The sequence below is a fragment of the Lutra lutra genome, chromosome 2, assembly GCF_902655055.1.
Source record: "Lutra lutra chromosome 2, mLutLut1.2, whole genome shotgun sequence".
Classification (NCBI taxonomy): Eukaryota; Metazoa; Chordata; class Mammalia; order Carnivora; family Mustelidae; genus Lutra; species Lutra lutra.
This window is the reverse complement of record NC_062279.1, coordinates 175,092,742-175,207,402: the sequence shown is the minus strand read 5'-3', so window position 1 is coordinate 175,207,402 and position 114,661 is coordinate 175,092,742. Positions and strand designations below refer to the sequence as shown.

General features: G+C 37.0%; 1 protein-coding gene across 13 annotated transcripts; it reads right to left on the bottom strand.

The window, feature by feature from the left end:
- Window positions 1–30,784: 30,784 nt before the first annotated feature.
- Window positions 30,785–114,104, bottom strand: N4BP2 (NEDD4 binding protein 2). Of its 13 annotated transcripts, none has more exons than XM_047719144.1 (20): window positions 113,848–114,104; window positions 100,327–100,423; window positions 98,080–98,180; window positions 87,176–87,258; window positions 85,140–85,479; window positions 80,621–81,767; window positions 79,920–80,044; window positions 73,835–73,923; window positions 69,073–69,149; window positions 64,429–64,584; window positions 60,760–63,146; window positions 60,083–60,168; window positions 59,103–59,148; window positions 57,651–57,847; window positions 54,559–54,677; window positions 48,987–49,125; window positions 41,527–41,715; window positions 40,413–40,581; window positions 33,387–33,510; window positions 30,785–32,158 (listed from the first exon to the last, which is right to left on the bottom strand). In XM_047719144.1, exons 5-20 carry the CDS (start codon window positions 85,363–85,365, stop codon window positions 32,113–32,115), a joined length of 5,322 nt encoding a protein of 1,773 aa, XP_047575100.1. In that variant the 5' UTR covers window positions 85,366–85,479; window positions 87,176–87,258; window positions 98,080–98,180; window positions 100,327–100,423; window positions 113,848–114,104; the 3' UTR covers window positions 30,785–32,112. The 13 variants fall into 13 exon arrangements, with proteins under 13 accessions (XP_047575100.1, XP_047575107.1, XP_047575103.1 ...); XM_047719151.1 differs by having other exon boundaries at window positions 85,430–85,479; XM_047719147.1 differs by lacking the exon at window positions 113,848–114,104 and adding an exon at window positions 113,197–113,803.
- Between the last annotated feature and the right edge of the window lie 557 nt (window positions 114,105–114,661).

Below are 114,661 nucleotides of genomic sequence, written 5' to 3'. Positions count from 1 at the left end.
GGCTCAGGTCATGTCCCCAGGGTCCTAGGATCAAGCCCCATGTAGGGCTCCTTACTCAGCAGGGAGTCTACTTCTTCCTCTGCCTCTGAACCTACCCCAGCTTGTGCTCTCTCTCAAATGAATAAAGAACCTTAAAAAAAAAGAAAGAAAAAGAAAAGAAAAAAGGTTGAAGTCTGCCTGGGTGGCTCAGATGGTTAAGAATCTGCCTTCAGCTCAGGTCATGATCTCCAGATCCTAGGATCGAGCCCCACCTAGGGCTCCTGGCTCAGCGGGGAGTCTGCTTCTCCCTCTCCCCCTTCTCTCTCTCCCTCTCTGTCTCAAATGAATTTAAAAAAAAAAAAAATCTTAAAAAAAAATGGTTGTAAAAACCAGCTGGGGAACTCTAACCTTACCAGAAAGTAATATATTCCTTAAGCTGGTATTTACCTCAATAAAAAATTTTATATTTGATCTGTGAGCAAATCTGGAATAATTTGGCCAGCGCTTTGGGAAGCCAGATTCAGATTAACATATTCCTTCTTCCTTACCAATTAACTTCTTGTCTTAGAAATAGCCACTGTTCAAATGATAAATGTTGACTCACCTAAGCGAAAATATGAATTCCATTCCCTTTACTACTGATGGAACATTCATGGAGGGAACGAGCTTGAAATATCTGTGTGAAAGTTTGTACTTATTTATAATAAGTGCAATTAGTTCCATAGATTTAAAAAAAAAAAAAAGCATGTCATCCAGCCAAGACTTGATGCCAGTTGGCATGGCTTATCAGGAAAAGTAGTCATGGGCACAATGACAGAGAGACAGACGGATGTGGGCAGCAGAGGCAATGACTTTCTTCTGGAAGGGACCGATTTCATTTCTTTGCTACTAGTGGCTCAGTCTGAAGAAGCAGGCAATTTCAGGTCATTATAAATCAAAAAATATTTAATGACATGGGAAGGTGCTCACAGTACTCGGTTCAACGCAAGAAGCACAATACAAACCTTGAATTTGAACTCAACTTATTATACGCACATATGCAAGTGTTAATTAGAGGTAACCTCTGAGGGACAAGAACCAGGAATTTTTCTGTTTTCCTTTTCGGTATAGCCCAAATTCTCTATAATAAGCATTAACGATTTATGTAAACCGGAAGGAAAAATCATTGTTGGTTTTATCTGCTTTGAGCAAGTCTACCTAAGTTTTCTCCATAAACCCTTGGCACTGCTTCAGCCGTGTTTTGCAAGATAACCAGTGATTTTAGAGCAGGTAATTCTCAAGCCAACTACTGAACCGCAGCCGAACTTTGCAAAGTCATCTTCCTCAGCACTCGGTCTCTACAGGGTCTCTTTCCAACCAGATGCAAATTCCTCTCCCCTGCCGCCTCCAAAAACAAGGTATCCCAGAGACTTTTGCACTAACCCCCTTCGAAGTCCCGTCTTAAACTTCCTTTAAAATGCAAATCATGGCTGGGAAAGACATCCTAAGCCATCTAAGAGCTTGATCTTCTCCTGGGAAAGATAAAGGACTACTCAGAAATAAAAGAGGGAGGTTTCCGGAAACTTTGGCAGTGTCTGAGCTCAAAAAGAAAGAGGTAGTGGGAAATGCTTGATGCTTTATTAGAGGAAAACATGTTTGTGACAAGTGCAGTCAACGATTGCAACATTTGGTTTCAAACTAAACCCTCCGCTTTCTTCTTATTAGTAGTAGTATTACCTAAATTATCATAGTTTTGCTGTTTTTTAAGCATTTAGGAGAAAAGGAAGTATTTTTGTAAATTCTCCTTAATGAACCCTCTCTGTTTAAATGACACCGAAAAGGACACATAAAATTTCAAGATTAATCATAAATATCTATTCTTTTTACTTTTTTAGCCACACAAACTTTTTAAAAAGCGAAACTTCTATTAAAACACTTCCCAAGTAAAAATGTTGAGTTTTCATGTTTATCAAAACATATGTTTATCATATGTTATCAAAAACAAAAAAAATTTTTTAAGATTTATTGATTTATCTGAGAGAGAGCGAGTGCGCGTGTTCACCCATGTGCCTGGGAGGGGGCCTGAGAGTGGGGACGGGCAGGGTGAGAACAAGAGAAGCAGACTCCCCACCAAACTGGGTGCCCAACTCCAGGCTCAGTATCAGGACCCTGAGATCACTACCTGGGCCAAAATCAGAAGTCAGTCACCCAATGGACTGAGCCAGCCGGGTGCCCCCAAAGCAAGATGGTTTCCAGTAAAATGTTAACTTAATTTCTTCTAATGATTGGATTATAAGGGATTTTCTTCTCCTTTTTTAGTTACCTCTCTACATATTTTTAAAATTTTATCATAAGTATGTTTATTGATTTTATTATAAGAAGAATCAAATAAATATTATTATAAAAGTGAAAAAACAGGGCACCTAGGTGGCTCAGTCACTTGTGCACCTGACTCCGTTCAGCTCAAGTCGTCATCTCAGGGTCCTGGGATGGAGCCCCTCATGGGACTCTGCTCTCAGTCGGGAGGCAGCTTCTCCCTCTCCTTCTGCCTCTTCTCCTGGTCGTGCACGTGCACTCACTCTCTCTTTCATATAAATACGTAAAATATTTTTAAAAAGAAAGATTAAAAATGGTTTTTGTAATTGTGAGCAAACTTATCTCTATGGTATTTTTATTTTTTCCTATGGTGTTATTATTTGAAGTATAAAATAAGATTTTTTCATTCTCTGTAATTCCTTTCTTTTAAATTAATCTTCTAAATATAAAATAATGAGGTTTTTTAATGTTTTGGAAGAAAAACATTAAGTTACTAAGGTCTCTTTTAACTTTGGATTTTTGTTCTCCAGATTAATTTACAATTTACAAAATACTTTTATGTATATTGTATTTGATCATCAAAAGATCACTGTAAAATAGCAAAAACCAGTATTATTATTATTCTCAGCAACCTCTATAAATAAGAAAACTAAAGTTCAGAAAGGTTAAGAAACTTATGGAAGGCCTCACAGCTAGTGAGTGAGAGAACTCTCTAGATCAAGTAAATTCTACAGCATTTCCCCAACAGTTGGGGAAACAAATTACATTTCCCAACTGATTCATAAACACAGCAAAAGGTACACATTAGGGATGCCTGGGTGGCTCAGTTGGTTAAGCGGCTGCCTTTGGCTCAGGTCACGATTCCAGTGTTCTGGGATCGAGTCCCACATCAGGCTCCTTACTCAGCAAGAAGCCTGCTTCTCCCTCTGCCTCTGTCTGCCACTCTGTCTGCCTGTGCTCACTCTCTCTGTCTCTGACAAGTAAATAAATAAAATCTTAAAAAAAAAAAAAGTACACATTGGAGAGAGACAGGCAAAAAATTGAGAAAAACTGTTATTTTAAAAGAATCATAGATTTTTTAATATAGAAAATACAAAACTAAAGTATCTGTACAATAAAATCCTAATTTTATATAAAAATGTATTTGTAGGGGCGCCTGGGTGGCTCAGTGGGTTAAAGCCTCTGCTTTCAGCTCAGGTCATGATCCCAGCATCCTGGGATGGAGCCCCACATCAGGCTCTCTGCTCAGCAGGGAGCCTGCTTCTCCCCGCCCCCTCGCTCTCTGCCTGCCTCTCTACTTGTGATCTCTCTCTGTCAAATAAATAAATAAAATCTTTTTAAAAATGTATTTGTATGTCTAAAAGGATCAAAAATAATCAGATCAAATAATAACAATGATTGTCTCTGGTGAAACTAAAGATAATCTTTTCACTTATTTTTCTTTAATCTTTTGTACTCTAAATTTTAACAGGATTAATTCTATAATCAGGAAAGTAAACATTGCAAGCTGTTGCTAATAAAGTACTATAAAGGGACACCTGGGTGGCTCTGTCGGTTAAGCATCTGCCTTTGACTCAGGACCAAGTCCCATATCGGGCTCTCTGCTCAGCAGGGCTCCTGTTCCCGCCTGCCACTCCCCCTGCTTGTGCTTATACACTCTCTCTGCCAAATAAATAGTAAAAATTAAAAATGTTTAAAAAAAAAGTACTAAAAATATAGTTTACTTTCTTTAGTGACACTATAATGTAATTGGTTTCACTTCAGTTTCTTGGTTTTGTTGCAAATTTTCAATTAAAAAAAAAAGGCAGATGTGGTTTCAGTGTAAAAAAAAAAAGTAATGAGAAATCACAGCACTGTATTTTGAGGACTTGGCTCTCTATTGTAACTTGTTTAAGGATTCAAGGCTAGTTTTGAAAATATGACCAAAACACTGTTTCTATGGTTTTCTTTGTCTCTACTTTCTTTGTCTCTAGTAAGTCCCAATGTTAACTGTTAATTTGGATGACTACCTGCCCTGTAGCCATTTCTTCTTCCTTGCTAAAAGAACCCATATTTCAGGGGTGCCTGGGTAGCTCAGTGGGTTAAAGCCTCTGCTTTCGGCTCAGGTCATGATCCCAGGGTCCTGGGATTGAGCCTCTCTGCTCAGCGGGGAGCCTGCTTCCCCTTCTCTCTCTGCCTGCCTCTCTGCCTACTTGTGATCTCTGTCTGTCAAATAAACAAATAAAACTTAGGAAAAAAAAAAAAGAACCCATATTTCAGGATGGACAGAGAGTCCCAAATCAGGGGATGAACCATGATGTCCAGTCCAGGACAGTGAAAGAGAATCTTCTGGTTCCTGGCTTCCCAGCTTCCTTGCAGCTCCGGGTAGCCATGTACCCAGTTCTACTCAATAAAATATTTGGAAAAGTCTTCTTGAGCATTCCTGGGGTTAGATGTTCCTCACCAGTTAGATCAGGGAGACATGGTCAGAAAGCACCTGCCCTCCTTCCTGTATTGGGTGTTGTCATAGGAGAATGCTTTGTTCTGAGAGCTACAGCAGCCATCTTGGGACAAGTGGGAAAGCCAAGAAAACGACAGAGACACAGAACCAGAACACTGTTGACTCACTCACTACCTCTTAATTTTTATTATGTGAGAAGATGATCTGCCTGCATTACCTAAGCCATAGTTTGTTATTCTAATACTTGGAACCAAAAGTTCTCTAATGATGTAATAACACATAACAAAAATTTGAAGTTGAAGATATCAACACCTCACAAAATGTAAACAAATTTAGCCAGTAACCAGTATTAATGGCCAACAGTATGGAGTGTCATATTTAAATGGTTAGGTATACACAATATTATATGTCAACTATATCTCAAAGCTGAAAAATAAAAAGAAATGGTTGCTTTACTGGGATAGCATACAGTCGTTTTAAAATAATATTTAGGAGGACAGTGTGGCCGCATGAGGAGATGCTCATAGTCTAAGATTATGTGAAAATAAAAGGAAAAAGAAAACCTGAGATTATAAATACCCTATGATTACAACATTTTCAAAGACTGTGATGAGACATACCCAAGTCATTAACAGGAATTGCCTTGGGGGAGATTGGATTGACAATAAATTGTTTTTATCCATTCCTCTATTTCCTAAATATCGGATTTCACAGGTTACGATTTTTACATTAGAAAATATTAAATAAAGGAACTCGTATAGACAGGTGATATAAATCCCTGGAAGAATTAATATCAGATATAAGACTATGGTTAGCACCCTATTGGCCGACTCCAACTTCCCAATCTGATTGTCCGAGCGGTTCCTAACACGGTTCCTGGGTTCCTGCCTACCCTCTAGTCCTGTCTCCCAGCGCATGTCCGTTCCAGCCACAGCGAACACTCCTGCATCCTGAGGATGTGTTCTCGCCTCTGCCGGAAGAGCCTTTCCTTGTGTGCAAGCTAAGCATTGCTAGTCATGCCAAGACTGATGGTTATTCTCCAAAATCTCTTTCCTCAGTAATAGAAAATAATATTCAGCTGAGCACGCTGCAGCCCCGGATAAAGGCTACATTACAGTCCAGTCTTCCTTTCGGCTGGATGTAGTCGTATGGCTTTGCTCTGGCTACTGCAGTGTGGGCAAACCTTCAGGCAACCTCCAAGAATGTCCTTAGTAGGAAGAGGCGCTTTCTTTTCTTTGCCCTTTCCTTCTTAGATGCTTAAGCTTGAACAGCCCACGTGGACCGTGAGATGACAGCCATGAGCTGAGCTTGGAGGAACATGCTAGAAGGAGACTGGGTCCTTGATGCTCGCGTTGCTGCCACACTACTGGCCCTGGAGAGTCTGTCTGTGGGTTTCGTCTCCACAGAACAGAGAGATGGATAACTATCTTGCCCACCCCACTGTTGTTTTGGGGTTTTCTGTCATACACAATTAAACCAAATGCTAGTTGATGAATTAATTTATGAGCTAAGCTAGTAGTAAAAATGGCTTTTAGAAGATGAATGACCGCAGTATTACTGAATTGTTGTCCAGAAGAAATGAAGAGAAGTTGGCGGTGTGGGGCTGGCATGCAAAGGAAAACAGAACGGCGGAAGAAGAGAAAGGGCTAGAAATGTGGTGAGAAGTCAGGGCCCCCAATGACTATTTGGCGAGAAGATGGGGGCTAAGATTTGACCAAAGAAGTTTTAAGAATAAAGATGACTAGTATGAAATATTACATCACTTATTGTACTCGGCTACAGTGTAATTCCCTGAGGTTAGCAAATTCTTGGTTAAAAAATCTAATAATATACACAATAGCCTGGCATGAGCAGGTTTTTTGGAAAATCAAGAAGAAAGGGTCAAGACAGAGTAAAACAACAGGTTAAGTGAAACACCAAAAGCTGTACATTCAGGGGAAGCCGAAAAGAGAGCTTTTAATAAGCAAAAGCTTCCCCAAATCCCCAGAAAGTGGGTGGATATGCTGTATTTCCAAAATGCATCAATTTTTGGAACCAATATTGTACATATATTAGCATGTTTTAATGCTATTTATGTATGTTTTGCATATCATTTTTCTTTATACCAGAAATAGAGTCATGTCAGACATATTCTTTTGCAACTTACTTTTGTTTTGTTTTAACCAATCAATATGCCCAGGACATCTTTCCAAATAGATTAACCTCATTCGGTAAGAACAGCATAGTATTCCATCATATGGAAACAGCATAATTAATTTAACTATCCATACTGATGTAAATTCACTTTTTTTCGCTCTTGCAAACAGTACTAGACTTGTGCAAAACAGTGTAACACCTGAATGCAATTGTGCATTAACAAATATTCCTAGAATAAATGACAGGAAGGGACTTTCCAAGGTTTCAGAGTAGATATATTTTTATCATAGCAGCTGTTACCAAACTACATTCCAAAGAAGTCTACCAGTGATGTACAGGAGTGCCTGTTTGCCTGCACTCTTACTGCACTAGATATTATAAATCTTACTTTTTGTCAGCTGTAAAGCAGTCTAAAGCTGATCAATTAGAGCGATTTAACATCTCTTCATATATTTACTGGTCACTTATATTTTTTTCTGAAATACATATTTATATCTTGTGTCTGATTTTTTCTATTAAATTGTTTCTTTTGGGGGGATGCTCATTTGGCTCGGGTCATGATCCCGGGGTCCTGGGATCGAGTCCCACGTTGGGCTCCCTGCTCAGCGAGGAGCCTGCTTCTCCCTCTGCCTGCCCCCCGCCCCAGCGTGTGCTTTCCCTCAATCTCTCTCTCTGATAAATAAATAAATAAATAAATTCTTTTTCACACTGATTTAGGAAAAAAATGTTTATATCTAAAAGATATCAATAGTTGTTCTATATATACTTAACAAAGATATCTCTTAGTATGTCATTTGTCTTTTAATTTTGTCTATGGTGTCTTTCGCCGTGCCCAAGACCTTAATTTTAGAAATGACTTAGAAAGATTTTGCCACTCCAAAATGTAAATAAAATTTTCTTTTATTTTATGATTTATGATTCTATCAAAATGACATGGCACTAATGTAATAATTAAGAGTACAGTCTCTAGCCCCAAGCTGCCCAAGTTCAAATCTTAGTGATTCTGTGTAACCTTGGGAAAATTATTTAACTTCTAAGCACCTTGGTTTCCTCATAAGGCGCTTGTGAGGATTAAATGAGTCAGTACCTACTAGGTGTTCAGAACACTCTTTGCAACACAGAAAGTTTCAGGAAACATTAGTTACTACTACTTTGCTGTGTCTTAATGACAGTAGTTTTCCAAAGTGTTTTTAATATCTGAAATAGCCCACAAATAAACACTCCAGAAATGCCTCCAATCCTTTTAATGGTCTTAACCTTTCTACCACCTGCCTCTATCAGAAAAATGAAACTTGGCACACAGTTGGAAAACTGAAGACAGCAAGTAAGAAGGGCTAAGTGCCACACAGCAAATGAAACAGAAGTACCAGCGAGAAAACTCGACCAGCCCCAGGGAAACAGAAGGACGTAAGGTCGGAATTGCGTTTCAACCATGAGTCTTGCCCCGATGGGTCTCTCACACAGCGGCTGCGTGAACTTTTCTCATCCTATCTGGAGCCAATGCACCCTTCACAGTCAGGGGAAGCTCATTTCCCACACATTGAACCTATATCTTTTTTTAGCACGTCTCAGGGACTACGTTGTGTTCAGTCCTTTCCAAAGCTTCGTTTAGTCCTGGGCAACTTTATGTTGTTATTTAGAGAGCCTGATCGTCGTCGTGGTTAGCATTGTGGCTGGAAGACTAAGATGGTTCATTGTTTTCACGATGACAAAGTGTGCCCATGTTTTGTTAATAATTACTGGAATCTCCAGAAAGGCACAGGCTTGCCCATATACTGCTAGTGCGTCTTCTAATTCTTGAATCTCTTTCATCTCCTCTCCTCCTTTTTTGTGCCTGAAGCTGAATGGTTTTTTCCTTTTCTCTTACAGAGAAGCAAGAATCTTCTCTGTAACACTTATATATCATGAGGAACAGATTTGGTTTTACTTACCAACTCTAGTTATATTTTTATTTTCTAATTTATTTATTTCTGATTTTATCTGCTTCATTTGCTCATACACAGGCAACAGAAAGGTAAGGACAGCTTTTAAGAGAGAGAGAGGGAGAGAGCATGTTCATGTGTGGGTCGAGGGTGGTGGGATGGGGCAGAGGGAGAGGGAGAGAGAGAATCTCAAGCAGACTCCATATCCAGCCCAGAGTCCCCTACAGGGCTCCATCTCACAACCCTGAGATCATGACCTGAGCCCAAATCAAGAGTCGGTCACTTAACCGACTGAGCCACCCAGGTGTCCCAAGACGGCTTTTGAATTGTGCTCATTTCTGAGCAAGCAAGTCATCCCCCCTGTTATTTTCTTTGATTAATTCTGTTGTTTCTTTTCTGGTTGCTCATGTGAAATGTTGGGTCTTTTTCTTTTCAGTCACTCTCGTTTCCTAATGAAAGCATTTGGTCGTGGCAATTTTATTTAAATTTCGAAGGGCAGAGTGACCCCAGCAGACATCTAGACTACAAATGATTTATAAAAATAGAGTCCTTCTCTCAAAAAAGGCCTGTGTGCCAGGTGAGTGTGGAGAAAATGCTAGAATGTTAGAACTGGGAGCAGCCTCTGGAAGAGCCAAAGTCCTATGCCCTACAAATGGGGGCTGTGATCACAGGAGATGAGATCATTTGTGTGATATTTTAGAAGTTGCATATTCTCACATCGAGTCTGTGCTCTCCTTGAGCAAAAAGTCTTAAAAATCAAAGCAAAGCAACCTCTTTCCCTCCCTTTCTTCTTTGTACATGACACTAGACTACCTTTTATTCCAGAAAGAACCTAGTTAACTCTTTCCTTTCATAATCAACCCATGTCCAAAATACTGCACAAATGCTGTTTTCAAAACTGAGCTTCAGCCAAGCACTGCCCCAAGCCTTCTCTTTCCCTCCAAACTGGAAACTGGAGGAGGATTCCGGAAGGCAGGAGAATAAGGCTGACTGTTGGTGACCTGCTTTGACCATGTGTTTTAGATGAAAGCACTTAGAGCTTAAATTTAAAGTTAACTCAGTGTAAAAAAGATATGTCACAATTATTTGGGCGTTTATTGTGGTTCCTGCCCTTCTCATGTTTTCTTCCAGTCACTGGGATTTCATTGCCTTAATCCTGCAGTTCTTAACCAAAGTTGGGGGAAACAGGGGTGTGTCTATCAGAATTGTCTTGGGAGTTTTTTTGTTAAAATTATACACTTTCCACTCCTAGAATCATAAACAATGATCTAATCAAAGAAGAAGGGAGATAACAAAAGATGAAAAGGAATCTAGGAATCCAGTTTGGAAATAATTAGAAATGAGGACAGCTATTCATTATTAGTGATGAAAAGTCATCAGCTTGAATGTCCAAGAATAGGAAAATAAATTACATTACAGTAATTCACATTATGGAGTATATTTGTAACTATTACAACTAATACTTTTAATAACATGAGAAAAGGTGCATGATTTAACTTTCATTGCAAAATGCAGGATACAAAATTATATATACAACATGATCTCAACTATTTAAATGTTATATATATATATAGTGTGTGTGTGTGTATATATGTGTATGTGTATATATGTGTATATGTGTATATTCACACACACACATATATATATATGTACATGCAGCAAAAAGATTAGACAGGAAAGTCACCAAAATGCTAGCAGATTTTTATTTTGAATGGGATTAATGGAGAGTTTTAAAATTTTTTTTCTCCTTACACTTTTTTGTGTTTTCAGTGTTTTTCTCACCATTATTGCTTTTTTTTTTAAAGAGTTATTTATTTATTTGAGAGAGAGACAGTGAGAGAGAGCATGAGCGAGGAGAAGGTCAGAGGGAGAAGCAGACTCCCCATGGAGCTGGGAACCCGATGTGGGACTCGATCCCGGAACCCCGGGATCATGACCTGAGCCGAAGACAGTCGTCCAACCAACTGAGCCACCCAGGCGTCTCTCACCATTATTGCTTTTTATATTCAGAAATAAATCAAGAAATGTTCATAGGTAACAACTTAAATCTGTAGATTCTATTTCTTATAATCCATTCTTGGAGAAAGAAAATAAATAAGAAAAGGAATATGGGGACAGGAGGAGAAAGTTATAACTCAGAGAAAAGGAGGTATTGGTTTACCAAAACTACTGATATGCAACATATTTAATGAGTCTGGCTCAGGCTCCACACCATAACACAGGATGGCTAACTGGTCAACCTACACCATCATCGTCTCACTGAATGTCAGCCAGTATTCAGGCTCACTTTATAAGGGAAGGTGTTGGGAATATCCTGACCACCACTTTGAGCCTTTAAATACATTGTCTTCTTGCATAGAACATGTTTCCCTCCAACTCCCTCTGTCAAAACCCAGTATAGGTCTTTCCTCTTCCATGAAGCCTTTCCTGGCTGTTCCAGTCAAAATAAAGCTTCCTTGTCTGTCTCCTGATAGCCTTCTCCCCAGACCTCTAATGTGGTATTTATCATAAATGTGTATTAGAGCAATCATGTGTCCTATTGTCTTTCCTGCTGGTCCATAAATGCTCGAGGGCAGGGGCTATCTCCCCACCGTACCTAACACAGTAAGTCACATCTGAGCTCTCATGGAATGATATAAAAACCAAGGCTCCTTGTCATCATGGTGGGGTACCTTCCAGAAAAGTCCATGGGATTAGGGCAGCCAATTCCCTTTTGCAACTTTGCTTGCAGATTTGCTCATATTCAGCCATTTACTGAACCTGGGAAATGAGTGATTTACTGAGGTGGGAAAACAGGTTTCCAAAACCAGCCCTTGTAAGATGAGGGAGTTGGCCTGATTGTAAGAGAAGCCTCTACTGATGGTGCAAGTAGAACTAGATATAGGTCAAGTCCACCCTTTGTTCTTCGGTAGGGGGAGATTAGGGGAGCAAATAGGCAGTATCAGAGTTGTGTCATCAGGACACACTCTGAGAGATATGTAGAGGGAATACTGGGTGGTATTTTTGCAAAAGAAAAAATGTTCTTAGCTTTGGAACATCTTGGACTAATATAATTATTCACTCGTTTAGTCAACAAACATTAATACTATTGTGGTTGGGCCACGTGCTGGATATTGGGAGGTTATAATAGATGACAGACACATGCCGTTGGGAAGGGTACATGAAATGACAGTCATAGACTTAAATACACACAGCTGAGTTGCACTGATTCAAATCCACTGTATTGGTTTGCTAGGGCTGTCATAACAAAGTACCACAGACTGGGTGGTTTAAACAATGGAAATTTATTGTCTCAGTCTCAAGACTGAAAGCCTTGAGATCAAGGTGTCTAGGGATTGGTTCCTTCCGCAGGCTGTGAGGGAGGGATCTGTTCCAGGCCGCTCTCTTCTTGGCTTGTAGATGTCCATCTTCATCTCATGTCTTCCCTCTATGCATATATCACTGTGTCCCAATTTCCTTTTTTTGATAAGGACACCAGTGTACTGGGTCAGAGCCCACCCCAATGATCCCATTTTAACCGTATAATTACCTCCTTAAAGACCGTATCTCCAAATAAGATCGTATACTGAGGTACCGGGAATTAGGTCTGCAACATACAAACTTTGAGGGGATGCAACTCAACCCATAATACCCACCCACATCTAGCAGATAATCCAAAGCTAAACCTGAATGTCATCAGACAGCCTTGACTGCCTCTCTGGCCATTGTTGCATGGGGACTACCACCCACCATTACCCCCCGGGAGCAAAGGTAGCAGAGACACCAATCACAGTAGCAATAGGTAAGGTACAAGATGGCACTCTCATCCTTCCAAGGGGGTTGGCAGCCTTCTCCTGGAGCCTGGCTCCTGTTTTCCTGTCTCATTCCTGGCAGCAGGGATAGGCCCACAGCAAACAATATTCATGATAACATGTCCTGGCACTTCACTTTGGAGGGCTTTGCCCCGGGCAGAAGACAGGCTGAGAAAAGTTGAAGCCCAGTGTTTAAATACACAACCCAGAAAGACAGGCTAAACATATCTAAATGCCTCTCCCCAACCCCAACCCAACTAATGATAAAGTTATTAAGCTAAATACCACTAAATAAATTATGCCAATCTGCTTTACTGAAATATTAAGCCTGAATTCTCAAATTCCAAAAAAAATTTAAAGCTGTCACTTGTAAACATGTAAAAAAATACATATTACTTACTCCCTCTTTTCAATCACTTTCCAATACACCAAAGAGGAACTAAAGTAGAAAAGACATCATTGAACAAAATGAGGATACTTTAAATACAGTTGCACTGTCTTCAATAGCTCATTACACATTAAATCAATCACTCAAGTTAATGCATTACTTGATACAGCTATTGAACAAGAAATTTATCTCATTTGGTAGCATCTGGCCAAAAAGATACAGCTAAAAAAATACATAGAATCAACAATTTCCAGTAGAGCACAAAAACAGATGAGCTCATGCATGTATCCTTACTAGAAGTCTACCGAGTTCATGTTCTGTTTTGTAACCTTTAAATACATTAGCACAATAAACACTTATATTGGGTGTGGTGGGTGCGTTCAGTGCGTAAGTAGGCAGAAAAAAAAAAATTAAGGTTAATGACTGAGGCTGTATTAAAGACTCCAAGTAATCCAGTTATTAAAATTTGACATAAAAAAAGATGCAGGAGTTTCCTTTAAGCCTCAAAGGTATCTGGTTAGCATTCTGAACCTCATCAGAAGAACACAATGAAAACTACATAAAGCAGTAACTACCAGCACTCTTGATAAAGTTGGGAAGGATTCATGGGCTAATTTCTGACCTCTAGTGGTAAAGTAGTACTAAGGTCCTCAAATATATTCTCCATCCTGAATTACTGCTACCATTTGAGAGGATTAAAAGGAAAACAGTCCACCACGCTTTCAGAGGGCACTGATCTCTCTGCCCCTAGGTGGTTCGAGGGTATTAGGGAATTCCTTGGCCAACTTCCATTTAAATGTTTGTTTCAAGCAGGCCTATCCAAGAACCTCAGATAAAGCAATAGTTCTTCAGCTTGCGTTCAGATTATTTTCTCTTCCTCTCCCCAATCTCTTCAGAGTACTAGGGAAAACCCCAAAAAATCAACCACGGAGAGAAAAGAAAGGTGTGTGGTAACTGAGGGCTAATAAGTGAAGATACATGACTTAATCATATATAATCATATATATATATATATAAAATCATATATAAAATTTTTTGTTTTCAGAAACAAAAAGTAATTCTGATAAACCAAGAGGAATATTAAGTTTAGACGTTAGAAAACAATTCTTTCACTACCATTTAAAACTAGTAAGACTTAAAATTTTGAAGTGAGTGTAACCATTCAGACATTGACCAGACATTACACCACTAAAGAGAAAGATGGCCAACATGATATTCTTTTAAAAATAATAGCAGAAAAATATCAAACTTGGAAGGAAAACATCTTTTTCAAGAAAAGCAAAACTACTTTCCCTGATGATAATAGGGTCATCATTTTGAACAAGTCTATTTCTGCTAATCCAGGTGTTGAAACTGGAAATTCCCCAATATTACTTACAAAAGCACCACGAAGATGCCATTGCTTTCGACACCAGCTGTAAATCACAGCCCTTCCCATTGTTCCAGATTTTGTCCTTCAGAATCTACATACACATGCAACATTGCCACATACACACTCTCCATTTTTTTTTAGCCCCACTATACCACTTTCTTGTATTTGTATGTAAAGGTAGGTAGGTATGCGTGTACTTTTACCTTCTTGTTTATCTCTGCCCTCCATCTAGGCCCTCAACCGAAGTTGACTACCCATTGGTTCATCTCTCCATGGCCTTCTCTCTATTCATATAATCATAATATACACATATATCAGAGTTGTCATTCAGTTACAAAAACAGAATTTTACTTATACATTGATTTTATTGTCTGTTTAATAATAATATATCATGGAATGCCCTCAAAGTTAACTGGTAGACATCAGTGGTAAATTTATTTTCCAAAAATAGCCACAATGATATATCCCTATCCCATATGCTGTTCCAGTAATAGGTCACTCTCCTATAAAAAAATGTGGAGTCAAAAAAATAAAAATAAAAATAAAATAAAGATATGGAGTCTATTTCCCACCTCTTGAACCTTGGTGGGCCTGTGACTGTCTTGACACATAGAATGTGGCAGAGGGAAGTTGTGTGACTTCTAAGACTAAGTGAGAAAAGATGATAAAACTTCAAACTGTTTCTATCTCTTCCTACTTCTGCCACTCCCCCTCCCCTTTCTTCTTCCTCTTTCTCTTTGCCTCCTCCTTCTCCTTCTTGCCCACTCCCTCCTCTTTTGCCTCCTCCCCCACCCCCACTCTCTCAGCTACCATGTTGTGCAGAAGTGCAGGTTAATCTGGGAACCCAAGTGTAGAACTTCTAGGAGACAGCTCTAATTAGTTTCACCCAGTAAGCCAGACAGCCAGATGGAAGTGGATGACCCTTTGCATAGTTCCCGAAACCTTCCATGAAGTTCCCCTCTGCTTTCCACATAACACCTCAGATACCATGGAGAGTAGACAAACTATCTCCCTTGTGCTTGGAGTCTGTACTGTGCCTCTTCCAAATTCCTGACCCACAGAAGCCATGAACATAATAAAATTATTGTTTTAAGTCAGTTAAGTTTGGGGGAAACTTTGTTACAACAGATAACTGGAAAAGAACTGACTTGTCCATTCTTGTAGCTGTATGGTGTTTTACAGCTGGCTATAATATGGCTGGCTTGATAATTACATTTGCAAGGGTGTTCACTTCGTTTCCAGTTTTTGCCACTACAAACATTACTGCAATGAATATCCTTGATTATGTATCTTGAGACTTATGTTTTTATTTCCACGAGAATTGTAGAGTAGAATTGCTGTGTATTTTGATTTTTACTAGTTATTTTCTTACCCTCTGGTTCATAAGGGCTTATAGGGGGGTGATTTTATCTTTCTTTTCTAATGTCCTTTATGGTTCTTTTTCTAATTTATTAAGATGAACACTGAATTCTTGTATTTTTAATCTTTGTCTGCATACAACTATTTTTTTTTTAAGTAGACTCCACACGCACAACCCTGAGATCATGACCTGACCTGAGTTCAAGAGTTGGACGCTTAACCAACTGAGCCATCCAGGCATCCCTGCATGCAACTTTCTTTGGGTCTTGTAGGTTTGGTTATGGTGGGTTTTCCTTTTTTACTTTAAAAAGTTTACAATTTCAATCTTAGTTTCTAATTTGATCCAAGAAATTATTTAGGAGGGTAGTCTTAAGTTTCAAATAATTGGTTAAACTATCTTTTAAAAATTTATTTCTAATTTCATAAATTTTCTTCTAATTTCATCAGATAATGTGAACTATAGAAGTCTCTGCTTTAAAATTTCTTATATTTTTTTTGTGGAAAAGTTTATGATAAGTTTTGTAGATAGTCAATGGCCACTTGGAAATATATATGTAATCTTTATTTAAAGAATGTAAGATTCTGAAAAAACAATGTAAGATTCCATATATATTTATTAAAGTATATGTGTTGATTAGATGCCTTGGTATCATGTTACTTTTTTTTTCGGTCTACTAGGTCCATCTAGTTCTGAAAACAGTATAGTACAAATCCACTCTAATTTCATGTTTATGAAATTATCTTTACATTACTAATAATATTTTGGTTTACATTTGTTTAGCTATTATGTTGTTTGATGCATATATTCATTATGTTATGCCCTTCATGGCAAATGTTCTTCTTCCTCATGCTCATCAGCCACCTGACTGATGTTAATACTACCTCTTCTAGTTTTGTTTGCTTGCATTTGTGTGGTATTGGTTTCCCAATCTCTATATTTTAGAATATTTCTTTACTATGTTAAGTGTTTTCTATGGACAACATATAGCTGGGCTTGCTTTTAATCTAATGTGACATCTCTGTCTTTGGATGGGAAAACCAAGTTCATTTACATTTAATATAATCTCTGATACTCTTGATTTTATTCCTTCCCTCTTGTTTTTGCTTACTATTGAACATACTTTATTCCCCTATTTCCTTTAATTTATATTTACTAGTATGAACAAGTTATAATTTATTCCACTTCCCCCTTATTAATTTCTAAATTATATACTCTCCCATTCCATTAATTATTATCTTCTTTTTTATTTCCTGAAAATATGTGTTTCCCCTACATATTAGTCTATTTCCTGATACTTTCCCTCCACCTCAGTAACATAATACTTCTAGAATGCTTTTACTTCCACTCCCCTTCTCCTAACCCCGCCTTTTGGGTTTTGCTGAGAAATTTTGCAACTTTTACTTCCAGGCTCCCATCAGTAGAGTCACATTTATCTTAAGAGTCTTTATTTAACACATGTAGTACATATTCTCAGTCATTCCATTATTATCCACATATATTACAAGGCTCACTATTCACTCATCACTTTTCCCCTTTTCCTTCACCTTCTCCTTTCTTGAGATCTCTATTCTTATTAATTCATTGTTTAGTTACTGCCCTCTTTTCACAGTTTTCTTGGATGGGGTATGAGTGATATATTCTTGGAATCCTTACATTTCTGCAGTCCTTTTCTCCTGGCAGGTGAATGATGTTAGGTTGGAAAGAGACCTACCTTTTGGGTTACATTCCTTTTCTCCAAATAGGGATAGACATTATTCCACTGTCTCATGCCAGTCTGATTCTTTTCTCTTTGTAAATTATTTATTCTTTCTGTCTAGAAACTTAAAAGGTTTTTCTCTTCAACCTTGGTATTCAGGAATGCTGTCAGAATATGTTTAAAGTGTGTTCCTTTTCTCATCAACTCTGCCTAAGACTTAGGGCACTTTCAATTGCAAATACAAGTTTTCATTTAGCTCAGGAAAATTTGCATCTATTACATTTGGTCTTCCCTTGTAATTCACTCTGGAACTCCTATTACCTACACATTAGATCTCTGGATTTGTCCTCTTTCTTCTAGCAATGAAAGTATCCATTTAAGAATTTGAAGAGATATATTAATGTTTTTCCTGATAATACTGGAACATCATCAACATCAGCTAAATTATCTGGTTATAACATTTTGCTACTACACTGTAGCCTAAAGTGAAATATAATAATATGCATATCATTTGCATACCAGATAACTCACTCCATCAAGGTTGGCTTTTGGGGCGCCTGGGTGGCTCAGTGGGTTAAGCCTCTGCCTTCAGCTCAGGTCATGATCTCAGGGTCCTGGGATGGAGTCCCACATCAGATCGGGCCCTCTGCTCAGCAGGAAGCTCTCTGCTCCCCCCCCCACCTGTGTGTGATATCTCTCTCTCTCTCTCTCTCTCTCTCTCATCAAATAAATAAAAATCTTTAAGTTTGGCTTTTTTCACTGTATTTTAAAATGTACGTCTGTTAATTTAATTATATCTATTTTTTAAAATATATATTTAAAGCAATATACACACAGTCTTTTAAAAAATTTGTTCCGATAATGAAAGTAAAATATTTCTCTCCTACCTCTGACTCCCCAGGCCCACTCCTAAGGTAACCTGCTCTTTATAGTTTCTTACAAAACCTTTCAGAAATTCTTCATGTATAACAAAAATTATTACTATAGAAGTATCCATAGCTTCTTTCCATCCTCCTACCTACTAACAAAGCTTTTTGCCATTTGCACCCTGATCCCTTCCCACCTCCTACATTCCTGTCTCCCACTGCCTTATTATGTGGATGGGACAAACAGGAGTGGAGGACTTAAAAATAAAGAAGCAAAGAAGTCCAGGGAGGAGATTTATATCCAAAAAGCCCAGGCCTACTCACTACAGGGAAGAGAAAAAAAGAAAAAAAAAAAAAAAAAAAAAAAAAAAAACAGGAAAGAAATAGAAAGAAAGGTAGTGGGGTGACAGATGAGGACTAGTACTGGCAGAGGTATCAGGGAAGGTTTTGGCAAAAGACAGGCTTTGGGGTGTGTATTGGATATGAGAGAGTGAAAGACAGACTATATGGATATGCAGAGTTAAAGAAGTGTTCATGCAAGTTATGTTTTATATAACTTGTGTTGTATAAAACACAAGTGTTTCATATACAGTTTTTGAGGAATACGAAGATTAGAATTACTTTCACTATCTTATAAGCACAAGACCCTCTGAGGTTGTCATTTGAGGCCCAAGATCTATTCCATTCTTTTTATGTGTGGGTTTGCATTCATGTATGTGTGTGTATATGTAGGTATGTGTGTTTAGAAAGAGACGTATAGTACATAAATAGATTTATCTACACATATCCTTTTTAAAATTTTTTATTATTATTTCTTAAGTAAGCTCGACATCCAACATGGGCCTTGAACTCACAACTCTGAGATCAAGAGTCACACGCTCCATTGAGCCAGCCAGGTGCCCCCACAGATATCCTTTCTTAAAAAAAAAACACAAATGTGTAAATACACTTTTGCACCTTGTTTCTTTTCCCCTTAAACATATAGATTGATTGATTTCTATCCTGCCTACTTCCTAAAAAAATCTGAGTTCGTTTACAATAAAATCAGAGGCAAATTTTTAACATGACTCCAAGGACAAAGACCCAAAAGTAAAAGGGCCAAGGGAGAAACTATATTCAGAAATTCTAGCCAATAGTTTCATTTCATGAATGTAATAAAAAAGTAATAAGGTACTTTAAAAATAGATTCCTAAGTAACCAAATGCCAAACATTGTTTTTGAAGGGAAGAAATTAATTTTACCTAAGAAAAGACCGAATAATGAAAAGAAAACCTTGCCCAGAGTTTAAGAAGACAGTGAGAGTTCCATCCACATCAGAATCTTAGCAAAGAAATTCAGGACAGTGCCATCAGTTCTCAATTGTTTATACAAGCAGAGAAACCAAGATAAACCAAACTAGTGGGTCATTTTTTAAGTATATTTTATTGGCTTTTATATATCCAGATGGATAAATGATCAGTAAATAAGTGTGCAAACAGAACAACGAGGTCCTGCTGCAAAGAACGGTTCCAGAAAGATCTGGGAAACTGTTCGTTTCCCACAATCCTCTTGGTGACTGCATCCATCTCATCCCTCCAGTACGTGCAAAACATTAGATTAAAGCAGAATAATCCTTATAAATCTTTCCTCAAAATGGAGCTGTGTTGAGTCAGATCCTATCAGTGTGAAGGATGGGGACCACACAAATAAAGAGAACATGTTTTAATCCATCCATACTTTGGGCAGATGGCTTTCAATCTTCCCCTTCCACTTCATTGCCTGTCACCTTCCTGTGGAATACATACCTAAAATGGATAATCTAGAAATCTGATATCACTTCTGTGACCTTCTCCACTCGGATAACCATCATCTCCATGCTCAGCCACAGATGAAACTATGTTGGGAACAAATATCCACAGTCCCAATATCTTGAACTCTGATACTCTCTCCCTTCCTACAACTTCCTTCTACCTTCTCTCTCTCTCCCCCACACTTTCTGAATCAGTCCTTTACCTCCACAACATCTTCACCTCCATTCCCCGATTCAACCAGCCCCCTCTAGATTCTGACAATCACTAACCTTACTTAACCCAACTGATGTCTGTTTCTCCTCCCTTCTGAAAACTGGAGAAAAATCACTTAATTGATAAAATAAGCAAGTACCAGGTGTTGAGGATAGACAGCTCTCAATCCAAAACCTGGTTCTGCCATTTATTAGCTGGTAAAGTTTGGACAAGCAACATAATCTCCCTGAACATCTCTTTCCTTATCTGCAAAATGGGGTATTATCCATTAAGACACTTGCAGCTATAACAGAAAATCCAAGCGAAAGTAGCTTATTGTCTCCCATAATAAAGTGGTTAGGAATCAGTACCAGGGTTAATTCAGTGGCTCTGTGATGTCATCAAGAACAAAGATTCTTTCCTCTTTATGCTCCACCATCATCAGCACATTGCTTGGCGGACTTAGGCAATCTCTTCCTGTTACTACATTGGTGACTGAGCTACCAGGCGTCTCATACAGACCCCAAGTCCTGCTGAAGAAGAGTGCACTTCCTCCCATGTGCCTCTCTGTATTAGTGAAGGAAACCTTTCCTAGAATTCTCCTTAGGTCCCTTTGGCTTGGTCAAATATCCACCCTTGAGCCAAGCACTGGCAAAAGTAAATGGGATTGCCATGATGGCCTTTTCAACCAATCATAACTCACTTTCTGGGGCTAGAGAGCGGCCAAGCTTTCCTCAGCACTTTGCCACCAGATACCTAAACAAAAGAAGGCTGTGATAATAAGAATATCTGTTGTGTATGCCAACAACCTCTGCCCTTTGGGCAATAACACTTGCTCCACACGATGGCTGTAAAGATGATACTGGATACATTTGCAAAGTATCTGGGGATGCCCGGCACATGGCAGACATCATGGTTTTTAAAGATGTCCACAATTCTTGAACATTCTTTCAAAAAGTGGAGCTAATTCCCCTACCCTTGAATGCAGGCTGTACTTATTGACTGGGTTCTAATAGAATTTGGCAAAAATAATGGTGTGAAATTTCCAACACTAGGTTACAAAAGGTACTGCAGCTTCTGTTTTTCCTCTCCTGAGTGGCCCACTCTGGAGAAAGCTGCCATGTTGCAAGGACACTCAAGCAGCCTATGGAGAAGCCCACACAGGGAGAAATTAGATTACCACCAACAACCAGCACCAATCTACAAGCCACGCAAATGAGCCACTGCCAATCTACAAGCCATGCAAAAAGGCTGGAAGTGAATTTCTCAGCCCCAGTCAAGCCTTCAATGGACAGATGCACCAAGCCACTTCTTGGATGCAACCTCATGAAAGACTCCTACCCGGAATGATCCCAGCTAAGCCACTCCAAGAATTCTGGGAAACGGAGAATAATAATTTTCATTGTTTTAAGTCACTAAGTTTCGAAATGATTTTTTTACACAGCAATAGATAACTAATATGGATTTGGGTACCAAATGAGGGTTCTGCTATAACAAAAACTTTAAAATGCAAGAGTAGCTTTATAACATGGCAGTAGACAGAAGCTGGGAGAACTTTGACGAGAAATTTAGTGAAGACTTAAAGCCTTGAAGAGACTGCCAGTGAGGGAGGGAAGGTTCATGGGTTTTACTATGACAGACCAGGTAAAAATGTATCTTGCTTTTCTCCTCCATAAATTTTAAGTCTGACCATTGCTGAGAGGTAATATGCATCACAGATAAATGCACAGGCTTTGGAGTCTGTCTTGATTTGAATCCTGGCTCCATCACCTCTTATCTATGTAATATTAGGCAAGTTGCTTAACCTCTTTATGGCTCAGTTTCCCTCAGGGGATTTTTATGAGGATTAAATAAGTTGCCGCATATCAACTATAAATAAATAAACAAACAAACAAACCAGGGTTTCTTTCTGTATCCCATGGCAGAGTTGATTATGGTTGAGAACCAGCAAACCAGAATTGGGGTAGAAGCCAAGGAACATTACCTTGAGTAGCCAAAAAAAGAACAAAGTCTTTGTGATGGGCTATCCCAACTAGGGTAGCATTTCTTAAGGTGTTGCCCCACCTGCATTAGAACCATTGAGGTATTTATTTAAAAGTTGGGGCCCGGGCGCCTGGGTGGCTCAGTGGGTTAAGCCGCTGCCTTCAGCTCGGGTCATGATCCCAGGGCCCTGGGATCGAGTCCCGCATCGGGCTCTCTGCTCAGCAGGGAGCCTGCTTCCCTCTCTCTCTCTCTCTCTCCCTCTGCCTGCCTCTCTGTCTACTTGTGATCTGTCAAATAAATAAATAAAATCTTTAAAAAAAAAAAAAAAGTTGGGGCCCTACCACCTGAGATTGATTCAGGAAGTCTAAAGGAGGGCAAAAAGCTGGATTTTAACTGAAACTTTTGTGGATGATTCTTGTGTCCACTAAAGTTTGAAAACCATTGTTCTGGGGAAAGGAGACCAGGTAAATAGCCCAAAGATTAATCTCTTTGAACTCTACTGTTTTACCTTAAAAATGAATGCAAAATTACCCATTCTTCTCCACAATTTATCCATTTTTGTTTTACTATACAAATAAGGTACATTAAATAATAATGCACATAATTTGCCATTAGGTGGAATTAATATTCCTGAAAGATCTGCTACCTTTATCCAGGACTCGTGGTAGCCCCCGGCATACATCTACATACCCCAGTTGACATACAAGCTTTTGTGATAACTGTATCAATCCATTTTTAGTGTCTGATTTGACAAGTACCATCAGTATTGTAAATATGGACATTTAATAATTCGGCCTCTGCTCCACTTCTTCTAATGAGCCTTTTTGTACCACAGAGACTGAGAAGTTTAAAATTACATTTCCTAGACTCCTCTGGCTGGTAAAAATCTGGATATAAAATAGTGTTCACCCCTTAGATACACTATTATGAGATGTGGGAGGTAGAAGTAAGTTGAAGGCGCTCTGTCTACTGCTATGTCTCATTCCGATAAAATGTCAAGTTATAGAGAGGTCAGAGTTTTCAGCAACAGTTGTCTGTTACCAACTTTGGGTCCACTGAGAGCAGGTGTGGCAATGGTGCCATGGTGGCCTTTTCATTAGGGCAGAGGTGGCAGTAGGTTAATTCTGCAGTGTTTTGAAAGTCATTCTCTGAGCCAAGTCTAGAATTTACTCCTCTAGCTCTTCTACCAACTTCTAAAAAACACTTTTTATTACAGTTTTGAATATATTCAGAAGTAGAACCAAAAACTAATAAAACCCCAGCTTCAACATTTACCAACTTAGGCCAATCTTATTTTATTTTTTAAGTACCCCTACCCACCCACTTCATCTTACTTTCAAGTAAATCCCAGACATCATATAATTTTATATATTTTAGCATGTATCTCTTTTTCAAAAGGTAGACTAAAAAATGTAATCTCTGAGATAATAAAACATATTGGTCTCTTGCCCCCAGTTCTTGGCACAGAACTCCTGAAACCCTTGTAGTAATTTCCGAAGTGATAAAAACACTAGGTGATCTCTTACTATATTTGTCCTTGACCCCATTCCTGCCCAACATACAGCTCCTAAAACCTGTTTCTAAGTGATTAGAGCACTAGAAGCATCTTTTATTCTATTGAAGTGACTCTGATGTGGGCTCCTGGTTAGAGGTTGGTCACCATAAAGACCATGCATGATCAGAATCTCAATTTTCAGTCCCAGCCCTCATCCTGAGACAGGAAAGTGGCTGGAAATGGGAGTCAATAATTGTATGCCTATGTGAGGAAGCCTCCATAAAATTCCAGTACAATGGGGGTTTAGAGAGCTTCCAGATAGATGAATACATCCAAATAGGAAGGGTGATGCACCCCAACTCCAAAGGACAGAAGCCCCTGCACTCGAGACCCTCCCAGATCCCAGGCTCTTCATCAGGCTGTCCATTTGTGCCCTTTATCGTATCCTTTAATAATCTAGTATACGTAAGGAAATGTTACCCTGAGTTCTGTGATCCACTCTAGCAAATTTTCAAACCATGAGGAGAGGATTGTGGGAACCCTTGATTTATAGCCAAGTTGGACAGTTGTGGGTAACCTGGGGACCTACTTATTACTTGCAACCAGCATCTGAGGTTGGGGGGGGGCAGTCTTGTGGGACTGAACCCTTAACTTGTGGATGTTACCTCTAGGTAGATCGTGTAAGAACTGAGCTGAATTGTAGACACCCAACTTCTGTCAAGAGAATTGCTTGGTGTGGGGGAAAAACTCCACACATTTGGTGACCAGAGGAAGGTGTTTTTTGTAAGCAGTAAAGACACAGAAAAGAAACACACAGAGGGAACGATTGGGTTTTCCCTACAAAAGAGAGAAAGAGATGGGGGGGGGGACTGTATTTTTCCTAATATGACTACAGTATCATCATCCCTAAAATAAATAGATAAATGGATAGATCTTTAATATAATTAAGTGTCCAGTCAATGTTCACATTGCCAGTCCCTGTTATTGTCATTAAAAAAACTCAATAGTTTTTGCTGAACAAATAAAGTCCATAAATTGTTAATTGGTTGATATGCCTCTTCCATCTTAATGTATAGGTTCCCTTTCCATCTCTGTGTGTGTGGTTTTTTTCCTTTTGTAATTTATTTGAAGAAACTGTTGTTAGAACATCCCACAGTCTGTATTTTGGTGGTCACATCCCATGGTGTTGACATATTCCTCTGTCCTCTGTAATTCATATAAACTGGTTGTTAGATCTACAGGCTTGATCAGATTTAGGCTTTGTTTCCACTGATTTTTGAGTCCCCAGTTGTATATTAGATACCTTTCTGGGATAGTAGAAGCTACCAAAAAAAAACAAAACAAAACGAAACAAAAAACAAAACAAAAAGCATACTGTGCATTCAATCAGACGGACAACCACAATGCATACATACCTCATTTCACTGCTTTTGCTGTATTGTAGTTCACAGATACTGCATTTTTACAAAATGAAGGTCTATGGCGACCCTGCATCACGTTAAGTCTATTGGTGCCGCTTTTCCAACAGCATTTGCTTATTTTTATCTCTTTGTTGTTTTTTGGTAATTCTCAAAATATTTCAAGCTTTTTCATTATTATATTTGTTATGGTGATCTATGATCGGTGTCTTTATGTTACCACTGTCATTGTCTTGGGGCGGGGAGCACAAACCATGTGCATATAGGATGGAAACTCAATTAGTAAATGTTGCATGTGTTCTGACCTCCATCATTGGCTGAGCCCCCATTTCTCTCCCTCCTTGGGCCTCCCTATTCCCTGAGACACAGTAATACTGAAATTAGGCCAATTAACAACACTATAGTTGCCTCTATGTGTTCAAGTGAAAGGAAGAGTCATACATCCCTCACTTTAAATCAAAAACTAAAAATGATTAAGCTTAGTAAGGAAGACCTGTTGAAAGCCAAGACGGGCCAAAAGTGAGACCTCCTGTACCCACTGGACAAGCAGTAAATGCAAAGGGAAAGTTCTCGAAAGGAAATTAAGAGTGCTACTTCAGTGATTCCATGAGTAAGAGAGTGAAACAGCCTTACTGCTGGTATGGAGGAAGTTCTGGGGGTCTGGATAGAAGATCAAACTAGCCACATAATTCCCTTGAGCCAAAGCCCAATCCACACTCTCTCCAATTCTGTGAAGGCTGAGAGAAGTGAGGAAGCTGCAGAAGACAAGTCTGAGGTGAGCAGAGGCTGGTTCATGAGGTTAAAGGAGAGAAGCAAGTAAAGCAACAAGTGCTGATGGAGAAGCTGCAGCAGCTTCCCCAGAGGATCTAGTTCAGGTCATGAGCAAAGGTGGCCACACGACACAGACTTCTGATGTAGATGAAACAGCCTTCTAACAGCTAATGCAGCCGGAGTCTTTAAGTTGAGGCTTCCACTCACAGTTCCAAAAACCGAGGGCCCTTGACCATTATGCTAAGTCTACTCTCCCTGTGCTCCATAAACAGAACAAAGCCTGGCTGACAGCACTTCTGTTATAACACGGTTTACTAAATATTTTAAGCCCACAGTTGAAACCTACTGCTCAGGAAAAAAAAAGATTCTTTTCAAAATAGGACTACTCATCAACAACGTACCTGGTCATGCAAGAACTCTGATGGAAATGTAGATTACTGTTGTTTTCAGGCCTGCTAACATAACATCTGTTCTGCAGCCCATGGACGGAGGAGTCATTTTGACTTTCAATCTTATTATTTTAAGAAACCTGCTTCATAAGGCTATCCCTGTCATACATAGTAATTCCTCAGATGGACCTGAAAGCCTCCTGGAAAGTTCACCATTCTCAATGCCATTAACAACATTCCGGATTCATGGTAAGAGGTCAAAATGTCAACATTAATGGGAGTTTGAGAGAAGGTGATTCCAACCCTCATGGATGACCTGGATGGATTCAAGAACTCAGTGGAAAAAATAACTATAGATATAATGCAAACAGCCAGAGAACTAGAATGAGAAGTGGAGCCTGCAGATGTGACTGAACTGCTGTAATCTCTAAAACTTTAACAAATGAGAAGTTGCTTCTTCTGGATGAGCAAAGAAAGTGGTTTCTTGAGATGGAATCTACTACTGGTGAAGATGCTGTGAAGACTGTTGAAATGAAAACAAAGGATTTAGACTATCAAAAAAACGTCATGGATAAAGTAGTGACAGGGTTCAAGAGGACTGACTCTCAGTTCTGAGAGGTCAGCTGTGGGCAAAGTGCCATCCAACACCATCACATGCTACAAAGAAACCATCATAAAAAGAAGAGTCAAGGGGCGCCTGGGTGGCTCAGTGGGTTAAGCCGCTGCCTTCGGCTCAGGTCATGATCTCAGAGTCCTGGGATCGAGCCCCGCATCGGGCTCTCTGCTCAGCTGGGAGCCTGCTTCCTCCTCTCTCTCTGCCTGCCTCTCTGCCTGCTTGTGAGATCTCTCTGTCAAATAAATAAATAAAATCTTTAAAAAAAAAAAAAAAGAAGAAGAAGAAGAGTCAATCAATGCAGCAACTTTATTGTCTTATTTTATGAAATTGCTACAACCAGCTTAAACCTTCAGGAAACACCATCCTAATCATCCATGTTGGTTAGCAATATTATTTGAATATTTAAGTTAAAATAGACTGTTATTTCCTTTTTTATTATTCCTAGCACAGGGTAATCGTCAACAAAGATATGTTGACAGAATGCATCAAGAACTGATTTTCACATTATTTGCAACCAATGGTCAAAAATGATGTGGCAGAAACTGCCATGAATTCCCCTAATACACATTCTCTTTCCTCCAAGAGAATGCCCAAATTTTAGCTGAACGTATAGTAGACTGAAATAAAGACAATTTCCCAGCCTCTCTTGCAGCTAGATATGACCACATGACTAAGTTCTGGCTAATAAGATATAAGTGGAAGTATTGCACGGCACCTTCCAAAAATCTTCTACAAAAGATCTCTGGCCCCTGCCCACTGCTCCTTTCTTCTTTGTCCTTCCGCCAACAGAATGCAGATGTGATTATTAGAGCTCGAGCTACCCACCACCCTGGTTTAGGAATCGATGACCACACCTGGGGTATGATAAGAGTGGTGAGCTAAAATAAAAGGATCCCAGATCTCAAAAACTTCGTGGAGAAGAGCACACCCATTGGTCCTGCAGTCCCTAGCTCTGGAATTTTATATGAGGAGAAAAATGAACTTTTATGTTTGTTATTGGGAAAACCCCACAATACCAGCTTCCTTTGTATAAGGGAGGAAGGCAGATTTATAAGTGGCAGTTTTTCAAGCACATGTACTGTGTAGCCACATCTCTCTTAGTTGGGGATAATAGGATATTCTTTCTTTCTAAGTAATTATTCTTATTCTTATGAAAATGTAACTCCTCTATAGTTGGAGTTGGAGAACCCAGGTTCAAGTCTTACCTCTGCCTTTAATGAGCCAATGCGTCACCTTCTCTAAGACTTTTTAAGACACAATGTAATAAGATTCTCTTGAGCCTTAAAATATAACATATATGGAAGTGTTTCACAATATAAGTAATTACACAGGGATAGTTGACTACAATTATAAGATACCTGTGGGGAAAAAAAGTCTCAGGTTGTATCTCCAGTAACGAGTGCTCAATAAATATTTGTTGAATAGATATTTTGAAGTCCTCAGTAAATGGGTGAATTGTTCTGCTTTGGAGTGAATAAATGTTCACAAGTCTTTAATATTGATTAAAGTATTACTTGAGTTTCTTAGAGCCAATTCTTAATTTTGCTATCAGTCAAAAGATACAAAGGTGTGAAAAAAACAAACCTAGCTAATCCGTTTATCTAGTTCAAAAATGGACCGCAATTTGCTATAGCAAAATAATTTAAGAACACAAGTTGTGGTACAGAAATAAAATTTTTATGACCCTTTTCTTTTCCTTGAAATTACAAAGTTACATATAAAGACACATTTTAATATTTAAACCACTAACCCTACCACATCAAATGAAGAATTTCCTCACACTGGACTGTGGCTAAAGTATTTTATTAAATTAAGTATGTAGTTTGCAAATGGTTTCATAAGAAATTTTAAAAGCAAAGTTATAAAACATTTTCAATAAAAAAGTACAGAGTTAACAGCAAAATTACATTTTCTTTATAGTACAAATAAAAACATTTCTGATACACTGTCTGAAAATCTTATATTCTCCAACTGATAGCTGCAATATTATATTTTAATGAGAAGTTTCACCATTAATTCAATCATTTGCTAGTAACAGGTTCATCATTTGGACCATAAAAGTCAACTGCTCAACTTTAAGGAAAATAATAAAATTTGTCATTAGATAATGTTAAGTTACAAAAGGCTCTCCAGGATATACATGTATGCCAGCCTTGTTTCTCTACTAAATTCTGTAGAGGCATTAAGTAATATGTAAACTTCAATTACATTTTAAAAATAAGCACCATTAACATACATTCTACATACATTTACTTTTAATGACACTTTTTTTGGCCACACAAACATTTAAATCTGTTTTCTTTACCATGTGAATAAAAATATGCAATATTTAACCACTCCACAGAAAATTACCAAACTTCACCTCATTGCACAATGGAAAAGCACTTGGAAAAAACACTTGGAAAAAAAACAGCATACATTATTTTTGTGTCTTTTTTATAGATTTTGTCATTTTCTTAAATTGAGAGCAGTTAAAACATTGTCAGAGCAATTTCCTGAGTCTCAAAGTTTCTAATTCCCAGCTCAGAAATAACCAATCTTGCTATTATACATGTTCTTTTTCTAAGAACACACACAAAACATTTGAATTTCAAAAGAGAAAGACCAAAATAAGGACTGGGAACAATCCAACAGAAGAATTGTTTAGCTTTTCTTTTCAAAATGTGTTATAATATGCAAGACACTTTAAAGTATAAGTCAGATCTTCTACCATATAATATGTTCTATATTTAAAGGCCATAGAATTGCAAATAGTATAGAAACACTAATAAAGTGATGAAACCTCAACTTGAAAATAATACAGAACTATATGAACAGCCAATAAATCTAAAACAACATGCTTCCAAGTATTACGCTGAAGTAAGGAAGTGGATGAATTGAAAATACTGTTAAAGAGTTTCCTCAGTCCAACCTACTTCCCCTGTGAGTTCCACATTAGCTCTCTTTTTTTTTTTCCTGGTAGATAAAAGTGAGAGACTACTGAAAAGAACTAATTGTTACTAAAACCTTCCAAACTACAGAAGTGTTATACTTTTAGAAGATCGATACACTTGCAAAGAGCCATTTTAATGAGTCCTGGATTAGCACAAATACACCAATACCTGAAAACTTCGATAATCCCCACACTGTCTTTACTTTTGACACACAGGATTTGGAAAGCAAGGGAAGAATTTGATAAGCCCTGAACCTTTGGCATGCAGGATTTAGAAACGGGCAAAACAAGAAAAGAGCAACTATAAAATTTTCTTTCATAATTATGTTGTTTAAACTATGCTAGACAGTGGGGTGGGAGGCCGTTTAGAATTAAACAACTTCATAAAAACACAAGACGCTCAAAATTTGCCTAAATACTTATAAATGATGATTAAGAAAAATACCCTAGATCTACCAAAATAAAGCCTAAAGTTGAGGTTGGTACAGCAGAAAACGTAACCTCTTTCATTTGGTTTCTGCCCACAAAATACCTCACCCCTTGTTCTTTTTTATTGCTCCCATGTTAATCATAATTACAATAACACAAATAAATTTAGCTGAAGTGCACAAAAGCGACACTTGTTTAAACGGGGTGAAGAACTATAAAAACATGGAAAGCTAGTATGCAGCTGTACTCACTCAAATAACTCCAGGTTTTAGCACTGTTATTCACATTTCCTAAATCATATTAATTTATACATAGAAATATTTTATTTCACTAACAACTGTAGTTTCATAATAAGTTCTTGAAATGAATTGCTTTATTTTTAATTTATACAACTCTTCTAGACGTTACAAAAAATATGCTAAACTGTTGGTTTTTCTTTTTTAAACAAATTATTATCAAACATAAGAATAATATTTCAATACCACTCACTAAGTACTTCTAAATAATAAATTTATTTTTTTGTGTGTGGAAATAAATTTAATGATATAGCTCTTTTAAAAGCATGCTTTCATGATATATAAAAACATGTTTTTTGAGTTTTATTTTCATTAAAATGTCTGTTCTTTTGGGAAACCATTCTATAATTCAGGATTCTTTCAGGAACAGCTCGACCCTGTAATTCCTGATCCAAATGATTTTTAAGCTTATCAAAAAGCAACACAACCGTTTGTTAAATTACATATGTTGGAAACAAGTCTCCATATCCGAAGTCAATAAGCCATTGTTTCATGTTGGAAAATTATACTTTACCACATTAAACTTGCGTAAATGAAATTATAATTGACATACTAACAGGACTTTTTAGCTCACACACACAAGAAGAAGTCAATCAAATTTTCCCTTCAAAAAGTTGGCTCATTTTAAAAACAAGGGTAAAAAACTTTTAAATTGTAAAGATTCCTTTTAAGATTATATCAAAAATGTTTTCTATATTTGCTTTAAATTAATAGAGGACTTTAACCTACTGCACTTTAGAAATCATATGCTTCAAATATAAAATATAGCTCTTTAGTACCATCTTAAATACCATTTATACAGATAGCTCTAGAAGCAGTTCTATAAGACACCAATACTTGGTAGATTATCCAACCATTTCTCCTTCTCTAAAAACTTTTCTGCCTACAGAAGGTATAAAACTATAATATAATCTCAGGCTCCAACTTTCCTCCTAGAAAATGCACACACGCAGAACAAAAGGTAAGAGATCAAGATCATATACAAGACCAAGGAAAGTGCAAAAGGCATGCCTTCCTTCCTGTAAGATATGGCAAAATGAAACTTTTTTTTGTATTTAGTTTTGAAATCAAAAAGTATTCAAGTGTTTTTGTTAGATTTTCTTTTCTTCATTACTACTACTACTACTACTACTACTACTACTTCTACTTCTCCTTTTAATACAAGGCTTTGATGGGCATGAACCAGGTCTCAAAGCACTTTAAAATACCTTTCAAAGATGCCTTTAGGATATTACTAAATGTTAAACAATACAAAGGTATCATTTTTTTCTCTGAGAAAGAGTCAGAGCACTTCAAACTTCGAAACAGCAGCTAATACTTTTCTTAGACATTTTATAATCAATAAAAATTCTCTTTAATATAACAGACAACATATTTGGCATTTGATTCAGTACAAAACTATTTTTTTGAGTTCTGAAAAACATCCTCATAATGTTTTTATTATAACTGGACATTTCTAATAAACACATGTTTACAGTAAAAATGACTAAATTTGCCGCAAATAAAACTAAATTTAACCTACAAACCTTCACACATCTAAGTCAAGGACGTTTATTTTACTTTAGCATGACTTTCAAGCACCCTGGTTTAATTTCAGAGAACCTACAGAAATGAGAAAAGACTTATTTTAGGTAAAAATTTCAAAATGGTTAAGGAATAGATCATGCATGTAATCAATTCCAAGTGTCTATGCCAAATATAATATTTACTATCAAAGCATTCTCCTTTATTAAGTCAATCATCCAGGACCAATATCTATGCTTATGTATCCTTCAATTCATTGTAAAAATAAGAATCCTAAGGCTAGGGGTTACTCCTAACTTAGGAGTTATTTAAGATTTTTCAAAACTCTCGAGCCTGAATTTGACCTTCATAAAGAAGAGCATACTGTCTGAAGGATAAGCTGATGTCTGCATTACATTATTTCTACGCATTAAGTGAGTACTAAAAAGAAATATCTAACATAATCGTAAGTCTGATTCATCAGGCTGTGAAATGCTTCCAAGCCCTTAATGTGAAATTTAAAAAACACTAGTCTCTACAATAGCCCATTAATCCCAACATGATAATGTTCTAGTCCAACTACTTTTTTAACAGACACTCTGAAATGTCACCTGTTTGCATGCTCAAAATTAATGTTACCATTTCCTATAATGTAGCCAAACGACATTTTATTACATGGCATAAACATAACTAAAACTAGAAGTAAGGGGAGGATGGTACCTAATGATAAACATCTTCAGGGAATCTATCCATCAACAGATCTTATTCTTAGACTTTTCTTGTCATTTCCTGTTATTGAATAATAATCATTTAATGAAAAAGGACATGTCATGTTTGTTAGTTAAGATCATTAACAACACTTGATTTACGGAGATGTATAGATTCATAGTGACTGGATGCTTCTGCTAAAGTTTAAAAAAATCCAAATTATAATCATATTTTAGTAGAAACGCCCAACTCCTTCCGAAATCTATGAACGCATAAATAGTAATTTTAAACTATGATACATATAATCTCACTATCTTGGATAATACATTATCAAAAAAACACAATTATACTTACTTTCTGTTAGATTTTGAATTTACGATAGAAATAGTTTTGCCAAGTGATTGCTTCAATAAGAAACACATTTGTCTTTCATTTCTGGTTTTCTGAACATCATATATCCAGCAGGGAATGTTGTATCATAATTTAAGCATAAACTTGTGGCTAATACCAGGTGGTTAAATTTAGTTAACTATTTTAATAAACCATCTGAGCATATGACTAGTGTTTACTATCTGTATATGGGCAATTGCCATTATCAATAACAGAAATCTATACTCACCTGAAGCTATGGCTTGTGAGGTATTTAATGACAGCTGGTTTGATGCGAGCAACTCCTCCTTGGCTGTGGTTTCCTCTCCCCGTAATCACAGACAGATAGGACTTCCCACCATTCTGCTTAAATTCTGTTACAACAGGAATTGGAACAGTTAAAATTCATTTATGTTACATTCTCAATAGAAAACAAACCTGAACTACTCAAACACATATGGAATTACTTTCATGGGGATTTAGATATTTATAAATTCAAAAAGCCCCCAAATTGAGGTTTTTAAATCCATGTTTCATCTATACTGTTTAAGTACAGAAGCCTCAAAGCAACTAATCCACCTAAACACAAGTGAAAGTTCTTCCCCTGTGGGGAAGGAGATTTCTGTGTCCTACCAGAATTTCTTTCTAAAATAATGATAATGACAATAACAATATTAATGATATCTTACAATTATTACATACTTGGGAGTGAGACACTGCTTAAAGCAACTTAATTTATTAACTAAGAATCTTCACAATGGGGGCACCTGGGTGGCTCAGTGGGTTAAGCCTCTGTCTTTGGCTCGGGTCGTGATCCCAGGGTCCTGGAATTGAGTCGCACATCAGGCTCTCTGCTCCTCAGGAAGCCTGCTTCCACCTCTCTCTCTCTGCCTGCCTCTCTGCCTACTTGTGACCTCTGTCTGTCAAATAATAAATAAAATCTTAAAAAAAAAAAAAAAAGAATCTTCACAATGACCCTTTTAATTAAATATTCTGAAGCCAGCCAGCTTTGGTCTGATTAACAGCTCTGCTGTTAATGGCTGGATGGTATGACCATGGACAAGTTATTTAGCCTTACTGTGCCAGTTTCCTTATCAGGAAAATGGGATACAGTCTTACTGTTAAAGATAATTGTTAAGAAACTCTTCTAAGGGCAACCTGGCTGGCTCAGGTTGGAAGAAGATGTGACTCTTGATCTCAGGGTTGTGAGTTTCGAGCCCTATGTTGAGTATAGAGATTACAAAAAACAAAAAAAAAACTTAAACTCTTCTAAAGAGATAGTTTTTAAATATTAAATGAGTCTAGGCCTCTTGTAAGAATACAGCTCCTGCTCTGGATATGACCAGGTGAAAATCAAATGTATAAATCCAAAAAGTAAATAACAGCTACAATAAAATAACAAAAACAGTGTTAAGTAAGAGTTGACTTAATAAATTTAATAAATATTTGTTTCTCAGTCATAAACAGCACAAATTTTACTTTAGCATAAAATATACATAATATAAATATTCTATATTCTGCTCATTAAGTTGCCCTAAGACTCCAGCAGATCCATAGTTTTTCAAGTCTCCTATCTCCAAGGCAATATTTAGCCTAGAATTTGAAGAGGGTACGTTGCCCTTGCATTTCTAATTCCTTCTTTGCTTGAGATCTCCATTTCTTTCCTTCTTTCTTTCCTTTTTTAAAAAGATATGATTTATTTATTTGAGTGAGAGAGGGCATAAGCAGGGCAGGGAGGGAGGGGCAGAGGGAGAGGGAGAAGCAGACTCCCCACTGAGCAGGAAGCTCAACACAGGGCTTGATCCCAGGGCCCTGAGATCATGACCTGAGCCAAAGGCAGACACTTAACCAACTGAGCCACCCGGGCGCCCCAAAATCTCCATTTCTACTCTAGTCCATACCCATTACTTCAAGCGTGTTCTGTTCAAAATTCAACTCTTCCTGGGTGCTACATACACAGGGTATTCACTTTGTAAAGAGTTTTTATGCTATACAATTATTACTTGTACCCTGTTCTTCATAGATGTGATATTACAAAGTTTACTTTAAAAAAAACCTCTCTCATAACTATCCATAATTCCCTCTCATCACTCCTTCATTGTTGCTCCCCTTATCAGTTAGGGCAGTCATTTATACCACCTCATTTTTAAATTCACTGCTCTGAAAATATTCCACAGTTAAATTGCATGCCTCAGATAAAAGTAGGCATTCAAAGGATGGCTACTGAATGAAATTAATGTGTATGTTTAAAGGTCCCCAAATTTCACACTATTCCTAACATTTATCACCTTAAAAAAAAAAAAAACAAAAAAAAAAAACAAACAATTTAACTCATTTTTAAGCCCAGCTCAGATTTCTTATTTCATTTGTAAATATTTCTGTGTACCTTTCAAAAAGGACTCTTAAAACACACACACACACACACACACACACACACACACACACACACAATATCACCACCATATCTTATAAATAGCTCTTTAATATTATGCTTCTAAAAATGGCTAAAAGTTTCCCCCAAGAAAATGTTTTTATAGTGGTTTGCTTAAGTCAAAAATGGCTAAAAGTTTCCCCCAAGAAAATGTTTTTATAGTGGTTTGCTTAAGTCACAGTTGAAACAGGTTCACACATTGCATTTGATTGATATATTTCTGAAGTAACTTTTAATCTAAATGTTCTCCCTCCTCCTGGGTTTTTCTTTACAATTTGTTGAAAGACTTGGTTTATTTATGGGACACCTGGGTGGCTCAGTCGGTTCAGCGGCTGCCTTCGGCTCAGGTCATGATGCCAGGGTCCTGGGACTGAGTCCCGCCTTGGGCTCCCTACTCGGCAGGGAGCCTGCTTTTCTCTAAGCCTGCCACTCTGCCTGCTTGTGCGTGCTCTCTCTCTCTGACAAATAACTAAATAAAATCTTAAAAAAAAAAAAAAGAAAAACAAAAACTTGGTTTATTTATCCTAGATTTTCACAGCATGAATACTGGTGATTGTATCCTCATGGTACCATTTAACCTGTTCCTCTGTTCCCTGTAATTCCCTACAAAGTAGTAAAAACTTTATGGGTGCTGGTGATGCATAGTCCAACCAGAAGGCACATAAAGGTCAGATACTTTTTTTGTTGTTCACTCCCAAATTTGACAATCCCCTTTTATTACTAAAAACAATGGAGGGCAGAGCCACAGATTGTCCCCTGAATGTATTTCTGTTCAACAATACTACCATCTGGTGGTGACTCACTGCAACCACAGGTGGCAACATGCACAAGGATAGGCCTTGGCTTCAGAAAGGGTTTGTATCTTGGGTCTGACCAAGTATCACCTTACACAAGTTATTTAACTTTTTTTCTTGTAATCTTTTTTATTGAGATACAATTAATACAACATAAAGCTCATGATTTTAAAAATGTACAATTCAGTGGCTTTTAGTATAATATTGTGCAACCATAGATACTAATTCCAGAACATTCCATCATCTCAGAAAGAAATTTTCTGTACTTGTTGAGCAGTCACTCCCAATCCATACTTTTTAGCCCCAGCAACCACTACTGTACTTTCTGTTTCTATTGGTTTGTCTATTCTGAACATTTCATATGAATGGTAATCATATAAAAAGGGGCCCTTGTGTACCTGGCTTCTTTCACAAAACATGTTTACAAGGCTCATCCATGTTGCAGCGTGTATCACTACTTGATTTCTTTTTGTGGGGCTGAATAATATTCCACTGAATAGATACACCCAATGTTGTTTGCCCTTTTATCAGCTGACAGACATTTAGTTGTTTCTACTTTTTGGCTATTGTAAACATTCATGTACAAGTTTGTGTGTGAATGAATTGTGCTTTCAGTTCTCTTGTGTACATAACCAGGAGCAGAACCTGCTGGTTCATACGGTAGCTCTAGGTTAAACTTTTTGAGGAATGCCAACCTTTTCCACAGTGGCTGCACCATTTAACATCCTCACTAGCAACATAAAGGGTTAAGGGATGCCTGGGTAGCTCAGTTGCTTAAGCGACTGTCTTCAGCACAGGTCACAATTCCAGGGTCCTGGGATGGAGTCCCACATCAGGCTCCTTGCTGCCAAAAACTACTAGTTAATTAGAAAGAAAAGGTACATTTACACAGAGAAATCTAGCAGAGTCCCACATTAGCTAAGAAATCAAACTTAACATCACCAATAATGGGCCAAAATGACCACGTTATGTCTTTTGATGTATTCATCAAGGATAATTCAACATCACCTATGTAGTATTTTTGCCAAAAAAATACTCTGAATCTAATCAGGAAGAAAGAATCAGACAAAATTGTAGGTCAATCTACCAAAAGCTAGGAGTCTTCAAAATGTCAACATAGAAGACAAAAAACAGGCAGTGTAACTATTCCTATTTTTTCTTGAGTAATCTCTACACCCAAAACAGAGCTCAAACTCATGACCCTGAGATCAAGAGTCACATGCTCCATTGATTGAGCTACCAGGTGCCCCAAACTATTTCTATATTACTGCAGGCTACAGACACAGGGCAATCAGCTGGAACATATAATGTCTGACTGGATCCTGGCTTAAGGGGGAAAAAAATGGCACAGCTGTAAAAGACATTTCCATACAGCTGGAGAAATGTGGATGTGGCCTGTATATTAGACAATATTATTAAAACAATGTTAAATATCTTAAAAGTAACAATGGTACTGTGGTTCTGTAGGAGGATGCATTTGTTCTCAAGAGATAAACATGCTAAGGTATTTGGAGGTAAGGTACCACAGTGGTTAACAACTTATTTTCAAATAGTTCAGCAAAAAGCAGTTTTAAACAGATTAAGCAAATGTGGCCAAAGGTTAACAACTGATCGATCTGGGTAAAAGATATACGGATATCTATTATACAATTATTTCAACTTCTCTATGGGTTCTTAATTTTTCAACATAAAAAGCCAGGAAAAGGGGCTCCTGGGTGGCTCAGTGGGTTAAGCCTCTGCCTTCAGCTCAGTTCAGGATCTCAGGATCCTGGGATCGAGCCCCACATCAGGCTCTCTAATCAGCAGGGAGCCTGCTTCCCCCTCTCTCTCTGCCTGCCTCTCTGCCTACTTGGGATCTCGCTCTCTGTCAAATAAATAAAATCTTTAAAAAAAAAAAAAAAAAACCCAGGAAAAAAGATAGCAAGAAGAGTACACATGTTGATATGCAATGCAAAGTAAAGCTCACTGTGACATAATAATTAAATGTGAGTAGAGGAATGGATACATTATGATGCACTCAGAATACTATACAGCGGTTACAATTAAAAAAATGATACTATCAACATGAGTATATCTTGAAAACTATGCTGAGTGAAAATAAACAGTTTGGTTGAAGGCAGTGTGAAACCACGTACATTCATTTCTTAAAATTCACAAAAGAAATACTACAGAATGATTATTGATGAATGTACATATAGTAAAGGTACTTTAAAAACTAGACAGGAACCAAACTGAAAGATGTTGATTTCCACCAGAAAGAGAAGGAAGAAAAAATGATTGGGAAGAACAGAGGCACCTGACTGGCTCAGTCGGTAGTGTATGCTGATTCTTGACCTCAGGGTTGTGGGTTCAAGCCCCACACTGAGTGTAAAGATTACTTTAAAAAAAAAAAATCTTAGGGGCGCCTGGGTGGCTCAGTGGGTTAAGCTGCTGCCTTCGGCTCAGGTCATGATCTCAGGGTCCTGGGATCGAGTCCCGCATCGGGCTCTCTGCTCGGCAGGGAGCCTGCTTCCCTCTCTCTCTCTCTCTGCCTGCCTCTCCGTCTACTTGTGATCTCTCTCTGTCAAATAAAAAAAAAAAAAAAAAAAAAAATCTTAAAAAAAAAAAAATCTTAAAAATACCTGGAAAGAATACAAAGGGAAGAGTAAAAATAAGATGTAATGCATACATGGTAAAATGTTATCACTTGTTACTTGGATTCATGGGGACACGTGTTTCATTATATTACTGTAAGCTTTTCAACATGGTTTTTATGGAAAACAGATGAATTTCCGACCTCTATATTAATCATATTTCATCAAGTATTTAATTAATTACAAATGATACATGTTGAATTGATAAACCTGCATAAACTACAAAGCCTCCCTACACATATTATATATATAGTATCATATACGCATAAGTTAACCAGAGTAATATAGCTATCAGAGACAAGGAAGGGTTATGGAGCTATGAGGTCATACCTGGGGCATGGACTCCCATGTCTCCACAATAAAATGGAAGATAAAGAAAAAGCCAAATTGAGAATTCAAAAATACTCTAGTAGTGGTAAAAGAAGATGACTTCTAGAATTGGAGTCTGGAGTAACTAAAACAGATTGACTTTTTCTAAATGCTACCATTATCCAAATGATAATGAAAAAGAAACAAGATACTTTAATGCATATGAAGTACATGATACTGGATGGAAAAAGATCCTCATCCAAACCCCTTGGAAGAGGTAGAACTTAGAGAAGAGGCAGGTAGTGGCCTTTCCTGAACCTGCAAAGACAAAATACAAGCAGGAAGGGAGAAAGGGAGCACCTGCATAACACAAACACTCCGAAAGCCTGCCTTCTGTGATAATTCTGTAAAAATCCTATCACCTTATTTACTTCCGCATTTTATTGAACACCTATTGAACAATTGGCATCTAATACACATTTATTAGCTTTAATAAATGTCTACTGAACAAAGATGTCTGATACTCCTGAAAGGTCCCATTTATAAGTCACAGAGGATTCTCAGTATTATACCATGCCCCCCCCCTTTAATAAATATAGCAAAGGAATACAAATATAACTGAAGTAGGGAGTTACCTAACAAGAATTAAAATAAAAACTTGAAACAAAAAAATATGAGATATGGAAATAAAAAGAAAATGTTAATGACTATGGCAATGAGCATTCTTTTCCAAGAAGGTCCCCTTGAAGCATGAACCTAAATACAAACATCTATAAATGTGACACAGATATCCTCAGCTGGCAAACTGAGAATCTCCTGAATTGGCAAGTTTACCAATATAAGCAAAAACATATTTTCTATTTTACTTTCTTTTTAAAAGATTTTATTTATCCATTTGACAGAGAGAGAGAGACAGCGAGAGAGGGAACACAAGCAGGGAGAGTGGAAGAGAGAGAGAAGCAGGCTTCCTGCTGAGCAGGGAGCCTGATGCAGAGCTCGATCCCAGGACTCTGGGATCATGACCTGAGACGAAGGCAGATGCTTAATGACCGAGCCACCCAGGTGCCCCATATTTTCCATTTTAAATTTGTCATTACCACAAGTCTTACCTTCAGTTTTCTGCTGTAAAACTGTCATCAAGTGTTCTATAGCTTCATCCACATGCAGCCCATGGAGGTCTAAAACATTCTGTGGCAGCAGGGAGGCATTGACTTTCTCAAAAATCTCCACAGCAGCAAGGTGATTGGCTTCTTTCATCTTCTGCTCATGGAGACTACCCTTTTATTTTAAACAGACCACCAGTAAACACTTTTGCTATTTGCTACTTAGAAGGCAAAAGAGGAAATAAACAGTGCCCCAAATAAAAGGTAAGACAAAAGAGGGAACAACAAATCTAAAATTTTAAATAATGCAATGGCCTGTGCAAGAAGGCACCAAAGTTTAGGTGAATTTCAGTGAATCAATAACATAGTTCTTAAAATATTAAATCATCATTTCTAACAGATTTCCTAGTCCAAAAACCATAGAAGAGGAAGAGTTAAATAAACATTGCCTATCTCAAGAAGGACTCCATTAGTTATCCTTCGATAATCCTGATCTCATTCAACATCTTGTGGTTACTCCTGAAGCCATCCCTCAAGGTATGTTATTGGGGCTCACGAGGTTATACCAGTTTGATATCTTTCTCCACGCAATCACAAAAAGCAATCCATATTGGAACCACAAAGCTAAAAAGGAAATCAGATAGGTTTCTTATAATACTATGTCCAATAAGCCTGAGTCAAAATTTTACTTCCCTGAAAGATACTAATGCAACTTTCTTTTTCTGGCCATAGAAGTGATATATTACTAAAAATTCAAACATGCTAGAAAGCACAAGTCCCCTGTAATTCCACTCTGACATGGTCAATATCAACATTCTGTTGTCTTTCCTTCAGAAAACCTGTATCTGTTTAGAAGCAGTGCTAAATGACAGATTTTATCCTAAAAGAAAATATGGACTGACAGAATAAACTGTAATTCATATAAGCCATAAATGCAAAAGCAACCATAGAAACTGAGCATTTCAAAGGAGAGGTAAATCTCAGAACCATATATTTCTTATATATTAGGATATCTTATGTCATTTACATAATCTACATTCCCCAGAATAACTTCATCTAGTCACAATAAGAGTATTACCTGCTTTAAGATTATTCAGATATCATAAATGACCAAAAATACCTGTTGGGCATAAAATGTGGCAACGTGTTTTTTCCCCATCCGATAAGCTTCTTTTGCTTTGCTGTAGCATTCAATCCTCTTCTGTTGGTGCAGGAAAGCCTCTGCTCTGTAGTCATTATACTCTGGGTACTCAAAATCCTGGAAAGATGGTTCACTTGGTATATCTTCAGTCTCTTTTGATTTCTTTGCCTACAAGATGTTAGACAATAAATAAAACACAAAAAGAGTAGAAAAATAGGGGCTTTTCTTTCAGAAGATGTATTCGAAAACTGAGATCCACTATTTTTTGCCTTTTAATTTTTTTTTTAAAGATTTTTTATTTATTTATTTGACAGAGAGAGATCACAAGCAGGCAGAGAGGCAGGCAGAGAGAGAGGAGGAAGCAGGCTCCCCGCTGAGCAGAGAGCCCGATGCGGGGCTCGATCCCAGGACTCTGAGATCATGACCTGAGCCGAAGGCAGTGGCTTAACCCACTGAGCCACCCAGGCGCCCCTTGCCTTTTCTTTTAAAAGATTTTATTTATTTATTTACTTATTTGATAGAGAGAGAAAGCAAGAGAGTACAAGCAGGGCTTGTGTCAAAGGGAGAGGGAGAAGCAGACTCCCCACTGAACAGGGAGCCCAATGTGGGGCTCGATCCCAGGACCCTGAGATCATGAGCTGACTCAAAGGCAGACCCTTAACCCACTGAGCCACCCAGGCATCCCTATTTTTTAACCCTTCTTCTCAGGAAAGGAGACTCCCCAGAGTCAACCTAGTAAGTCATATATTTAGCAACTACATTAACTTTTTCATGGTATAAGGTACCTCTTATTTAACCACTCTTATCTTAAAAGATGTTGCAAAGTTCTCTAAAATTATCAAAATATAATTAGGTCACAAAACCAAATCTAAAAAGAAAACACAAGATATTCAAAGAATAAAATTCATATAGCTAATGCAAAATTTTCCAAGTTTTAGTTTATAAACCCAGAGAGTCCAGTCATTGAAGGTAGTAATGGCATATTTCAATTTTTTTTTAATTTTTTTTTAAGATTTTTATTTATTTATTTGACAGAGAGATCACAAGCAGGCAGAGAGGCAGGCAGAGAGAGAGGAGGAAGCAGGCTCCCTGCTGAGCAGAGAGCCCGATGCGGGGCTCGATCCCAGGACTCTGAGATCATGACCTGAGCCGAAGGCAGTGGCTTAACCCACTGAGCCACCCAGGCGCCCCTCAATTTTTTTTTAAATCAATAAAATAATTAAATTCTTTTTGCAGGGACTCCTGAATGGCTGTCAGTTAAGCATCTGCCTTTGGCTCAGGTCATGATCCCAGGGTCCTAGGATCAAATCCACATCAGGCTCCTTGCTCAGCGGGGAGTCTGCTTCTCCCTCTGCCTGCCACTCCCCCTGCTTGTGGTCTTTCTCCCACTGACAAATAAAATCTTTCAAAAAATAAAAAATAAAGCAGAAGGACATATGGAATGTCCACAGCTATTAGTTAGTAAAAATTACAGGTAGGTTTCAATTTTTCAATTGCAGTTTTTCAATCAGCTGACTACTACCAACTAGCCACTATGCTAGTGTTGACTTCTGAGCTTTCTGAAACACCATCAATCAAGTAACTGTTATCCAAAATGGACTTTAAACAAGCAAAAGTAACTCTAAGATACAAAGTAATGAAAATAATAATTAAGCTCCAATACTCCCCACTGAACAGAAAACTGCATGTTTCTGAAGATGTCTCTAAAATATCAAAAGTCGGTGTTTAAAAAACAGCAAAATATAGTGACTTCTACATCCAATTTGGTTTTTCATTTATTGCATTCCTAAAGAGCTACTTGCAGAAAACTCCTTGCAAACAGCAATCTGATACATTTCTTAGCATGTCACTAGGGGGTGGGAGTGGGTATTAATTATTGTGATTTAAGTGGATTTTCTTAAATGCTTAAAATAATTCCAAGGGGTGCCTGAGTGGCTCAGTGGGGTAAAGCCTCTGCCCTCAGCTCAGGTCATGATCTCAGGGTCCTGGGATCAAGCCCTGCATAGGGATCTCTGCTCAGCAGAGAGCTGGCCTCTACCTCCCCTTCCCTCTCTGCCTGCCTCTCTGCCTACTTGTGATCTCTCTCTGTCAAATAAATTAATAAAATCTTTTAAAAAATAAATAAATAAAATAAATTTAAAAAATAAAAGAATTCCAAGTATCAGGTGCCATACCAAGTAATTTAATGAACATTTTATGAAAACTCAATCCCCAAATTCCTCCAAAAATATAATTTTTAACTTCACAAATAAATCATACTTTTCTGATACAATTAATTCAAAGTAAATTGAATAGTGTAGGCTGTTAAATTCCTAAAAGCTGAAAACTGTCATTAAATTAGAAATATTACCAAAGACTGTAATTATAATGCACTCTACAATACAATCTTTAATAAAATGACACTTTAATTTTTTAAGGTAATATCATTTGATATATATTAAATATTACATTAAAATTTTATGTATATATTATATAATACATACATTACTAATTGATCATTTTTTCAAATTGCCCACCTGTGAATTGAGTTCTGAAGTCACAAAAGGTTGGTTAAAAATACTGGTCTAATATATAATAGTTGATTGTATTATCTTTTTACTCATTACATTTTATTAAACCCCTAGAATTCTAGAGGTTTAAAACAAGTTAAAGAATAAAATAAAGGTATCACCATATTCCTGATTCATTATTAAAGTCAAAAAATTTATAAATAGGGTCACCTGGGTGGCTCAGTCAGTTAAATGGCTGACTCCAGCTCAGGTCATGATCTCAGAGTCCTGGAATTGAGCCCCAAGGCAGGCTCTGCACTCAGTGGAGAGTCTGCTTTTCTCTCTCCCTCTGACCCTCACCCCTTCATGCTCTCTCTCTTTCTCTCTCAAATAAATAAATCTTAAGGGGCACCTGGGTGGCTCAGTGGGTTAAGCCTCTGCCTTCGGCTCAGGTCATGATCTCGGGGTCCTGGGATCGAACCCCACATCGGGCTCTCTGCTGGGCAGGGAGCCTGCTTCCCTCCCCCCTCTCTCTGCCTGCATACTTGTGATCTCTCTCTCTCTCTTTGTGAAATAAATAAGATCTTTAAAAATTTTTTTAATAAATACGTAAATCTTAAAAAAAAATTCTGTCTGTACAGTTGATTTACTTTTGCAACAAATAGCCAACCTATTTAATGAAAGAATACAAAGCTCTCTCTCACATAAGAATATGCATAGACCCTCTGTCACTCTCACCATTACTTAATCACAAGCTTGTCTCATATTAATGTTTAAGTATTCTATGAGTATATGGTTTGCATCTGATAAAAATCAAAGATTTGGTAAGGAGAGGATAATAAAAATGCTTTCTATGACTTTTGAAAAGCCACAGTGCTTAACAGTATGAACATAAATATTTCATAGCATCAGAGTCTCTGTTGGTGTTCATACTTAAAAAATGCAAATCATATTTGGTTCTCTGGGAAGAGACCCTTCATTTCTTATTCTTAAAAAAGAAAAAAAACAGTATGCAATAAGAAACACTTTCCCAAATAGCTATTCTCTTTCAAAATAAAACCAAGATTTATTTTTATAACCATTTCATAGGGATGTGGTTTATTACTATAACCCCATTAACAAGGGCCAAACGAAACATGCTTCCTAAGAATTCTCCTCATTAATGCCACTTACTCTCTTGAAGTATAATGTACTATAATACCAAAACCATTTCCCATGGTAACAAGCTTGTAAAATTCATTAAAGGCTAAAGGGACAAATAGTAGTATTAACAAAACAACAGTTTTAAATGCTAGTTTCTTGAAAAGAGACAAATCAACATATTACTGGTACCATGATACCCCTGTTTAATATCTGTGGTCCTTTAGAGTCCTAGGATATCAAAGACAGAGTATTCTGCTCAAAAATCTGAAAATTTTTTTTTTAAAGATTTTTTATTTATTTGTCAGAGAGAGAGGGAGAGAGAGCAAGCACAGGCAGACAGAATGGCAGGCAGAGGCAGAGGGAGAAGCAGGCTCCCCGCCAAGCAAGGAGCCCGATGTGGGACTTGATCCCAGGACGCTGGGATCATGACCCGAGCCGAAGGCAGCTGCTTAACCAACTGAGCCACCCAGGTGTCCCCTGAAAATATTTTTTATCAGTGTTATGATACCTGCCTATATTTTGTGTAAAAAGCTAAGAATAATGTCCAGAATAACTTAAAAGGTCTACATTTTGGCCAATGTTTACATAACTCATAAAATCCCCTTTTCTTTTTTTTTTTTTTTTTAAGATTTTATTTATTATTTACTTGACAGACAGATCACAAGTAGTCAGAGCGGCAGCAGAGAGAGAGGGAGGAGGAAGCAGGCTCCCTTTTTGAGCAGAGAGCCTGATGCGGGGCTCGGTCCCAAGACCCTGGAATCATGACCTGAGCCGAAGGCAGAGGCTTTAACCCACTGAGCCACCCAGGCGCCCCAAATCCCCTTTTCTTATTCAAACATCTTCCAATCATCTCCCATTTTGAGCAAACACACCTTCCTCCCATTACCTCCTCTACCACCATAATGACCCACAGTGCCTCGTTCTATTAACAGAAGAGAGAAGAAATAACCTTCATTCCTAAGTTGGTCTTGATGGTCTCATCATCATCTTGTATCCTCTCTGCATCTTATGAAATATTACAATACACTTATCTATCCATGATGAACAGAGGCATGTACAGCACTAACAGATCACATAAATACAAAAATGAACTGAGTCCTATATGTAAACAAAATGGTGAAATATTCAAAGAAAAAAGGGAGCACACAAACTATTCCTGGTGGTCTCAATTAATAAGTAAGAAGAGCAGGATAATGAAGGTCTGTGAAAAAAAAAAAAAAAGCCCAAAGGTAATACAAAATTGATATATAAAAACAATTGTATTTCTATGCATTTGCAATGTTCAATCCAAAAATAAAACAATTTCATTTACAACAGCATCAAAAAGAATAAAGCAACTCAGGAATAAATTTAACAAAAGACATGTAAAACTTACATTCAAAACTACAACATAACTGTTGAAGAAATTAAGACCTAACTAAACTGAAATTCATGAACTGGAGGCAATAATATTAAGATGGTAATACATCTCAAGTTGATCTACAGACTCAACACACACCACATAAAAATTCCAGCTGGCTCTGAAGCATCTGGCTGGCTCAGTCAGAAGAGCATGCAACTCTTGATCCTGGGGTTGTGGTTCAGAGTTCGAGTCCCATGTTACGTGTAGAGATTATTAAAATAAATAAATAAACTTGAAAAAAAAAAAAAATCCCAGCTGGCTTCTCTACAGAAATTGGCAAGCTGATCCTAAATTCATATGGAACTGCGAAGAAGGAAAACAATCTTGAAAAAAGAACATAGTTGGAAGCTCATACTTCCCAATTCCAAAACTTACTACAAAGCTACAATAATCAAGGTAGTGTGATACTGGTATGATGACAGACATACAGATCAATGAACAGAACTGACAGTCTAGCAATAAACAGTCAATTCATTTTCGACAAAGGTGCTAAGAAAATTCAGTGGGGCAAGAACAGTCTTTGCAATTAAGTAGTTCTGTGACAGCTGGATATCCACATGCAAAAAAATGAACTTGGACCCCTATCTCACACCCTATGCATGAATTAACTCAAAATGGATCAAAGATCTAACTTACAAAGAAACGTAAGTACAATGTAAGTACTAAAATTATAAAATTTTAGAAGAAAACATAAAAACAAAACCCAAAAAATAACAAAATATACAACATAAAAAACAAAAAAATAACCTCATGACCTTGGATTAGGTAATGGTTTCTTAACTAGGACACCTAAAGTACAAGCAACAAAAAAGATAAATTGTACATCATCAAAATTAAAACTTTGTACTTCAAATGAAAGACATCGAAAGAGTAACAAGACAACCCTCAGAATGGGAGAAAATTTTGCAAATCACATGTCTGATAAGGGACTTGTAACTAGAATATAAAATGAAATCCTATGACTCAAGAATAAACATTTTAAGGGGCACCTGGGTGGCTCAGTCAGCTGAGCATCAAACTCTCGGTTTAGGCTCAGGTCATGATCTCAGGGTCATGAGACAGACCCCACTCATGTAAGGCTCCACACTCAGTGGGGAATCTGCTTGAGAATCTTTCCCTCTGCCCCTCCCCTTTTTCCTGTTCACACACATACACACTCTCTTTCAAATAAATAAATAAATCTTAAAAAAAAAAAAAAACAAGAATAAAAAAACATTTCTTAATGGGCAAAGAATACAAATAGATATTTCCTCAAAGAAGACATTCAAATGACCAATAAGCACATGAAAAAGTGCTCACCATCACCAGTCATCAGGGAAGTGCAAATCAAAATGACAGTGAGATAACCACTTCTTTATTAACCGTTTATTTCCTGTTTCCTGATGCTTTGACATCTGGGTCCCTTGCTAACCCCTGGAGATAAAAGTATCCCCAGCCCTGGGGCTGGCTAATTCCTAGAGATAGCAAACAACTCATCTGCTAGCATACTTTACAGAAGTAAACCAATCTCAAGCCCATATTCCCAACCACTTCCTTTATGGGGTTCTCACCCTCAGGGCCATCATCCACGTTGCCTAATCACCTACACCAGAGAGGACAAAACCAGGGATGGTTCCGACGCTCCAGAGCCTGCCTCAACTGTTCAAACTGGCCAATCCTAAACGTGTTTGCTCTGCCTCACCCATTCTTCTCCTCAGAAACCACAGAAAAGGCTCTTGCCCATGTTTCCCCTCTGCTCGGTCTCCTGACTCTGGTGTGTCTCCATGTGGCCCTGGGTGGCAAGCCATGTCTCCTGTTTCTAGAGATCTGTGAGTATAATAAACTTCTTCCTTCATGACATTGCCATGACTCAGTATCTTATCATACCTGATTAAAACAAATCCCAGGTACCCTTAAGACAACTTCACACCCACCAGGATGGCTATAATCAAAATGACAGATACTAACAAGTGTCAGAGACAATGTGGATAAATTATAATCCTCATACATTACTGGTGGGAACATAAAATGGTACAGCCACTTTGGAAAAAAGTTCAGCAGTTTCTCAAACGGTTAAAAATCTCTGCCCACATATTCAACATATTTACACCTAAAACCCACCATACCATCACCCCCCTGCTATTCAATTAAGCCTCATACTCTACTGTATACAGAGAAAGTATCTATAAAGAAAAAGTTAAGACATTCAAGTGCTTGCCATACATAATGACACTGAAGAAAAAAACATAATCAGCTATAAATTCATTATTTTGAGCAAACAGATATCCTAAATCAAATATACTGCTGGTGGTTAAATTTCTAACGTAGGTAAAATGTTGAGAAATAATCACTAAATTATATCAACAAACAATTACATTTCCATATACAATCATTTACCATTATAGTAAAAATAAATAACTCCATACCTTTTTTTCCTTAGACTTCTGTGTAGTATGAGAAGGGACATTCTCATTTTGGTGAATGAACTCTTGCGCTACAACTGTTTTTACAGGGTCTCCTTCAAGGACACAGTTTAGAAACTGAACTGTGTGTTCTAATGAATAACTGTAGAGAGTTACAAACATAATGTTAATTTAAAAAGCAAAAGTTATATGAAAACAGTAACACAAGCAAACCTTCAAACATTTTAGAAGAATACGGAAAATTGGTTTACTTCTGAGTTTTAAACATTGACACTATATGCTCATTACATATCTCAGAGACTCAAGAACGACCAAAAGGAAACTATTAAATAATAAGCTCTCAAAAACTAATTTTTGTAAATGAAGACCAAAAGGTAACATACTGATAATTAATTTTTCTGATTTTTTTTTCCAGGTAGATCATCCACAACAATCTTACTTTCATTTTATCACCTATACTTCTCAGGCCCCTTGTTGGGTTCACACATGGTTTCAGTTTCCTCCAAACATCAAACACAGACAATATATCTCCAAACTGACATTTTTATTGCATGAAATTTCACTTTTTACTTAAACCATAAGGTTCTAATCAAAGAAATTTTAAGTAGGGACACAGAAAGGAAAATATACTATATTACCTCTCACCCCTAATTATTTAGGCATATTTCCATGGTGATTCTATATTTTATGTAATATCAAATTTTACAAATTGACATAGACTTGAAATACTCGTGTTCCAATTCCTAAAGAAACTCACTCCAAAGCAAATGATTTTATACTGCTATTATTTCAGGCTATTTATGCTTCTGATCGCTCCCAGTGACTACATAATGAAGAGCTGACCACAAAGGAGTATTTGTGAAATGTGCTAAACAGTGATCCAAAGTACTGTGATATTTTGCTACTCTTCTTGATGGAAAACCATTTTGGACTACCAGGTTAGCCCTCTGGTATGCTCCCCAAGGAGAGGTTCCTAGGGGCTGCAAGCTACCAGCAATTACCATCCTAAACAGCCCTTAAAATCACATGCTTGCTTACTCATGGGGCCTGAAGGTAATATCCACCAGTGGTGGTGGTAGAGTAGGATGGCCCTGGAAGATTACAGCACAGGCATATATGTAATCAGTAACTGAACCCACCTACCCTTCTGAAGGGTAAATGTGAAGCTACTGCTAACTGAAAAAATTATCCAGCTGCCAGCAAACAAATGGAAGCAACTGATCACCTACCCTGAAGGGCCTGACTGACCCCCATCACTCTGGGCATCACCAGAAAGGACTCACTCAGTCCCCCTTACCTTGCCCAGGGAACCAAAACTCTGGGTTATTTCACATCAGGCCATCTTTTATCAGCCCATAAAAGAGAGTTGCCATATGTCAGTGCACACTCTCCTAATCCCCGTCCCCTTGGGAGATTTTAACACATAACTCTAAGAAAACAGCCAGTTAGGGAGCAAAAATAAATAGGGAAGTTGTTTATTAGAATAATACCATTAAAAACCTGATTTAAATGAATGTTTAGAACTCTACATACTTAAAAAAGAATATTCTTTTTCAAAAGCACCTTTCATGTAATACCTGTAAAAACTGATCATGTATAAACCACAAAGAAAATCTTAAATTCTAAAAAGAACTCTTCAGGCCACATTCTTGTACCTCAGTACAACAAAACAAAATAAATAATAATCCTCACTCTACCTACCACCAAAGACATCAAACCATTTAGAAAACTAAACCCTCTTAAAAAAAAATTAAAAACTTTAGGGGAAATGAGAAAATCAATCTGAATTAGAGATTATTTTAAAAATAATGAAAATGAGGGATGCCTGGATGGTTCAGTCAGTTAAATGTCTGTGTTCACTTCGGATCATGATCCCAGGGTCCTGGGATCAAGTCCCACACCAGGCTCCTAGCTCAGCAGAGATCTGCTTCTCCCTCTGCCTGCTGCTCCCCCTGCCTATGCTCTCTCTCTCTCTGACAAATAAGTAAATTTTTTTAATGGAAAAAATAAGGAAAATGAAAATATTATTTATCAAAATCAAAATATTATATATATATATATATCAAAAACACTATACAAAGAAAAATTCATATCCTTAAATGTATTTTTTATTAAAGACTGAAAGGAAACAAACTAACCAGAGTTGAAAATGTATCAACAAATTTTAAGAAAAAGGAACTATCAAAAACAGAAAGGAATCACCAAAATTAAAAAACAAAAATAAATGATGTGAAAACACAGATCAATAAACCAAGAGCTTGTTCTTTAAAAGGGCCAATTTGATAAAGAGCAAAAACAACACAGAGAAAAAAAAACATCAGGAAAGGAAAAAGGGATACAACCAAATACAAAATGTTTTCAATTATCAAAGAATATTTATATAACTTAACAATAATAAACTCAAAAATTAAGGTAAAACTGATTTTCTAGCAGACAAACTACCAGAAAAGATTCATGAAAAAAGCAATCTGAATAAAGCAATAACATTAAAAAGATAGTAAAGATTCTAAAGACCTTCTCTCTGAAAAGGCACAACTCCAGAACTTTCAAGGTACCAATTTTAAATTTTCTAGAGCATAGAGAAAAATGGCAGTCTTTCCAGATTATTTTATTAAGCCTAAAGCCAAATAAAACCCTGAAACCAAAATCTGACAAGGACAGCATAAGAACAGAAAATCACAGACCAATCTCATTTAATTACTGTTGTGAAATCTTGAAATCAATTCCTACACTGCATTTAGAGGAAAAAAAAAAATCAGGGGTGCCTGGCTGGCACAGTGTGTAGAGCATGTGACCCTTTTTTTTTTTTTTAAGATTTTATCTATTTATTTGACAGAGAGATAGAGAACACAAGCAGGCAGAGCAGCACGCAGAGGGAAAGGGAGAAGTAGGGTCCCTGCTGAGCAGGGAACCTGATGCAGGGCCTGGGATCATGACGTGAGCTGAATGCAGACGCTTGACCTACTGAGCCACCCAGGTGCACCAAGGGCATGTGACTCTTGTCTTGGGGTCAAGAGTTTGAGGCCCACATTGAGTATAAATATTACTTAAATAAACTTAGAAAAAAAGAAAAAGAAAAAAAATCAAAAACAAAAACAAAAATCTGAAGGTAAAATAGGTTTTATTCTAGAAACTCACTATTATGATTGAAATACACTAAAACTAAAGAAAAAAATCTGTATTAGATTCTCAAACGATTATAAAAAGGCATGTATTTAAAAAACCTCTTGGGGCCTGTGGGTGGCTCAGTAGGTTAACCGTCTGCCTTCGGCTCAGGTCATAATCCCAGGGTCCTAGGATTAAGCCCCGCATCAGGCTCCCTGCTCAGTGAGGAAGTCTGCCTCCCTCTCTCCATCTGCCTCTCCCCCTGCTCATGCTCTCTCTCACTCTCTAATAAATAAATAAAATCTTTTGAAAAAACAAAAACAAAAACAAAAAAAAACACCTCTTGCTAAAATACAAATGTAAGAAATACTAAGATTTAAATACATATTATTCAAACCAGAAGTATCCCTAACATGCCAAACATCAAATACACTGTAATACTATGATAATTAAAACAACATAGTGGAAACCCAGGACTAAAGAACTCAACAGAATTGAAAAGTCTTTAAAAGAAAATGTATATTTTGGAATATAGCAAATATTAGTGTTTATATTTTATATCAGTGGGTAAAGATGATCTATTCATCTCAATTAAGTTAAATCTCTACCTCATACCATACACATAAAATTTAGAAAATTTAAAACTCCTTGGGTAAATGGGAAATGCTAGATATGTTAAAACTTTTTAGCTATTAAAAATACTGAAGAGGGGTGCCTGGGTGGCTAAATGGTTAAGCGTCTGCCTCCAACTCAGGTCATGATCCCAGGGTCCTGGGATCGAGTCCCAAATTGAGCTCCCTCCTCATCAGTGGGTCTGCTTCTCCCTCTCCCTATGCCCACCCTCACTGGTGCTCTCCCCCTCTCTCTCTGTATCAAATAAATAAATAATCAAAAATAAAATAAAAAAATAAAAACACTTAAGGAATATTTTTATAATACTGTGGTAGGACAGACGTCCTAAAATGACATGAAACCAAAAAGGAAATGATTTTCTGATAAAACATATGAATTAAAATATGTATAGACCCAAAGAGACTATCCTAGGTTAAACGATAAGTATCAGGGTAGAAAAATAATTATAATCTATAGAAACAAAGATAACTACACATAACATATAGTGAGTTCCCACAAATGTCAAAAGAAATACAAAGAACCAAACAGAAAACAGGACAAAATTAATGACTAGAAAAATAAATTAATGAGGGGCACCTGGGTGGCTCAGTGGGTTAAAGCCTCTGCCTTCGGCTCGGGTCATGATCTCAGGGTCCTGGGATCGAGCCCCGCATCGGGCTCTCTGCTGAGCGGGGAGCCTGTTTCCTCCTCTCTCTCTCTCTGCCTGCCTCTCTGCCTGCTTGTGATTTCTCTGTGTGTGTGTCAAATAAATAAAATCTTTTTAAAAAAATAAATAATTAATTAATTAATTAATGAAAAAGGCTCAACCTTCCTAGTAATCAAGAAAATTAAAATTTAGGGCGCCTGGGTGGCTCAGTGGATTAAGTATCTGCCTTCAGCTCAGGTCACGATCCCAGGGTCCTGGGATCAAGTCCGGCACTGGGCTCCCTGCTCAGCAGGGAGTTGCTTCCCCCTCTGCCCTTCTCCCTGCTTGTGCTCACTCTCTCTCTCTCAAAAATTAATTAATTTTTTAAAAAGAAAATTTAAACAACAATGAACTATTTTATCCACTAGAATGGCAAAAAATTTAAAGATTCTTAATATCCAGAATGGGTTACACTATCAGTACAAAAAGCCTCTATTAAAAAAAAAAAAAGTTGACATTAGCTGTAAAAATTTTCAATGTGTACACTCTAAACCAGCAATTTCACTTTAGGAACTAGCATACAATAGCATTCATCCATGTGTGCAAAAACGTATGCTCAAGGAGGCTTCCTTGAACTGGTTTCCAATTTTTCTTGCAGTCAAAAAGGCCATAAAGAGGAGCATGTTCAAATTATAGTACTTCTGGGGGGAAAACATCCACCTATGAATGAAAACTGGGAATGTTTTTCACATGTCTTTTTTGTCTTTGTAAAAAAGAAAAGTTGGAAAGACTGAAAGAATACATTTTATATCTGGATTTTTATAAAGATGGCCATTAGAATGGAAAGTAAATAGATAAATCTTAAAAAAAACACTTTAAGATTAGTATGGAATACTCTATGGACTTAAAGCAAATTACTAAGTATGGACTAGAAAAATAAATACCAACAAAACTACAAAACAGTATATAAAGCAACCTATTTTTGGTGAAATATATATTTTTACATAGACAAAAAAGCAAACAGATACACACGTAAGCACATACACATCAGTGGACCATGAACCACCTGTCAAAACCTGCTCACTTTCTATATTATGTACATTGCACTTAAGTGGTTTATAATATGCCTATTATGATTTGTTATCAGAAAAATTAAAATTATATGCTTTCAATTACATCATAATAGAACCTACAGATAATCCTATCACTCACTTGTGGTCCTTGAAAATGTCCACCAGAAAATTTTGGTTAATGGCTGGAAAGATCTTAAAGAGCTGCTTCTCCTTTAGTTTAGTGGCACAATCTTTTTCAAACAGAAGTGCCTCCCTTTTCTAAAACAAACAAACGAGAGAGACAAAAGTCATCCTTCAGACGGTATTTATAAAACTAATTATGCTGATCCAAAAGCATGGTTATTTTGTTGCAAAAAGATTAGTCATTTAAAAGCAATCACAGACTTTCTTCACTGATTAAAGACTGAAATTAGTAATGTAAATATTCTTGCATTATTTATATCCCATTTTTTGCAAAGTATTTGAAGCTGTTCATTTATATACATACACAATCACACATATACATATATGTGTGCAAGTGTATATAGATATATACATACTCACATATACACACTCAGCACAGTCATATTATATTAAAAAAGATGAAGATACATATTCATACACACACATATATAAACAGGATATAAATAAATGAAGAAGTCAGAGTAGAGGAAACAAAAGTAAGAATATAGGATAAAGCTAGCAAGTAAAATTAGTATATAAATGCATGCCATAAAATCCTGTACATTGCTAAAGGTGGGCCACAAATTCAGTTCTGAGCTTCTCAGTGGCCAAAGCAAAGGGAGAAACAAAGATTCTCAGTGTCCATAAAATAAAAACAAACCAGTTGCTCAGGAGAAGTACAGCTTTTTCTGGTACTGAGACCTGAGAGAAATTTCTCCCATGGGTCCTCATAAAAGGGACACTGTGTGATGCTGTGAACAACGTCCTCAAAAACATATTCTCCTCAATGGGCAGAAACTACAACGTACAAATAAGTTGCAAATTCAGGTTGATAGAAAATCTTAAAATTCACAATTTAAAAAATTTTCACAAACATATTTACTCCAAAATAACTGTATGAGAACTGTCACTGATTGTTATTTTTTTCACAAGTCGTAAATTGGATCTGTTTAAATTGCCAAACTTACCTAAAGAACTTACCTAAATAAAACGTGCTTTTTAAATTCTAATCTAGGATTATGGTAAACATTCTTAAAGTTGATTTCTAACTCTAAAACAATCTGTTGACACTGTGATGTAAGTACATAATATTTTTGTTTGCTATGAAGCTGCTAATGTTTGAAAAATAACTTCTTATAAAATTTCAAAGGTGACTCAAAAATATGAAAATTACAATAATCTAGAACAACCCTAGAACAGTTATTGCTTTTGAAGCCTAATGTATTTAGGTCATTTATAACACCAAACAACAATAAAAGAGGATCCACAATAGGTGACAATCTGACCAGAAAGAGAGACTAGTAGAGTTGAATACATTACACATCACAACAGTAATGGAAACAAGCCACCTCAAGAATTAAAAATATTTCATGTTTTATTTAAGATATACATTATAATCTGAACTTAATAAAAAATTCAGTGATCAGATTTACTAGCACTCTACCAGGTCATAGAGTTTCTAAACTACAAATTCTAAGGTCTCATGACTGAAACTCATGACCTTAATCATCTTATAATTATTCTACTCATATATCATGCCTAATGTTTTATTTTATATTCTTTGCTTAGAAAAATACAAAGTGTATTTCTCCTTTGGAGACAAAGAGTGAAAAGAAAGCACCAAGAAATTCTTTTACTGAGGTTCTACCTACAGAGAAGTCCTTGGGACAAAATAAGTACAGCTTCTATCACCCAACCCATAGAAAGATAAGCAAAAATCACTGACAGAAAAAAAAAATGCATTAAGTTGGGAAGGCAAAGATACTCATCTGTTCACTATTATACTGAGAGATTAAAGGGCAGATTAGAACCACAAAGATAAGTTCCAGTAGTAAAAACTGGCATTTCAACAAAAGGTGTCACACTATTTGGGCGTAAGTTCTAAAATTTCCTTATTTCTTTAAGTAAATGCATTTCTCCAATTTATTACACATATAAATGAAGAGGCTATGTGAACGCCACCACATTATAAGACCCTATCAAAGAGACTGTTCCTTAGGTTATGTAAACATGCAAAAATGGCAGCATATTTCCAACTGATTAACAAGATAACTGGGGAAAATAAATACGAAGGTGGAGGAATCCCATCATTCTTCCAATGTCCCAATTCTATGTATTTCAGCCAAATGTAAAGATGCTCCTTTGAGTAGTCAAATGAGTAAGAAAGTAAAATGTTTAAGATCACCATCTAAAAATTACTTTTCTTTGAGAATTGGACTAAATAACTTCTAGGGTCTTTCCCTTTTTGATTTCTGAAATTCTCTAATACTAATTTTCAGAATTTAAAAAAAGGCTAAGAAGAAATAGAAAAGAAACCAAATTCACTTATGGCTTCATAAAACTTGATATGGTGAATAAAGAACAAAAATAAAGTTCAAAATAAAGTTTCTATTTGAACTTGTTTGATTAAAAAGTTAGAAAAAGAAGAGTACTTAATTTTTGTTAAGTTTCTAGATTTTTCTCTAAAAAACTTTGTTTTAGGGCACCTGCATGGCTCAGTTGGTTAAGCATCTGACTCCTGATCTCAGCTCAGGTCTTGATCTCAGGGCCATGAGTTCAAGCCCCTGTCCCACCCCCCAGGTTCCACGCTGTGCATGGAACCTACCTAAAAAAAAAAAAAAAAAAAAAAATTATTTTGAGGTTGGAAATGTCATTAATAGCAAAACAGAAGACATTTCTTTCTACTAATTTATGAATAAAATTATCTTTAAATGAAAGATTTCTTTCATGTTTTTCAACAATTAAAAAATTATTTTAAAAAATTTAAAAATTATAGAAATAATTGCTAAAAGTCAAAAAATATATATGCAGCCCAATCACCTGCAAAATTAAATCTAAAAAAATGGTTTAACACAGACTGGCTTATTGTTATAGAGTATCAACTAGTCTCCCAGAAGCAAAAAATTTCAGCTTCAAATTTCAAAACAGTTTGAATTTTAACATTAACTTCAATCAGGTTAAATACAGATTCCAGACTAGGAAATACAGAATCAAATGAAAATCACAAAGTAAACATATCATCAACCTAGAGTCAAGAGATAAAAGCTTAATAGTTACACTAACTCATACCAAATCGTGTTTTTCCTGTAAGGCAATCTCTTCTGACATTATTTCTCTGAGTGATACTTTTTTAGTTTGAGTGTTCCAATGATCCAATAAGGGTAGCATTTCAGGTGCTGCTAACGTCTTCAGTAATTTTTTGCCCGTTCTCTGAGATGATTTTTGTTCAGGATTATCAAGACCAATATGCCCAACCAGGGAAGGATCTACAAAAGCAATATAAATAGAATCAGACCCTCAACAATAAACACACAATGCACTACTCATTCTGTTACAACTACCTCGGAAAGACCAAAGAAACGTGATTTTTTTTATTTCTAGCTTATAAATATAATTCTGAGGTTTCAAAATGTATCTTCACATAATTACAAGCAAGAAATATGTGTAAATGTAGGATGATTTCAAATGAGCAAGGATCTGGGTATCACTGTAAATCAACGCGATGGTCCCCACTCCTTTCTACACCGCACGAGCACAGAAAAACCGACGCACACACGCTGGTGAACAAAGGCAGCTGTGGCCAGGCGGAAGCCACCAGCCGGAGCAGCTCTGCATAGCTCTGCGCAGCTCTGCTCAGCCACTCCAAACACTGAAAGGACCAATATTTTGGCAAACCCATAAACCCATTAGAGGCACACAACACATACTGAACAAATGATACTCAACATAAGGAAGAAACTGAACATTCTAAGTTCACAGGAACAAGCTTTAAGTGTATACTATATCAGCATCTCTAGGGGGTATCAGCACATTCTGACACACTCCTGTGCTTTCCCAGAGAGTGAAGACCGGAGATGCTGCCATCCACATAACTCTGATACCCTTTCAGTACCTCTAGCTCTCAAAAAGCTCTAGTTCTCGAAGCTGCAATTATACCCAAAGAACCTTCAACCGGAGTCCCGGTGTGGCATGGGGGGATCTGAAGGCAACGTGCAAAACAGGAGACCTCTGTTAACAGCTCTGCCACCCTGTGCTAATCACTGAGGACAATGCTACCTAAAAAGTCTTTTAGAATCAAATATTTCAATTTGGCAGATGTTCCAAAAGCAGACTGACTTTTGTGCTCTATCAAAATTAACATCAATACCCATTTTGAGTAACCAAGTAACAGCTGAATGATGCTCTCAATAAGACAAACGTACATTTTATCGCTCTCAAACCAGAACAGTTTTCTTTCATTCAGAGCAAAATCTTAAACAGGAAACACCTTGCAGATACATAACCTAAGGTGTTCCACTGTACTCATGAAAGTTAATCATAGGCACTTTTTAGTTCTTCTAGTTTTATTTTACATCAATATTAAATGTTAAATATTTTAAAAAGAACTTTTATTTGCAACTCAAAATGGTTGGGTAACATATTTTGTGGAAGTACATTTAATAAGGAGGTAAAATTCATACACATATACTAAGTTTTGACATCATGACAAGAACATCAGAAGTAAAAAAATATGTGCTTTACCTCGCATCAACTTGCCACAGGATACCTCTTCTTGTCTTTGTCGCTCCTAAACACAAAATGCAAGATGGGGGATTTGCAAAGGGAGGGTGCATTAGAAAATGAGATTATATTATTTTTCTCTAGAAATCATTTCTCCTTGTAAAACTATCAATCATCCTTGCTAAATCTAAGTGAAACAATAAAATAAGCAAGATTATGAAAATGGGGGCGCCTGGGTGGCTCAGTGGGTTAAGCCGCTGCCTTCGGCTCAGGTCATGATCCCAGGTCCTGGGTTCAAGCCCCACATCGGGCTTTCTGCTCAGCAGGGAACCTGCTTCCTCCTCTCTCTCTGCCTGCCTCTGCTTACTTGTGATTTCTCTCTATCAAATAAATAAATAAAATCTTTAAAAAAAAAAAAAAGATTATGAAAATGACCATATCAATATATTTTTTCCACTTATAGAGCTCTGAGGCTGTTTTTCTTTAGACTGTTTTTGAAATTTAATCAACTAGCACTGCAAGTCTTTAGAGAATAAAGAACTATGATTTTTGTCTTAAAAAAAAAAAAAAAAGCCAACAATCACATTGAGCTCCACCATTAGTTATGTAATTTGGCCAGTCTAGAAATATTCTAAAATATTGCGAAGACAAAAAAATATCACTAATCTCTTTACTGGAAAAAGTTCATTCTCTCTCAAAGTCAAAATTCAATAGAATTCTTTCATACAACAGATTTTATTAAGAGCAAAGGTGAAGACAAAAGGAGCTCTTCATAAAAAAAAAAAAAAAAAAAGCCGGGGCGCCTGGGTGGCTCAGTGGGTTAAGCTGCTGCCTTCGGCTCAGGTCATGATCTCAGGGTCCTGGGATCGAGCCCTGCTTCAGGCTCTCTGCTCAGCAGGGAGCCTGCTTCCTCCTCTCTCTCTGCCTGCCTCTCTGCCTACTTGTGATTTCTGTCAGATAAATAAATAAAATCTAAAAAAAAAAAAAAAAAGCCTACCAACCATTATAGATTCTTTCCATTTCTCATGAATCACTTTAGCCAGATTCAGATCTATATGAACCACACAATCCTCAACTGTTAGAGACCCTTGTGAGGGGGAGAAAAGAAAAGAAAATATAATCATTACTCATATGTTTTCAGAAAACATACTCAACTATCTTATGTATCATTAAAATTAATTTATATTAGTTATTAATCTATATTCCTAGTTCTAAATCTCTTGGAATATTTTTGTTTATGTACTTATGTCACGGTTTTCACACTTCCTGGCAGGTGCAATTATAAAATACTTCATATATTTAAGTTATTCATGTCCATTAGTTTCCACTACTCAAGACTTTTCAAGAAGTGTGTTCTAAGAAATTAATCTTGCCTTAAGTATCTCTGGAGTAGCACCAGAGATTCAAAAAGGTTCATCTGTGCAAATAAGTATGAGGTAAATACCACAGAAAATTCTCAACATATGAATGGGATGAACACAAACTCCATATAAATACTATTTCTTTAAATTACAGTTTTTAAAAATCCTCTACAAACAGATGTGTCAAAAATAAGGTAGGCAACACAAATTACTTTTATACTTCAATTAACATACAATTTTAAAATTAAGACAGAACCCTAAATCTGTATTTTAGTCACACAAAGACACACATATAGGTAATGAACTTTTTTCTTTACCTGAATCAATACCAACAGGGCCAAATAACTCATTGAGCTGAAAAGCCAACTCAGGCGGTAATGCCAATTCCAGACAATCTATGGTCAGAGATTTGGGCATCACTGGCATGGGATTCAACGTCTCAGGTTTATCTTCTTCACTAACTCCAGCTGACAAAGTACTCTCAGCCATTAGAATTTTTTCCATTTCCTGTTCATCTTCATTCATAAATTCTTCGGTGTTTGGAAATCTCACACAATCCTTTGGAAAGTTTTCATTTTTCTTTATTTCAAGAGAGTCAGTAAAATCAACTTCTTCATTTAATTCAAGATTTGAAGTGCTCGGTACAGAGTTTAAAATATCAGACAAATTCAAAGAAGAATGTATACTGTCTCCAGTCTCTGTGACTTCTAGGTGCTTCTCCATTTCACTCACATCTTGAGCACCAGTAGCTTTGAGAGTACCTGGGAAAGACTGCTTCATGTTATATAGACATGGAAGTTCTGCCTGGCTACTGGGAAGTACTTCATTAGTACTCTTTACATCTAGAGTGGCATTCGGAAATAAACCTGTTATTAATCCAGGTTTTTCAGTAGTGATAGCTCTTATTTCTGCCTGCTCTGAATTTCCCTCTTCTGAATCATAGGAGGACTGTACGTTAGTGTTACTGTCAGCAGTGCCATGGCTAAATTCTGGCACAGAAGAATTAGAATCTTCTGAAGTTCCTCTTTGGCTAATAATTTCCTTCAAATTTAATCCCAGAGAAAATGGCCCAATTTGTGCTTCATCATATGATTTTTGGATATTCTCAAATTCAGTATCTTCACATAGTTTAGTTTCAGAATCCAACAAAAGGCTTGTGGCCCAAATAATATCTTTGTTACACCTCTCATATAAGTCTTTTAGGGCTTCTAATGAAAAGGATCCAAAGAGTTTACAAAGAATGTTAAGATTTTCAGATTCATCAGCACTGGTAAGCTCACTTTCTTCGACATACGTGCTTTTGTCATACATGACCCTATATGGAATTGTTTCTTGAACATCTAATTTTGTGTTGCTATTGAAAGCTTTTGGTTTAAACCCATCTAATCGTCCTGTTAACACTCTCACAGAATCTGAAACACTAATTTTATTCTTTTCTATTTTCCATAAGAGAGCAAAATCCCGTGGTTCAGTCTGAGTACACATGCCTTCTTCTATTCCAGGAACTCTTTTAGGTTTTCCTTCTGAAAATTCAGCTAAAGTTTGTGGTCCTACTACTCCAGGAATAGTTGGCCCACTATTGGTAAAAGTAAGAGACAATGTATGCTGTATGTGACTGTTTTTACTTGGACAAGTCTTACTCTCACAGGACATTTCATTGGGCAGCGTTTCAGAATTTCCTAGAGTGGAACTGCCCAGGGTTTTTAGCTCTACAGGGCTTGTGCCCCAACAACAGGTCTCATGGGCTGCGCAGAAGGGTGTCTCATTCATACCGTCATTAGTTCCAAATTCTAGGTTGGGTTCCTTTAAACTATTCTTTGGCATTCTTGATCTGTGCTCTCTCTGAGCTAAGGAATCAGATGAAGGCCAGTCACCCACAATGGTGAATGACTGTTTTTCAGTATTTTTATATCTATCATATTGACAGTTATTGAAAGATTCTGAAGCATCATCATACTGTGACTTCCTGTCATCCTCTGTACTTTCGTGTGGAGATTCTCGTTGCTGGATATGATCCATATTCACAGATAGGGTACTCTCCAATCCTCTGCGTGACTGAGGGCGATTATATTTTTTGTCACTTTGTATAGATGAAGCTTTTTCAGTTTTTCGGTTCCTTTTTGTCCTCTGACCAATAGTCTTATCAACTGGCCAGTCACCAACAAAATTTGACAGTTCATGTCTTGGGAATTTTTCCAAAGCTGACTTGCTTTTTTGTCTTCCGAAGGCCTTTTTCCTTACTGTGGCTCTTTCTTCCAATGTTTCACCAGATGAAGATCTTTCATTATGAACTGGTGTAGTATTTGAAAGATCATAGTCTTCTTGGTTATTTTCACCATAGCAAATACTTGACAACACTCTCTCTACAACACCAACTGCATCCACTTTACTGCACTCTTTTTCAGAAGCCAGTTCAACCTGTTCTTCTTTTTTACTTTTTTCTGTTGCTTGTGTGCTTTCAGAATCAGAAATATCCATGTCTGAAACTTCCTGAATGAAAGCACTCTGAATGTTAGGATTCATAGCATTTATTTCTTTTCTTCCTTTGTTTAAATCTGCATTAGAGAGAGATGTAACATTCTCGGGTAATATAGTTTCTTTGGTCACTTCAAGTTTCTTCTCTTCAGTCAATTCTAGATGCTTCAAAGATGAGGATAAAACATTTTCTTCTTTTTCAGAGGTAATATCTTCATTGTCTTTTGGGCTGCAAGATTTTTTTTTAAGTATTATAAGGAAGTCTCTTAATGTTGCCATTAACATTATGATTTAAATCAAAGAAGCATTCAACTGAAAGATAAGGCACTTAACATTCATTCTAAAACTTCTATAAATAAACTACATTAAAATTATAAAAGCTCATCTTGATCCTTCCCTGTACATTATGAATACATCCCTTTATTGTAACCCTAACACCTAACACAATACTTGGCATATAGGAAGCACTCAAACTTTTTTGAATTAAATAGTAAACATGAGATTTTCAGTTAAGGTGTTCATATGCATTAAATATTAAAGTTAAGATTCTAGGGGTGCCTGGGTGGCTCAGTGGGTTAAGCCTCTGCCTTTGGCTCAGGTCATGATCTCAGAGTCCTGGGATAGAGTCCCGTATTAGGCTCTCTGCTCAGCAGGGAGCCTGCTTCCTCCTCTCTACCTACTTGTGATCTTTGTCTGTCAAATAAATAAATAAATAAATATATTTTAAAGTTACGATTCTAAATTTGTTCCCAGAAGAGGACACCACCTCCCTGGCTTTTTTCAGAACTATTTTAGCTTAATATATGTGAAAAGAAGTCTGCCTCTATAACACCTGTCATTTGCTAGAGGGTAATGCTTAAGCTTCATTTACAAAGGCACAAAGAGTCAACAGGATTTGCACAACTAAAAGAAATGAGAGAAAGGGAAGAGAGCTGTCATTTGAAATGTCACCTGTTAATTTTTTTTAAAACCATCCTCAATGTTAATTTCAGACTTAGAGCGCTTTTGCCTAATTATTACACTTTCAACTTCAGTGTTTTTTCCTTAGTCAATATATCAACTCATCTTCCCCTCTTTCTTTATTCCGGAGCTCTCAAAGTCCCAACTCTCCCATGTAGCCTTCCTAAAAGAAATCACATCTAACACTGAGTCTTCTATATGCCAGATGCTATTCTAAGTCTTCTTAAAGTATTCATAATCCTTATGAGATTCACTTGAGCAAAGTGTTATTATTGCCATTTTAGAAATGAAGAGCTGAAGTATAGAGAGATTCTATAATTCTATAATTCTATAAAACTCCCATGTCACTGCATATATAACTTCACTTCTCTTGCTGACCATACACAACTTGCTAACCATATACATCTTGCTTCAGGTAAGACTATCTAAACCCTACAAATAATAAAAGTCTACTTATATTTTTAAAGTTGTTTGGCAGTGATTTCACAAGCTCCAACATTATTATTTTTATATTTCAAATTGAATTTGTGTATAGAGGGACTTTAACCTACCTAGTACTTCTGTCCTCACAAGAATAGGCACACAACTCAATACGTTCAATTTTCTCTGGAACTGAAGAATTCATGATTATTGGAACTGAAACAAAACGCTGATAATGTTCCAACATTCTTGATATTTTTTCTTTGCTTATACCATGAATATTACGCCTAAAATTTCCAGGGGACAAAAGGGTAGAAAGGATATTGGTAATTAAGTTTTTTTTCAAAATTGGAACATAAAATGTCAAGAAAATCAGTATTATTTCTAATATATAAAAATATCTAAGCTGGTTTATTATGACACAATATAGACTGTTCAATTCTAATTTCATCTTATTCAGGATGTCTGAAATGACCATTTTTTAAATCACTGCATACAAACTTTTCTAAACATCATTTATTGATTTGGAAAAAGCCAGCAGATCCTAATAACTTTAAAAGAAGTTATTCTCAAGCTCTGCAAAAAAACATTTCATAACAATATGACCATCACTTCAAGATTACTTATTAACTAGGAGGTAAAAAAAATTCCACTATAGTCTTCTACTTATGCCACTATGGCAAGTTAGATGTCCAAAGGGCCCTCCTATTACAATAAAACTGGATCCCAAGTCAATTAAAGCACACATATATTTTAATACATTTTAAGTCCAAACAAAGAAAAAAATTCCTAGTATACCAAGTCTCTGGATGACCAAATATGAAATTTGTCATATTTGTGCTTTCACTCATGGTAGCTTATTTGTGTGTTTTTATGGACTCATGTTTAGTTGAACCTAATATATGAGAATCCTCAGGCCTTAAACTGGGGTGCTTTCTTTCAAGCAATATCTGGATTTGCATCTGCCAGGAGGCCGGATGAATATGCTTTAGTCCCTCAAGGATCCTGTCTTAATGAAAACATCTTAGTTGTAACATTCCTATCTTGGGTTGGACCCAAGGCTTAGTGTCTATCCCAGAGCTAATGTTAGTATTTGCCACCTGGGCAAATCTGGCTTTCATATTTACCTACCTCAATCTTGTCTGGTTTCAGATCACAGAGAAGCAAAGAGATAGAAAATATGAAAGAGAAGTTAAGAGTTATGACATAGAGGACAGAATAAAAAGGTAGTATACATCCAATCCAAGTCCCAGAAAGAGAGTACATGGGACAGAAGCAATTTAAAGAAAAATGGCTGAGGATTTTCCAGAACTGATCAAAGACATCACTGATGTCCCCTGATCTCAGAAGCCCAACAAATCCCAAACAAGACACATATTAAGAAATCCACTAGAAACATGGTACTGAAATCGTCGTTCACCAAAGATAAGGAGATGATATTAAAAGCAAGCAGAAATTAAAGGGAAAAAAACGAGTTATCTAAACCAAGTATTGGAATTACAGCTAACTTAACAAGAATAACAGAGGCCAAAAGAGAATGAAATGTTATCTTCAGTAACAGAAACTATCAATCTAGAATATACACACCCAAAGTATCTTATAAGAATGAAGGCAATAAAAGAATTTTCAGAATAAAAAAAAAAAGAGTTTGACATGAAGCAGAACTATACTATAAAGAAAATCCTAAAAGATGAATGTCAGACAGAAGGAAAGCCCAGATGAATTATCTACGATGAAAGAAAAATTAAGCACAAACCAATAACTATATGAGTGAAAACACACACTGTCTATACATTCTGGACAATCATAGTATGTAAGTCAGAAGGGAGGTAAATATCAGAGTTAAAATGTTTGAAAGTCCTTATATTTGTGAGAAGGCTAAGAAAATGGCTTGACTTTATAAAGTTTGCATGATCTAAGTTTTAATATAACGACTAAAAGGATAAAAATATTGTATATAATTTCTAAATTAAAAGGAAAAAATATGAAAATCTGCATTTAGTGAAAAAAATCCAAAATAAGGCATGATAAAAAGGGAGAAAAAATCAAATATATAATTTTCTGTGACAGGAGAAAAACAATCACAGGAAAGGTGAAATTAAGAGAAAGTACACAGAGTGAGATAGTAAGAAACAAGACTAATTATATGAATAACCAAAATAACCATAAAAGAATTAAGCTTAAGAATGAAAAGCCAAAGATGGACAGAGAAGATTTTTTAAAACCCAGTAATGGTTATAAGAGATACACCTAAATGTAAAGACACAGAAAAGTCAAAAGTAAAAGTATGGAAAAGTTGAAATAACACTCAAATCCTAAAAGGAAGCTGGTTCTATTAATATTAGACAAATTAGACTTCATAACAAAAATTAATATTAAGGGTAAAAGAAAATCACTTAAGGATAAAAGGTTCAATCAGACAGATATAAAAACTTTAAGCTTATAAGCACATCAAAAAATATCCTCAGAATACATAAAGTGAAAATAGGCAGATTTATAAGAAGAAACTGGAACATACTCAATACAATAAAGGGAGATTTCAACACATCCCTCTCACACCAATTTCCTCATTCCTCTCTTATACATTAATCCATCAAGCAAATTTTTTTTAAAAAGTAAAGCTAAAGAAGATATGAGCAACAGAATTGATTTAATAATATAACATACTATAACCAGTATACATTTTTATCAAGCAAACATGAAACATTAATAAAAAAAAAACAGACAATGAGGGGCACCTGGGTGGCTCAGTGGGTTAAGCCTCTGCCTTTGGCTCAGGTCATGATCTCAGGGTCCTGGGATCGAGCCCCACATCAGGCTCTCTGCTCAGCTGGGAGCCTGCTTCCCCCTCTCTCTGCCTGCCTCTCTGCCTACTTGTGATCTCTCTCTCTCTCTCTCTGTCAAATAAATAAGATCTTAAAAGAAAAAAACAGACAATGAAGTGGGCCATAAAATGCATCATTTAAAATATCAGGGAATTAGTATCACACAAATGGCACAATCTTACCCACTACAACCAAGTTGAAAATGGATTTCTTAAACAAGAAATATAAAAACTATCTGTTCACAAACTTTAAAACATAATTTTAAATAACCCAAGGGTTAAGAAGTGAAGTTAATCATAATGCAAATTAGAGGATAAATGATATAAAGAAAGTATTATATATTAACATTACATATTAAAATTCTAGGAGCATCTAATTTCCTAGGGAAATTTATAGCCTCAAATGCTCATATAAGAAAATAACCTAAACTTTCAGATGAATCCTTATAAAAATAATAGAATAAACAAAGAAAAATAGATTTTTTAAAAAGCAAAGGTAGAATAAAAGAGAAGCAGAAATGAACTGAACATAAAACAAACTTATAACAGAAAGATCAAACAAGCAAAGAGATGTTTACTTGAAAAGGCTAATAAAAAAATCTTGTATCTAGTGAAAATAATCAAGAAAAAAAGAAGGAAGATACATATAAACATATCCAGATTGAAAAGAGGAACTTAAGTATGGATGAAACAGATATAAATGGTAGGAGAATATTATAATTGTTTTAATAAAATCTTAATAAATTTGGAAACTTTCGTATAATGGACAAATTCCGACTGAAACTTCTCACAAAGAAAACAGCAGGTCCAGAAGTTTCATAAGTAAATTCTATCAAACATCCACACTTACACAAACTCAGAAAAGAGAAAAAGAAGAAATACTTTCCAATTAATTTTATCAACCATGATACCAAAGCCAGGTAAGAAAGGGCAAGGAAGAAAAAAATTATTGATCAACCTTACTCTTTCATACAGATGCAAAAATCCTAAGCAAAATATTAGAAAACCAAATCTAGTAATGTACCAAAAACATGTAAAAAGGAATGAAGTACTGATACATGCTACAATACAGATGAACCTTGAAACATTATGCTAAGTGAAAGATGGCAGACACAAAAGGTCACAAACTGTATGATTCCACTTATATGCAATGTCTAGAATAGGCAATTTCAAAGACAGAAAAGCAAATTAGCAGCTGCCAAAGGAAAGGGAGAATTGGGAGTGACCAACAGCAGGTACAGGGTTTCTTTGGAGGTGATGGAAATTGGGGCTAATTAGATAGTGGTGATGGTTGCACGACATTAGGAATATACTAAAACTAGGTTGTCCTTTAGTTAGAAGTGAAATTAGTTAAAATGACCAAGAAAAAAATACCCTGACCAAAATCAAGTTAGGGTTCTCTCCAAGGGAATACAGAGCACAAAGCAAAATACAGTGTGTGTCCATGTCCTAAGTAACATTTTAACTTAAGTCAAATAATTAAATAAAAAAGTAAAACCTTTGGGAGAAGGGCAAGGAGGCGGGAGGGTAGTGCAATAACTGGAGAGCTAGACATGTGCTACCTTTTCCACCTATGCTTCCCTCACTTCCGTTCAGTATTTTAAGTCACGAGGCAGCACAAAGACTTGTTCCTCCCAGCCCACGTCACTCAGGTATGCCAAACCCCAGGATCTAATTTCAGATATTGACATTATACTACTAATAAGTGGTAAAGTACTGACTATATAAGACAACTGGAATGTTTGTTAATTAATTCAATCTTAGGAACAAAAAGATACAAACTTCATAAACTGAAAAAAGGTCTACAGGAAATACAAAATTTGTTATCAAAGCTGCAATCTAATCTGTTTTGTTTCATTCATTATTTATAGGGAGAAAAAAGTCTAGAGAAAAAAGACTTTCTAGCACAGCCATAAAATTAAAAACATGTTAAACTGTCTCTAAATTTTACCTTGCAAGTTCCTTTGGTTTGAACTTCCACCATGTATCCGGTTCCCGGAAGAGGACTTTATATTTATGTTTTTGAGACTACATACAAAAAAGACAAATGGATTTAAAAATACTACTTCCATGAAATTAAATGCATTGTTTCCAAATTCACAGCATGTAAAAACTGAAAGAACCTAAAGGTTATGTAATTGTGATGAGTTTGTTAAACTAGCAAAAGGTACAATCTCTTTGACCCAGCAATTAATTTCTAGAAAGTTATGCTAATAAATTATGTAAGTGCAAATACACACACATACACACACTAACACGCACATAGACACAAGCTATCCAGTTCACCATTATTTGTAGCAAAAAAAAAAGAGGACCACACAGTGACTATTAATACACAACTGGATGAAGGTACAACCATACAATGAAAACACAGCAATTTAAAAAATGCTGTATGTGTTAATGAGAAAAGGTCCCAATACAAACTGTCAAGAAAGTAAGATACAGAATTTTCACTTGGGTAAAAAAATTATTCACATATTTTTATACACTTTCTTCTACAAAGATTCTCAAAAATATTACTAAAAGCATCTACCTCAAGGGAGTAGGAATTTTGGCATTCTTTTTTATAATTTCAGTATTTATCATACATGTATTACTTTTATAATTTTAAAACTATTTTAAGTAATACTTCATTCTATTTTTCAAAACTCTAACATGGCTATAATCTAAAAGCCATGCCCTACACTTGTCCACTAGATCCATCTCCCCTCTGCACCTCAAGGATAACTTGAGTTTAGCAATTCAACCCTCTCTCTGAGTTAGTGTTAATTTCCTCACCACCTTGAACCAGTCTCATCACATTCAGTTATTTCTCCCATGTTACTGTTAATCCCCTGTCCCCTGCCAGCAATCTCCCCATTTTCCTGCTCCTCTTTGCAGGAAAATGCTCAAAATAACTATTACACTTTGTCTCCAATTCCTCTCCCCACATCTCTTAAACCCACTCCAACTGGGCTTGGCTACCCCCACTGAAACTGTCCATCAAGACCACAGATTACTTCCACACTGAGAAATGCTCCGGTTAATTCTCAGTCCTCTCTCGACTTCCAGCAGCATTTGTCACAGTTCATCACCCCCTCTCCTGACCCTTTCATCCAGCCCCTCTGGAAGGGTGTTCTCACTCTTTTCTGCTAGTCCTTTTTTGCCCAGACCTCTTCCCACTTAGTCCTTCACTTAGTCCTCGGTCTTCTACTCTTGATCTACACTCACTGCTTTGGTAATATTATTCCATTCCCTGGCTTTGAGTATCACCCATATGATAATGACTCTCAGATACTTATCTCTGGCTCAGATTTCACTCCTAAACTCCAAACTCACAGATCCAATTACCTATTCAACAAACTTAATGTATTCAAACCTAAACTTTCAAAATCCATTACCACACACCTATCATAAAACTATTTTTTCTGAACCCTTCTCCATCATTCTCACCTCATGACAACCTCTAATTACACAGGCCAAACACCAACCTTGATGTCACACTGAACTCTTCTCTCTCTTTCACATCCATTTTTAATCCAATATGAAGTTCAGTTGGCTCTACTTTCACAGTATACCCAGAATCTAATCAGTACTGTCACTTTCACTGCCACCATGTTGGTGTAAGCCATATGATCTCTTACTTTAATTATCACTATAGTCCTCTAATTAATCTCCCGCTTCCATCCTTGCCACCCCACCCTGCCTCTACCCCAACTCTAGTCTCAACACTGTGATATAGCAATCCTGTTAATTGTCAATCATGTCCTTACCCTGCTCAAAATCCTGTTATGGACTGAATGTCTGTGTCCCTGCAAGCCCCATTATGTTGAAACCCCACTCCCACCATGTGACTGTGTTTGGAGATAAGGCCTTTATGGAGATAATTAAGGTTAAAATGAGAACATAAGGGTAAGGCTCCAGTGTGACAGAATTAGTACGCAAATAAGAAGAGACACCAGAGAACTCATTATATATATACCATCAGAGAACACAGCAAGAAGGCAGCCATCTGCAAACCAGGAAAACAACTCTCACCGAGAAACCAACCCTACCAAACCTTCACCTGGGACTCCAAGCCTCCACAACTGTCAGAAAATAAACTTGATGTTTAAGGCACCCCGTCTGTGGTATCTTATGGCAGCCTGAGCAGATTAATATATCTTCTGTGTCACTCAAGATAGAATCTAAAATTCCACAGTGATCTATGAGCCCTAATATAATCTGCCCTACCATCTCCCCAACTACCATTACATCTCTGACCTCATCTCCCACTACGGATCCCCTCAAGTTTTATGACAAGATGCAAAGTACTCATTGCTATTTTCCATTATTCTGACAGAAGAGCCCCCAAATCAACCTAGGTAACAAGTGACAGAACACCCTATAATGCATCTACTCACTTCCAACTCCTTATCTCAGTACCAAACCGTATATACTTTATTCAGGGGCTGGCAACAGCCCCAGTCTCTAATTACCTCAAGGAGTGTCCTATAGCTCTTAGATCAAATTAATTTTAAATGAATATACACATACAGAGGGGGGAAAAAGAGACTATGAATTTAAAGACTTTTTCAACTCCCATATCAATAGGCAAATCTTAATAACGTTTTATTACTTGGGAGGATTCTGATTTATGTTAAGCTATATGACAGCTCACAAGGGAAACTATATATATATATTTTTTTAAAGTAATAAGATTTGCTAGATGCCACTGAGCATACCTGACTGCTTGCTACTTATCCCCAACTCACTTCCAAACTATTTCTATAAATGAGAGTCATGTTAGTACAACCTATTGTACTCCCCCACAGCTCTCATTATCTTGCTACCAAAAGGAGCAAAAAGCGATCCTCTTCTCTACAGTAATTGCTATATCTACTTCTTTTTGAAGAAAAAATGAATTTGGCATTCTATGATAAGCACCAGTCCTTTATACTTCTAAGCAGAGTTGGGAAGAGCCAAGGAATCAATACTGGGAAAATAGCTTTATAATTTCAAATATTATATAATAAAAAAAGGGAAAGAAAGATACTACTATGGAAGCCTGAAGGCTAAATGAAAATCAGTAACACAGTAATGCAGAAGCTTTTTATTTTCTACATTAGGAAAATGGTTGTTAAAGAACTTCCATATGACAGCAGGAAGCTAAGGAAAACACACAGAGAAGGCAAGTAAGGTTAAGGGAAAAAGCATTTCCCATGGTAAATACGTTAGGCTAGAAACTGGGAACTCCTGAGGCCAGAAAGCAAACGGACTTTCAGTTGCCCATGTACTAATATTGAGTCTTTCTTCCCTCTACTGCCCCTTCATAGAAGTAAAATCTCATTTGTTCTCAAAGGGCATTAATTTTCTTCAGAAAAATGAAGAGTCACACCCTCAAAATTGTATAAATGCGTAAAGCACAGCAAAGGAGGTACAGGCTGGATATGCTGAGGACATTAAAGAAGTACAATATTCATTAACTGAAGAAATATAAATTGAGCTTTAACATGCCAGACACACGTGTGCTAATATTGGGGGAATAAACAATACCCATAATCACAAAAGCTTCATTCGTTCACCATTTTAACCCAACAAATACATATTTATCATATGCCAAGCATAGTGCTAGGCCCTGAAGATTCAATGATGAATAACACAGACCTATCCTCAAGAATATATAGATGGCTTAGAGCCAAATTTAGGCCATCAGCCAGTATTTGTATAGCCTAAGAGCTAAGGACAGTTTTTTGTTATCTTTAAAAGATCATTTAAAAAGGGAAAAAAAAAAAACAAAAAACAAACCACAACACAGACTGTAGGTGGCCCACAAAAACATGAAACATTTACTACCTAGCACTTTATAGACAAAAGCTAGCTAACCCATGGCTTACTGATAAAAGCAGCATGCTTAATGGTATCACAGAATTAAGTCAGGGTACCATGAAAACCGAAAGAGTACGCCACTCCACTTTTTAGTAAGTTCCTGAAAAAAGTGACATCAAAACTGGGCAAAAAAAAAAAAAAAAAAAAGAATCTGGCAAATTTGAAGAACTGAAAAGAGTTGAATTTATAAAAGTCTGAATTTATCAGAAAAGCAGAATCAAAAGAAATTTGGTTACTAACAAAGGACGACCAATTTTGTTTCTGCCAAGTAATAGCAATAAGGAAAAATATTTGTGTGTATACACATTAACACACGGACACATATACCCATATAAACATAAAATTATAATTTATTATCTATATACACACAAACATAAAATGATAATTTAATACCACTATTTTTTCATAAGACATCAAAAATGAAAATAATCACAGGATTTAAAAATTAAATCTCAGAATCTGAAAACTGATTAATTTTAGCTTTATGAGAAAACTATTCCTATTTTTCTCATTTCACTTAAGACCAGAGAAAGCTCAGTTACAGACAGTCCCAAAGACTGTTTGCTTAAGATTCAGTTGTGTAGGGATGCCTGGGTGGCTCAGTTGGTTAAGCCGCTGCCTTCGGCTCAGGTCATGATCCCAGAGTCCTGGGATCGAGTCCCACATCGGGCTCCTTGTTCTGTGGGGAGCCTGCTTCTCCCTCTGCCTGCCGCTCTGTCTGCCTGTGCTCGCTCTCTCTCTCTCTCTCTCTGACAAATAAATAAATAAAATCTTTAAAAAAAAAAAAAAGATTCGGTTGTGTAATCAACATCCCCCAACAATTTCAAACTTACTACCATAGACTTATGATAATTTATGGTACAAACCAAAGAAACATATGGCTTCATTTCCCATGCCTGTAGGTTTGTATTGTCTATTATTACAGGAGACACCTTCTTCTCAAACGCTTCTTTCGCTGAAAAACACAAACAGAAGATGACAAATCACTTTTTATAACAGTATTAAGTATTCTCTGGAAATTTTAAAAATCTGATCTTGTTTTCGTAATTTGAAAATCATAGATATGTGGTAATTTTACTCACAACTCCACTACCTTTTTTTTTTTTTTTAGGAGGGGGAAGGGCAGCAGGAGAGGGACAGAAAGAATCCCAAGTAGATTCCACACCCAACTCGGACACCAACACAGGGCTTGATCCCACAACCCTGAGATCACAACCCAAGCCAAAATCAAGAACTGGTTGCTTAACCAACTGAGGCACCCAGGCCCCCCACAACTCTACTTCTGGATGTCACTTTTGAGTGTATGAAAAATTAAAGTAAGGTAAATGTTAGATAATAAATAATAAATAAATACTAAAGTTATAATAAGAGAAAATTATAAAATAAAAACTGTCTAAATTTTATGTGTGTTACATGTATAAGTGGCATAAATGGGGAAAAAACTATCATTAAAAACAATATCATGCTAAAAGCAACATGGTATCCTGGATTAGATATTAGAAGGGAAAAGAACTTAAGTAGAAAACTAGTATCAGGGTGCCTGGCTGGCTCAGCCAGTAGAGCATGCAACTCTTGATCCCAGGGTTGTGAGTTCAAGCTCCACATTGGGCATGGAGCCTATTAAAAACAAAAATTGTAAAAAAAATAATAAAAATAATTAAATAAATTAAAAATTTAAAGAAAAACTAATCCAAATAAGGTCAGAGTTTAATTAATAGCAATATACCAGCACTAATCTCTTAGTCTTGATAAATGTATACCACGATTATATAAGATGTTAACATTAGAGGGAAATAAGTGAGGGGTATACAGAAACTCTACATTGCCTTTGCAACCTTTCCACAAATCAAAAATAATTCCAAAATAGTCTTAAAACAAACAAGCACAAATTTTAAACAAACACACACAAAAAGATGTAATAATTTAAAATAAAGAAAACATTATTATATACCGTCATGCAAGAGATTTTTTTTTTTATTATTTTTTTAAAGATTTTATTTATTTATTTGACAGACAGAGACTACAAGCAGGCAGAGAGACAGGCAGAGAGAAGTGGGGGGAAGCAGGCTCAATCCCAGGACCCTGGAATCACAACCCAAGCCAAAGGCAGAGGCCCCAACCCACTGAGCCACCCAGGTGTCCCTGCAAGATATTTTCTTAAAAAACTACATTTTTTCCCAAGGACTTGAACCATTCAGGAAATTAACGATGAAATACAATAAATAAGCTTTACAAGGAAATTATGTGGAAGTTTTAAAAATTCCATGTACTCTCTTATAACTCAGTAATAAATGGGCAAATAATCCAATTTAAAAATAAGGAATGATTAAGGAGCTAGAAAAAGAAGAAAAACAAAACTCAAACCCAGGAAATAATAAAGATTGGAACAGAAATAAATGATATAGGGCACCTGGGTGGCTCAGTGGGTTAAAACCTCTGCCTTCAGCTCGGGTCGTGATCCCAGGGTCCTGGATCAAGCCCTGCGTCGGGCTCTCTATTCAGTGGGGAGCCTGCTTCCTGCCCTGCCTGCCTCTCTGCCTACTTGTGATCTCTGTTTGTCAAATAAACAAAAACAAATAAAATCTTTAAAAAAAAAAAAAGAAATGATATAGAAACTAAAAAAATAATAGAACCAATCAATGAAACCAGAAGCTAGTTCTTCTAAAAAATCAACAAAATTGCTAAACCCCCAGCCAGACTCATCAAAAAAGAGAGGACCCAAATAAACAAAATTACTAAAGAAAGGGGAGAAAAAAACAATACTACAGAAATACAATTTTTACAGAATATTATAAAAACCTCTGTGCCAACAAACTGCGTAACTTAGAGGAAATGAATAAATTCCTGAAACATATAACCCAACAAAATTAAAGCAGGAAGAAATAGAAATATTTAACACACCAATTACCATCATGAAATTGAATCACTAACCAAAAAACTCTCAAAAACGAAAGTTCAGGACAGATGGTTTCACAAGCGAATTCTACCAAACTATTACAAAAAACAGAAGAGGAAGGAAAACTTCCAAATTCATTCTATGAGGCCAGCATTATACTGATACCAAAACAAGATAAACACTACAAAAAAAGAGAACTACAGGCCAATATCTCTCATGAAAAAACCCTCAACAAAATATTAGCAAATCAAATCCAACAATACATTAAGAAAATCATACACCACAATCAAGCAGGATCTATTCCTGGGTTGCTAGGATAGTTCAATATTCACAAAACAATCAACATGATACATCACATCAATAAGAGAAAGGATAAAAACCACAGGATCATTTCAACAGATGCAGAAATAGCATTCAACAAAGTACAATATCATTCATGAGAAAAATCATCTGCAAAGTAGGTCTAGAGGAAAGATACCTCAACCTTAATTTGCAAATGACATACCAATAAAGGGTTAGTATCCAAAATATATGAAGAATTTTTACAATTCAACATCCAAAAAAACAAATAATCCAATTTAAAAAATGGGCAGAAGACACAAAGAGACATTTCTCCAAAGAAGACATACAGAGGGCCAACAGACACATGAAAAGATGCTCAACATCATTCATCATCAGGGAAACACAGATCAAAACCACCATGACATACCACTTCACACCTGTCAGAATGGCTAAAATCGAAAACACAAGAAACAAGTGTTGGTGAGGATGTGGAGAAAAAGAAACCCTCGTGCACTGTTGGTGGGAATGCAAACTGGTGCAGCCACTGTGGAAAACAGTGTGGAGATTCCACACACACACACACACACACACACACACACACACACACACACAAACAACAACAACAAAAAAAAAAAACTAAAAATGGAAATACTCTATGATTCAGGAATCACACTACTGGGTATTTACCCAAAAAGTACAAAAACATTAATTCAAAGGGATACATGCACCCCTATGTTTATTGCAATATTATTTACAAACAACAAATCTATGGAAACAGTTCAAGTGTCCATTGACAGATGAATGGATAAAGAAGTGGTGTACACACACACACACACACACACACACACACACACACAGTGGACTATTAGTTCAGCAATAAAAAAATGAAATCTTGCCATTTCCAACAACACGGATAGAGCTAGGGAGTATATTGCTAAGCAAAATAAGTCAATAGAGAAAGACAAATAACACATGATCTCACTTATATGTGGAATTTAAGAAACAAGCAAAGGAAAAAAAGAGAGAGAGAGAGAGAAACCAAGAAACAGACTCTCCACTCATAACAAACTAATGGTTATGAGAGGGGAGATGGGTGGAGGGATGGGTAAAATAGATGATTGGATTAAAGAGTACAGTCATCATGATGGAAGAAAATACTTTTTCAAAAAAGAACACAAGATACTTTAGAAAAAGTGCAATTTTTCAAGAATATATTATTTTTTCATTTAAATATTTTTAAGGGAAAGACTGTACCTGAATATAACTAATGTATTAAAAATTTTTAAATCACATCTTAAAAAAAAAAAACTTAGATAACTCTCCAAAGAAGATAAAGTAATGGCCAAAAGGACACACCAAAGAATGCTTAACATCATCACCCACCAGAAAAATGCAATCAAAATCACAGTGAAATACCACTTCACAACCACCAAGATAGGTATAATCAAATATACAGATAAAAACAAGTATTGGTGACCATGTGGAGAAGATGGAACCCTGATAAACCCCTAGCAGGAATGTAAAATAGTGCAGTTGCTTTAGAAAAACAGGCTGGTAGTTCCAAAAAAGTTTAGACATAGACTTGTACGTTCATACCAACATTATTCATAATAGGCAAAAAGTGGAAACACCCCAAATGCCCACCAACCAATGAAAGAATAAATCAAATGTGGCATGTTCATACAATGGAATATTATTCAGCCATAAAAAAGGAATGGATTACTGATATATGCTACAACATGAGCCTTGAAGATGTTACACTAAGTGAAAGAAAGCCATTCACAAAAGACCACGTATGATATGATTCCATTTATATGAAATGCCCAGAACAGGCAAATCTATAGAGACAGAAAGTAACTTAGTGGTTGCCTAGGGCAAGGAGAGGATGGGGAGAAATGAGGACTGACTGTTAATGGGTAAAGGATCTTTTTTGGATGATAAAAATGTTCTAAAATTGATCAAAATGTTCTTAAAAGCGATCGTTGCAGAGCTCTGAATATGCTTAAAACCATGTGATTCTTCTCTCAATAAAGCTATTTAAAAAGAGTTCTGCCTATTAATTTAATATTATTATTATTATGGCTATTGCAGTAGTGAGGACATGTTGAACCACTGCTAAACACTTATTTTTCAACCTTAACAATCATGGGGGTAATATTAAGCCCTTTTACAGGTGAAGACAATGAGCTCTGGAGAGTATAAATAACTTATACAAGACAGCATAGCTAGTAACTGCCAAATCTAAGATTCTTCTTCACCACATCCTACTGTTTTCATTTTTTGTTGTGTTAGTATTTTCTTTTCTTTTCTTAAAGATTTTATATATTTATTTGACAGACAGAGATCACAAGTAGGCAGAGGCAGGCAGAGAGAGAGGGGGAAGCAGGCTCCCCGCTGAGCAAAGAGCCCAATGCGGGGCTTAATCCCAGGACCCTGAGATCATGACCTGAGCCGAAGGCAGAGGCCTAACCCACTGAGCCACCCAGGTGCCCCAATGTGTTTGTATTTTCATATTCCTGAGTTCTCACTTTAATATTCAGTTCGAGAAAAAAATACGGAAAAATTTAATAATGTCTGAAGATGGCAAAATCAAGAATCAGTTTCATGTTGCCTTTATCATAAAATAAAGGCTAACATAGTGTCTATGTGTATTAAAATTCCTCATGGGATGCCTGGGTGGCTCAGTCAGTAAAGCTGCTGACTCTTGATCTTGGCTCAGGTCTTGATCTCAGAGTCTTGAGTTCAAGCCTCATGTTGAGCTCCACATTGGCGATGGAGCCTACTAAGAAAGAAAAGAACAGAAAATAGGAAAGAACAAAGAAAAGAAAAAGAATTCCTCATATGAAATTCAAACTATTTGTAACTAAATATTTCATGATAAAACCATCTTCAGTGAACAGATCATTGCACTAATAAAAGCAGTAAGGTTGGTTTGAGGAGAGCCATTTTTACTCTCACACTGTCCCACCATAACAATAAAATCAATCTAGGGAAGAGTAGGGGTTAACAATTCAAATTCCATTCTAGGGGGCACCTGGGTGGCTCAGTCGGTTAAGCTTCTGCCTTTACTTCAGGTCATGATCCTGGAGTCCTGGAACTGAGCCCTGAATTGGGCTCCCTGCTCAGCAGGGAGTCTGCTTTTACTCTGCCCCTCATCCCACTTGTGCTCTCTCTCTCTTAAATAAATAAATAAAATCTTTAAAAAAAAATCCATTTTAGGAAATAGAAACTGAAGCATACCAGACAACTGGAGACATCTTGAGCTATTCTGAGACCCATATAGAAAATCCCCACTGATTAAGTAAAACTTAAACACGCCATGTGATGTTCTGAGCATTTTACAAAATTTAACTTGTTTAATCCTAACAATTCTTTAACATAAGACTAACCTCTTTCACCTCTTACTCTGTAATGTAACAACTGTTACAATTTTATATATTACATATAGTTAAGTAAATAATTCACTTTAGTAATTAAAGTTGGGGGGCACCTGGGTGGTTCAGTCAGTTAAGCAACTGCCTTCAGCTGGTCATGATCCTGGGGTCCTAGGATCAAGCCAAGCACGGGGCTCCCTGCTCAGCAAGGTGTCTGGTTCTCCCTCTCCCCCTACCTCTCACCCCACACTCATGAGTTCTCCCTATCAAGTAAATAAAATCTTAAAAAAGAGAAATAAATAAAGGGAATTATACCCTTCTTAAAAACTGTCTCCCTCTCAAAAGACAAATATTTCATATTGCTCTTAATATTACTCAAAATCTAATGTCTATTCTTACCACGATTCTGGTTCCATTCATGTGCTTCTCCTAAGTACTTTATATCAAACTGGTACTGTCCATTTATGTAAAAATAATCATCAGTACTCAGAATAACTCCACTTGGATTATCCTCTTGCAAAGTCCTGTGAAAGATAAATGGAATTATTTTCATTAACTTTTGTCCTAAATTCTCTCTCCTAATTTTTACAAGGTCATAATCCAAATAAAGAATTCAAGTATTGGTACTTAAAAGTGAGAACAATAATATCCCCAGACAACTCCTATCGGAAATCCTTTTAGCAGAAGTTTGACTCCCAAGAACACTGACCTAAAACAAGTCTATTTTATTCCTTGAATTGAAAATCAATTATGGCTTTGTAACTCTGTAATCAAAGTTGAACTTCTCTTTTTTCCCATTCAAATTAGTTCTCTTTCACATAAAGCTATTTCTACTGATTTCAGAAGTTCACAGTCTTGGAATTATCTTTGAATTTTTCTTCTATCTCCCAAAATGACAGTCTAAGATAGAAGGCTTCAATAAAAACTTCTGGAGAAAAGAGTACTGCTATTAGCTACAAAGAAAAAAAAATGAGTAAAAAGAAAAAATTTTAGTGGTTACTAAACATCTCTATTAAGTAATAGCATTTCACATATTCATACTCTGTTAATGTTCACGTTCAAGCACTATACTGTTTTAAAAACTCAATTAAACCTCATACCTTGCCAAAAAGGATTTTCCTGATCCTGGAAGCCCTCTGAGAAGAACAAGAACCAGTCCAACATAAGATGACGTCTTCTTTCTTACAATCTGAGAAACTGGGGCTTCTTGCACTTGATAAGCACTTGTTCCCTCTTGATTTCTCCATACCTTTGTTGGGGAAGTGTGAGAAATAACTGGAGGGGGAAACGTGTAGTTGACCGGTCTCCAGTGTGTAGTGGTGGTTACAACAGGAGCTACAAAGCCATGATTTCCTTGAAAGAGGTCAAAAGCAGGAATCATTGGATTCCACATTGGTGGAGGGGGAGGAGGAGGCAGCAGTAGAGGGAGAGGGGTAAGTATAGGGCAGTAATTCACATCCTTCCCCTTTGACGGCAGTTCAGTATGTTTCTGTGGCTTGAAACCAAATTCTTCAGAAGGTACAAATGCATCATGGACAGAAGTAGATTTCTGATCCCCACTTGTACCTAGTAAATCAAGCCCCAGATTTTGCACGGGAAGGTTTAAAGGAGGCTGAGGTTCGTTGGCATCCAAATCTACAGGGGCTGGAGAGAATTGAGTCTCGACACACTCAGATTCTAAAAGCTCTTTCTGTCTTTGACTGAGATTGCTACCACCCACCACAGTGTCATTTGCTACATTTAAAGAACTACTGAGAAGAGAATCTTCCAATGCCAATGTGTCATCCTTTATAAAACTTTTGGACTCATTAGAAACAGAATGTGAAATTAAGGTGTTTGAACTTAATGCAGAGGCAGAATTCTCTAAATTTTCACTGTTCAAATCCACATTTTGTGCAGAAAGAATGGGAGTCATACTATTTGAATCGGAATTTATAAATGCACTCGGGTCACTAACACTATTAACATCTTGCAAAGGCAAAAATGAGTATACTTGGTCATCAGGAGAAGAGTTCAATTTCTCAAAAGCATTCTGTATCAAAGAATCCAAGTCTTCAGTTAGCTGCATGTCCAAAAATGAATCCATTTTTGATTCTTCACTCTCTTCTTCAGGAGGATACTTTTCCATTATTTCACGTCCCACAACACTTACTTGGTTCTCAGAAGCAACAAAGCTTTTTGAAGATGATTCTTCTACCTTGGCGTCAGTGGCAGATAATTCTAATAGACAATCCATTGCATTTTCAACTGTACAACAACAAGAGCAATATACATGTGTATTGAAAACAGTGAAGTATAATTTGATTAAAATCTGGGTAAATTTATACTTTTGCACTGAATGGAATATAGAAATTTATAAATATTCAAGTCATTTTTTAACTAATATTTTACAAATATACCAGTCTATATTAGTGAAAGGTTTGAATGAAGTCATGTAATGCTGTTACTATCAGACAAATTGCATTAAAGTAGGACAATAAATTGCCATCAAGAAGATAATCTCTGACAACTGAGAATAAACATAAATATCTATGAATTATATCTAAAGATATCTGTAAGTTGTATCTAAAAATTATCTGTAAGTTGTATTTAAAAATATCTATAATTGCAAATATTATGGTTATTTATAAAGACCCAAAACCAGTTAATTCATTATTTATATTGAATACCCTTTTAAATATTAAGCATTTTACTTGCCTATCCTTTTAAATATTAAGCATTTTTAAGTACTCTCCTATAAACCTGTTTATATGGTTTACGCTATGAATTTCATTTAATACAAAAAATAGGCATGAGCATATCAGATATACTCTGTTCAAAGTAAATAAGACATAGTTTTTACTATACTTAAGGGATTTTTAAAGCCTAATGGAGGTAAAGATAATTAAGTTAGAAAACAATTACATTATAATATAATATAGATTAAATAATACACACTTTTAGTAATACACAAATGCCATAGCAGCCTTATAGGAGAATAAAGAAAAATTTCATGTAAGGTAATAAGTGAACTGGGACTTGAAGATTAAAAAGAAACTTGTCAGACACAAAGGGAAAAGTAAAGACAGTCTTGAAAACACAAAGCATGTTTAAGGTATTAAGAGAAGTTGGTTGGAGTATGAGCACACAGTAGGTACGGAAGATAAAAGGAGACAAAACTGGAAAAGATCAAGTAGAATTGGAAAAAGTGCTACATGTCATGGTAGGACATATCAATTTTATTTTCTACAAAAACTACCTGTCACCATATTTGAGCTAGGAGCTTTCTCTTTTTTTTTTTTTTAATTTCTTTTCAGTGTTCCAGAATTCATTGTTTATGCACCACACCCAGTGCTCCATGCAATATGTGCCCTCCTTAATACCCACCACCAGGCTCACCCAACCTCTCATCCCCCTCCCTTCCAAAACCCTCAGTTAGTTCTTCAGGGTCCACAGTCTCTCATGGTTTATATTTATCACCTCAATGAACCATCAAATAATACTATGAGGTATAGTATTTCTAGCAAACAGATGAAGAAAATAAAGTTCAAAAAGTATATTAAGTTGGCCCAAGTCACACAGATATTAAGTGACAGAGTCAGGACTGGTATGTCTGACTCCAATGCTGAGCTCTTTCTATTATAATACAAACACAGAATTAGAATTGTTAAGCATTTGAAATTTGGAGTTTTGCTTATTTTAGTGTTTCCTCTTTTGTTTTATGGAAAATATATATGAAAAGGAAGCAGAGCACAGGAGGTAACAGCTCTGGGCTAGAGTCAGAAAACCAACACCTAAATCTCCGCTTGCTGCCTATGACCCTCTGAACAAGTTACCTAACTTTCCTAAGCCTTGATTCTCTCATTTGCAATATGGGGATAATAAAAGTACCTACCTCATAGGGTTGTTGTGAGGATTAAATGAGATAATCCATGAAAATGTGCTGTGCACAAGGACTGGCACCTAGTAAGCACCCAATTAATGTTCCCTTAAGAAGAAAAACAAAGAGGAATTGGAGGGGCAGGCCTGGCAGAGATCAGTTAGGATATTATAGCAATAGTACAAAGGTTAGAAGTCCTAAACATGGGGGGGGGGGGCAGAAAGAAAGCACGCAAGCAAACACAGAAGTAGTTCTACGAAGAAAATCTACATAATAGAAAAACCACAAGATCAACCAAAAAAATTAATTATTCATGAAAAATTTACATATAACTAAAAAAATTAGAGCACAACAATTCAGTGAAATATTAGAAAGCTATTAAAAATAGTTATAAAGATCACAGCAACACTGGAAAAAATGCTTAGGTTAAGTTTAAAAAGCAAAATACATATTTTCATCAACACTATTTTTCAAAATACTCAAAATATCAGTATTTATGGACTAGGTGTAGAGAAGATCCTGGAAAAGAGAAATGTTTTTGTTAGGATGTAAGGGTAATATATGTTTCTTGTAATTCCTCATTTCTATGTTAGTGTATGTGAAACAAATTTTAAAATACCACAACATCAGGAAATAAATATTGAAGTCACACATAAAATTCTGCACACTATCATTTCTTAGCATCATGTGGACTGCTGAAAACTGGTTTTCTGCATACATATCATAACAGGATAGTTAAAATATGCTCACATCACAGTCCATGTAATAAGTAAAAATGGAAGTTCCTCATCCATTAGCAAAACTTCCCCAATCTTGAATAATTTTATCTTACACTGATCGTATCAACACTAAGCATTAACATTTAATTTACTCATTTAGTCAACTTTGATTGCTTGTCCATCAGCCAAAATACTTCCAAACAATTTATTACAAGTTATTAATAATACTAAAGACTTTACCAAAAAAAAAAAAATCTCAATTCTCACCAAAAAAGTCATGTGAGATACATATTATTATTTTTCTCATTAGCAGATAAGTAAACAGACCCAGAGAGCTTAAGTGGCAGAACCAGAAATCTAACCCAGGTTTCTTGACTCCGAAGCCAATATTGTGAAACACTACCCTATTAGCATCAACTCCTAATCAGCTCTTATTCCCACAATTACAATTATCTTTTCATTCAATAAATATTTACTGAGGTCCTATCTGAATCATTTGCTATATTAGGGGCTGGGGATACAGCATAAAAACAGTTTATAAAAATCTGTCTTTATGGAGCTTACATCCTAAGACAGTGGTTCTGGTCCCCAAGAGACATAAGACAATAGATGGAGGCATTTTTAATTGTCACAACAGGCTGCTAAAGGTCGCTACTGGAATCTATGGAGAATAGGCCAGGGACACTGCTAAACATCCTATGATTTATAGGAAAGCCACTCACAACAAAGAATGATCCGGTCCGAAATGTTAATAGCACCCACCTGTTCTAGAGGAAAGATTAAAAAAAAACAAACCATAAAATATGACATCTATATATACATCTTACATCTAGAACTGTATATTTCTCAAAAGCAGAAAAAACTATGCTTTCTTCTTCATATTACTCACAATACCAACTTAGTACCTTGCCCATAGCAGATGCTCAATAAATTAACAAAACAGAAATAAGGCAATCATTTTTCTATATTACTACTAGTCATGGCACAGTACATGGAATCTTCTTATATGATGCAAAGGGTTCAAACTAAACTTTTTCTCACCTTTGAAATCACATTCAGAAAGCATCAAATACACTACATCGGGATCCAGATCAGAAAACATCTCTGAGATACTGGTGAAGAGTTCCTCCTGATCAACTTTTGTCTCACACATGGAAGGAATAGTAGTTGGCTCCTCATGACTAGCAACACCGGATACGACAACTTCCTTAGAGTTTGCAGTCTTCCGAAAAGGATTTCCCCCAAGATTTTTCCTTTTCCTTGGCATTCTGACTTCCAAAACTAAAATGTTTCCCTTTTCTTATTTAAGATGTTTGATATTTAAGTCATACCTCAAAGAAAACATGGTTAAATATCTTGCACAATCCAGCAGTAATAGGACCTAAAACAGAAAGCAAGTAAAAACACTCAGACTATATAGTTACATTTCCATTTCTAAAATCGGAATGACATCTTTATTTAACTCTAAGAAAGTACCACCAACTCTGGTAGCAAAGCCAAAAAGCAGTCAGACAACTTCTCTCTCTCTAAAATACTCAAGTTTTGCCAGGATTGAACATGTTAAAACTCAAGATATTAACAACTGTAATCAATTTTCACAACAGTGTATACACTGTTTTAATGTCATTATTTTATTTTTGAAAAACATAAAACAGTATTCACAATGACAATGCCTACTGAACACCAAATTTGGATGTCTAACAGGCATTATAAACTTAACATGTCCAAAACTGAGCTCTTGGTCACTTCCTTCACATCCACTCTTCTCAGTCTTTCCAGTCTCAATTAATACAACTCTATTCTTCCAACTGCTCAGATCAGAAATCAGATCTTAGAAAATTCCTAACTCCTCTCATCCCACATCCAACCAGTAAGCCAACTTTGTCAATACAACCCTCAAAATGTATCCAGAATATGACCTTTCCTCACAATCTCACTGCCACCACAGCCTATTGCCTAGATTACTATAAAAGTCTCAAACCAATCTCCTTGTCCCTTCTCCTATTTATATGTAGCAGAGCAATCAGTAGTGATTCAGTTAAACTATAAGTCAGATCATACATATCTGCTTAACTATCTATTGACTTCCCATTTCACTCAGAGTAAAAGCCCAAACCCTTAAAATCCATAAAAAGTAAAAGCCCGTAACTCAGACATGTGTTACGTCAGTACTGTCATCCCTAAACCTCTTTCCCTTGCTCAGTGTCGCTCCAGCCACACTTCGCCTCCTTGTTCTTCTCCAAACACACCAGCCATGTTCCCTGCGGGGAACTTTTATATTTGGCTCCCTCTACCTAAACTACTAGTCTCTCAGGTATCTATAAAAGTTTCTTTCCTCAACCCCTTCCTATCATTACTTAAACATTACCCACTCAAGAAGTCAATCCCCAACACCACTTACCCGACTTTCCTTATTCGAATTTTCTCAAAGACTTATCATCTTCTAACACAGTGTATGTTTTACTCATTTTTTATTGTATTTACTACCCATAATTAATATAGTGTAAGTAAGCTCCACAAGGGCAGAGACTCATTGATCTAGAGAACCCCAGAGTCTACTTGCTTTCTCTACTTGGATGTATCTAATAAACGTTTCAAATTTAACATTTCTAAAACTAAATGTCTGATATTTTCCCCCAAATCTGCTCTAACCATTTGGTCTAGCTACTGTCCTCATTCACTCATATTCCAGGATCCTAAATACTCTGCTTCCAACCCTTGTCTCCTACAGTCTATTTTCAACACACTAGGCAGAATGATCTTTGTACAAAATACAACATACATATATACAACAACCTACAAGTCAGAATGAATCAAGATCTGCTCTAAATCCTCAAGTGGTTCCCCACATCACTCAGTAAAAGCTAAAGTTCTTATAGTAGCCCATCTCCCTCCTGGCCTCTGATAAACTCTTCCCCAAAAATTTGCAACTCCTTCAAATCTTTATTCAAGTGTCACAGTCGATGATTTCTTCCTTGATTACCCAATTTAAAATCATGTCCCCCCAATACCTCTGCCCCAATCTCCCTTTCTCCGAACCAACCATTGGCCCTTAACACCCATACTATAAAATTTACCTTTTAATTAAATTTATTGTGTCATAGCTCTCTCCGTCTTCCAGAACTGCACTGTCAATATGGCAGCCACTGGCCACATGTGCCTATTTAAATTTAAATTTAAATTAATTTAAATTAAGTTAAATTGCACTTTTCTATATTAATAGCACATAAAGTAGAATGCGGAGGGGAAAAAAAAATTATCAGAGACAGAGAAGGACATTATATGATCATAAAGGATCAGTGCACCAAGAAGACATAGCAACCCTAAATGTGTATACACCAAACCAAAGAGCCACTAAATGAGTGAAGCAGAAGCTGAGAGAACTGAAATGAAATGGACAGATCCACAATTAGAGAAATTTCAAACTCCTCTCTCAACAATTGATAGAATAACTAGACAGAAGATGAGCAAGGATATAGAACACAGTAACATCATCAATTAAGAACAATTGACTTTTATAAAACACGCCACCCAACAATAGCAGAATACATTATTTCCAAGTGCCCACCAAATATGTACCAAGAAAGACCATATCCGAGGCCTTAAAACAAACCCAGAAAATTTAAAAGGACTGAAATCATACAAAGTGTATTCTCTGACCACAATGGAATCAAAGCAGTAATCAATTAACAGAGATAACCGGACCTTAAGCAATATACCTAATAACCCATGAGTCAGAGAGAAAGTCTGAAGAAAATTTTAAAAATACACTGAAATGAATGAAAATGAAAATAAACCATATCAAAATTTGTAGGACACAGCTAAAGCAGCAATGCTGGAAATTTATAACCAAATGCATACAAATCACAAAAGAGGAAAAGTCTCAAATCAATAATTGAAGCTCCCACCGCAATTACCTAGAAAAAGAAGAGCAAAACAAATCCACAGCTAGCAAAAGGGAATAAATAAAAATAAGAGCAGAAATGAACAAAACGGAAAACGTAAGAGCAAAAAAGAAAAATCAATGAAACAAACTGATAGTTCTTCAAAAATAAAAATAACAAAATCTCTAACATGACTAACAAAGAAAAAAGGAGGAAAGACACACAGTACCAATATCAGGAATGAAAAAAAGGATATCACTACAGAACCTTGTATGCTGAAAACTACAGAACACTGATAAAAGACATCAAAGATCTAAATAAATGGGAAGACACAGGATGTTCACGGACTAGAAAACTGAACATAGTAAAGATGTTAATTTTCCCTAATCTGATAGAATTCCTATCAAAACCCCAGCAAGAGTTTTTGTGGATATGGACAAGATTATTCTCAGATTTTTTTTGTGGATACGGACAATATTATTCTCAAACTAAATGTAAAGACAAAGGAACTAGAACTGCTACAACAATTTTGAAAGAGAGGAATCAGTCAACTCAATTTCAAGATTTATTGTATAACTACATTAACCAAGACTGTACAGTATCAGTAGAGGGACAGACATATAGATCTGAAAACAGATTATAGACAGAAACAGAAGAGAGAACCCAGAAATACACCAACACAGAAATATACCAATATGCTTTTGACAGGTGCAAAAGCAATTTAATGGAGAAAAGATAGTCCTTTCAACAAATGGAACTATAGTGAGTGGGTATCCACAGATTAAAAAAAATAAATGTTGACCTCATTTTCACATTTGATAGAAAAATTATCTCAAAATGGACCAAAAATTCAAATCCATAAAACTATAAACATCTTAGGAAAAGAAACAAAGAACACACACACACACACACACACACACACACACACACACACAAAAAAAAAAGAGGAGAAAATCTCTGGGAGCTAGAGCTAAACAGAAACCAAAAGCATAATCCATAAAAGGAAAACCAGATAAACTGTACTTCATCAAAATTAAAAACTTTCGCTCTCTGAAAGACCTTGTTAAGAAAATGAAAACACAAGTTACAGATTGGAGGAAATATCTGCATACCATATATCCAACAAAGGACTAATATCTAAAATATATAAAGAACTTACCAAAACTCCAGAGTAAAAACCAAACAATTCAATTAGAAAATGGGCAAAAAGCGTAATACCAAAAGGATATATGAATGGCAAATAGGCACATAAAAGATGTTCAACATCATTAGGCATTAAGTAAATGCAAAATTAAAGCTATATACAGTGAGATATTACTTACACAGCTATCAAATGGGCTAACCTAAAACTAATGACAACACAAAATCCTGGCAAGGTTACAGAGAAAATGGATGGCTCATACACTCTGCTGGGAATGTAAATGGTACAGTCACTTTGGAAAAGAGTTTGGAGGTTTCTTTAAAAGCTAAACACGCAACATCATACAACAATTCAGTAATTGCATTTCTGGGCATTTATCTATGAGAAATTAAATATTAAGTTCACCCAAAAACCTGTACACCAAGTTTATAGCAGCTTTATTCATTATAACCAAAAACTAGAAAACAATTCGGATGTCCTTCAATGGGTGAACTGTTAAATTATGATACTTCCATTCCATTCCACAAATTACTAGTTAGCAATAAAAAGGAATAAAGTAATGATACACAAAAATAACCTGGATGAAATTCCAGAGTTATGCTGAACGGAAAAAATGCAATCCCCGAAGGCTATATATTGAATGATCCCATTAATATAACATTTTAAATTAAAGAAATAGAGAACAGATTAATGACTGCCAAGAGCTAAGGAAGGGATGGGAGAGGAGGGCAAGTGGGTGTGGCCATTTAAGGGTAAGTTGGGGGATTCTTGAAGTGATGGAAATGTTCTATATCAAGGACAATATCCTGGTTGTGATACCATAGAACAGTTGTGCAAAAATGTTCCATCGGGGGAACTGTGTAAAGAGCACAGGAGATTTCTCTGTACATTTATTAGAGCCAGATGTGAATGTATAATCCCAAAACAAAAAGTTTAATTCTGAAAAAAAGCATGTTAAATTAAAAATTCATTTCATCAGTCATACTACTCATATTTCAAATGCTCAGTTACTACATGTGGTTAATGATTATCATATTGGAGAGCAGAAATAGTAAGCTTTTCCCATCAGTGCAGAAAGTTCTATTGGGCAGCACTGTTCAGTAATATAAGATCCATGGAACAAGTGAATATCCTATCTTAGGAAAATAAGAAACTATATAAGCAAAAAAGTACAAAGAGGAAATCATAAGGAAAAAAAATACTAACAGATCTAGCCACATTTAAATGTAAAAGACCTATGTATCAGAAACAAAATCAGGGGAAAACACGTACAACATACAGCAACTGTTTTCAATTTTTCTCCTTCCATTCTTTCATAGATTTTTGCCTCCACCATTTCTACAATTACCCTAAAATTGCTCTTATCTACCAACAGTGCACAAAGGTTCCTTTTTCTCCAAATCCTCATCAAAACTTATTATTTTTTTGACTTCAATAATTCTGATAGGTGTAAAGTGGTATCTTGTGCTTTTAATTTGCATTTCCCCAATGATTAGTGACGTTGAGCATCTTTTCACTTGTCTGTTGCCTATCTGTATGTTTTCTTTAGAAAAATGTCTATTCAGGTCCTTTGCCCATTTTAATCAGATTATTCAGTTTTTAGGTACTGAGTTATCTGGAGGTTCCTCAAAATATTAAAAATAGAATTACATTATCCAGTAATTCCACTACTGGGTATTTACCCCAAATGAAAACACTGATTCAAAAAGATACATGAACCCCTATGTTTATTGAAGCATTATTTACAATAGCCAGACTAAGGGTGCCTGGATGGCTTAGTCCATTAAGTGTCCAACTCTTGATCTCAGCTCAGGTCTTGATGTCAGGGTCATGAATTCAAGCCTCTATGCTCAAGTATCCATCAATAGATGATTAAAGATGTGGGATGTGTACGTGCACACATATACAGTGGAATATTACTCAGCCATAAAAAAGCCATGAAATCTTGCCACTTGCAACAACATGGGATGGACCTAGAAGATATAGTGCTAAGTGAAATAGCCAGTCAGAGAAAGACTAATATCATATGATTTCACTCATATGTGGAATTTAAGAAACAAAACAAATGAACCAAGGTGGGGGGAAAGCCAGACTCCTTTTTTTTTTTTAAAGATTTCACCCATTTATTTGACAGAGAGAGATCACAAGCAAGCAGAGAGGCAGGCAGAGAGAGGAGGAAGCAGGCTCCCCGCCGAGCAGAGAGCCCAACGCAGGGCTCGATCCCAGGACCCCGAGATCATGACCCGAGCCGAAGGCAGCAGCTCAACCCACTGAGCCACCCAGGCACCCCGGAAAGCCAGACTCTTAAATACAGAGAACAAAATGGTGGTTGCCAGAGGGGAGGTAAGTTGGCAAATGGGTGAAATAAAGGGGATTAAGAGTATGCTTATATTGATGAGCACTGAGAAATACATAGAATTATTGACTCATTATACTGTATACCTGAAACTAATATAACACCGTGTGTTAATTATACTTGAATAAAAAAATAAAAATTTTTTAAAAGGAAAAAAAAATTTAGAGATCTTAAGCAACCAAAGGTTTTGGTACCTTCTCCTATATTCATTTCAAAGTACAAGCCAATCTAAACTAAAATAAGTGAAAAAGAAGCCCAGAAAGGTTCTGATTTTCCCTGTGATTTATGTTGTTCTTTTACATCAAATATTAAATCATTTAAAAAAATAAATAAAAATTGCTCTTATCTAAATCACCATTGATGTACATGTCAATGATAAAAGTCGATAATAAAATCCACCAGGAAGATGTAACAATTCTGCAATTCTAAGTTGTATTCAACTTGTAAAAACACTCCCTCTGTAACTATTAGAAAAAAAGAGCCCCCCCCAACAAAATAGAAAAAAAAGAAGGGAGGAACAATAAGGACAGAGAAGATCAATAAATAACTTGGCTTAATATCTATATAACATTGGACCAAATAACCACAGAATATACTTTATTTCAAGTACATATGGGATTATATTAAAATTAATGACTAAAACAGAACTAGAAGACACAGTTGTTTGAAAATATACTCCTGTACTTAAGTCAAAGAAGAATTCCACTATGTTAGTGAAATGCTAACATCAATTTAAGATAATAGTTAAAGGGCACCTGGGTGACTCAGTGAGTTAAGCATCCAACTCTTGATTTTGGTTCGGGTCATGATTTCAGGGATGTGAGGTAGAACCCCGGGTCTGGTTCTGCACTCAGCTCAGAGTCTGCTTGTCCCTCTCTGTCACTCTGCCTTCCCCACCCCCCACAAGCCCTCTCTAAATAAGTAAGTAAAATCTTATAAAAACAAATAAATGAAAATTTAAAAAATAAAAAAATTAATATTAGAAAATATTTTACCAAATAAATATATCCAAATTTGTGAGATACAACTAAAGTCACGCACAGAAAAAGACGCGTACAAATGCAGGTGCCTGGGTGGCTCAGTTAGTTCATCTGCCTTCGGCTCAGGTCATGATCTCAGGGTCCAGGGATCCAGTCCCACCCTGCATCAGGCTCCCTGCTCAGCAGGGACTCTGACTCTCCCTCTCTCTTTCCCCTCCCCCCATTCATATTCTCTCTCAAATATATAATTAAAATCTTTATTTTAAAAAAAAGATGCATACAAATGCATATATTAGAAAAAAAGAAAGGCTGAAAAATCAACTGTCTAAACATTCAATAGGCAATTTGGAAGGGGGCAGCAGCAAATCAAACCCAAAGAAACTAGAAAGGAAATAACAAACAGCAAATACAAAATAGAAAACAAATACATAGTAAATGGGATCAGCAACATCAAAAGACAGTTCTCTGAAATCTAAACTAGTTTTTAAAAAAAAACACTATTAAAAATAACAGATCTCTGGCAAGAGCAACGAAAAGAGAGAGGAGGTACAAATTACCGATATCAGAAATGAAAAAGGGGACATCATTATCAAGTCCAGAGACAGCAGAGTTGCACAGTGGAAGTGTGCTGGGCCCATCAAGTCCAGAGACATGTGTTAAAAGAGGGAGAGAGATCATAAATAATTTTATGCCAATTTTAAGCTTAAATGGAATGTACATTTTTAAAAAAACATACTTCATACCATATCTGAAATAACAAGATCTGATAGTCTTGTATCTATTAAAGAAATGAATCTTTAACTTAAAACCTTCCCACAAAGAAAACCCTAGGGTCTAGATGGCTTCATAAGTAAATCCCACTAAATAACCTGTAATATCAATCTTACACAAACTCTTCTAGAGACTCAGTTAAAGTGAAAACACTTCCCAACTCATTTTATGAGGTCAACCTAACCTTGATACCAAAACCTGACAAGGATATTAAAAGAAAAATTTTCCAGGCCTATTTCTTTTTTTTTTTTAAAGATTTTATTTATTTGACAGATAGAGATCACAAGTAGACGGAGAGGAAGGCAGAGAGAGAGAGAGAGGGAAGCAGGCTTCCTGCCGAGCAGAGAGCCCGATGTGGGACTCGATCCCAGGACCCCGAGATCACGACCTGAGCCGAAGGCAGCGGCCCAACCCGCTGAGCCACCCAGGCGCCCCTCCAGGCCTATTTCAATCATGAAAATAGATGCAAAATTCCAAAGCAAAATATTACAGTAGTAAGACATAAATTATGAGTGATATATTATATAAAACACAAAAATATTAGTTATTTATAAAAATAATGTATCACAACTAACCTGAATTTATTTTTAGATTATAAAGTTGTTTCAATGTTTGAAAATTAATGCAATACCCAGTATTACCAAAATAAAGAAGAAAAATCACATAATCAACTCAATATACACAGAAAAACTATTTGAAAAACGTCAACATCCACTCATGATAAAAACTTTACACACTGGGGCACCTGGAGGGCTCAGCCATTAAGCATCTGCCTTTGGCTCAGGTCCATCCCAGGATCCCATCCTGGGATCGAGCCCCCCCACCCCTGCCACCGTCGGGCTCCCTGCTCACCAGGGAGTCTGCATCTCCCTCTCCCTTTGCTGCTCGCCCCAGCTTGTGAGCTCTCTCTCTCTCTCTCGCTGGCTCCCTAACAAATAAATAAAATCTTTGAAAAAAAAAAAAAAAAGACTATTCTTTCTCTAATGAATGGTCTTGGCACCCATGCCAAAAATCAACTGACCATAACTATAAGGGTTTATTACAAATTCTCAATTCTATTTCACTGGTCTATGTATCTACTCTTATGCCAGTATCACATCATCTTGACTTGTAGTGAAGTTTTAAAATCAGGAAAAGTAAGGACGCCTGGGTGGCTCAGTCAGTTAAGCGTCTGCCTTTCAGCTCAGGTCACGATCCCAGGGTCCTGGGATAGAGTCCCACATCCAGCTTCTTGCTCAACAGGAATCCTGCTTCTCCCTCTGCCTGCCAAACCCCCTGCTTGTACTCTGTCTCTCTGTATCTCTCTCTCTCTCTCTGACAATAAAATCTTTTAAAAAGTAAAATAAAATCAGGAAAAGTGAGTCTTTGAACTTTGCTCTTCTTTTCCAAGACTTCTGACTATTCTGGGCCCTTTGGATTTACATGCAAAATTTAGAATGTGTTTGCCAATTTCTGCAAAGAAGCCTTTTGGAATATTGACAGGGACTCTGTTGAATCTGTAGATCCTAAGTCAAAGGTTTGATTTAAAGCCTCCAAGACCTCTGCATTTCATATAGAGTAAAAGCTCAAATTCTTAAAATGGCCTAATTAAGATACCAAACAGTCTGGTTCCCTAAAAACTCTTTCAAATTATTTCTTGGTACTCTCCCTCTTGCTCTTTCTTAAATTCACCCAGTATTCTCCTGTTTCACTGCCCTTATACTTAATTCATAGCCTGAAATGCACTCCCCCGGATACCTACCCGACTCACTCCTTACAAGACTTAACTTATGGCACCTTTGCAGCAAGTCTTCCCCTAACCGTCCTATGCAAAACTGTACACATGAATGTTCTCTCCATTTCCCTCTCATTATTTTTTCCCTCCAAATCAATTACCACTCTGTAATTTCAATATTTATGTTGTTTAATGCTTGTATATACCCTGACACTAGGAAGTAAACTCTTTGAAGACAAAGGTTTTTGGCAATTCTGTTCACTCCTGCACTGCCACCACTAAACCAAATAGTAAGTACCAAAACTATATACCAATACCAAAACAAGCTCTAGCACATAGTAAGCACTCAATAAATTCCTGCTAGATAAATAAAGGATTAAGGTAAGGAAAAAGAAAGAAGAACAGGAAAGCAATAGGTATAGAATTCTAGAAAGAAATAGTAATACTCAATAAAAATTTAAAAGTTTAACCCAATTAGTAAAATGAAGTTAAAAGAGGAATGCCTGGGTGGTGTCATCGGTAAAGCATCTGCTTTTGGCTCAGGTCATGATCCCAGGGTCCTGGGATGGAGTCCCGGATCGGCCTCCTTGCTCAGCAGGGAACCTGCTTCTTCTTCTGCCTGCTACTTCCCCTGCTTGTGCTCTCTCTCCTCTCTCTCTCTCTCTGACAAATAAATAAATCTTTTTTTTTAAAAAGTGAAGTTAAAAGAATATTACTGAGGTGCCTGGGTGACTCAGTTAAATGTCTAACTCTTGATCTCAGCTCAGGTCTTGATCTTGTTATGTTGCTTAATAGATAAAAAAAATAATTTTTAAAATAATAATAGCCATTGTTGGCAAGGCTATAGTGAAATAGGAATTCTAATGAGAATAAACTAGTAATGAGAATAATGTAATGTAATTACATTACATTACATTATTACATAATAATGTAATGAGAATAAACTAGTAGAACCTTTCTAGAAAGCAAACTGTCACTGTCTATCAAGAAATCTCAAATTACAGTTGACCTTTGAACAACGTTGGGGGAGGTGGTAAGAACATCAACCAGGTAATCAAAAATCCACTGATGACTTCTTTTTTTTTTTCTAAGATTTTATTTAATCACTTGACAGAGAGAGATCACAAGTAGGCAGAGAGACAGAGAGAGAAGAGGAAGCAGGCTCCTCACCGAGCAGAGAGCCCAATGTGGGGCTTGATCCCAGGACTCCGGGATCATGACCTGAGCAGAAGGCAGCAGCTTTAACCCCCTGAGCTACCCAGGCGCCCCACCACTGATAACTTCTGACTTAACTACTAACAGCCTATAGTTGACTGGAAGCCTTACTGAGAATATAAACATAAGTCAATTAACACAAATTTTGTAAATGTATTATATACTGTTTTGTTACAATAAAGTGAGCTAGAGAAAAGAAAATATTATTAAGGAAAATATAAAGAGGAGAAAATATATTTGCAGTACTATACTGTAAGAGTCTACGGCCATACCACCCTGAACGCGCCCGATCTCGTCTGATCTCGGAAGCTAAGCAGGGTCGGGCCTGGTTAGTACTTGGATGGGAGAAATCTGCATGCCAGTGGATCCAGGCAGTTTAAACCCGTGTTGTTCAAGGGTCAACTTACATTCTTTGATCAAACAATTCCACTTTCAAGAAATTCATGATAGAAAACAATCAGATTTACATATTTAAATAGATATTTATACAGAAATATTCAAAATACAGTAATTTTTTTACAAAGAAAAACTAAAAAACAAGGTAATGAGAAAGAAATGAAAAAATAATTTCTGGTGATAGGAATTATAGTTTATTAAATACTTAACATACGTCAGCTAGAATGTTATGGCCATGATTTTACTTAATTTTTAAAATGGTAAGTAATATTATGCCTATTTTGCAAATAAGAAAAATAAAAACTAGAAAAGATAAGTATCAAGCTTAAGGCTCTCAAGGAACAAAACTGGGATTGAACCCAGATTTATTAGAGTCCACTAAGCACAATATCCCTTTAAGATTCCTAAAATGGAATTTTATACAGTCATTAAAGACTATATTTTGGATAATATTTGAGAGGTTTTTTGTTGTTATTGTTTTATTTTAAACAGCTTTTTTTTTTAAGATTTTATTTATTTATTTGACAGACAAAGATCACAAGCAAGCAGAGAGAGAGAGAGAGAGGAGGCGGCAGGCTTCCCACTGAGCAGAGAGCCCGATGTGGGGCTCGATCCCAGGACCCTGGGATCACGACCCGAGCCGAAGGCAGAAGCTTTAACCCACTGAGCCACCCAGGCGCCCCGAGAGGTTTTTTTGTTTTTTTTTTAAGACATTGTTAGAAAAGAAAGAAAGACACAAAACTAAATATAATTTATACAGACACCCAAATGGGACTAGTTTAGATTACAATATTAGACTGGAAAAGAAATCTCTTGTTTATGGGATTATAAGTAACTTTATATTTAGCATACTACTCTTTTCAAATACTACTTTTGCATTTTCCAAATAATCTATACTATATACATACTTTAATAATCAGGAGGGAAGGGGCGCCTGGGTGGCTCAGTGGGTTAAGCTGCTGCCTTCGGCTCAGGTCATGATCCCAGGTCCTGGGTTCAAGCCCCACATCGGGCTTTCTGCTCAGCGGGGAGCCTGCTTCCTCCTCTCTCTCTGCCTGCCTCTCTGCCTACTTGTGATTTCTCTCTGTCAAATAAATAAATAAAAATCTTAAAAAAAAAAAAAACATTTAAAAAATAATAATAATAATAATCAGGAGGGAAAAAACAACCACTATTAATAAAGCTGAATCTTAGATTTCCCCTATACTTCCTCCACCTGGCAAGCCATACATCCCTTCTACCTCTTTTTCCATGGTATCCATTTATACAGAAAAAGATCTAAACATGTAGGCAGCTTAAGTGTCCAACTAATATTTAGTATAGTGAAGCACCTCTATGAAAACATACACTACCACCAAGTACCAGTTTTACTTTATGTACCCAGATTATTTCAATCCCATTTATCCCCCTGCGTGATATTCAACTCTTTTATCAACTGATCCAATGCATCTTCCTTCTTCTATGAAGAGAGCTTTATTAATACACTACTTTAAACAAGGTTATGTAGCTTCTTCACATACATACCTGACCTAGAGAGTGTATTCTAAAAGGATGTGGGAAATAAGGATGGGTAAGTAAGGTTTGATATATTATGGAGAAATGTGAAACTGGCTCAAATGAAGAACCTAAAAACAAGTAATATAAATTTTTATTAATAATGAGACCATGAAAATTTAAATTTCATATACACATTTTCTTTTTTTTTTTATATTTATTTATTTATTGGAGAGAGAGAGAGAGAAAGAAAGGGAGAGAGCATGAGAGGGGTAAGGGTCAGAGGGAGAAGCAGACTCCCTGCTGAGCAGGGAGCCTGATGTGGGACTCGATCCCTGGATGCCAGGATCATGACCTGAGCTGAAGGCAGATGCTCAACCAACTGAGCCACCCAGGTGCCCCTCATATACACATTTTCTAAGCTCTCCTACCTCTATAATTCAATTTTAACCTGATAGAGAACCTAACCAATATGTATTTGCTCACTGATTATCATCAGAATATTCCAGCAGGAGGCCTTAACAACTCAAGTTTTTTGGGGGGGTTTTGTTTTGTTTTGTTTTAAGAGATAAAGATACATGTTCTTCTAAACATCAAAAAAAAAAGCCTGGGTTAACATGATATTTATAAACGTAGTAGAGTGAACACAAACTCTAACACTGTTATGGCAATAGTTAGTACTGCCATTAAAGTGAATATATCGGGATGCCTGGGTGGCTCAGTTGGTTGGACGACTGCCTTCGGCTCAGGTCATGATCCTGGAGTCCTGGGATCGAGTCCCACATCAGGCTCCCAGCTCCATGGGGAGTCTGCTTCTCCCTCTGACCTTCTCCTCGCTCATGCTCTCTCTCACTGTCTCTCTCTCAAATAAATAAATAAAAATCTTTAAAAAAAAATAAATAAAAAATAAAGTGAATATATCAATAAATACCACTTCAAAAAAAAAACCTTCCTATCGAAAGCTACATCATCAACACAATACTAAAACACTAAAGAAATTCCCCATGTCATTTACAAATAAATCTACTATATTTATACAAAGGCTACTAATTTTAGAAAACTTAACTTCATAGAACAATATCAGAAAATAACAAATTTCTTTAACAATCAAGAAAGATATTCTATTTAATATATGCAATATCAACCATCTAGAAAGGAGAGGCCTAAGAAAATTGATACTAACAATCAAATTTATTAATAATACTTTAGCTCCTTAAAGCCATCAAAAAAGAAAGAAAAATGAAAACATCACTCTATAAGGAATATATATGGAAGTCACAGAACTCAAAACATTCTATCATCCCAAACAAGATGAAGAAACATCTCTTTCAGAAACAAATGCCACCCAAACCAAACAATCCATCTTTACTGGGGATTAAGTTACCTACAAAATGATTTTAAGTGTACCACTATGATAAGGATAAGATAAATACTAAATCTCATGGAGGTACCAAAAGATGTGTCACTAAAAACAAACAAACAAACAAACAAAACATCAGCATTTATACAAAATGTAATCAGAATTAAGTGACCAGTAATCTTAAAATGTATTTATCTGACATAAAAACTACCATATCTAATCATTGAAGACATCCTAAATATCAATGGATAAGAGTCTGGCTGAATAAATTATGGTAAAAGTCACCCTTTAGAATACTAGGCAACTATTAAACAGTTTAAGATAAAGAAACCAGATGTGTGTAGAAACCAGAAAGACCCCTGCAACATATTTTTAAGGGAAAAATCCAGTTGCTAAATAATATACAGCATTTGGCCAAAAAACCCAGGAAGATGTAATTCTCTAGAGTTCTTCAACACTTTCTATAATCCTCCATTACATACTGCCAGTATTAGTCTTGCTTGGTTATTTTAGGGCTTCACACTGTTGGTTTTACCAACATATTTTCATCTATGTGTGTATATTTCCCCATTAGCCATGTTCCTTAGTAACACAGGTAATGATACATACTCCAGTCTGACAGTTAGCTGTAGTCCCATACATAAAATAGGTGCACAAATAATATTTGCAGATGGAGAATATATAAAATATGAAGAAGCATTTTAGAAGCAGAGACACTAAAACATTAAAGGGGAAACATTAAAGAGGAAAAGTAGGACTACAATACAGTTTTTTTATACAAGCACAAGCTCTTTGAGAAGTTCTAGTAACAAAATCCATGATTACATTTTCTTTCTGAGAGATTTTTTTAAATCACTAAAAATCCTTGAGAACCTAAGTGCAAAAAATTCATACTCTATGACTTTAACAATACTTACCATCTGTCTGACATAGACGCTAAGAATGTGCTTATTAAGGCCACAGTTGATATCTGCAAACTCTACAGCTCTTCCTGTTATTCAACATATCTTCTCACTACAAAAAAAATTAATATATTTTATATATACAATAAAGGCAAATCTACATCGAAATATAATCCTAAATGAAACCGAAGTTCAAAATATGTAATACTTATAAGTACATATGATATTCCACACAGAAAGCCACAAAAGTAATCGCCAAACTGTGGAAAGAGCCAAGATGCCCTTCAACAGACAAATGGATAAAGAAGACTTGGTCCATATATACAATGGAATATTATGCCTCCATCAGAAAGGATGAATACCCAACTTTTGTATCAACATGGACTGGAGAAGATTATGCTGAGTGAAATAAGTCAAGCAGAGAGAATCAATTACCATATAGTTTCACTAACTTATGGAGCATAAGGAATAACATGGAGGACATTAAGAGAAGGAAAGGAAAAGTGAAGTAGGGAAATCCACAGGAGAGATGAAGTATGAGAGACTGTGGACTCTGAGAAACAAATTGAGGGTTTTGGAGGGGAGAAGAGTGGGAGGTTGGGTGAGCCTGTTGGTGGGTATTAAGAAGGTCATGTATTGCGTGGAGCATTGGGTATGGTGCATAAACAATGAATCGTGGAACACTGAAAAAATAAAATTAAATTAATTTTTAAAAAATAAATAAAAGTATACATTGGCAAAAAAAAAAAAAAAAAAAGGAAAGAAAGCAAGCCACAAAAGTAAAAAACAAAAACAAAGACAAAGAAAAAAGACCCAACCTCATTTGTCACCACTGGAGGTAACTGTAACCCTCCAGAAAAGGCTATATTAAAGGAACAAACTAAGCATTTATTCTCCAGGTAGAACATCATTTCAAGGTAACAAAATAGCCCTAATTGATGAGGGAAACTTCTTCACAGAACATGACTATACAAAAAGAATGTGAAAGGAACAAAAGAATCTTAATATTTATAACGAGTAGCTGAACAAGAATCAGCCATCACCAAAGAAGGTTAAAATTATTAGGTGAAACAGGTTGATAGAGATTTACCCGGTGCCGAAGTGCCATTCACAGATGACTTACAGATGCAAAAAGAAAAAGATAACATTCAATAAAATGATCTGGTTGTCACCACCTCAGTGTGGTGATGAAACACAGCATCAGAATGATGGACAAATAAACATTATGTGCTCTTAACATGAAACAATATGAATACAAAGCATTGCTAAAGTACTAGTCTAAAAACCTTTAACCTGAATCTGAAACACTGAGTTTGCTTCTCCCTCCCATTCTCCCTTTGTCTCTCCCCTTGGCTTGTGCTCTCTCTTGCTCACTCTTTCTCTCTCTCTTACTCACTCTCTCTCTCTCAAATAAATAAAATCCTAAAAAAAAATAGTAACTTTCACTTGCCACCATTAATATCCTTTTAAATGGTGCAGAAAATTTAGATGTACATACACAGATATGTAAAGTAAATATGGCAAAGTTATTAAAAATTATTCGATCTAGAAGGTGGGTATACACAAGTTCAATGTACTATTCTACTTTCCTATATGCTTAAGTATTTTCCATTTATAAAAGTCTTTAAATGTACCATGCTTCAAATAAACTAGTCTGTCTAATCTAAAAAGAAAAAAATTATTTTTAATCCAAATACCAACACTTAATTTGAAACTTCTAATTCAAATATGCCAAGTTTTCATAAAGCAGAGTAAAGGTTATATCTTGTTATCTATCCATGTGTGTTCTGAGAAGAAAAATTCAACCACTCTATAAGTAATGGGAAGAAAGAAAATGAAAGAAAAAAAAAAATTTAAAGATTTAATTTATTTAGACCAGGATGAGGGGCAGAGGGAGAAGCAGACTCCCCACTGAGAAGGACCTCCCCGCTGCAACCGGGACTCTGGGATCATGACCTGAGCCAAAGGCAGACGCTTAATGTACTGAACCACCCAAGTGCCCCTGAAAGAAGAAATCTTAAAGGATAAAACTGAAGAGGGGCTCCTGGCTGGCTCAGTCAGTGGACCACAGGACTCTTGATCTCAGGTTGTGAATACAGAGCCCGGAAATAAATCCTCACATATAGAGTCAAGTAATCTTTATTTATTTGAGAGAGAGAGACAGAGAGAGAGGGAGCAAGCATGAGTGGGGAAAGGGGCAAAAGGGGAGGGAGAGGAAGACAGAAAGAATCCCAAGCAGACTCCTCACTGAACATGGTGCCTGATGTGGAGCTCAATCTCATGTTCCTAAGATCAGGACCTAAGCCGAAACCAAGAATCGGTCGCTTAACCAAAGGCACCACCCAGGGACCCTACCTTCAAGTAATCTTTGACAAGGATGCAAAGGCTACACAATGGGGAGAGGATAGTCTTTTCAACAAATGGTGCCTAGAAAACCAGATATCCACATGCAAAAGAATGAACCTGGAACCTTGCCTGATATCATATACAAAAATTAACTCAAAATGGGTTAAAGACCTAAACATAAGACCTGAAACCATAAAACTGTTGGAAGAAAACAGGGGAGAAGGCTTCATAACACTGGACTGGCATGACTTCTTGGATATGGCACCTAAGCACAGGAAACAAAAGCAAGAACAAACAGGACTACATCAAACTTAAAAAAAACCTTCTGCACAGCAAAGGAAAACAATCAACAGAGCAAAAAGGTAATCTACAGAATAAGAGAAATATTTGCAAACCATACATCTGATAAGATGTTAATATCCAAAATACAAACATCTTACAAGTCAAAAAACAAAACAAAACCTCAATTTTCAAAATGGGCAAAGGACTCCAAATAGTTATTTCTCTACAAGTGATATACAAATGATCTACAAGCATATGAAAAGATGTTCAACATCACTAATTATCAGGAAATGTTAACCAAAACCATAATGAGGTATCACTTAACACCTATTAGGATGGCCACTATCAAAAAAGGAGGGGGGGAGCAGGGACAAGTGTCGGTAAGAATGGGAAGAAAATGAAACTCCTGTGTACTGCTGGTGGGAATGTAAAATGTGCAGCTGCTGAGTAATATAAAGAATTGCTGAATGACTATGTCGCATACCTGAAACTAATTTCACACTGAATATTAACTATACTGTAATATGAATTTTAAAAATAAAATAAATACAATGTGCAGCTGCTACAGAAAACAATATGGAGGTTCCTCCAAAGTCAAAAATATATTATGATCCATCAATTCCACTTTTTGGGTATATACCAAAAAGAAAAGAAAACAAGACCCCAAAGAAATATTTGCACAATCATGTTCAATGCAGCATTATTCACAACAGCCAAGAAGTAGAAGCAACCAAAAATGCCCATGCAACATAAATGTTCTTTAACAGAAAAATGGATAAAGAATAATTGGTGTACACACGAACACACAATATGGAATATTATGCAGCCTCAAAAAAGGCAGGCAATCCTGTCATATGCTACAACATGGATAAGCCTTGAGGACATTATGCTAAGTGAAATAATCCTGTCACAAAAATACAAATACTATACGATTCCACTTATACAAGTATCTAAAGTAGTCAAACCTTAGAAACAGCAAGTAGCATGATGGTTGCCAGGGGCTGGAGAAGAGGGAGAAAAGGAGAATTCTTTGGGACTAGAGTTTCAGATCTACAAGATGAAAAAGTTCTAGAGATCTACTGTATTAACAATGCACATATACACACCAACAAGACAGAAGAAAGAGAAATTAAGGAGATGACCCCATTTACAACAGCACCCAAAACCATAAGATACCTAGGAATAAATCTAACCAAAGAGGCGAAGAATTTGTACTCAGAAAACTATAGAATATTCATGAAAGAAATTAAGGAAGACAAAAAGAAATGGAAAAACGTTCCATGCTCATGGATTGGAAGAACAAATATTGTGAAAATGTCCCTGCTACCTAGAACTAATATGATACCTATCAAAATACCATCAACTTTTTTCAAAGAAATGGAACAAATAATCCTAAAATTTGTATGGAACAAGAAAAGACCCCGAATAGGCAGAGGAATGTTGAAAAAGAAAACCAAAGTTGGTGGCATTGTAATTCCAGACTTCAAGCTCTATTACAAAGCTGTAACCATCAAGACAGTAGGGTACCGGCAAAAAAAAACAGACACATAGGTCCATGGAACGGAATAGAGAGCCCAGAAATGGACCCTCAACTCTATGGCTGACTAATCTTTGACAAAGCAAGAAAGAATGTCCAACAGAAAAAAGACAGTCTCTCTTCAACAAATGGTGTTGGGAAAATTGGATGGCCACATGCAGAAGAATGAAACTGGACATTTCCTTACAACACACACAAAAATAGACTCAAAACGGATGAATCAATGTGAGACAGGAATCCATCAAAAACCTTGAGGAAAACACAGGCAGCAACGTCTTCGACCTCAGCCGCCGCAACTTCTTCCTAGAAACATCACCAAAGGTACGGGAAGCAAGGGCAAAAATGAACTATTGGGACCTCATCAAGATCAAAAGCTTTTGCACAGCAAAGGAAACAGTCAACAAAACCAAAAAACAGAATGGGAGAAGATATTTGCAATTGACATATCAGATAAAGGGCTAGTGTCTAAAATCTATAAAGAATTTATCAAACTCAACCCCCAAAGAACAAATAATCCAATCAAGAAATGGGCAGAAGACATGAATAGACACTTCTGCAAAGACGATATCCAAATGGCCAAGCAGACACATGAAAACAAACACATCACTCGGCATCAGGGAAATACAAATCAAAACTTCAATGAGATACCACCTCAAACCAGTCAGAACGGCTAAAATTAACAAGTCAGGAAACAAAAGATATTGGTGAGGATGCAGAGAAGTGGGAACCCTCCTACACTGTCGGTGAGAATGCAAGCTGGTGCATCCATTTTGGAAAACAGTATGGAGGTTCCTCAAAAAATTGAAAATAGAGATACCCTACAAACCAGCAACTGCACTCCTGGGTATTTATCCCAAAGATAAAAATGTAGAGATCCGGGGCGCCTGGGTGGCTCAGTGGGTTAAGCCTCTGCCTTCGGCTCAGGTCATGATCCCAGGTCCTGGGTTCGAGCCCCACATCGGGCTTTCTGCTCAGCAGGGAGCCTGCTTCCTCCTCTCTCTCTGCCTGCCTCTCTGCCTACTTGTGATTTCTCTCTGTCAAATAAATAAATAAATAAATAAATAAAAAATCTTTAAAAAAAAAAAAAAATGTAGAGATCCAAAGGGGCAAATGCACCCCAATGTTTATAGCAGCAGCATCCACAATAGCCAAACTATGGAAAGAGCCCAGATGTCCATCAGCAGATGAATGGATAAAGAAGATGTAAAATATACATAAATATATAGATATACATATATATATGTATATATATAGAGAGAGATGATGAAATATTATGCAGCCATCAAAAAATGAAATCTTGGGACGCCTGAGTGGCGTCTCTGCCTTCAGCTCAGGTCATGATCCCAGGGTCCTGGGATCGAGTCCCACATCAGGCTCCTTGCTCGGCGGGGAGCCTGCTTCTCTCTCCACCTCTGCCTGCTTGCTTGCTCTCTCTCTCTCTCTGACAAATAAATAAAATCTTAAAAAAAAAGAAATGAAATCTTGCCATTTGCAACAATGTGGATGGAACTAGAGGGTATTATGCTAAGCGAAATAAGTCAATCAGAGAAAGACAATTATCATATAATATCACTGATATGTGGAATTTGAGGATCATGGGGGAAGAGAGAAAAAAAAAATGAAATGGGATGAAACCAGAGAGGGAGAAAAACTATGAGAGACTCTTAATGTCAGGAAACAAACTGAGGGCTGCCGGAGTGGAGGGGGCTGGACAGGATGGGGTGGCTGGGTGATGGACACTGGAGAGGGTATATGCTATGGTCAGCACTGTGAATTGTGTAAGACTGATGAATCACAGACCTATACCCCTGAAATAAATAATATGTTATATGTTAATTTAAAAAAAAGAAAGAGGGGCCCCTGGGTGGCTCAGTGGGTTAAAGCCTCTGCCTTCGGCTCAGGCCATGATCTCAGGGTTCTGGGATCGAGCCCCGCATCGGACTCTCTGCTCAGCAGGGAGCCTGCTTCCTCCTCTCTCTCTCTCTGCCTGCCTCTCTGCCTACTTGTGATCTCTGTCTGTCAAATAAATAAATAAAATCTTAAAAAAAAAAAATTTAAAAAAGAAAATAAAAGAAGCAAGGTGATTAAAAGAAGGTATTTCTTTTAATATTGCTTCTTGCCAGTAAGATTGCTAAAGCTGTTTAATAATACATAATAAAAACAAATGCATTCAGACAAAAAAAATGCACAGTTAACACTACTGTGCTTACTGTTCATCTAAAAATGGTTAAGATAGTAAATTTTATGGTATATGTTTACCAACTTTTTAAATAAAATTATAAGGGGTTTAACTACAAAGGGAAAAAAATAAGAGAAGGTGATTTAGCAGGGAGAGAGGATGTTCACTGAAGAGAGTGGAGTCAGAACGAGAAGAAAATCACAAATAGAAATCCTGAGAAGTGAACTACATTGGTTACAACTACATAATGAATTATTAGCTCTGAGTCCCAGGATAGAATAGACCTCCTGGATCTTTATAGCTCCAAAAATTATATGCAAAATACTCTACAATCTACTAGGATTGTATATATGCTATATCCGTATCCTAGTCAACCACTTCTTTCCCCAAAACTCCTTCTCCTCCCCTACTCCACCAGGGGTTGTTTTCTGCTAACGGATCCCTGACACATAAACGAGCACATTACATGATCTAAACTAAACTAAGCATAGCACCTTAGCACCTCAGCTCTTCAGCTGCAGGCATCGGTCAAGGTATGGACATGTGACCAAATCTACCCAAAACCTGGTAAATAAGGCTCTAAATAGAGCTGTGCTGGGAGGAACCAGGTCCTACCACATGAAGTATAGCCACAATAGGAGAAATGGCACCAGTACACACAGATTTAAGTATAGGAAGGACCTACCTATGGGCAAGTTCCTACCTTAGCCCATATGGCCACTTCTAGCCATACCATTTCTGTTGTATGGTTATTAAACCAGTAACTTCTACTTTGACATAGGCTATTTCTAACTGTATCTCTGTTCCTTGCAATCCAAAAAGTCCTAACAGAGAAACTGAATATTTGGAAATTTTACGTAAAGATGTATTTCACTGACACTATAAAAGGGCCTACCTAGTATCCCTTTCCTAACCAAGAAAACTTTCATCTGGGGCACCTGGGTAACTCAGAGGGTTAAGCATCTTCCTTCAGCTCAGGTCATGATTCCAGGATCCTAGAAAGGAGCCCCGCATCAGGCTCCCTGCTCAGCAGGGAGTCTATTTCTCCCTCTGCACACACGCTCTCTCCCCCTCTCCCTCTCTTGCAAAAATAAAATCTTCCAAAAAAAGGGGGCGGGAGGGAGAAAACTTTCATCTATCATATATAGTGTCTTCTTCCCTTCTCTACTAGGTAAACCTCAAAATAACTACTTAATTCCCTCCATGCAAATCACATCATTTTTTAAGATAGCCAATACACCTCTTTCTTTCACTAACTCTAACCACTATAGGGTGAGATGACAGATAAGCAAAGTAGAACAATGTGATAATACAGAGTTGGCTAGGGAAACAAGCAGAAGAAATAGGACAAACCCGAAAAACCAGGCCTTGAGATATCAAAAAAAGCTTCCCCACAGAGGTATGATCCTGACTGAGACCCGAAAGACAAGCATAAGACAACAAAAGCAAAGGGAAGGGAAGCGGGGAACCAGAGAAGGCAATGCAGAGGGAAGCTCCTGTACTCAGGCTTAGATTGAACGAACCTGGCATCCTAAGGAAGAAATGCTGTAACCGAATATGACCAGCACACTGAAGGCAAAGGGAAAAGGTGAGAGAAGATGAAGACGAAGAGGCGAACAGAAACTAGATCATGAGGATCCTGAAAGCCAAATTAAGAAGGTGACTTTATCCTAAGATGATGAAAAGCCACAATAAAGGTTTTTTAGCAGGGAAGTAAAATGTGCAGCTGTGTCAAATAGATTACTGTGGCTACAATGGGGGTTGGGGTGGTAGGCAACACTGGAAGCAGGGATACAACCTTAGGAGAGGACTGCAGCAATCTGTGTGAGAGATGATGCTAACCTTGAGCAGGATGGTAGCCTTGGGGATAGGGAAAAGGCAGGCACAGAGTCAAGAAATATTAAGAAGAAAGAATCCAACAGGGTTCAGTGATCAATCAGAATGTGAAAGCAAAAACAGAGGACAACGGATAGCCCCTGTTTCTGCCAAGTTATTATTATCAATCTCTAGCATTTACTGAATTTTTAACACACATGCATTATCTCATTTAATCTTCCCCTAGAAAGAAGACTGAGAAGAAACAGTCTGTTCTGTATTTTTGGTTTGAGGATAGGAGACAGAAAGTTGTTAATGAGTACAGTTTGAGATAGGCTTAGTACCGATGATAGCATACAAATGGACATGTCATGAAGACAGATGATACATGAGTCCACTTACCAGGAAAAGAGCTTTGGGTTAGAGACAGAGAATTATCAGAATACAGATGGTAACAGAGAGAAATATTTTTAAAAGTAAAATATCTCTTCTATTCATGCCAGTATTTATTTAATACTTACATAGCTAAAGTAATTAGGTTGGGACCAGTGTTAGGAAAAAAAAAAAAAAAGGAAGATTCAGTGAGCTCAATTACTAAAGGGAGGGAGGAAGGAGCTCAGCATAGCATTAAGTGTATATTAGAAATATATCAAAGGTTCAAAGGTTAGGGGGAGAAGGACCGAGAAAACAATAAAACAATCTAGGCAGAAAATATAAAATTCAAACACAGAATTTTTTTTAAAAAGATGCCCTGCCTTGGGGTGCCTGAATGGCTCAATTGGTTAGGCAACTGACTTGATATCATCACAGGTCTCAATCTCAGGATTATGAGTTCAAGCCATATGTTGGGCTCCACTTTCAAATAATTAATTAATTAATTAAAAAGAAACCTTGCTTCAGAACAATAAAGTATCATTAATGTCAGTTTCCCAAAGTAATTCTTAAATTTAATGAATAGAAGATGTACAAAAATGTTTTTCTTCAAGAAAGTAACATGGGGAAATTCCCTCTACCAAATACTAATGCATATCATGAAGGGGTGCCTGGGTGGCTCAGTGGGTTAAGCGACCAACACTTGATCTCAGCTCAGGTCTTAATCTGAGGGTTGTGAGTTCAAGCCCCACACTTAGCAAACTCGTTTGGAAAGATTCATGTTGTGTTTTGGATTAGATTGCCCCATCCAGTGTATGAAGCAGATTTGGTCTTTGTTTTCTTAAGTTCCTCTACTTTATAGTTGTGGTTGTACTTAAAACAAAAAAAACTACATTATTTCATGTCTTTAAAAAAATGTGTTCTTTAGAACATTACAAATGAGTAAAAACAAAATAATGTGAAAATACTACAACCTACATAAATTCTTAATGTCACAAGTGTTTTATTTTGATGATGTCCTTTGATTTAATTTGGGACACTTTTAAAAGGATACTTTGTGTTTGTAAAAATCTTTGATGAGCTTGGAAATAAAATTTCTGCTTAATTCAAAAAAAAAATATATATATACACACTGAGCTCCACACTGGGCATGGAGCCCACTAAAAAACAAACCAAGCATGTTATGACAGTAACAATAAAATTAAATGGTACAATCACAAAAGTCCAATAAAAGACTGAGGAACTATTATAAAAAATGCAAGAATCCAGAAAAAGTCCTAACTATATCTCAAAATTTACATGTAATAAGATAGGCTTTCCAAAACACGAAGATTAAAGTTTTTAACAGTGATAAATGATTTAATAATAATCTGTAAAACAATTAAGTTGGTATTACCTTAGAATTATGAATTTATGCTTCGAATTTATCCTAAATTCTGATTACAAAGTTAATTTTAGGAATATTAGAAAAAAACTGATTATCACATCTGTAGAACAATGAAATGTTTTAATTTAGAAATGTGAAACAATGGGACGCCTGGGTGGTTCAGTTGGTTAAGCCGCTGCCTTTGGCTCAGATCATGATCCCAGGGTCCTGGGATCCAGTCCTGCATTGGGCTCCTTGCTTGGCAAGGAGCCTGCTTCTCTCGCTGCCTCTGCCTGCCTCTCTGCCTGCTTGTGTGTACTTTCTCTCTCTCTCTGGCAAATAAATAAAATGTTAAAAAAAAAAAGTGAAACAATGACAAAGGAAAAGAATGATGGATTCATGTATGAACATTTTAAACTTCTGACAAATAAAAATAACCAAAAAGTAAAACCCCAAGCTAGAGAAAAATATTTCAAAAAAAAAAAAAGACACTAATAACCATATATTGGACCATTCTTAACATTTTAAGAGAAACTGATGTAATATATGATCAAAGGATACGAACAATCCATGTTTAGAAAAATGGTGTCCACTATCAGTCTAGTGGGGTTTAGTGAGACTGGTACACCCAGAACCAGTGCTCAGTCAATGGCAACATGTGGGTTCTTCCTGCTAATAATTCCACTAATAGTCATAAAAACCTAGCTGGCATGGCTAGTTTCCACCTCCATGGAAATTAACAAAACGATTTTTTTTTTAATTTTCAAAGTTATGTGAGTTTGGATAGCACAAATTAATTAACCTGAACCTACATGTACTACTGAAATAATTTCTGGAGAACAAGGCTGAGATTCTTCCAAGTCTGCCCACCTACACATATTTTAAAACTTCAGTTCAGTGGGTAGGAGGGTACTTAAAAGAAACTTCAATAAACCAAAATTCAGAGTAATGTTAAAATCTGTATATGATTTTATATAAGCAAACTGAACTGTAATGTAGAGGGAAAAAAATGTTTATGTGACAAACCAATATAACTTATTTCATTAATTTTAAGACATTTTTACATTTTATGTGATAAGGACAACCCTAAAATCAATGGCGTATCACAGTTAATTGGGAGTTTTTTTGGTTTTGGGGGGGGTTTTGTAAACGTACATAAAATAATCCACCTTATAACTGATGCAAGGAATGGTGGATATTTGGAAATGTCACGAATTACTTGATATCGAAGGTTTTGTTTCAGAGGGCCACAAAAAGAATATGATAAGAGTAAGGTTTGGGGTCAGAAAGATCCAGAACTGATAGAATCCTGGCTCTGCCAAATACCCATTGGCTGATGTTGGGACAACTTTCTTCACATTTCTCATATTGTCTGTCTCCTCATCTGTGAAATTGTACCAGTAATAATGCAAATCTCAGAGAACTGTGAAAATTAAATACAGTAGCCTATGTACAGTGCTTAAAACAGTGCCTGGCATATATGCACATACACGCATGTATACATTTATATACATATGCACAAATACACACAGGTATTATTGGTAGCCACTTTATTACTGTAAGGATGAGGGTGATTAGGTTGATAATGACTTTTGGCTTATTCATTGCCTGGCATGGTAAATATTTTCCAAACATTCATTCTCTTCTTTAATTCCTAAAGCTACTTCTAAAGGCATTTAATAGGGATCTATTAAGATCCAATATTTGGCCTGACCTATTCTTCACAAGACTTACAACATGAGTTTGCATATAAAAAGCTGAAGGAAGGAAGGCAAAGAGGATAGCTGTTCCCTAAAACTCATAGTGACTACTAAATGGTTACTGTTTTGCGTATCAAAAGGCACCCACAATCCAAAAAAGGAGATTTTAAAAGAAGGAAAATCCTCAGACAGTTAAAAAAACATGCACCTACACTGATATTTATTTAGCCTCTACTGTGTACAAGATACGATACCTACTTCAATAAAGAAAAAAATACTCTTCCGTAATAACTTAAGCCCACTTTTTCTATTCCGTCCAACGCCTGGTCCTCTTTACTCTTCCCTTCAAAGCTATGAAAATCAACAGGTACACAGACTGACATTTCATCAGTACTGTATGCTGGGTTTCTGCACTGGAATTTTGCACTGTTTTGTTGGGGTTTTTTTCCCCCGTTAATATAGTAGTCTTTTTTCATGAAGTAAATTGTAGGCTCCTCGTACAAAAGCAGCCATTTCTTCCCTATTCTTCCCACCATCTCCACCACTGCAGCCCCCCTGTCTGAACACAACCACTTAAATGATAAAGGCTCTATCTAGCACAGGACCTAGAAATTGTTGACTTAATTTCTGACCTTTAAAAACGTACAATGTTAGAAAACTGAACCACGCCGAGCATCAAAACACATGACGTTTACATTTCTTAAAAGCATGTAAGGATTCTTTCATTGAAAATTGAAGGATGGTTAAAACGAGTTACAAAAGAAAGCTCGGTGTTTGAGAGAAAAAGCCATAGAAATAATAAAAACGTAACGAAAACCTGATGCTAGGATAAAAGGTTTTTTGGTGTTTTTTTTTAAGTGAGAGAAGAGAGGCATCTGCAAATCAGTCATTGTTTTCCCAGAGACGAGGTTCATCACCAGGATTTTCTTCTCTGCGCTCAACCAATCCCCACCTTTTCTGAGTTAACCAGTCTCCAGGCAAGCAGCGCTTCTTGATTGGCTTAAAGATGTTGTGTAGAAAAACCAGCCAATCCTGCCTGCAAGTCGGAACTGTGCTATGGAGACATTACAACCACTGCATGGCGAGAATGTGTACAAACCTGTCCCTGCCACAAATTGCAGATTCCTACTTCTAAAGGCTGTTGCGGAAAGGAACATTCTTTAAAGCGACACCAAGCAAGATCTAGCATCTACACTTTATTACTCTAGCTCTCTGGGGTGGGGGGGACTGTTTACTGCTTTAATCAACGAGCTTAAGGAATAAACTGTGCCCCCGTCGGATGACTCACTCTATCGAAGACGGATTTGCACAGGACAGCTCGGAGAGGGTCCGGATGACAGAAGGGTTCGGGCAAGGTCCCACAGAGGATCAAAGTTGGCGGTGGGGGAGGGGGGTGCGGACGAGGGCCAAAGAGGCACAAATACCAGGACCTGGGGTGTCTCCCCACGGTGTCGCAAAATCAACGTGCGGAGTGCGAGGTTTGTTTGGATACGAAGTGAGTAAATAAACGGCTTTGCTAGGACTACGGAGGGTGGCCCAAAGTTCCGAGAAGGCTCCGCCTGGAAACGCCGAAGGTGCTCGGAGAAGAGCACGAGGTCAAGTCCCGGCGGGAACCCACAGGGAGGCAACCCCCGGGGTCGAGAGGTGTGTGTCTGGGGCCTGGAGGCCCGCCCGGGACTGGGAGGCCGGGGAAGCGGCCGCGGCCCCCGCCTTCGCCCGGCCTCGGCTGCACGCCAGGACCCGCCTCTCACCGACGCCTCACTTCCCTTCCGTCCAGGCGGCCAGGCCCGCGGGCCCCGCGCCGGCCCCCACGTTCAGGGATTTGGGCTTCGGGTCGCAGCGCTGCCCGCCGCTGCCTCAGGCCCTTCGCTTCGGCTTGGGGCCCGGGAATCCCTTCCCTCCCGGACCCGCCGCCCCGCCTACCACCCGCCGCCTTTACCTGCTCCGAAAGCGGGTGGAGGGCGTCGAGGCCGGGGCCGCGTCGTCGAGTGTGCGACGCGGCGCCGCGGGTCCGCAGCCCTTTCCCGCCGCCGCCACTGCGCTCTCCCGCGCGGCGCTGGGCTGGCTAGCAGCGGCGGCCGCCGGGCTGGGGGTGGGGAAGGTGGAGGGGGGGAGTGCCTGCGGGGTGGGGGGTGGGGGGGGTAAACAGGCGTGCGAGTGCCGGGCGGGGAAGACACTGCCGCTCTCCTGTCCGTCCTCGGGAAGAGCAGCCTCGCAGCCGCCAGCCGCGAGAGGGCGGGTGGGCGGCCGAGTGGGGAGGGGTCTCGGGAAGTAGGGAATGGCTGCCACGTCGTTCAGGTGGCTCGCTGCCCTCCGCCTCCCCCCACACACCCTACGGCTCCCCGCCGCGACCTCTGGTTCGTCCCCGAGTCCGCCGTGGCGCATCGGCCCGCCCCGCGGGGCCGGGGCCGGAGACCGGGCCCGCGGGCGCGCTCTCTCCCGCTCCCTCAGGAGAGCGAGTCCCGGCCTGGCCCGGATTCTGCCATCGGACCCCTGCCTTCACCAACACCACCACCAAAAAGCTCCCCGAAATCCTGTGTTTCCCCCTTGCCTGGTGGAGCGGCCCCAAGGGAGGAGCAAACCCTTCTCCAAGTGTCGAGTTTTCGGGGAAGGCGGACGCTGTTTTGAGCTCGTGAACGTTATCGATAGGGGCCCCAAATTTTTGCCGAAGTAAGCGGCGCGGGAGACCACGGCTGTTTCTAGCCCTCTGCCGCTCCCTACCCGAAAAGCAGACAGAAACCCAAGGTCGTACT

What these genes read in the sequence shown, in the direction of transcription:
- N4BP2 (XM_047719144.1), bottom strand. Translation starts at nt 85,365, where the DNA reads ATGCCAAGGAAAAGGAAAAATCTTGGGGGAAATCCTTTTCGGAAGACT. An exon ending in CCCTGTTGGTATTGATTCAG is followed by an intron (nt 60,169 to 60,759) that starts GTAAAGAAAAAA and finishes CCCCCTCACAAG; the next exon opens with GGTCTCTAACAGTTGAGGAT. An exon ending in CTGTGGCAAGTTGATGCGAG is followed by an intron (nt 57,848 to 59,102) that starts GTAAAGCACATA and finishes TTGCTTTTGTAG; the next exon opens with ATCCTTCCCTGGTTGGGCAT.